General features: G+C 47.3%; 2 protein-coding genes across 2 annotated transcripts; one reads left to right on the top strand and one right to left on the bottom strand.

Annotated features, from left to right (window-relative positions):
* Nucleotides 1-31,268: 31,268 nt before the first annotated feature.
* Nucleotides 31,269-112,074, bottom strand: LOC129382421 (decapping and exoribonuclease protein-like). The gene is made up of 6 exons (XM_055066312.2): nucleotides 111,513-112,074; nucleotides 83,052-83,281; nucleotides 50,657-50,879; nucleotides 43,188-43,323; nucleotides 34,402-34,487; nucleotides 31,269-31,764 (listed from the first exon to the last, which is right to left on the bottom strand). Exons 1-6 carry the CDS (start codon nucleotides 111,905-111,907, stop codon nucleotides 31,644-31,646), a joined length of 1,191 nt encoding a protein of 396 aa, XP_054922287.1. The 5' UTR covers nucleotides 111,908-112,074; the 3' UTR covers nucleotides 31,269-31,643.
* A 21,280-nt stretch (nucleotides 112,075-133,354) lies between these two features.
* On the top strand, nucleotides 133,355-134,929 carry LOC126522208 (tigger transposable element-derived protein 4-like). The gene has a single exon (XM_050170944.2). It carries the CDS (start codon nucleotides 133,430-133,432, stop codon nucleotides 134,927-134,929), a length of 1,500 nt encoding a protein of 499 aa, XP_050026901.1. The 5' UTR covers nucleotides 133,355-133,429.
* Nucleotides 134,930-144,179: the final 9,250 nt, after the last annotated feature.

Genomic DNA, 144,179 nt, shown 5'->3' with positions numbered 1-144,179 from the left:
GCTGGAAACAGCGCAGAGCACGCCCGTTAAGCTTGAGTCACCTGAGACCACACGAAACACGCCGCGGTTGACCACCCGAAGTTCCATGCGGTTCATTGACCACATCACTCACTACACGAAGTCAGGGGCGCTATAAAGTAAAGCTATTCCAAACGTTTCTATTCTAAGTCTGCAATCAGCCCCTGGCGATTGGTCACAAACTCTTTTCGACCGCCCCACTTCGCTGTCTGTCACGTGACGTCGATAAAAAGCGCGATACCTCTCCATCTGATATGACGTGTCCACTCGGATTATTCATGATTGCACCGAACAAAAGAAAAATAGTTATTTCTGATTCAACTCCTTTTCGCCGTTAGACCTCGACTATCGGTCAAAAGTTTTAGGGATGGACCCACTTCACCTGCCTGTCCCGCGACGTCAGAAAACCGTGAAAACTCACCACGTCCACGTGACGTGTACGCGTTAAAAATGCATCAATATGCCGAACAAAAGTGAATTTTTCTCTGAATAGCCGCAGGCTGCCCCGTTGCGAAAGGAATAAAAGATTGCTGCCGCAAATCGCTCAGGCACTAGCTACTCGCCCCTGCCGGAAAGCATGGGTTTATTTGCGTGTAATAAAGCTTTCTGCGTGGCCGTGTAACGTTTTCAAGAACTTTCGGCACGTTTACAACCTCGTTCTGCCAACTCTTCTTTGCTGATGATCCGTTTTAGCGTCATTCTTAAGCTTCCGTTGCATGCCGCCGCGATTATCGACGAGCCACCGCAAGCTATGTAGAGGAAAGCGGACCAATCGCAGACCCCAGCACCACCCTCCTCATCCGGTTATCGATTTTCAGTGCAGTGGCTCGGCCCCATCGAATCCCTCTCCACTTGATCGTGCTCCTCGCCTCTTGTGAGCCCATTAGATAAGACAAGCCGCTCAGCGTAGGCAATGTTATTCGCTTTTCAAGCAAACAAAAGCGACCGCCTATGAACGAGGAGAGCGTTTGATTGGTCTGTTGAGACAACCCTGCGGATAACCGCCCGATGCTCGCGTTGGTGGTTACGCAAATTTGACGTCAGGAGATTGGAGTAAAAACATATTGGAATAATTTTGCGTTATACGGCCCCAGGAGTACCACATTTTAATCGCTGCAGCACCAAACTGAACTGAAAATTTATTTCCTTCCACAGAGTTTCTCAGCTGGGCTAGTTCACACTCCAGTTAAGAGCTAGATGGACGCGCTAGGCCTACGCGTAACGTAAACATCGCAGATCGGCGAGTGCTCATTATCCAGACTTCGCAGCTCGGAAACATACTTCCATTCGTTTTGAACACAACAAAATACACATACAACAAGCACAGACGTTGCGGCAATCGTGATTTGGTTGGCTGTTTTAGCAGACGATCGCACTGAGGCCGGCAAAACCCTATGTGCAGGTTGGAGTAGTCGGCGTCGTTCGAAATCGCTTCGGATCCACGTCGCACTGCCACAACCCACGGTCGTTCGTCGTGTCGTGGTCGGGCTACTATTACAACACTCTTTCAGGAACACTGTCGCGCGCGTCGTGCGTCCATGGAGCTCGGACAATCGTTGGTGCCGGCACCTCCGCATGGACGGCCATATCCTCGTATCCTCCGAATGGTGACGCCTGCGACGCGTCGCGGCCTCTGCTTGGTGCACGCTGCGGAAGCTTCTCCTCGCGTTGGCGAACTTCTAGCATTGGTAGTCGTCATAATCACTGCGCGTCGTCACGCTTCGTCCTCTTCCCGACCGAAGCTTTTGACACTTCTGACGCTTTGGCGCATGCCGAAGCTTTCCGACGCGTGCCAGTGGTTGGGGCTTCAGAGCTGTGCCCTAAATGAAGTTCTTTATGAGGTATCATGTAGGCAGCCGGAATTGAAATAATTGTGTACGAACTTCGACCAGATGTCCGGCAGCTTCTCTTCCCGCCTTACATGTAAAGTATCACCATAATTCAGGGTGTACGCATTTGTGTAAGCCATCACTTTTTGCTTGTTCTGTAGACGGATTTTTGTTAGAATAACGCATTCAACTAGACTTTTACAGCGGAGCTGTATATGGCTATGGTACCATAGAGAGACAGAGAGTAAACGTTAGGGGTTGTTTGGTTATGGTGGGTGGAGCCCCTCTTTCAGGGTCCCACTGGTTATAGCGGCTCGCCGGGCCTGGTCAGAGGTCGCCAGTTGGTTTCCCAATGCACTTTCGCGAGTCGCGCCTCCCACGACCAGTTATGGAGAATGTTCTCTAGCAGCGGTGAGGTGGCGACTGCCGAGCGTAACATGCACTGGAATGTTACGTTTTCCAATGTCGCTGTTCCTTCGCACCAGGGTATTTGTTGCTGTATTTGCCTGGGTACATATTGTGTAGCCTGTATAAACCTGGGAAAGTGTTTGTTTGCAGGCGTCGCCAGTCCTGTGCTTGCCTCCTGTCTAGGTCTGGGTGAGGAAGGGCTTTGGTATGCCTACTTAGTCGCTGTAATTCGAGGATTTCATTTAGCGCACCGGGTGTCAAGGTGTTCTCTTGGGCGGTGTGGCCCGCGGTTGTCCTGCCATGCCTCGAGCCAAGCGGTCCACCCGTTCCTTCCCCGCTAACCCTGTGTGCGCCGGGCACCAGGTCACGAGTGTCTTGAGCCGGCTCGAGACACTGCTGGTCTGTTGGCTGCATCGCTCCTCGCAGATCTCATCTAAAGGTCGGTTCCATCGCTTCCTTTTGCAATATATTGTATTCAGGCTCTTCTTAAAGGCATTGTGCCTTCCCTAGACGCGACAGCTGGGCCAAAGGGGCCTCAAACTTGATTTTCTGGCCGTTTGTAGCGGCTAGCGATTCGGCCCCTTCGGGCTATGGCTCATACCCACTAGCGGGGTATGGCTAACACAAAGGTGCCTGGCGCGGGATTACCGCCCGGCAGTGACACATCTTCCACAGGCGACTCGACGTGGTCGGATGTTCCTGTATTCGACGCGGATGGAGACCGTTTACTCGCAGATCTCCGTATCGGTTCGCAGGAGGCCGGGACTCCTGCGGCAGTGGGGCGCGGGCCAACAGTGGGCTCTGACGGGTTGCAGGGCGCGACGGCGCCTAGTTCGGAGTGCGGCTTAGTCGATGCCGCGCTCACTGCTGCCTACCACCGCGCGGTGGGATTTCAACAGGAGATCACAGACGTCCTCCTCAACTCTAATTGTAAAGTGACCAACTGCCACAGGTCGCACATCATGGGCCTGCAGAGGCAGTTGATGCAGGAATGCGCCGATATGCGTGCGGTGGCGGCGCGGCAGTGTGACCGCGCTGATGAGCTGAGCGACCAGCTGGACCGGATGCGTGGTGCCGGCCCTGTGATGCGCCCGGAGGCTGCCTCCCTGGTGACGCCGGGGCTGACTTATGCGGTGGTTGCCCAGACCCGTGCGCTGTCTAGTGCTCTGGCGACAGATGTGGGCGCGTCAGGCCTCGTCCGTATGGGGCCTGCCTCTGCTCCGGCGATCGTTTCTGGGATGGTTACATCGGAAGCTCCAGTCAACAAACTTGAGCACGCTCACATGATGTTTCTAACACCGCAAGTGCCGTCACCCACTGCCGCGCAGGACGTTTTCCGTCTCCTTAAAAGCAATATCGACCCTGTGCAGGCCAACCTTACTGATCTGACGCTGCGCAGAACACCTCACGGAGTCACGGTATTGTCGGACGGCCTTGTTACCATGCAGCGCCTACAACAGGCTATTGAGAATAACACCATAACCAAAATGGCTATGTCTGTTCGTCTGATCAACCAACGCAAGCCACAGGTTAAACTTACAGAGATCGATTCCGACATTCCGGCGAACGCACTTATCGATCAAATCAACTTTCGCAACACCGACCTCAACCTTGACCCTTCCTCATGTGATGTGCGGGTCTCATTCCGGGAGCGCTCGGGGAATTTCTCACACGTCATCGCGGTAGATCCGTCGGTGTTTCGCACGCTAATGAGCCGCGGGCGTGTCGCTGTAGGATGGACTTCTGCGAGCGTGGTGGAAGACCTTCACGTGCTTACGTGCACATTTTGTTCCACCTACGGTCATCCCCGGCGCGCATGTCCCGTCCGTTCGCAGCCTGACCGCGCGGTATGCACGTGATGCGCGGGGCCGCATCTCGGCGAGCCTCGGCGAGCGGTGTACCGTTCGCTTGGGGGATGCGGCTGTCTGCTGCAGCGAGTGTAAGCGCGCGGGACAACCGAGCGTGCACCCTACGGGCTCCCAGGCCTGCCCCATCCTGCAGAGCTGGATAGCCCGCTTGTGGGCCCGCACCGACTATGGATAGCCAAGCTTTCCCCACCTCAGCATCCCAGTTCGGCGGTCCCCTGTCGCTCGCGGTCGCCGGTGGTGCTTGGAGCTGTGCGCCCTGTTGGAGCGTGCGGCCTTCGGGGTGGCGCGCTGGCGGGGGGTCGCCGTATGGCTTTCGACTGTCTCGTTTGCTTCTTTCCCTACGTTTCCATCTACTTAATCATAACCTCTTTCTTCGGAGCCTCTGTGTATTTTCCATTTTTTCTGTTTACCGTCTCTACGATCGTGCGGCTGTCTGCGGGAGTGAGGGAGGTCCTGCGGTACATTTGGCATCCGTCTCTGCGCGGTGGCATAGGGCCGCCGTATCGTGGCGTGATCGGCTCGAGCTGGCGTTTGATTGTGCGTGCGATGTGTGGACTGGGCTTGCCGTGTCCAGGACCTTAGACACGCCTCACTAGTCTGTGTTTGTTGTTCCGCCACTCCTGTATTGGCCATGGCTGCTTTACGTCCTTTTAAATTTATTCAGGCTAACCTTGCCAGCAGCCGTGACGCCACAAAGGTTTTAATCCACCGCATGCTTCAGCACGACATCTCGTTTGCCATGATATTCGACCCGCACACACGCGACTACAAAGGGCCCAATGTGCCCCACGGGCTCCATCTTTTCCAAGCAAACGAACACCCGCGTGTGGTCTTGCTGGCACGGACTCCGTTCCTCCAGTTTCTTCCCCTTTACGTATCGCAGTTGGTTGTGGCGGTACATTGCGAGGGTGCGAGCGCTTCTTTTGTGGTCGTTGCTGTGTATGCCCCGCCCCATCGTCCCCTTGGGCCCATACTAGACGAGCAGAACCAATTGTTCACGAGCTTTCCATCCTTCGGCTTTGTCTTGGGCGCAGATTTCAACGCGAAACACGCGTTATGGGGGCTCGTCTCAGGGGATGAGCACGGCGCGCAGCCTGTCCAATTTGCTTGCAGTAACCACCTCCACATATGATCTTAGATTGTAGCGCGAAGTGAACACGGACAGAGAAAGGAGCAGACACGACGAGCGCAACTTACCGTACCAACTCGCCCAACTTTCTATCCTTTTGCACCTCCATATACTGAATCTCCCCGACTCCCTCCCAACATTTGAGACGCCCTATGCCCGCTTGTGGATCGACGTGACCGTTGCGTCCACCTCAGTCGTAGGCGGTGGGTACCGTTGGTCAGTCTCGGACGAGGACACCTTATCGAACCACCGATACATTGAGTTTACGCTGAGGGATGCCGCGAGCGCGTCCGAGAAGCGGCTAACCAATTGCGCTCGGGCGCAGATCTTGCGAGATTCTCAGCCGCGATCGTTGGTTCCATCATATATGTCGTTGTCGCTTCACGTCGGCATGGATGCTTGACGCCGCGGTTGAGCCCTTCTATGACACATACCACCCTATGCAAGCGGTACGCCCGCAAGCCGCGGCCCCGTAGTGAGGCCGCCAAGACATGGGGGACGCCTCAGTTGAGCGCGGAACGATAGCGAGTGCGCGCGATGTGCAGGCGCTATCAGTGCGTATGTGACCCCGCCTTGCGCGAGATGTTTCGTCTACAGTACGCTCAGGCATTCGCGGCGTACAAGCGCAGCCTCCGTCGCGCGAAAGATGTCGCCAACCACGCTTGTGCTCGGACATCACGTCCCGCAAACTCTTCGGCCGGCCTTTGCAGTCGGCGTTTGCCAGGCTGCGCCCTATTACCTGTCTTCCCCCGCTCGAGACCTCGGTCGGCGCCCTCACCACATCGAGCCAGGCGTCCGCTGCGCTTTTATTGCGCACGCACGTCGCGGTTGACCATCCCGCAGCGGACAGCGCATATTATAGCCGCATTCGCGCGCTCGCGGGCTCTCCTTATGCGGAGATACCTAGCGATCACCTTTTCACCCTACCGGAGATCGAACACTCGCTACTTCAGGGCAACCTGCGTGCAGCGCCGGGGCTGGTGGGGCGCTGACGGGCATGTTTGTACAGCAACTCTTTCAGATCCACCATGATTTCTTCTTACACATCTTCAACGCCGCCCTTCGATTAGGACACTTTCCCCCTACCTGGAAGACGGGTCGCATAATTGTTATTCTTAAACCTGGCCGCTCCCCTGATCTTCCGTCAGCCAATCGTCTGCTAGTCATGAATTCACTTTTCCGCAAAATTTTGGAACGCCTGCCTAATTCTCACCTCTATTACTTCCTTCGCTCCCGTCACCTCAGCCACGAAAATCAGTTTGGCTTTACCCATGCCCGGAGTGCCGCGCTGGCCGTCTACGCCCTCAAGCGCCGGCTCAGTGCGCTTAAGGCCGCCAAGACGCCCGCAGTGTTAAGTTCACTGGATTTCACGGACGCCTTCGACAGCGTTTGGCACGATGCCGTGTTGTTTTTTTCTGCGCAAACACCGTTGCCCGACGAACTCGCCTCCTCCAGTCATTTCTCACCGATCGGACGGCCGTCCTCCGGGACGTCTCGGCTCGCCCTTCCATCGGCAGTCCGCAGGGATCGCCTCTTAGCCCTCTGCTATGGAACTTAATCTTAATAATCCATTCTTTACTAAGTCTTCCGCTACCAGAGGGCGTGCATATACAGGCCTTTGCTGACGACACCATAGTATTACTTTCTGGTTCGTCGCGATTGCAATTGCAGGATTTAGCTGAATCGGTCTTAACCTTGATTTGCGATTGCGCCAGGCAAAACAAGGTCGAAATCAGCCAATCCAAAACTTCCTTTGTCTTTTTCAACAACGGGCACATTGGCACATCTAAGCGCCGTCCATCTATCCTACTGGATGACGCTTTTCTAAAACATCAGGACCACATTGAACTCCTCAGCGTGGTCTTCGATGACAAACAGAACATTCACGCCCACGTTGATTTTCTTAAGGCTAAAGCCGAGATATTGGTTACTCGATTGCAAAATTTAATTCGCATGCATTTCATGCTGCGCCCAATACTTTTACGTCGTTTATATAGACAGGTTCTGCTGCCTGCGATCGCATACGCGTCACCGGTATGGTGGCCGCCTTTCCCGACTTCAGACACACGTCCTGTCGGTGCAACGGTCGTTGTTGGTGGCCTTAACAGGCACATACCATGCAACCAGAACTTCGGCCCTACAGATATTGGCCCACTGTCCGCCTCTTACGGTGGACTTAGAACGCCTGATCGCGGAGTTCTCGCTGTTTGCGCTCCGTCAGATCACCCACTACGGATCTGACACGTTCCACCCGAGCGACATTGACTTCCCATTTAATCGATGGTCCCACCACCCACGCGAAACATGTCGCTACATGTTCACGCGCCTCACCCCAGCAGACGCTGCTCGAATCCCTGCCCGCTCAGGTTTTCATATTGTCACGTGGTGGTGACGTTGAAGAACACAGTAGCAATACTGTGAACGTCAAAACTAACTTTTATTGGGCGAACCTGTGCCCACAAGACAGGCTACACTTATAGCACAACGATAGCGGCAAACACGGTCGGCGATCGTCGAAAATCTGATCAGCGGGTCAAGCGCGTCGGCTTTTATAGATCAGTCGTCGCATATTTCAGATTAACCGCTGGGACTCGCGTGTCTTCCACAAAGTTCTACACTATTCGCGTCGCGCATACATGCAATCAGATTACACTAGTTGCGGTGAAAGACAGTGGACGGAACTGATGTGAAGTCAGCAATTCACGCACGCCACGAGCGCATGCGTCAATGCCTAAGTGACATGACGTCACGCCAGAGTTTACTACTTAAACGATTAACTCAATAAACGTGCGTTCATTCCTGTTCCTGCGTCCATTACTTCAGTGGCGACGAGGATTAACCCCCACGGCCAGGGTAAAGCATGGCGACGCAAGTTGGGCCGCCTATTTTTGACGAAGGGGACGACAAGTGGGACGCATATCAGTTGCGATTATAAGCTTTTTTCGAAGCCCACGAGATTGTCGATCCGAAGAAGCGTCGGGCCTTACTTGTTGCCGCCCTTAGTACCAAGACTGTAGATCTCTTGGCAGGCCGTTGTGCGCCTAACAAAATTCAGGATCTGACGTACGAAGCAGCAGTTCAAAAACTGGCCGAGTACTTTGCACCGAAAGGCAACGAGATAGCGGAGTCTTATCAGTTTTTCACAAGGAATCGGCAAGCTGACGAGTCGACAAGCGACTTCATTGTCGAGCTACGGAGAATGGCTAATTGGTGCAATTTTGGCCAGGCAGCTAGAGAGAATGCTGCGTAACAGGCTTGTCTGCGGTCTACGGGATGCTGGAGTGCGTCGTAATCTGCTAGCAAGGCACACGCTCACACTGCAGGAAGCAGAGGATGTGGCACTAGCCGCTGAGATGGCTGCACGCAACGTACAACAGATGGGAGATGGGCCAATCAGAGAGAGCGTCCACGTAGTGCGAACGAAGCAAGAGCGGCAGAAGTTCTCCAGAAGACCACAGCCAGACAGGACGGAAAATTCGAACAATGAAGTACAGACCGGCTGCCTTTGCTGCGGAAGCGACACCCACAAGACCGCCAAATGCAGGTTCCGCCGCGTTGAGTGTTTCTCTTGTCGGAAAAGGGGACACCTGGCTTTAATGTGCAATTCCAAGCCACGCCAAGAAAACGTAGCTCACTGGGAGGAACCAGCCTCGGACAGCGAGGACTACGGACAGTTCCTGTTACACCTCCGTGAGCCGTCGACAGGACTGGTTCGGCCGATATGGCGAACGTTACAGCGGAAAGGGGTGCCTGTGAAGATGCAAGTGGACACAGGGTCACCAGTGTCAATAGTGACATGGCCAACTTATGCCCAGCATCGCCACCGCTGGCCCAGGCTCGACAAGTCGTCGTTTCAACTGAGTTGCTTCCTAGGGAGACTACCAGTGAAAGGACAGCTGAAAGTTCCTGTCACCTACGATGGAAAAACCGCCAACGCGACGCTAGTAGTGCTCGGCTGCTCAGGCCCACACCTGTGTGGGCGAGACATAATTCAAGCATTCCAGCTGACTGGAGGCCTAGTGCTCAACGTGGACGTCAACGACGGTAAGCCGCCAGCTGCTGACCAAATTGCCATTGCTGCAACGCTAAGGGCGGAATATGCCGATTTGTTTTCGCCAGGGCTAGGATTAATCAAGGGGCCTCCGGTTCATCTACAGTTACGCGAAGGAACCGTACCGCGATTCTGCAAGGCCCGTTCTATACCGTACGCACTACAAGAGCCTGTAAATGCAGAAATCGCAAAATTGGCTGACACGGGCATACTGACGCAGGTCGCCATCGCCGAGTGGGCTGCGCCACTCGTTCCCGTCGTCAAGAAGGACGGCTCCATCCGCTTGTGTGGCGATTTTAGAACGACAGTCAACACAGCATGCCACACGGAAGAATATCCGCTGCCAATGATAAGGGACATATTTGCGAAGCTCAGCGGAGGGGACGTATTCAGTACAATAGATTTGAAGGATGGATACAACCAGCTACCAATGATGACGCGACAAAGAAGCTGCTGGTAGTAAACACGCCCAAAGGGTTGTATAGCTTCAACCGGCTGCCGTTTGGGGTGGCGTCGGCACCGGCAGTTTTTCAGAAGCGAATGGAAGCACTGTTGCAAGGGCTACCGGGTGTGCAAGTGTACTTAGACGATGTGGTGGTCGCCGAGAAAAGAGGAAATTGTGACACGTTTCTCAAAGTGTTCCAGCGGTTAGGGGAAGCCGGTGTTAAACTTCACCCGCTCAAATGCAGATTCCGTCAGCCGGAGGTGGAATTCCTTGGTCACCGCATTAGCGCAAAAGGCCTAAGACCAAAGACGGAAAACATCGACGCGCTCTTACGAGTGCCTCAACCTACGTGTGTAACGGAACTTCGCGCACTACTGGGTCTCGTTACGTATTACAACGCATTCTTGGGGAACTTGGCTACAGTGCTTGCGCCATTATATGAGTTATTAAGAAAGAACAGTCCTTGGCAATGGGAAGCTAAGCAAAAAAATGCATACGAGGCAGTGAAGCGGTTGATAAAGGAGGTGCAGATTAGACCAACAAAACCACTCATCTTTGAGACGGACGCATCCTCATGCGGTATCGGGGCAGTCTTGTACCACAGAGTGGACAGAGTAAACCAGCCAATCGGGTTTCGATCTCGTACCCTCTCTTCAGCCGAGGGGAATTATGCTCAGATTGAGCGCGAAGCCTTAGCAGTGGTATTCGGAGTGACGAAGTTTCGCAAGTATTTGCTGGGAAACCAATTTACATTGGTCACAGATTATAAGCCGCTGATGCGCCTTTTTAGTCCCGATAAACCAATACCACCCTTGGCAGCAGCAAGGATACAGCATTGGGCACTTTTACTCGGTGGTTACAAGTATTCCATTGAGTACAAACCGGGGAAGGACATAATTGTGGCCGACGCATTCCCGTGCAAGCGCCACATAATGACAAGACAGTGAAGTCAATGTTGAAAGATTAACGGGAGTACGTGCTGCTAACAGACCACCTGAACACAGGGGTGGTGTCGTCGCACAATTTGGCCGAAATGACGGCACGTGATGGCACGCTCATGGCGGTTATGCGTTGTGTTCGGGAAGGCTGGCCAAGGAAATTGCCGGCAACACAAGAAGCATTACGACCTATGTTCCAAAAGAAAGACGAGCTGACATGCAGCCATGGTATTGTTTATTGGGGCCATCGGGCCGTGATACCCGCCGCAGCTCGGGAATCAATGCTGCAGCTGCTGCACGATACCCATCAAGGAATGTCGGCGATGAAAAATCTAGCACGGGCACTTTTCTGGTATCCCGGCCTTGACAAGGATATCCAGAATATCGTACACGCATGTGCAGTGCGCCAGCAAAACTGCAGCATGCCACGCACGCAAGAGCCGGTTCCGTGGCCGGACACATTTGAGCGATGGTCTAGAATCCACGTTGAGTTCGCAGGACCAGTCGAAGGGCGAATGTTGATGATCGTAGTGGATTCGCATACCAAATGGATAGAGGTTGTTCCGCTTAAAGTAACATGCGCAGATAACACTGTTGAAGCGTTACGGGACATTTTCAGCAGATATGGGTTGCCACGAACAGTTGTATCAGAAAATGGGGCCCAGTTCACAAGTAGACAGTTCCGCCAACCCATGGAAGATAATGGCATAGTACACCTACGAGCTCCTCCGTATCATCCGCAATCCAACGGGCTGGCAGAAAGGGCAGTGCGCACTGTTAAAGAAGGTCTGCGCAAAAACGTGCATGGTACCCTTGAAAGACGCCTGGCCCGATGGCTACTGCGTTATCGGCGCACCCCACTCCAAAACGGAAAGACACCTGGCTTCTTGCTTCTTGGTTTCGAACCACGTACTCTGTTGGACAATGTGGTGTCACGACCTTTTTCTGCTGCAGGAGCACTTCCGCGCAGACATTCGCCCGGACAACCGGTCTGGTGCAAGGACTATAGGGCAGGTGCGAGCTGGAGACCCAGAGTGATACAGAATACCAAGGGCGCCCGCCTGAGCACGGTCAAGACGGAGGATGGGGAACTATGTGAGCGTCATGAAGATCAGCTACGACACCGCGCGGAGGCTCAGCAACCAACATCGTTGGACGAGGAAGGCGCTGAAAGGAACGGAGGGTTAGCCCCACCAAACGAAGATGCAGACCCTCTGGCGGGCTTTTCGGGTACCAGCCCCAATTCCTCGGCTAGCGAAGAGCACGATATGGGAGCTGCCAACACTGGAGTCCCGGAAGAGCACGACACGGGTACTGCCAATGCTGGACCTCTGGCAGTTCCGATTCGCAGATCAAACCGGCCTCGCAAGGCACCAGACCGTTTCTAGAGCTCCTCCTAAGGGGAAGGTATTGATGTGAAGGCAGCAATTCACGCACGCCACGAGCGCATGCGTCAATGCCTAAGTGACATGACGTCACGCCAGAGTTTACTACTTAAACCACTAACTCAATAAACGTGCGTTCATTCCTGTTCCTGCGTCCATTACTTCAGGAACCATCGATAACATTCCAGAAACTTCTTTTACATGCAGGCGCGTCCTACGCTGTGCGATAACACTTGTTAGGCGGCGAAACGTGGTCGCCCGATAATGATAACTACACGTGTCGTTATCTATACTGACGGCGCGTTCACGAGTGTCTGGGCGGGGGCGGCATTTGTTGTGTTTAACCCTAACGGATGCTTGACAGCTGTGCATAAATTCAGGGTAGTCAACGCCACAAGCGCGTATAGCGTTGAGCCTGTCGCTTTCACCGAGGCGCTCGGGTATACAGCTTCGCTGCCCGCGAGAGCTCCCCTCCACATCTACACGCACTGCCTCTTTCTACTGTCCGCAATATCACATCTTCGCGACACAGACGCCCGAGTGTGGAGGTGTAACCAAGCACTCACCTTGCTCGCTAGCTAGGGTCGACGGATATACCTGCACCACGTCCCTGGGCACAGGGGCGTTGTGGATAACGAGTTGGCCGACACTGCCGCAGCGTCGGCGGCTCGAACGGGTCTGCTCCGCACTACGACAGCGTCCACCAAGACAGTGCACGCGCGCTATCATCGCATCGCGAGAAACCAGTGGAGTGGCTATTGGCAGCGAGAGGGTTCCAACACACACCTCTACCACTGGGTTCCCAGTGTCCACACTATTCCCGATTGGTTTCCGCCAAATAAACTTCTCGGACACTTAGTTACAGGGCACGGACATTTTGTATCATACCTACACAGGTTAAACCTCCGCGCTTCTAACTTGTGCACGTGTGGCGCTGTGTGCGACGACGTGTCGCACTATCTTACCATCTGCCCCCACACTGCGCACGTCATTCCAGAACTGTGTGACGAAGCCCACGTGCAGTCTTTCTCTCCTGACAGATACGCTGGTCTCCTCAATAATTCTAGACGCTCGCGGGTCTTACTTTTGCGACTAGCGCGTCTCGCTGTCCTTTCTGTATCCCCTTCCTCTCCTCCTTCCTGTGTTCCAGACGCCTCATAACTACTCTATCATTCCTATATTCTATTCATTCTTTTAATTCTTGTTACTTTTGCATGTTTGCTTGTGCCAAATGCACTGCTTCAGCCTACCATTGTCGGGGCTTCCCCGTGTCAGCTGGCCGTAGCTGCATGCGTCATCATTCATCTTTTCTCACTTCCTTACTTCTATCTTTCGTGGCTAAGCTCTATCTCCTTCCCTGCCTGCGTGGCCATCCCGTGCTCCTTGTCTGCTCTCTGGCCGTCTCTCATTATATATCTTTAGCCACATTTGCAGCCAATGGCATCGGCTCCACCTGCCCGGTCATCTCTTTTGGACACCTAGGGTAACTTTCTTCTCGGGCTCTGCTGGCATCAACTGCCTACCTATGGCCTACCCGAGCCCAATACAGTGGATCCGCCTGCCTGGCCGCTTCTCGACGCCTTGTGTGGCAGTCTTGCTAACGTCAGTTGTCCGGCATCAACTGGCTCTCACTGGCCTACCCGAAGAGTGATCGGCGTCATCGACCTCACCACTGCACGAATATCAAGTTTCGAAGTTTCGTCTTTGACTTGACCGGAATGCAGCCCAAGCCACTGGCTCCACCTGCCAGGCCGCCTGTTCTCGACGCCTGGTGTGGCCCTCTTGCTGGGTCATGCTGGCACCAACTGGCTACCCCTGGCCTACCCCGAGGAGCGACCGCCGGCTAAGACCTGAAGCATTTACGACCAGCCATGTAGGCGACACTGGCCTACCATGGGACAGGCACAAGAAAGAGCACTTTGCCCAGTCGACATGCTTTGAATTAATAAACTTCGCTCGTGCTGCGGATGGCAGCCGGAGCGGTGGGTGAGTGGTTGGGGAGGTTTGCAGGATCTTCATTAGGAGCACATGTATACACAACCCGATGAAATACCTGATCTTTCTATGATACTCACCTTTTTCTTTTTATATCTTTTTCAGGCTTGCCTCTGATATTTTATTTACCTAATTTGCTTTTCTATAAATTTTATTTCGCGTAGCATAGGCTTCCCCTGTTCATTTATTTTTTATTCGTTTTATGCCTGATTTACCTAACTGGTGGTGCGGGCTTCCCCACTTTATTTTTATTTATTTTTACTTTTTGGGGACAACCAAAGCAGTGATCCATAGGGAGTTCCTTTCCTAGGATGAGGAAGACGCAGCCCGGTAAAGCCCCTCCAAGGAAGAGGCGGCAGGCGTTCTGCGAGTCCGTCAGCACGTAGGCCGGTTGATCCTTAGCTTCCGCGGTGCGTATGGCCAGGGCTATGGCCACAGCTTCGGCCGTTGCAACTGATTTCGTATGTATGGATGCTGTTGTGGTTGTTCGTCCTTGGCTAGACACGACTGCTGAAAATGTATTGAGGGTGCCTGTATTCCTGTGATATGAACTCGCGTCTGTTAAGTATCCGGATCGCTTAATTCGCCGCCTTAGTAAGGTGGCTGCCCGCGCGTCCCCGTACCGCATGTTGCACTGGGTGTATGTGATGGGAGATTGGCGCCACGTGGATCCACTCTCGGATTTCAGACGGCAGTAGTATTGTTTCGTCGCCGCAATATTGGGGTGTCAGTGAATAGTGAAGTCTTTGTAAAACCGAGCGTCCCTGGGGTATACGTGGACGCAGCCACATACACGAGAAGGGAGAGACAGACCAATCCCAACGCAGTAGTCGCGGTGATAAACTCGGATATGCGAGAAATCGCCAGCGCATCTCTACAGGACTGCACGGCAGCGGAGGGCTATCGGACTAGGCGGTCCTTAACAATACTAACCGACTCCCAAACAGCATGCCGAAACTACATGTTAGGCAGAATAGGTCACAGAGAACACCGCATATTCCGCTCTGAAGATCACCACGCACAAGACCCAGAAAAAGACCAACCAATTAGACGCACGATAGTGTGGACGCCGCGTCACATGGACGTGGAAGCCAACCGTGAGGTCGACAGGGTAGCTCGAAGATACACTGCATACCGAGCACCCTCCGCCAATGACCTTGAGAAAACCGAGCCAGTCCCCAGAGAATACTCGGCTATCCTAAACCACTATAAGGGCAGCAGGAAGCGGTACCCCCCGCAACATAGCTCTCACTAGAGGGGACTCCGTACCTTGGAGGCTGCTACAGACGGGTGCATATCGGAACTTAAACACACTCAGTAAAATACAACCCACACAGCACACTGACAAATGCCGGTGGTGCCAGCAAAAACCCACGCTCTACCATATAACGTGGACCTGCGAGAAAACAAATGCGGCACCAATAATACCAAACCCGACTGTGGAGCAATGAGAAGGAATGCTGTCCAGCGACCGTCAGGACGTCCAACTAGGGCTGATCCGACGGGCCCAGCTAGCAGCGGCATCCAGCGGAGCCCTGGACTAGGGGCAGACGGCCATTGCTAAGAAGATGGAAGACACCACCTTAGCATCAAATTCATCAAATTTTCCTAGAGCTCAATAAACATTTTTCCTCCTCCTCCTCCTCCTCAAATTTTGCTAGAGCTCAATAAACGTTTTTCCTCCTCCTCCTCCCTGTGGTGTCGTGTTTAAGCGTTCACGCAGCGCCATTAGTGTGGCCGCTGCATATTCCTCAAATGTGTTCATCATTTCCAATTCGTGCAGTCGGATCGTGCTTGTGCTTTAAGCAGGCCGAGTGCTGCTTTACAGGCGATTCTTATAAGCTTGTCTGCATGTTCTATGTTGTTACGCCGAGTAGTGTGGAAAAGCAGGGCATACGTTAGACGACTAATGACGGAGGCGTTTATTCGTTGCATGGTGTCTGCTTCGTCATGCCTTCTCGGCTGCGTGCAACTCTGCTAATAAGCCCGGTCGCGCTCCAACAGTGTGTCTGAGCTTGGAGAGTGCTATGCTAACGCTGCCCGTTTCTTGAATGCACATTCCTAGTACGCGCAGGTGGGATGCCCACTTGATGGGTTCTCCTTCCAAGGAAAGCTGTAGATCGGGAGCCCTTGTCGCTCGGGTATGTCTAGGTCTAGTATGAATGTACTGCAATTTTGATGGAGCGCACCTCATGCCTGCTTGCCTCATCTAGCTTTCAATGTGGGCACGGGAGTGGGCACGGGAGAGCAGCGACAATGTTGTTGCTCAAAATCCCCTTCTGCTTTCATATGCAGTTCATCGCCTTATTCTTCGGATGGCTATCCTCGCCTGCGCTTGCGGTTGGACGAACTGCTCCTGCATCGACGCCGTTGCCGTTATCATCACCGATCTTGATACCTTCGGCGACAGCGAGCGATTATGTCCTATACAAGCTTTGCCCTGGTGCCACCTTCCCATCATTTTCAAGCGCAGCATCAGCACGGCCACCGACAGCATCTTGCCGCCGGGATTTAAAGGACTCGCATCGGCTTTCCGCCTTCAGTGGGCACTGGAGAGCAGCGACGATGTTGTTGCTCATAATCCCCTTCTGCTTTCATATGCAGGTTGGTACAGCCCCGTCTCAGCAACCGGTGTCTCTTGCTCTTCCCGTGCCCAAGTGTTGTTTGGAATACCTTGAACGACTGTATATTTGTCGTTAAAGTTCTGATGCTAAGCGGTGATGTAGAACAAAAACCCGGTCCTCCCCAGCCTGACCGTAGAAAATCGCACAAGGAACTGCTTGATGCCATTACTGCCTTGTCAACAAAATTTGACAAGTGTCATACGGAAGTAATGGAATTTTGGGCCGAGTTAAAGGAAAACCAAGGGGCACTTACGCGAAAAGTCTCAGATCTTACAGAAAGATTGGTAACATTAGAATCTGTTGTTGAATCTATTGAAAATGCGTCGGCGCCAACTGAAATTAACCGCCTTGTTCATGAAACTGTGAGAACTATAGGTGCCTTACTGAACTCAAGGCTCGACGAACTGGAAGATCGGTCTCGAAGGGACAATTTATTATTTTATGGCATATCTGACAATGCTAACGAGACGTGGGCACAGTCCGAAGACTGTATTAAAGATCTGCTGTCGCGTCATCTAAGCTTGAACGTTACCGATAATATGATCGACAGAGCGCACAGGCTGGGTTCCTTTGTTCAACTAAAGACACGCCCAGTTATCGTCAAGTTTGCGTCTTTTAAAACCAAAGAGTTAGTTCTTTCTCAGAAAGCTAAGATGAAAACAGCTGGCATCTCTGTAGGCGAAGCCTTCTGCAGATCAACACGCTTGTCACGAAAAAAACTAATCGAATACAGAAAATCTAGCGGCCAACCTTTTTCACTGCGCTCTAACAAACTTATCAACAAAAAGCGCTACATCTACTGCGCATCCGCTGATAACGTTTGTGAAGTTGACTCCCCTCGTGAGTCGCATGGTAATCGCAACCCACCTTTAAGCAATACTGGCAATTCCTCCGCGTAGCTATCTTCCCGCCACACAAATGACGTGTCTCTTCTTTTTAGCAATGCACGTAGTGTGCTCAACAAGCGAGCGGCACTCTCAGCTCATATTGAATCATGTTCCGCTGATATTGTTATTCTATCCGAAACATGGCTTTCTGCAAAAGTTCAAAGCAGTGAAATCTTTGACTGTGAAAAGAAATAGGCTATTTACCGATATGACCGCGATGTTCGCATCGGTGGGGGTGTCTTGATCGCTGTTAATGAAGAGTTTCCTTCCTCAAGTGTCCCAGTAGTGTCAGCTTTAGAAGTGGTGTGCGTGCGTATTACCATTGACAATAGGGATTGCATTTTTTGCGTATGTTACAGACCCCCAACTGCACCCCGTTCTTTCTGTGATGAACTTCATGACGTCCTAAATAATATAGTTACGCGATAACCCACATTGCCTTTTTTTTTCTGTTGGGAGATTTCAACCTTCCAAACATCTCATGGCACAGTGGTACCGCCGCTATCGCAAAAAATCCTTCGGAATGCACACAGTTTCTTGGTGTTTGTTCCGAATCAACTTCGCACAACTTGTTGATCAGCCTACTCGTACTACTGCAGTTTCCGCTAATATCCTTGATCTCATTTTGCTACTACACCTGATCTGGTTTCCAAACTTACTTATATCCCTGGTTTAAGTGATCACTTGATTATTCCTTTCACTTTGCGTGCCCATGTTTCGACTAAAAAGAGCTTTAAGGTTGTTCGCGATTACAAGCACGCCGATACGGCTTCTATCACGGCAGAAACGGAATCATTCACCGCTGCATACATCTCCGGTTTTCACGAACGCTCACTTGAGGATAACTGGCAACTTTTCAAAAATAAACTACAATCTTTAACTGAAAGTTATATACCTCAACGAAAGATACCCTCAAACACCAGATCGCCATGGTTCAACAACTCTCTTAAACGCCTGCGCAACAAAAAGAAACGGTTATTCCGCCGTGCCAAGCAATCCAATCTCCCCGCTCATTGGTCAACGTACCGTCAAGTGGAAACTGAGCACATCCAAATGACTAGTAACGCCAAAACTACCTTCTTGAATGCTACACTGCCCTCGTTTCTTCGAACGAGTCCGCGCAAGTTTTAGAGGGTTGTTAAAGGCACTAAAACAAACAATATACATTTAACTTACCCTGATGGCACCAGTGTTCCACCTAATCAATGTTGCAGCGTTTTGAATGAAGCGTTCGTCTCTTTCCTCAATGCCAATATCACCGTCAATTTACCGAGTGCACCAAGTTCAAACTTCCCTGTGATGGATCCCATAATAATTAACTGGGTTGGTATTAGCCGGCTAATCAATAATCTGCAGATTTCGTCTGCCAGTGCGCCTGATAGTATTAATTCTAATATATTGAAATGCACTGAGGTGTTTTTGTCTGTTATTCTTTCTAAAATGTTTGCTCAGTCATTGCAGTATTCTTCGCTCCCGCGTGACTGGAAGAAAGGAAAGGTGGTTCCAGTCCCAAAGTCAGGCAATGAGCATGCTCCCGAGAACTACCATCCCATTTCATTGACAAGCATCCCATGCAAACTTCTGGAACACATCATTTACTCTCACCTTGTTGAATTTTTGGAAACCAATTCATTTTTTCATTCCTGTCAACATGGCATCAGAAAAATGTACTCGTGCGAAACCCAACTAGCTTGCTTTACTAATAATCTTTTTGCTGCATCTGACAATAACTTTGACGTTGACTGTATTTTCTTGGACTTTGCTAAGTCCTTTGATACCGTAACGCACGATACCGTAACGCACAAGCTTAACATTGATCCCTTAGTATTAGCCTGGATTAAGGACTTCCTTTCCAATCGAACTCAGTACGTAACTTCCAATAACGCTTCCTCTGTTTTTTCATCGGTTACATCAGGGGTCCCGCAGGGATCCGTCCTCATGCCTCTGCTCTTTCTAATTTACATTAACGATCTCCCTGACAGCGTTAAATCGTCTTCAATTACCCTATTTGCTGATGACTGCGTAATATATCATAAGATTAGTGACCCCGCCGATTCCACTAAACTACAAGAAGACCTTAACAATTTATCTATATGGTGCAATGCGTGGAACATTAAACTAAACGTAAATAAATGTAAATATATGCGCATATCACGCCACTCTAACAATACTGACACAAGCACGTATTTTCTGAATAGCGCTCCTCTCTGTCAAGTTAATTTTTACAAGTGTCTCGGCCTTTAAATCACTCATGATCGATCATGGCACAGACATGCTGAGCTATCTACGCAGAAACGTTTGCGCCGTTCCTGCATCTTTAAAATTGACGCTCTACAAAACACTTGTTCGATCAAAATTAGAATATGCCTCGGCCATCTGGGATCCCCCTCAAATATCACTAACCCTCTCCCTCGAAGCCATTCAGAACCGCGCGTCCCGCTTTATTCTATCTAATTACTCTCGTCATGCTAGCGTAACACTCATGAAGCAAACCCTTAACATACCGGAACTTTCAGTACGTCGTGCATACAGTCGCCTCTGCCTTTTCCACAAGATTTACCACAACCCGGTAATAAAAGAAAAACTTCTTACTCCTCCTTCCTACTTTTCATCCCGCAGCGATCACCTTCATAAAGTTCTCCTTCCATCTTGTCGCACGAACATGTACTATTACTCTTCTTTTACCTCGCACCTGCGATGACAGGAACCATCTCCCCGCATCGGTCGCTACTATTACAGACTCATCGATGTTCAAGACTGCTGTTTTCCATGCCACCTAACAAATATTTTATTCATTGATCTGCATTCTTTTTCTGTGTATATGTACCACTCCTTTCTGTAGCGCCTACGGGCCTTTAAAGTATTTAAATTAAATAAATAAATAAATGGTGTTGATGGCCTGTTGAAGCGTGCCTTGTTGGTTTCCGTAGGATCCTTTGCAGGCCCAGAGCGTAATGTCGTCGGCATATATGGCGCAGCCAAGGTACCGGTTCTTCTGTAAGTCTAGGGCCATTCTACGTAAGCCGATGTTAAAGAGAAGTGGAGACAATATAGATCCATGGGGATCTATGTAGCCCTTATCTAGTAGGCGATACAAGGCAGAAAGTGCTGAGTCCAGTCCTATTTTCGCGGAGCGCCTGCTCAGAAGGTCCTGAACGTAATGAAATACTCTTTCTCCACACCCGAGATCTCGTAGTCCCTCTAGTATTGTATTGTGTGAGATGTTATCAAATTCCTTATGAACATCGAGTGCAAGCAGGATTATGTTCATACTGCCCGAAGGAGGATCGAGCACCTCATCTCTTAATAGAAAAAAAGCCGTCCTGTGCACAGATTCCTCGGAGGAAGCCGTACATGGATTCCGGGAAGAGGGAGTTTCGTTCAATGTGGGCTTCGAGTCGTGTTAGAATTACTTGTTCAAAGAGCTTGCCCATGCAAGATGGGAGCGATATGGGCCCGAGATGGTTGACCTCCCGCGGCTTTCCCGGTTTTGGTATAAGCACAATATTTGCCTCCTTCCATTCTCGCGGTAGTCTTCCGTCCGGTCGCAAGACCTCTTCATTGAAGAAGTCGACTAAGTGCTGTAGGGCTACGTCACTAAGGTTGCGCAGCATTACGATGCCACACCCATCAGGCCTAACAAACAACCCAGCGACGTAAGTGCAGCAATTCGACTTTCTCTAAGAATGAGTCTGCAGTGGCGAGTACGCCGATCAGTGTGTATCTTAGCGACCATAAAGCCATTGTGACCGTCCTTACAGGTTTTCTTACCATGATGTCTACAGCTACAAGGGTCATCCACCTTTGAAAGGCGGAATGGCCTTGATTATTATTCTTTATTTCTAGCAGCCAAAACCCATTCCTCCTGAGTATTGATTCATTCTCAGCCAATTCTCCATTATTAGTATTCTTCCCTGTACCAAAGGGGTATCGAACTTTAAAATCTAGTCACACATATGTCGTACTTCTCTATGCATACATATTTCCGCATCATTATTTCCTCGGCAAACGTCATCCTCTCAATCCTCTGTGAACGATATATGCTTAATAAAAGAGCTTTGTGAAAGAGTTAAGGTAACCTACGTGAACATAGGCAGAATTACACGCTGCAGAATAAGAAATACGCATCGTTGCTACTTGCAGGATTTTATTCAACCGTTTCACTATTTGCTTCGCATGCATTTGAAGATTTACTCTTAACGTTATCACACATTCAACGAACATAGCGGGAAGCTCTGCAAGTGCCTAAGGATATGACCGCCTTTTCACTTCTACGGTCGTTTCCCTGGTTTTCGGCCACAGCAAACATGACAGCCATACAGTAATCCAGTGGCTTGTGTGGTGAAAGACGACCACAGCTGGCGCGGCACAACACGGTAAATAAGAGGACACGCTCGAAGGTTGGCGGAAAAGAAAGAAGCGGAAGACACGAGTGTGCGGGAACCTCACTAGTGCCTAGCGATTTATAATTTCCTTTGTGACACAAAATGACTGCCTCATTAGTATTTCGTGCTTCCATAATTAATTTACTTCTTCAATTTCAGAAAACTGAGAAAGTAGAACACAAATTCCCAGTTAAAATATTACTAAATTTATTATTGCATGTTTAACCTACAAATATTTTAGTATATCCTTTACTTTATGTATTTCAGTAATAGTTCTTCTTACTACTCCTACCAAGGCAAGGCTGACTATCGTATGAAACACTACTGTATCTCACTTATTAACTGTTTATTTCTCATCTGGGATTATTCGTATACCTAATTGTTTTGCGTTATTTGTTTATTTATACACTAATTTATTTCATGAATGGACGGATTGAAAAACATTAATAAGGTCCATCATCTGCACATAGCGGGCTGCTCTTACGTCATTTTTCGATCATATTATCATCTCCCCTATGCTTTTCAACCTTGCCATGGCGGGACTTGTTGAGAAACTCGGACAGATCCACGGGCTCGAGCACACCATATACGCAGATAACAACACCATGTGGGTATCCAAAGGAACCCCGGGCATGGTGCAGGACATCTTGCAAGTAGCAGTGAACACGGTAGAAGAATTTCTAATTCCTACAGGACTCAGATGCTCGCCTACAAAGTTGGAGCTGCTCGTACGCAGACCCACGCAGAAAGGCCGCAGGCTATATTCGTCAGACTTCGATTACAATAAGGAAATTACCGTACCAATCAATTCGGGACACGCCATCCCCTGCGACGACAAAGTCTGAGTCCTGGGCATGATCGTAGAGACTAAAGACGTCAATGCCTCTACAGTTCAGAAGCTCATCACCAAGACCAACAACGCTATCGGGCTTATCAGAACAATTGTCAATAGACACAGGGGCCTCAAGGAACAAAATCGCATCAAACTCATACACGCGCTCGTCACCTGTCACTTCGCATACGCTGCGGTAATGCTCTATTGGTCACGATCCGAAAGAGACAGGCTCAATGCCCAAATCAGAAAGGTCTCCAAGCAAGCCCTCGGCATCCCGCCCAGCACCAGCAAAGTGAAGCTGGGGCACCTGGGCATGCACAACATCCTGGAAGAAATTGCCGAAGCCCAGCAGCGCGCCCAGCTTGCTAGCATTTCGACGACGCCTCTGGGGCGCACGATCCTAGGGAAGCTAGGCTTTGCTCAAGGAAACATAGAAAAAGACTTTGCGGACCTCCGACGGGACATCCGCGCCAAGATCACGGTGCGACCTATGCACAGAAACGTACACCCCGAAAACAACAGGGGCAGACGACAAGCGAGAGGACAATTCCTCCTTAACCAAGCCTTGGCGAACCGTGAACGCTCAGCTTTTGTGGACGCGGCGGCATACGCGGGACACAAAGCTTTCACAGTGGCGGTTGTGGATGGCCGCGGATCCACAAAACATGCAGTCACTGTAATTACTAGGAAGCCTGAACAGGCCGAACAGGTTGCGATCGCTGTTGAACTCACCGATGACAATCTTTCTCACATCTACAGCGACTCCATAGCCGCTATCAGAACTTTTCAAAGGGGCACGGTCTGTGCACAGGCTCTTAGAATTGTCACAAAGAAAGGGATTAAGAACCACGTCATATACGGGCTCCCGGTACACTTAGCACCAAAGATCAGCGACGTCCCCAACCTTAACGAGGTGACACACGAGGCTGCGCGCGCGCTTACAGACCGCCCGGCTAGACCCGACCACTTGGCGAACAAGGATGCCCCCCCTACATACAATGAAATCACTAAACACTACTACCTACAACGTAGAGAGTATAGCACGCCGCACCGCACGCTCACACGTGCTCAAGCGGTTGCACTCAGAATGCTACATACAGACACATACCCCACGCAACGTCTATCATTTACTATGGCCGTGCTCGCAAGCTCACATAAACTCCGAACCGGACCAGCGCAAGTTTGAAGAAGCAATCCGGAGCGAAGAGCTCGCTCCCCAACTCTGGGCCATGAAACTCAACCTCCCGGTTCCGTCGTGGGAGACGCCCACTCCATGAGAGCCCCAAAGCTCTCGTGGCCTGCAGGACATTAAACAAAGTTGATTTCTTCCTTCCTTACCACCGGATTCATAGCCTATCCCCCACAATGGATTTGTGCCATTATTCGAGGCTTCATCATCCTCATTGCCATCAGCTGCGGGCAAAAAGGTGGATCGAACAAGCCCAGGAGATTCGTGCAACGAGTCCAGAGAGGGATACCCGGCGTGCACCACGGTACAATCTCGTGAAATGCTATCGAACCAAGTTCCTGCCGTGTCCTGTGCCTGGCCGGTTCTGGTGCTCTCCGAGTTCCTGTGTTCCGGGGGTTCCAGTGCTCTCGGAGTTCCAGCACTACCATAGATCCTGAGTCTCCACGCCAGCGGCTTGTCGCCGTGTTACCGCCACTGCCTACCCAAGACAAGCCGTCTCCACCGCGTACCGCATCCCAACGAAGCTTGCAACCACATGTGGAGAAATTCAATTGGGCCGTACGCCACGACACCAGGACTTCGCGCGCTAGTGGGCCATGCACAGGAACTGTACAGCGTGCCGCGTCGTAGCATTTCGCAGGATAGAAGACAGTCTTAATGTGTGCTAAGTTTGTAGCTGTGCAAGAGTGCAGTGTTGATAATTATATTTCCACCTGTTCATACTGTCCGACTACCGCCTTCGAATCCTTCCTTACCGCACCTCACGTCAACAAACGTGACGATACACATGGTTACCCTACATTATCTGGCGTCCGCAACAAGACTAAACTCTCGTAACACCTTTGAGAGCCTCACTTTGTTCATGTGTGGTGGTCGAGGATAGAAGAGGAAAAAATGATAGCCCTCGGTAAGAGGTTGCGACTCAAATGAAGGCACTCCCGCAGTGGATGGATGAGGAGCGTAGCTGAGAAAGAGAGCACCGGGCACAAAAGCGTGAGGCTGCCAAAGAGGACCAATCACGAGAGTCGAAGCGGCAAGCTGGGGAACGCCACTTGTTGGAACTACGGGTGCGCATGCAAAAATTGCCACAGCCAAGTAAAGCAGCCGAAGCCGAGCCAAGTGATCGGGAAACGTGTAATCAAGGTTTCCGAAGTCCCTACAAGGTACTTCCAGCTTTAAATAAAGCTCGGGATGAGCTCGAGGCATATATTCGGTGGTTCTAGCAAGTGACCACGGACCAATAGAGGCTTAACGACAATTGGGCCCTGTCTCTGAGTTTGTGTTTAACGGAAGAGACTCTCAATGTCGTCGGATGTATGTCGACTGAAGACGTTAAGGACTTCGCAGAGCTTAAGGCAACAATGCTGTAAAGTTTCCGGTATACTGGAGAGGGCTATCCTAGTGTATTTTGAGAGGCCAAGCCCGAAAATGGGGAAATAAGCCGCCAATTTGTAGGCAGTTGGCTTGGTTATTTTGATCACTGGCAAGAGTTGGCCAAAATTGAAAAGACTTACGAAACAAGGTTGTCTTGAAACAATTCTTGCGTCGATTTCACCAGAAGCTTGCCATCTTTCTGAAGGAGCGAGGTTGCAAAAGTCTGGACACTTTGGCAGAAACAGCGGATAACTACCTCAAAGCTCAAGTCCTGGTAAATCTGGCTAGCGGTCGAGAAAGGTGTATGTTAAGCACTCGTCATTCTCTACTCTCGGCTGTCCTCGTGTCTCCGCGCAATGTTTTTCAGTATATATCTGAAGAGTGGGACGCAAGCCAGTGAGCCATCAAGCGTCCAAGCGAAGCCCCATTGCTTCATTTGCATCAAACGAAGACACAAGCTGTCAGACTGCTGGTCTAGGACTGGCGCATCTAAGGCTGTGACCGGTTTGAAATGAAAGAAGACAGGAAATGTGCGGGAAGGTTTACCAAAAAACGAAGGACCGCAATGAGGCTTCGTGCTCACTTTCTCAACCTTAACAGCCAACCCAAGAAGATAGGCGGTACGAACAGCACACACATGTTCTAAACACTGCAGGCCACAGTTCGGAGAAGATTGGTTCAGGTGCGCAAAGCACCGTTCTGTCAAAACTTAGAAAAGAAGAAATGCCGACAGCAAAAGGGTGTCTCAAAGGACAACCGGTAGCTGCTTTACGAGTTTCCGGTTGCGACACTGTCGTAGTAAAGCGCTCTCTTGTGCCAGCCAACACGTTTCGGAGGAAACGTGCACTGTCTATCTATTACATAGTTCCGCACAATACTTTCCCGAAGCACAAGTCGAAGTTGACTGTACAGTCTTTAAAGGAACCACGCGTGCCGTATGTATGGAGCCCCCCCCCCTCGCTATATGCTGTTGTGTTAGGCAATGTTAATAGTGCTTGCCCCTCTCTCGAGTTACCTGGTGGCACAGATTCGCAGATGGAGGATACCACGCTACATTCACATTAAAGTGCAGAGGGTGGTCCGCGCGACAAGGAAGACACCTGCCCACTTTTCGATAATCGTGCAGTTGCTGCGTCACGTTCCCTTACAGGGCTGCCGATAGCCCTTGTAAACCAACTAGACGTCAGTTCCGATGCACTGGAAAAGCTGCAGAAGGATGACCGATGTCTCTGTTTGCTTCGGATTACCAAAACCACACGATCTGTCACTTTCACATTTATACTCTTGAATAATATTTTCTTACGGCATTATAAGTCTGCAACGAAAAGAGAAGTGGAACAGCTTGTTGTTCCAAGAGATCTTCGGGGATCTGCCCTGAAGATAGCACATAAAGTAATCCTCTTTGGTCAGCAAGGGACAAATGAAACGGCCGGCAGGGTCTAAGAAGAATTCTACGGGCCTGGCGTTCAAGCAAATGTCACCAGTTGCGTGAAATCACTCGACAGTAGAAAGTGTACCTCTTGAAAACATGCTGATAATCAATACTTTCCAGCGGACCGCTATTGATAATAATGGACCACGGTCTCTTACTTCCGCTAATGGCAAGCGATTTTGTTCTAACCATGATCGGCTTCGCAACACATTACCCAGACGCAGTTGCTCTGCCAAGCATTGACACCTATAGGATTGCCTAGGCATTGCTTACGATGTTTTCCCGCGTTGGGTTTCAACGGGAAATAGTGGCTGACCCAGGTACACTATTCCCCTCGTGACTCATGCAAAGGCTTAAGCAGGCTGCTTTCGTCCAGACTACAGACTGTGCCATACCATTCAATGGGAAATGGTTTATTGGAGAGTTTAAGCGGAATGTTGAAATAAATGATTAGGCGAGTGTGCCAAGAAAGCACCAAAGATCGGGATCAATATGTGGGCCCACTGCTATTTGCATACAGAGAAGTCCCACAGAAAAGCTTAGGCGTTTCGCCTTTTGATCTTCTTTGTGGCTTTTACTTAAGAGGACCGATGACCATCCTCAAGGCGCTGTAGTCAAGGAAAGATTTGTGCGAAGAGACGAAAACGACATACGGCTACGTAGTAGAGCTGCAAGAACGCCTACAGCAAACATGTCAACTCGCCCACGAGGAGCTTCGAAAAGCGAAAGTTGCACAAAACAACAATATTATAATCGCAAGACAAAGGCGCGCCAAATTGCAGTGCGAGACAGTGTTACTATTGCTACCATCCGAGGACAAGGTAATCCTAACGTGAAAGGGACCACTGACGGTCCTTGAGAAGAGAAGCGACCTTGATTACGTCGTTGACTTGGGCAAGCGAATAGGTGCTTTTCATACAAACTTGCTTAAAAATTATGACGAAACATGTCCTTTCCCGTCTGCTGACCACCAAACTGCTGTAACTTTAAACACCCGGGAAGATGAAGGGAACCACCCGCCATTTTTCTAGGACGTAAAATTGCCACTGAATCGCTTGCTGAGCAAGCTGCAGAAGCAAAGTAAACGTTGCCTACGTCCCAACCCATTCTCGGTCGTACCTGGAAAAAACTTACCTCGTAGAAAGCCACCCAACACTGACAACGGACACGCCTGAATATGTCCGACAATATCCGGTACCTTTTGCAATCGAAAAGGCTCTCGAAGATGAAGTGCAAAAAATGCTAATTCAAATAATTATTGAAACGTCTAACTCTGCCTACCAGCCACCCGTGGGGATAGCAAAGGAAAAAAAGACTGCAATAGGCGCGTGTGCATTGATTTTAGACAACTAAATCGATTGGTCGCGATGGACAACGAGCCAACACCACTAATAGACATGATGTTCGCCAAGCTGGGTTGTGTCGGTACTTTTCTAAGTTTGACTTTACGAAAGGGCATTGGCAAATGCCACTGCATTCCGACTCCAAACGCATGACAACCTTCCAATCTTCGTCGGTGCTCTATCCATTCCGATTTATGCCGTTTGGTATTAGGAGGGCTCTCGCTGTTTTGATAAGGCTGGTGAGAAAAGTAGCGGTCCGTATCCCCAACATCTACCATTACTTGGACGACGTCTTAATTTTCCCCAGAACGTGGGAACAACCATCACTCTCTTCGGCATTTCTTCTAGCAAGTCAAAAACCTTTGTATAACCATCCCGCCCTCCAAAAGTGAAGCTGCCTTTACCTCCGCGACATTTTCAGGGCATATTGTTGGCCGCGGTACCCTAGGCCCGCAGATCGGGACCCTCAAGAATATTGAAATTGCTAAGCAGTAAACTACAAAAAAAAAAAAGAAGTCTGTTCATTTTTGAGCCTTACGCGATACTACCGCGATTTCGTGCCAAATTATTCAAAAGTATCAGCGTCCCTCACTGAATTGACGAAGAACCGTGCGCCCAATAATCTAGTCTGGGAGCCGTGTCACTATGAAGTTTTCGACGAACCACAGCACTAACTTTCTGATCAGCCCATTCATTGGTCGCGGGAATTAGAACAACAGTTTGTCCTACGTACAGTTGCGCCACCGACAAGCCTGGGAGCGGTCCTCTAAGAAATCCACGGTGATGTTCTGCATCCGGTTGCGTTCTCAAGTAGGAAACTGCTTCCCAAAGAAGCAGGTTACTCTACCATAGAACGCGAAGGCCTCGCCCTTGTCTGGACCATTCAAAAGCTTCATGATTTCTTTTTCTATGGCAAGTGCTTCTCGCTGCAAGCGAACCATGAAGCACTCTCTTACATTAACTCCGCCAAACATGTGAACAACAAAGTATTTCGCCCGAGTTTATTGATTATAATAGAATATGACTTCACTATCGAATACAGCAAATATAGTGACAACATTGGAGTGGACTACCTGAGCAGAGTGCCTTAGTTGCTTATATGGGGGTGCATATATCTTCTGTTACTGCTTATATACAAGTACGTGTTTCTCCTTTTATTACTGCGAGAACTGTGTGCGCTATCTGTCAGTGCAACGAGTCCTCCTGCTGCAAGCCAACTTTGCATGGCAATGTTGTTTAAACTGAAACAACTTTCTTGTATGAGGGATAATGTGGCGAAAGATGACGATGGCAGACGCTCCACGACATGGAAAGAGGAAACGCTGGAGGGTTGGCGCAAGAGAAAGAAGCGGAAGACACGAGTGAGCTGGAAGCTGCGAGCACGAAGGCGGATCAAACGAGCCACGGAGGTTCGTACAACGACTGCAAAGAGGGCTAGCCGGGGTGCACCGCTGGGCAGCCTCTTGACGGGCAATGCAGCAAAGGTCCTGCCGTGTCCTGCGCCTGGCCGGTTCCGCTGCTCTCGGGGTTACTGTGCTCTTGGAGTTCCGGCAACGAAAGGAATCCTAAGCCACCACCCCAGCGGCTTGTCACCGTGTCACCGCCACTGCCTGCCCAAGCCTAGCCGTCTCCGCCGCGTGCGGCGTCCCCACGAAGATTTCAACCACACGTGAGAAAACTCAGTTGGGCCTCATGCCGCGACGACCGGTCTTCACGCGTTAGTGGGCGAGAAACGGGAACTGTTCACTGTGCCACGCCATAAGGTTCCGCGCATTATAAGAAAATCTAATTTGTTCAATGTTTGCGGCTGTGTAAGAGTGCAATGTTCTTAATTATATGTCGAACTGTGCAACCTGTCCACCTGAAGCCATCGAGTCCTTCTTATCGCACCTTACAAAAGACGCAACGGTCCACATTATCGCCCTGCGTCTTGGAACACCTGCTCACGTATAGAAAGGTAGCCTGACCGCTACAACACACATAGTCACTGCTATGAGGCCGTGGCATCGAAACTTCCGCTGTACAAAGGATTTGTGGAAAGGGAAATATTGCATAAAAAGAATACATCGTAAATGCGAAGAGGTGTAGGGCCATCCGATATTTTTTTCATAATTGATAAGATATCTACTGAGTAGATCTTATTGAGAATCGGAAATCCCCTTCAATTCATGCAATGCATAAAGAAATGGTAGTAGAAAGGTACACGAAACAATGAATTAGGAGTATGTACTAAAGCAGAAAGCTAGAAAGTCTGCAAATTATATCGACCCTCTGTATTCTTTCCAATAATTACAAAAACGCGCAGGATTTAGTACCAGATCACAATTAGCACCACTTCTTGAAGGATAGCGCATTCAGGGCGTAAAACAATCATACGTCAGCGTGGTTAAGCTCAACGTAAATCCCGTGTATGTGATCCGGCCCGACCATCTACTTTGCTTACGATGGACATAAACCGCTTGCAGCTCAGGAGATTTCTTATACAAACCACGCAAGATGAGTCTTTTGCCACTAAGAGTGTACCGCTTCACATGAAGCGGTTTGTTAATTGTGGTATTTCTTTTGCTGCTTCTACGGGTTCATTATTGATCATAATTCGTGTGGGATTTTCTTACCTTCGTCTGAGGGTGACTGTTAGAGCTAGGTGGTTTTTCATATTAAAATGAGTGGTACCGCGCGAAGCATGGACAAGGGTCGCAAGAAAAACGAGGGCAAGCGCTTACTGACAACTCTTTATATAGAACACCTTGGACCAGACAATAAAATTGCAGTAGGCAGTAAGCGCTTGTCCTCGTTTTCCTTGCGTCCCTTGTCCCAGCTTCGCGCTGTGCCACTCATTCTAAAACGTTCGTCTAAGGCAAAAAAATTTGGCGCCTGAATTATCGTTGAGGACAAGGGCAGCGCCTTTGCAAAATAGGTTGCGTTTGTGCCCCCTTTCTAAGAACATTATTTTCATTGTGGTGCAGCTGCTTAAGGATGCTGCAACTTCGCAAAGGAAGACATTGGCTGCTAGAAATAACGCTCGTTTCGAGAACCGAGAGCCAATTGTAGAAGTGTAACGCATCACCTATTCGAGGAATACCGCCAAGTCACTGCTGCAACTGTCATAACAACGAAAATAATGACAATCACGCAGGTGTAAAAAATGATTTTTATTTTAATGCCTGCCTCGTCAATGGATATTGCGAGTTGTGTAACCGTTCGTTTACATTGTACAGTAATTACCTGAAATATTTCAACTTTTATAGAGCACTGTCATCAAGCGTTAAAATTCAGAAGCATTAGCTCTATCAAAAATTATTAAAAACAGCGATATTTTTGCAAGAATGACAAATTGTAAACAATATACTTCGGATCTTCCATAAGGCAATGCGCGACCATCGTACATCTTCCTCAAGTAGAACGCTTAGCGGGCACACAGAAACCCTTTGTCTTTTAAAAAATCTAGAACAGCTGTCGCTAAATCATCGCATGAGGTGCGATTATGACAGCAGCTGATGCGGACACTTCAATAACCTTCGAACGCCTCCAGGAACCAATCTGGCAGCCCGTAAAGGTTCCCGGGATCTGTCAGGCGCTTGCAGACAACTTCGCCCGAAGTGGGCACGTACTCGAAAAGGTAGGCGTTCCTGCGGGTCAGAAAACAGCCTGCTGCAGCGAAAGAATGACATGTACATGTACATCAAAGTCATCTTAAAACAAACATCTCTAGCGCAACACAAATAAGACACCCATGCTCGTTGTCTTTCGAGAGCGATAACACCCTCTCGACACAGCATATAGTTATACTACACCTTCCAGTAACAGACTATGAGCACATATATCTGGGTAACCTGATCTCCTCCCAAGGTAATCACTTGAGATCAAAACTGAAGGCCCAACATTCAAGGCCAGAACACAATTTTTTATAAAGTACCTTCAATGGCGCCAGAGAGCTTCGTAACTAAAGTCATTCACCAGGGCCGCGCGTTTCGTTATTTCGGAGATGCTTCATAAGCGCAGTGAAGGTCTCAGAGATGTGAGGGGAAGGTGGTTTAAGCTATCAACGTAGTTTATAGAACAAATAAAATACAAAGGGGGTTAGACACAAACCTTCATGTTTGGTGGTTAAAGTTGACTCTCCGACATTTACCTGGATGCGCGTGAGACGTAACGAAATAACTGTCTTGGAGATCAGCAAATAGCTCGGACTGTGAGAAATTTTCAGTTTTAGTAGTTTCAGATTCTGACAAAATATTTTTTTTCCTTACACTGTGCTCTTATGGTCATATTTTGAGTGACTTACACTTTTTATGCCGGCATCCGAAAAATACGAGTAATTATATTATGTTTTGTGTGCTTGGCGTACACATCTCTAAAAATTTGCTGTTTCATGAAGTGAAGAGCAACGAACTGGTACATCCCTTACAACAGCTACAATCAAATATAGCAAAAAGCACGACTGCTCGTTTCTACTTCAGCACCTTGCTAGTCAAGTCATTCAACATTATCAACTTAGCTTCACGAACCAAATAAGCCGTTTCAAATACTCAGAGTACCTCTAAAAGCTTATGGCTTCAGTGGCAGAAGACTTACTGAGTATGTTAAAAAAACGGATGTATCGGGACGCAATAATAGGGCTTTAAAAACACGATGGTATGTCGTGCCTTATAAGCAAACCGTTTCTCACATTCTGCGGAATATATCCTGGAAATATATTCTTCGTATGGTGCTTTGTACACCTGTGCTATTGTTGGGGCTGTGCAGAAAAGTAAGTGGCAGAAAAGAAGGAATCCTGATACTGCCAAATCAAGCCCTATACCATCTGTTTTGGAAAAATGCGCTGTTCTGCGTACAACTACTTTAAAGCGATATGGAAGTCCACGAACAGACGACACAAATCGATGCGCATTCCACCCCGTTTTAATGTGTCCAAGACAGCGGGTTTATCCGTGACAATATATGACCAACTCACAATTCCAGCGTTACATTAAATACCACAAAACTGCTTCTATCGTTTATGCCGCGCTTGTTCTTTATTCCATTCTTTTGAATTTTTATAAGGTTCACGCTGAGAAAAGAGGCAGGTTCCTTAATATAAAGCTCAGCTGTGCACATCACTAGAAGAAAGTTTCCTTGAAGCACTGTTAAATGTTAAAGAAATAATAGAATGAACTCGTCATAAAGGACGTCGTCTCACGAATCACATTATGCAAAAATGTTTCTAAAGCTTCAAGTATTAGTGAAGTTGTCGCCTCGACGCGTCACTGTCTTTTTGTCAAGGTAGAGTGCTGCAAGCTACACAGGGGCGAAGCCAAGACGCTTCTCTCTATACCCCACTCCGCCCCTCTATATTCTCTCCGCTCCGGAACGCATTCAGGCACCCTTCGTCAAAGTACAGAGAAAGGGCTCGTCGCAGCAACGCGTGGCGGCCGTGATAGACAGCTACGCAAACGCGGCTGACATCTCGGAGGCAAGCAATATTTTGCCCAGTTTGATAAGATACTCTAATTTGCCTGCCACACACAGTTCAGTAACACTTGTCTAACATGTTTACAACAGTCTCTAAATTAGTTTCCAAGCAATGGAAATGTACAATTGGAAGGACACGCGCCTATGTTGCTCCTCAGTTGCAGTTTTATAAAAGCACGCCACCATCTGGCCATTTCAATCGGTCTTTACATCACATGGTGACGGCCATGTTCCTCTACTTTTTTTCTCTCATTGCATACGTCCTAGAAGATGCGCTTACGATGTACTCAATGCGTGTCTTTGAACAATAAGCCAATAGTTTCAGCTCAGAGCCTCATGTATGGCCCGATTTTGCTCGTTGGTGTTTTTTTTTTTCCTATGCTTGTGCCGTTGCTATAACTACGCATTCAGTAATACGCAGCGCAAAGATGATGATACTTAGTTCTCCAGTGTATATGTCAAAGTGCGGTAGAGAAAGCCGTAGGTAGGCCGCCTTTTAATAAAAAGAAAATATGCGCTTGCATCTTCGCCAGAAAATATCGCCTTAACTGCTACCACATGAATTATCGATAAGGGGCAGAAACGCTGTTCGCAATCACTTTATACCACGTGCGTGCTCTTTAAGACCCGATGCCCCCATCCTCTTCCTTGGAGCCTTAGCTGATGCGACCCGGAAGCCTAACCCTTGAGCTCAATACACTTATTGCTCAGTTAAGACTGCTAATTTTGTGGCCACGATGGAAACATGCCTTAGGTGTAAGTAATTACAAATAGAAAAAATGGAGTCGCGTAAAGTCAATGGAAATTTCACAGACCTTCCGTCATTCTCTTCAACATGCCGTTTGATGAAGGAAAGCAGCTGGTCACAGAATTTCATGCATATGTCTTCCGACCACTTTCCCTGTAATCAAAAACAAAAAGCACGCAGCACAACCAGCATTTCAATAAACCTAGCCGTCAGGGAAATAAACCAAATTGCCATGAAATTACGTTCGAGTAGAAATATCTGAAATGAGAAATCAAGCATTTTGCCGACTTGCTTTGGAAGATTTGTCTAGGATAAGTTTCACAATTTCAGCTGTTCAGAGTGCTTATATATTCTTGCAACTAACAGAGCATCTAGCAACCGGTCGTAACTCAAATCGCTGCCCCTAAATCCCCCACCCCCTTAACGCGCCACCATCACTTCTGCTAAGTATCGCCAACTTTTCATGAGCGCCGCTGTTCCCCTATTCTTCCTTCAAACCAATTCCGCTTCCACAATTCCGATTTCGGGGATCACGTTTCCGGTTCGGTTTTTGTCATTTACTTTGAATTTTTGCGTGCTGCACGCTCGCACCTCTATACAGCAGTGACGAAGCTTCCATTTGAAACCATAAACTGGTACCACGTAAGTTCCGCTTGACGCCGGAAGCTCAGAGGGTGAGCGAGCGGGAAGCTTGGAGTAGGAGGAGAGTATGTTGTCGGCACTTGACCTAGTCAGCGAAAGCGTGAACGAATAGGCTTTAGTTCCCCTTAATATGTTATGTCAACGGTCGCCACTTTCTAACAAATTAATTCGCAGTGCAGGCTTTCAACAGCGTTTTATATTGACAGTCGCGAAGCATAAGAGCAAGATCATAAGGTTAAAAATTAGCAGCACTGTCAATGTTTTTCCCATTCTTATTGTCCTCTCGCCAGGAACTGCAGGCTGGTCGCAAGGTCTACGCATAGAACAGGACTGGTTTTGGAATAGAAAATTTAAGGGAACTAAGAAGTGGCCACAATGTGTTCTGAGACGTTGAGGGAAGATAAGTGAATATGATTTGGAGTAAACAGAATCCAGCGCGCTGTTCGCAAAGATTGATGAAACGACCATGCTGGAATAAGGACGACGGCAAGACGACAATCAAACGGCGTTTCTCACGTGATGATTATGAAACAACCGTGCGACAATAACGGTATGGTGACAATTGTATCACGACAACGGCATGACAACGGCGGCATGGTGAGAGTCAGATTACGAAGTTAGAAGGACGTCAGCGGAGCGATGTCGACGAAGTCACGACGATGGTATGACAACGAATGCATGACGTTAACTGTACCACGACGACCAAATGACGACAATGACATGAAAAGGGCGCGAGGACATTAGGATTACGCAAGTATGGCTACAATGGTGTGACGACTGCTGTATTACGAGGGCTGACGAGAATGCCGTGACTACGATGGCATGAAATCGGATGACGAAGCTGGGGTGGCAGCGAAAGAACGCCCACGACGGCATGATAAGGGTAGACAGTAAATGCCTGACGACAATGGTGACAATGGCGGGACGACAATGGAACGAGCACGTCAGCATCACGAGATTGAGCCCATGCCTAGTGCCACACGCCATTCGAAAGCTTGGGCCACCTGGTCGGCGTAGAAGGTGGGACGATAACGTTATGGCAACGGTTGCGTACTGCAGCTGGAATAATGACGCTTGGAGGACCACGACGGCACCACGAACACGAGAAAATACCTAATAGCCCAAACTGGTAAACAACGTGCGACATAGGGCCGGCGTAAGCAGATTATATCACAATTATATATACATATACACACATTATATATACATATATATACATATACACACATTATATATACATATATATACATATACACACTATATATCATATATATATATATATATATATATATATATATATATATATAGATGGTTAAAAATTTTTTAAAGGTTGCCTGTGACAGATAGCTCAATTCTAGTTAATGAGCTGGTCTACACGACGCGACGGACACTACTTGCACAAAAAATTGAAATCCAAAATTGACGAATTAATAAGGATTCACTAATTAACCTTTGAGCTAATTATTTTGTGACCCATATTACAAAGTACAAATTCTGCGCAAGCAGATCCACTTGCAACGAATTCTCAAGACGACACCAGTTTCGAGATTAAAATTCCCGAACTTTGCGGAGAAATGCATTGGCGTTCCGGTTACTTGTGTGCTTCAGTGCATGAAACGACGTTTTGTTAACATATCTCGAAACTGGTGTCATCTCGAAAATTCCTTCCAAATGAATCCGCCTTGCGAACTCCACGGCTAGAATTTGTAAATTGCAATATGGGCCATAATGTAATTAGTTAGAAGCTGAATTAGTGATTGTTAATAATTCGTCGATTATGGTTCTAAATTTTTTGTGCAAGTAGTGTCCACTGCTTCAAGTAGACCAGCTCATGAACTAGAATTGTGATATTTTCCACAAGCAACCTTTAAAGATTTTCGAAGGTTCTCGCTGAAACTCCCTGTGCGCGTATATTATATATATATATATATATATATATATATATATATATACATATAGATACGTTAGTTGTTAGCTATGCTTTTGTAATGTTCCTACTTTGTTCCCACTCCAGTAACAATCCTCGCTAGAGGATTGACAGTACTTTGAAATGAAATAACATAAATATGTACATACACATAAATATACATTGGCTCCAAAGGCCTGGAGCAGGCGAAGAAAGATAATCGCATTAAAATAAAGTTCGGAGAGGCGTGAATAGGAAACCAAACTAACGACGTTCTCCGAGCGGATCTTTTCGGGGGGGCCATTTACACGAAGCGGGGGCCAGAGGCTTGGGTTGCCTGCGCTGAGGGGAATTTAGTGTCGAGGCACTCGGCATCGGTTAAACCCCCGAGATACCCTTTTATGCGTTGCATATTGCAATCACTCAGTTCAGCCCTTGGGCGCGGCCGGGCAGCCACCATTGACCTTTAACGCAACCACGTGACGTGACGTCGCGACAGCCGGAGGGAAAGCTGGGACCCAACTCGCGCGGTCGCGCGCGGCCGCAGCCACCACCTGACTCCCGCTCCTCCGAACTCCCAAATATGCAACGCATTCTTGGCTTAACCAAGCTAAGCCTGTTCTCACTTTTTCCACCTACGCGCAGAACACACGCACGACTAAGCGAGGGAGCCTCCAGCCGTCATGTGAGCAGGTCTCTGCTGTCACAACACCGGAAACGCCTGCTGACGCAGACGCCACTGTGGTCGCAGATCGCGAGCAACGGTTAAAATACCCATATTTGCACTTTCTATCACCGTGAAAATAGGCTATTCAAATTACAATGTTTCGAAGAGACCACAGTTTACACTCAACCTGGCCTATCAGAGCACTTTACCTTGAAATGCGTAGGCGTCAAAGCTATACGTACGAAGCTTACAAAACGTTATCGCCTTTGCACGTAAGCGCCACTTGATTTACCACGTGACACGGATGAACAGAAGGCAGGCGAAAATAACTATTCACTATACGACGCGGAACAGCGCTTGTCTCACCTACGAATTTCCCTGAAATCTATAAAATTTTGCGGGTTTGTCAAGGGGCACTTAGTGCTTTCGAGGCTGCTGCGGCATTGAGCGAAACAGTGCAGTGCACGAGAATTTCGGCATGACCAAGGTACGTCTCCATCACGGAAACCGCATCAACGGTAACACTGTCCGCTAAGGGAAAAGTAAGCGCTAATATAGCTGTCGTGAACATGAGGTTATCTGTCTATTGAAGGAAACAGTTCTCGCGTTACTATTCGCGCCTTTGTTATCGGGTATGTAAGCGGGGTTTACAAGCTGGCTTAGAAGGACATTACAATGATGGATAGCGCAGGAGAGACGTGAATCTTGTGCTGTTATCGCCTGCCTGTGTGTGGCGTGTAACGTCACGACAGATAGCTGGACGACCACTGCTAGTGCCAAGCTACTTGTTACACGTGACGTCCCCAGAGTGTATATTATCGGCCAGCAGAATAAACGGGACTTTCCCTTTCGTCACCTGGAGCGCGGCTCGTCCACTGTCCCTTCCGACACGCATACGCATAACGCTCGCATGCCGTGTCACTACAGTTCTCATTGCGGTTGACGGCAAAGTTGCACTTTAATGTGTCGGCTTATCCGCTATTAAGTTTTGCAATATACCACCAGATGACCGAGATAGGCAGCAGAGTCAAACGTGATAAGGACTGCCGATCACGTAAAGATGGGACTTCTGCCTATCCGTTTCTATTTTTTTCTGTGTGTGCGTTTGTGTGATTTTGCAAGGCACTACAGTTTGTGTGTTCCTGCAGAAAATATCTCTGACTACGTTGTAGATATGTCGATTTCTCGAAATGGCCATGCCCATTTTTACATTAATGATGATTGTAATAACTTATCTGGAGACAGCGAGTATATTTAAAAATGAAACAACTTGCTATTGATTACGTAAGACGTCTCTATTATAGTAATTATTAGAGATTAAGTGAATTGTTGAATATGCAGATGTGAAGTTTAAACAGCTAAATCCGTTTTCTGAGGCATCAAACGGAGCGTAGTATATATGACACGTTGGACGCTGCAGGGTTAAATGCGTTAGAGACGATGTTCTTCACTCAGAAATCTATGCGCTGTTTTCGCTTGAGAAATGCTTTCTTAGGCGCAATCTTGCTTGTTTCGATTTCATTGTCATCGCTCATACTTCACCCTCATACTTACAGTAAGTTTGTGCAAGCAAGGGGTTATCATATCGCAGCTATACTGCCATAGCTTCACGCCAAGCCTCAGGCTGAGCTTGAGGCCAAGGGTTCGACGTAGGCCACAGCGGCCTCATTTCGATGGGATCAAAATGCCAGAAATCTGGTACACGCATATTTAGGCACACGTAAAATCACGCAACATCACAAGGGCCGCCCTACATTGTTCCTCATAAAGGGATCGTGTTTATTGCACGTAAAGCCAGTTCATCAGCCTATTTTATGTCCACTGCAGGACAAAGTCCTCTCCCCGCGATCTCGATCTCCATTTACCCCTGTCCTGATCCAGCCGACTTCAACCAGCACCCGCACATTTCCTAATTTCGTCGCACCACCTAGTCTTCTTTCGCCCTCTACGGCGCTTCCCTGCTCTTGGTACCCATTCTGTCGCCCTAATGGTCCAACGGTTATCTACGCGTTACATTACCTGCCCAATGCTATTTTTTTTTCTCTTCATGTCAATTAGCCTGCCGCCTATACCCGTTTGCTCTCTGATCCAAACCACTCTCTTTGTCTCTTGGAGTTATGCCTAGTATTCTTCATTCCATCGCTCTTTCCGCAGTTCTTAACTTGTTGTCAAGCTTCTTTGTCAATCTCCAAGTCTCTGCCTCATATATTTTCACCGGTAAAATGCACTCATTGTATGCTTTCCTTTCCAATGATAGCGGTATACTTCCAGTCAGGTGCTCACGATGTCTGCCGTATACGATCCAACCCATTTTTAATTTTCCGTGAATTTCTTTCTCATGGTCAAGGCTCCCTGTGATTATTTGACCTAGGTAAACTTACTCCTTCACAGACTGTAGAGGCTGAGCGGCGATCCTGAATTCTTGACCCTTGCCCGGTTACTCAATATCTTTGTCTTCTGCATATTAATCTTCAGCCACACTCTTATACTCTCTCAGTTAAAGTCCTCAATCACTTGTTGTAACTCGTCCGCAGTGTTGCTGAATAGAACAATGTCATCGGCAAACCGAAGGTTGCTGAGGTATTCGCCGTCGATTCTTACTCCTAAACCTTCCTAGTTTAGTAGATTGAATAATCCTTCCAAGCACGCAGGGAATAGCATTGGAGAGATTGTGTCTCCTTGTCTGACTCCTTTTTTTTATACGTGTCTTCCTGATTTCCTTGAGTAGAATTAAGGTGGCTGTGGAACCTCTGTAGATATTTTCCAAGATATTTACCTAAGCGGTCTGTACTCCTTGATTACGCAATGCCTCTATGACTGCTGGTATCTCTACTGAATCAAATGCTTTCTCATAATCTATGAAAGCCATATAGAGAGGCTCATTGTAATCTGGGGATTTCTCGATAAGCTGATAAATTACATGGACGTGATCCATTGTAGAGAATCCCTTCCTGAAGCCCGCCTGTTCCCTTGGTTGAGTAAAGTGCAGTGTTGCCCATATCCTATGGGAGATTATTTTGGTAAATGGTTTATATAATGCGGGGAGTAAGCTAATAGGCCTATAATTTTTCATTTGTTCAATGTCTCCCTTTTTGTGGATTATAGTACAATGTTTGCATTCTTCCAGTTTGCTAGGGCCCTCGCAGTTGATAGACATTTCGTATAGAGAGCCTCCAGTTTTTCAAGCATTGTGTCTCCTCCATCTTTGATTAAAATCGACGGTTATTCTACCTTCTGCCGCTTTTCCACGTTTCATGTCTTGCAAGGCCCTTTTGACCTCATTTCTAGTTATCGGAAGAGTTTCTGTATCCCGTTCATTATTGTTCCGAATGGAGTTCCGAGTCCTCTGGGTACTGTAGAGATATGCATATAATTATTCCGCTGCATTTATTATATCTTCGAGATAGCTGATCATAATACTCTACTTATATTTCCGTGCATACATCTTGACTTGTCCTATGCCAAGTTTCCTTCTCACTCATTTCACACTGCGTCCATTTTTTACGGTTTCCTCAGTCTTTCTCACGTTTAATTTAGAATATTACTTATTATCGCATTGTTGATCAGTTTTGACAGTTGCGCGAAGTCTATCTTATCTCTTGAGTTGGACACTTTCATTCTTTATCATTTCTTTTTAGGTCTTTGCTATGTTGGAGAGTGTGCCTACTGGTTGCCTTGGTGCCTTGCCTCCCACTTTAGTTGCTGCCTCTGAAGTCAGCCTCGTTACGGTTTCATTCGTTAGCTTTATATCATCATCATCAACATCATCTCACTGTCCTAAGTCTGCAAATTTCTTTGCAAGTGCCAGGATCGGATGTTGGTGGATCCACCGCATGGTGCTCACTGCGCATGTTCCTCTAGTTTGAGCGGTCTATAAAGGAGTGACGCAATAAAATGATGTCAGTTGAGAGTAGCGCCTTGTCCTGTCGTCTTTCTTGTGTTTGTCGTTTTGCGTTAAACAAAGTATTCATGGTACCAGCCTAAATTTGTCTGCTTTTACACTTTACATTTTTTTTACATTTTCTTTTGATAATTTTACGCTTCCTCTGTTGAAATTAAGGTCATTCCTAGCCCTCACTAGCCTAAGATAACTACACTTTACCCTACCTATCACTTCTACATCCTGCACTACGCTGGGATCGGCAGAAAGTATGAAATCAATTTCATTTCTTGTTTCACCATTAGGGCTTTCCCAGGTCCACTTTCTGTTGCTAGGCTTCCTTAAAAAGGTGTTCATTATTCTCAGCTTATTCCTTTGGGCGAATCCTACCAGCACCTCTCCTCTAGCGTTTCTAGAATCGACGCCGTAGTTGCCAATTGCCCGTTCAACCGCTTGCTTTTTCCCCCCTTTTGCATTGAAGTCACTCATTACTACTGTATACGGAGTTTGCAATTTTCTCATCGCTTATTCTACATCTTCATAAAACTGATCTACTTCCTCATCGTCGTGGCTGGATGTTGGAGCGTAGCTTTGTATTACCTTTATTCTATGCATCTTTACGGCAACCCTCATTAATTCTTTAGAATTTGTCAATGTTGCCCGCTATATCATTATGGATTAAGAATCCTACACCATATTGCTTCTTATCAGGGAGACCTTTATAGCAGAGGACATGGCTGTTATTCAGCAACGTATAAGTCTCACCAGTTGTAATCTCACTAAAGCCGATGATATCCCAAACAATGTCTGATAGTTCCTCGAACAGTACTGCTAAGCTAGCCTCATTCGACAAAGTTCGGCAATTAAAGTAGACAGGGTCACTTTCCATTGGCGGCCTGTCCGGACCCAGAGATTCTTAGCACCCTCTACTGCGTTACAGGTCTCACCGCCGCCTTGGACCGGTGCTTCGCAGCTGCTTGGGACTAAGGGCCGTGAGTTAATTGTAGGTATCATTGGGGAGGTTGTGGCCGAATACTACACCAGAGAGGTCAGCTCCTGTTCTGGTGAGGGAATGTCTTTGTTCAAGCTTAGTGGGCCTTCCTAATTTGGTTGTACGTGAATTAGTATAGTCCCACTCGCTCTCGGCATCTTTCACCGGTGTCAGGTGCCACTTCAAGGCTGCAGATGTAGTACACTGGAGGATGTCGTACGCAGATACACCATCGTAGATTTTTTTTTAAAAAAAGGGAGGGGGGGGCAGATTTGAACTTCCGACTGCTGCAACCAAGCATAAGACATAGCTCAGTAAGTTTATCCCGCAGGCGGCTAGGCTACTTTGCAGCCGAAAAGTGCGGCCCAGAGGGCCCTAGTGGCTAACAGATCCGTTGATTTGTGCGCTCTTTGCGGACAAAGCTGCCGGATTTAATATTCTTTTTAGTTATGACGGCTCGGCAAGCGTGCCGCTGTATCTCTTGCACTGTCTTAGTCTCCCCTGGAACCGAAGCCGTTCCACCCCTGGAAGCTTGGAGAAATGGAAATCATCTCAGTGTTCTCGCTGTCTCCTTAGGCTCGCTGACCTTAGATTACAAGTGCCACGTCGTTTTACGATTAACAGTCCTGACGGCAGTTCTCAGTGGTATTCGCAGCACTGCCTGTTGAATTATTTTATATAATGTGTTTAGTGTACGGGATTCCACTGTCTTAGTTGACGCATACACAACGCATACACAACTGCGGCTGAGGTGGCTCACAACTTACCGCAGCTTTCTCCGGCATCCTCATAACGTCAAACTCCTGGACAGAAAAGACAGTTCCACTTTCGTTGCGAAAACCACAAAACGCCTTCGGGCTGCCGCCCAAGCGGCAGTGGGCCCACCAGCGTAGCAATGTATGCCTGCAACGGCAACAACGAGAAATTATTGCGCTTTAGCACCACACAAGGACACGGTGAAGAGGACATTGCTCAACTAACATCCCTTACCACAGCCGACGATAAATAAGAGTAGTTTCACAAACTTACCAATATCAATTAGGGCAGGTAAGCAATTACTACTAAGCTGTTGTAGCAATTTGACGAAAATTGAAGTTTTATTGGCGCTTGTTTCTTTACGTAGCAAAAACCAAGATAAGAATATGAAGCACGCCATAGCAGGGGACGCAGGAATAATTTTGACCACCTGGGTTCTTTAGCGACCAGCCAATGCACGGTGCACTAGCGTCGCTGCATTTCGATCACATTAAAATGAGGCCACTGTAGCAGGGATTTCATCCCACGCCTTCCGGTTTCTCATCGCAGCTCCAGTATACGCGACCACTGTTTCGAATGCGAGTAAACCGTTCTTTGACGACGCAAAAATCCTGTTTATGCACAGTGATAGCGTTCCAAGGGAAGTCGCGGAAGCCTTTCACATAATGAGAAAAGGTAGTGAGTGTATTAGTCAGCCTTCCGTAAACTTATCTTTGAAGGAAATGGGCTTGCTGAACCGGGGTGAACAACGGCGTTAATTTTACCCGCGACCACGAGTCTATGTTGGCAATGACAAGTGCTTTTATTCACATCTAGCATGCGCGCACGCTTGACGTAAGGCTTTAAAAATTGAACGTGTTTTTTGCAATAAACGCAGTTGTAAGTCAGCGCCATGTGTGTCCCATCCTGTATTCTGTCGTCCGCTGTACGTTTTTAGCGCTATTTTCGAAAATTATGGAAAACCTCCATCTCGCTCAGTCTGTCCTTCTTGTGTGAGGTTCATTTAGATGATACACAGAAGGTTCGCTTGTCGGCACTGTTATGCAAGCACGAAAAGCGCTTCACCGATCAATGTGGCTGTAACGGTTTGGCGAGTCAGGTGATCGAAACTGGAGACGCGCTTCCCTTGATCTCTAAACCCCAATTCGTCAGCCTGGCCAAGAGGCAAGTGATCGACGTTTTGTTGGACGCGACGCTATCGGCTGATATCTGCCACTCGTTCAGCGCTGGATACCTCCAAAGGTTGACTTAAGAAGTAATGGGACTTTACGTGCTAAAACCACTTTCTGATTATAAGGCACGCCGTAGTGGGTCTCCGGAAATTTCGACCACCTGAGGTTCTTTATCGTGCACCTAACTCGAAGCACACGGGTGTTTTAGCATTTCGCCCCCATCGAAATGCGGCTGCCGTGGCCGGGATTCAATCCCGCGACTTCGTGCTCAGCAGCCACCTCCAAAGATTACCGACAGGCGTGGATGAGTGATTGTGACTGGTGCACGGCCGCGTTCCTGTCCCACAGAGGGTTATTTCACTTTACTCGTATGCCCTTTTATGCTTGCAACGGTCTTGCGACCCTTTAGAGTGTCATGGACTGCATCATCGGGGGAAGTGAAGTGGTCCTACTGCATGCGCTACCTCGATGACATCGTATTTTTATCACGAACCTTCGAAGTACACTTGCCCCATGTTGCCGATATGCTCGAGAGGATGCTTGCGCCAGCATGACTGAATCCTGCGAAAGCTCTGGCTGCGTTCTTACGGTTTACGCTGGGCGGAGGCGCCATTGAGCCGGACCAGTTGACACTTTGGGCAATTTCGATTCCCCCGCGCACAAGGACGTACATGGCATTCGTCGCTTTTTACGAAGGGCCACTTTTTACCGGTCGTCCATCCCGTCCTGTGTCCAAGTGCAGGCGCCCTTGAGCAAGCTCTTGGGTAAGGCCGGGTGGTAGTGGGGACCTGAGCAGCAGCAGGCCTTTTGCCATCTGTCTAGCGCCAATGCGGAGACAGCGCAGCTGATACTCCCCAACCTCACCAGACTGTTCGCAGTCCAGACTGACGCGAGACATCTGTTTAGGAGCGCTCCTCCTACAGAAATACGATGGCGTGTTGCAGCTGTTGGCCTTCACCAGCCGCTCTTTCATACCGGCAGAGAGGAATTAGCCCCTGACTGACGAGTGCCTCACCATCGTGTTTCCAATATGTAAATTTCATGTCTATCTTGATGGGACCTAATTCATAGTGCAGAAAGGCCACAGTGCGCTACGTGGTTGATGCGGCTCTGCGAGCCTGTGGGCCGGCTGGCGCACTTGGTTCTCCTGATACAGCATTATGGCTGTATCGTAAATGCAAGGCGCAAATGGAGGAGCAAATGCTCTCGCCTGGCTGTTTCATAAAATGTACTTCCATAATTCATATCTACGTGATAATCTTATTTCATCCCCAACCTACATATCTCCTCACATTGATCATCATCACAAAGTTGGAGTTTTGCAGTGTCGCACTAGAAATTGTCATGAGTCTTTTCTTCCTAGGACGTGTCAAGAATGCAACCACCTTCCCGTCGTGTTAATTGCTATTGAAGACCACGCACAATTTCATACGGCCATAATCGACACCATCGCTTCGGGCTTCACATGCCTATGACTACATCACTTGCTGCCTTCTTTGTTTTCTTTGTTTTGTAACTTGTTTTTACCCCACTCCCCTCTCTAATACCTTGTGGGTTTGAGGGTATAATAAATGAAATGAAATGGAATGGCTTTGCACGCAGTATCGAAAAATGAACATCAAGGTGGTAGCTCACGCAGTATCTCGTGCCCCGTTGTCTAGCAGGAGCCTTCCTCCAGGTGGGACAGCTACTGCGGCTCCCTTTGCGCCAGCATGAGTCGGGGGCGAAACAAGCGGAGAAACAGGGGAGTCCATCGACGGGCAAACCTGTTATTACGCTTTCTAGGCAAGCAGCGCGCCACAAAGGGGGAAAACGGGGGAGCTTCTCGAACGCGAACCCATGACGCCAGTGGCTGCAGTCCAGAGTGGGAACGAGACCAGACTCCCTTTTTTGAGAACTATAATCTCTTCCAGCAGACAAGAGCTACTGAAGGCCAAGCAACTTGATCCGTTTTGTCGTGCATTGAGTGAGGGTCTCAGGGAGGTGCAGCGCCGAGGCGCTTCTGGTAGTGCAATGGGCGCAGGTGGACCGAAACCAGCGTGTGTTTGTTTCATATTCATATTAGGCATCATTGCTAGATCATGATGGGCTCCTGTTTAAGCACATCGCCACCAATGATGTGGCTGTGGACCTGCTTAAAGTTGTTATCCAGAAAGTCGGAAAATCGCACTGGTGCGATCCTCTCATGACGAACCCTTGGCCGGTGATTTGAGTGTCTCCAAATTTTTTGTGAACTAAGCCGAAGTGTGACCTGGCCTCGCACACATTGTGACATTTTTCACTATTGACGTCAAACGGCGAAATAAATGGGTCGCAAGCCGCCCGGGCTGATGAAACCAATTGACAGTGAGCGTCTATGGCAAGTGGCCTCCTACGATCTCATGGAGCCTTTCCACGGAAATAAGCAGGTAGTCACACAACTGATGGTAGTCGTTGATCATTTTTGTAAGTGGGTGAAGCTGTTTCCGCTACGAAACGCGACAGCGTGAGCAGGGTTTGAGAGGCTCCTGAACTTTTTATGTCGGGTCAGCTTCCCGACAAGACTTATTACGTACAAGGCGTGCTATTTTAGCGCTCGGGTGTTTAGTTCCTAGGGATCCGCACGTAGCACCAATCAGTAAACCACTTCGCCCAACCATCTCCAATCTAATTTGATAGACATTCTCAATAGAACTCTCGAAACCAATGTTGGCGGCCTCTGCCAAAAGTCAACGCAATTGGACAGACCCCTTGAATGAGCTCGCGTTCGCAATCCCAACCGCCGCGAATCGCTCTACTGGTTCCCCTCTCGCCTTCCTCAATGTCGCAACGGAGTTGGCAAATCCGTTGACCAGTGTTAGCCGATGGGAGGACGAGGAGGCGCCGACAGACTGTTCTATTTACGGTTCAGCACTTAGAGACAGGCTTTGTTGGGCTCCCTGTAAAGCAAGGCAGTTTCCCTTCGGCAAAGGGCCAGCAGAAGCCTCATTACGACTGTAAGCATCGCCATCTTTCACCTAATGTAGGTGATCGAGCAAGGGGTTCTCAGCCACGCTCTCTTCTAAGTGGCTTGGTCCGTACAAAGTAAAGCTCGCGTACTTGCTGAAGAATCCCCCTTTGGGGAAACTCAGAAATGCCCATATCACCGACTTGAAGGCCTTTGAGTCACGGTCCCATGACACGCCTCGCTGCCCACTGACATCACTCGCAAGCACCAGGGACCCGGGGCGCCGGACCGCGTAAGGAAGCACGGACTGGTACAACAGAAGAAAGCAGACACCCGTGGGATTTCGCGCCGGACGGCGTACTCTTTTCCGCAACCGAAGGCCCTCAGTATCATGCCTGGCCTCAGTGGGCTAGCTACTTTACGGCCAGTGCAGGAAAAGAAGCCGGCCCCAGCCCAGCTTTATCCTATAGAATAGTCATGTCTGTGTTTTAGCAGTGTGGATTCTTTTTTTTCTTTTTTTCGTACGCATGCCGAGTGTAATTATTGTTCCGAAATTTTTAGATATGCTTCATTTTTGCATGGATGGCGGGTACAGTTCTTTTTTTGATCTTTACGTAGACTTAACATTTTTATTTTATTTTCTTGTTCGTTCTTTCTTTTCGTTTTTTTATTTACCGAGAAGCGGTTTGGTAATTTTCGCGGTCGCGAAGCTCGGTGAGATAATGGTCCTGAGTCGTCGGTGCGCGGGGGACAAGGACGCTTTGCGCCTTCTATTGCGTCGTGCGTTGTGGAGGACGGGTGCCACTCTGCGGCGGCCTGCGAGGGATATTGAGCAGCCATCGAGGAGCGTGCGTATGTGCACACTTCTCTATGCCGCACCATCGAAGCCGCGCCAACTCCATCGGACCACCACGTACATGGGAGGTGGACGAGGTCACCGACCCTTTGACGTCAGACCGAGAGCTCGGCTCTCGGCAGTCGCCGCTGCCGTAGAAATGCCTTGCAGCCACGGTTGTGGTTGCCCATTCATCCTGGCTACGGCGGCGTGGCCGGCTGAAGTGGCAATGTCCTACCCCATGTGGCTGGAGTTGGGGACTGCCACCACCATGTATGCGGCGCTCGTCAGGGTCGCCAACAACTTCGATGGAACAACGGTGAACCCGTTTCTGTATTAAGTGGCCTGAAATCCAGCCTTCCCTCGCAACTATAACGTCTCCGACCACCGCCTTTGCCATAGTGCCGTGCGCACCATTTTCGCTTTGCACCCGCTGTACACTGTTCCACGCCACCAACAGACTATTGTTAATATTCCTTCCTGTCGCGGCGTTATTTTCTTCTATTTTAGAACATATATTTTTTTTTTATTTTACCACTACCCACGTATGTTGTTTTTTTGTATAGTGCGTATGAAAGCGTCTTAGCTGGTATGTCACAATGCGGTGTCAATAGGACACTTGATGGGCTGAGGTTAGCATTAAGCTAGTGCATGAATGGCTCAATTTTGGTGCATTAGCCCTTACTAGCTGCCTGCGAGACTGGTAGGGGGTCAGTTAAGGAAGGCAAGATGTGTGGATTGAGGAACACGCCGGCACCATTGAGCGGGCGCATTCCGTACTCCTCACGTCCTCCTCTCCTTATTTACTCGTTGCGCGGGTGCATTCACCTGTTCTGCCACCCCTACGCGTCACCCCGTTCCCCCTCGCAAGCGGTTGTCAGCGGTGGCGCTCCACTAGTGATAGTTTGCAGTGGGGGCGGGCTCTGACGTCGCGGCGCGGCCGCAGTCGGCTGCTCTCGCGCCAGAGCGTGCCACTTACATCCGGGACTTCACTAGGTACTTACATGCTTTCTCACGTCCGCCGACACCTTCGTGACTAGGCCTTGAGCTGGCGCACGGTGCTTTTGCCAGTGCGGGAAGCGCGTACTTTGTGTTGATCCTTTCCGGATGCTAAGCCGAAGAACGGGTGCCTAGAGCACGTGCAAGGTCGTACCACGCTGAGTCACTCTTATTGGAGGCCCAAGGCGAAGGAGATTGTCCGAGCTGCGGCGAGTTCGCCCAATGTTTATCGCGACATCAAGTAGTAGAGTCGCTGGGACTTTTCCTAGCGGCGTGCCTCAGCTATAGCGACGTACTATAGGCGTCCCGGTCTGTATATTCGCCAGTGTTGCGGGGCCCTTTGGGTTCCCGAGCCGCTCTGGTACCGGGCATTCATGCATTGTTGGGTGCCACCGGAAAAAAGTTTTTTTGTCAATTCAGGGCGATACTGTGTCCTGGCATGCGTCGCTCGGTAGCCCCTTGCGGCCTGAGCTCTCGCGAAGTGGCGCGCTAGAGGCGACGGCTGACGCGGCCCTGCGGGTCGCTAAGCTCGAACACATAGTGGTCGGTACTGCTGTGAGACCTTAAGAACCCACAAAGGTGAGCCGAAATGACGGGTGGTTTGATGCACGCAAGGGCTGAAAGGAGCGGCGCGGTGACGAAGCGCGCATTAAGTAGGAGGAGGATGCAGACGAGCTCGCGTCTCCTCTTTGTCCCCGGCCAGGGCTGCGCTGGCTGCGGCGCCTGCACAGTGGGGCCAATGTTGCCTGTCTCAAGGTAATCTGGTGTGGGGCAAAGCTGGGCGAGTCGAGATAGCTGACGGCATCACGGCCTGTCTTTCAGCGCGCCTAGTGTAATCTCAAGTTTCAGAGAAGTTTCGCAGCGACGACCAGCGCGAAGTGTTCGCTCCCCTCTGTCTGCGCTCTTTACGACAGTGCTGACAGGATAAAGAGCGCAGACAGAGGGGAGCATCGGTCGCATGAATTGTAGTACACATTCGGTTACCAATACATTTACAGGCATAACACGCGCGCACGACACAGTGCTGAAATGATAGAGTGCGCGCTCATTGAGTGAGATCTGTTCATAATTGCCCGTGCGCGCGTGTTATGCCTGTAAATTTATTGGTTACCGAATGTGTACTGCAATTCATGCGACCGATAAAACCACTAACGTTATTTTTCAGAGTTGAGTAATCTTTATCTGGTATCACTTTACACAATTCGGGGTAAATTATTACTTCTGTTGTGATATCAATTAAATGGCAACAATCGGCGTCACTGTGAGGCACCATTAATGTTCAAAGGGATAAAATGGTCACTGCGCACCGCATGCTGTGCGTGGGAGTGAAAGCATGCGAAGGTTCACGATTCTTCCACATTGAGTCGGTTCTGCAAGTTTTAGACATCCTGGTATTTATTCCACTGCTCTAACTTCTGCGAAACTTGTTTCCGAAAACAAGTGCTTAACGATAGTGCAGAGTCGCTCACAAGCTCACGCGACCTGTTTAACGATTTTAAGAAGGATAACACCACCCACCTGCGTTGAGTTCGTTTGTTTAGCACCCACCTGTAGAACTTATACCGCTGGGCCTTCTTGAAGTTGTCGCCACATGTCTTGAACTCCACGTATCCAGCCGTAGAACCCGGCTTGCATTTAACAGAGGGGTCCACCGCTTTAACTTCGGCGCCTAGTACGATGGAGTGCGATCCCAGCTTGCTGCGGAGGACGACGTTGTATGCATCGCTTTCCCTGACGGCTTCATTCTTCTTGGGGGCAGCTCCAGCTTTATCTGCGTCGCAAAAGATTGTGAATGTGCAGAAGCACAAATATTGCTTCCTGTATTCTACTTGCTTTTTATTGGTGCTATTATCATTCTTTGGGAATTTCAAACAGTTCACGGTATGTCTACGTCTTCGTCAAACCTCTCTCTAGTTTTTGTCATTGGTAGTCCATGGTCAAATTGCTGGAGCACCGGGCTTCTGCGCTGCGGGAACGGGGTTCAAAAACAATCATCACGCCAACTTGAATCACTTGGAGTTCAATGCTCGGTATGGCATGCTCCTTAATGATTCTTTGAGGTGAATTTGGGTCCCATGGAGATGCACCGGTATGCATCAATCTCAAGATCGATCTCCTTAATGCCATTTTTTGTCAAGATGTGTAGGTAGGTATTTCACAGCCTTTCACAATAAACATTACACAATAACAAATTCACGCGATATTAGTGCTCATTTGAAAGGACGGATCTGTGTTAATGGTTCGTTGTGACCTATAACCTTATGTACGTCTTAGTTGCTCTTATGCCAGGTAGTGTCGTATCCAGAATTTATCTAATAAAGTTATATGGTACATAAAAAGCGCAAGTTTTCTATCCGTAATTAGTATCTATTTCCTGGGAATATAAAATTGTTGAACTTTACGCATGTATCGTTTTATATTTGGAATGTTGAAGACATCAGAAAAGTAATGCTTATATAAACCGTCTAGTGCATTGCTACAGAAATCATTTCAAGGTATCTCATGCATACAGAGAATCATCGTGATAAGATGTTCCATAGGCGATGTCAGCGACGATTCTTGTGAAGACGCAGATGATTGATTTCAGTTTATACGAGATGCTAAAAATCAAACAGACACGCCATATTTAGCAGTTGACTAACCTAAGCTTGTACACAAAAGTTCAGTTATCAACAAGCCTGAATTGCAATAAATACAAAAATACACTGACAACCCTTAACGAGCTGCAACATGCTCCCAGTGAAGATTAAAGGACAGCATGTCACAAAAAACCTTTCTAAATAGTTAACAGTGTGTGAAAAAGCGACTGAATAAAAGGCAGCGCTGAAAAGTACTCATATGTAAGTATGAATGAATAAAGGAATTTGTGGTGTTTATTGGCGCAAGGACCAGGTATGGCCAAAGACCGCCAAGCCAGTGTTGATGAATTCGCAGTGTAGTTATGAGTTCAATGAAGTTGATGTGACGTGGCTGTAAAGGGGCCTTAAAAATAGTCGCTCTAGAGTGCGTAAAATCTATCTGTTAGAAGCTTATGTCGATGATAATGACATGTTCCATGAGCATTAAAATCCATCGTGAGAGAATGATGCAATTTAAAAGATACGTGAGATGATAAAATTACCTGGAGCACTACTGCCACGCAAGAGCCCTTGAAACACAAGCGCCTGGAGGCATGCGCTACACAGTATGACTACAACAGCGGCATCCTCTCGAGAGAGGAAGCGCTACGAATGTATGCGACTAATAACGTGTAGGACAACATCTCTGAGGAAACGTAGGACTGTGTTTGTACTAAAAAGCGGTTCTGGACCGAGGAACATTACAGCATGAAGAGGAATGTGTTGCCGGTATACTAAGGAAAAATGTCCCCTCTAAGATTCGGCTTCCCGACACTCCAGGGGGACGTGGAGCACGGTAAGCCTCTCCCCGCATCTGCCACAGGTTGGAGGGTCATTTCCGGTGAGTAAAAAGTTATGGGTGTCAAATGTGTGTCCTGTTCTGAGACGACAGAATAGGACATCTGTTCGGCGTGATTTTATTGCTGAAGGCCAGAACCCTAATTGTGGCTTTATTACGCGCAGCTTATTATTTGTTTCCCGGTCCCACAAGCGTTGCGAAAAGTTTCGCAGTTTCCTGCGCAAGAAGGGCCTCAAATCTGTGATAGGTACTGCAGCGGTAGGATGAACAGAATACGATGCAACTAATGTGGCCATCTAGTCCGCCAGAACGTTACCTTCGATGCCCCTATGACCCGGCACCCAGCATATGATGACATGCTGGTTACATATATACGCTTTACATAGGACGGAATATAGTTCATTGATTACAGGATTTTCGTGCTTACGAAATGACACTGAGGCCTTCACAGCACTTGGAGAGTCTGTATATATAACAGATTTCTTTAGTTTTGTTTTCCTTATATGCTGCACAGCCGACAATAGTACGTAGGCCTCAGCCGTAAAGATGCTTGTTTCCGGATGCAGTACATCGGATTCCGAGAAGGATGGACCAACGGTTGCATAGGACACCCGCTCGCGTGATTTCGATGCGTCTGTGTTGACCTCGGTGCAGGCGTACTTGTACTGGAGTTCCAGGAAATGCATTCGGATTTCGATATCTGGGGCGTGCTTTGTAACTTGTAGGAAAGATATCACATTGTACCAGCTGCCACTCCCAAGGCGGTAGCAGCTTAGCTGGAGGCATTAAACGATGTTTGCGGATTGGCACATCCATTTCAACACTAAGCTCCCTCACACGAAGTTAAAAGGGCTGTCTCACACAGAGACGATTACGAAAGAGTGTAGCATATGTCATATCGTTAACGGTATTAAAACACGGATGTTGAGGATTAGAGTGGACTTTCAGAAAATATGTTTGGCTGATGTATGTTCTCTGCAGATGAAGTGACCACTCATTTGATTCTACATACAAACTTTGAATGGGACTTGTTCTGAAAGCGCCTGTGGCCAGTCGGATTCCTAGATGGTGGACCACATCTAGCAAATTTAGCGCGCTCGGGGTGGCAGAATGATAGATCACGGCACCGTAGTACAACCGTGATCGAATGAGGCTCTTGTAAAAATTCACCAAACAATTTCTGTCGCTGCCCCATGTTGTATGGGATAACATTTTCAGTAAGTTCATTGTTTTTAAGCATTTCACCTTGAGGTACTTTATGTGTGGACTAAATGTTAGTTTAGAATGAAGTATGATGCCTAAGAACTTGCGCTCTTTGTTCACAGGGATTTGCTGGCCATACATTTCAATATTGGGATCTGCAATGAGCCCTCTCTTGTGAAAAGCACACAAGAATTTTTGTTCGGGTTCACTTTAAATCCGTTTTCGTCTGCCCATTTGAACACTGTGTTCAAGCCCTGTTGTACTTGCCTCTCACACACTGCAAGGTTGCAGGATTCGAAACCTATTTGCATGTCATCTGCGTAAACAGAATAAAAAATGGCTGGCGGTAATGAAGCCCGAAGCGTGCTCAATTTCACGATAAAGAGCGTGCAGCTAAGCACACCTCCTGGGGGTACACCAGTTTCTTGTATAAAAGGTCGCGACAATACATTGCCGATTTTCACGCGGAAGGTACGTTTGGACATATAGCTTTCTAGTATGTTTAGCATATTTCCAGGAATGCCCACCCCCAACAAGTCTCGCAAGATCCCGTATCGCCACGTTGTGTCATACGCCTTCTCCATATCGAGGAATATCGATAAGAAGAACTGTTTAAGTACAAATGCATCGTGGATATTTCCTTCAATGCGTACAAGATGATCAGTTGTGGACCGCCCTTCTTTGAAGCCACACTGATAGGGATCAAGCATACTGTTCAGTTCAAGGGAATGTATTAGTCTACGATTAATCATTTTTTTCAAATAGCTTACAAAGACAACTTGTAAGAGCTATCGGGCGATAACTTGGCACCAAGAAAGGGTCTTTACCCAGCTTCAAGACGGGAATAACAATAGCTTGCTTCTATGAGGGTACACTCTTAGGCAAAGTTACACCCTTTGGCTTGCCCCTTCTGCCGCACAACAATTGTTATCTACCTTGATGCGTTTCCTTTCTTTAACGCTGCGAGCCCGGAACTTTCCAGTAACGAACGGCACGCGCGTTATCAGCATAGAACAGTTTACACCCTTTGGAGTGCCCCTTCTGATTACGCGCGTGCCGTTCATTAATGGAAACTTCCGGGCTCGCAGCGTTAAAGAAAGGAAACGCATCAAGGCAGATAACGATTATGGTTGTGTGGCAGAAGGGGCAAGCCAAAGGGTGTAACTTTGCCTAAGAGTGTAGGAGGTATCCGGCAGCCCAGATAGAGTTGAGAAGTGCCAGAAGTGTCATTTGTGTGTCTTCGTGTAAGTTCTTAATCGTGTCATAGACGATTCTATCAGCTCCCGGTGCAGAGCTTCTACGTGTGCTCAATGCAGCTTTAAGCTGGGCAATATTAAAAGGACGGTTATATGGTTCATCCGGACGGCATTTACGATCAAGTGTCTTACGTACAGCGAATTATTTATACTTGAGGAATGATATTGTGCAATGTGTGGAGCTTGATACATGTTCGAAGTGTTCGCCCAGAGCGTTCACCTGGTCCTCCGAGGTAGTCCCTTGGTCGTCCACTAAGAGCAGAGGGTGGATTTGTTGCCCCTTTATCTTTCTTACGCTATTCCATACTCTGAACTCTTGGGTGTAGGAAGTGATGCCCGAGAGAAACTTCTTCCAGCTAGCCCTCCTTGCCTGTCTCCGCGTGCCCCTTCCTTGCGATTTTGCCAGTTTAAATTTTATGAGGTTTTCTGCAGTCGGGGAGCGACGCAGCAAACCCCACGCTTTGTTTTGTTTCTTTCGTGCCAGTCTGCACTGGCACCCGTCTTTTACAAGAGAGACCTTGTGTTTGGGGAATAGACTTCAGCTGCGTTGATTATAAAACAAGTAAAACATGCTACTGCATTGTCTATGTTAAAATCAGTGATAAGATCTCGTGATAAGCAAGTTGATTCTTCAAAATAAATCCATTCGACGGAGACTAGTTTCCACCGAGGGGTATGTGGGGGGCATGCGTGCTGACGTATTCAATTTAACATTACAGGCAAGTGGTCATTTCCATAGGGATTTTTGATTACATGCCATTGCAAGTCCGCGAAAATTGAAGCCGAGCCAATAGACAGGTCTATAGGTGAATATGAATTATTATGAATATTACAATACGTTGGCTCCTTCTTGAAGAGGCATGCACCGGAGTTCACAAGAAAATTTTCAATGAAACGGCCTCTCGCGTCATATCGCGAGTCTCCCCACATGGTGTGGTGGGCATTAAAATCGCCTGTGGGTATGTAAGGGCCCGGAAGCTGGTCAATTAGGTTATAAAAATCACTTCTTTTCAGATGAAAGTTAGGTTGTATGTATAAGCAACAAACAGTGATCAGTTTATTAAAAAGGATTGCCCGAATTTACACTGCCTCAAGGGGCGTCTGAAGGGCGACATGGTGATAAGCTACGGACTTGTCCACAACTATTGCTACACCGCCAGACGAGGTGTTCGCCTCGTTGCGGTCTTTGCGGTAGATGGCGTACTGACAAAGAATGTTTGTGTACATTTAAGATGTGTCTGCTGAACACGCAGCACTTTTGGGTTATGTTTGTGTAAGAGTTCTTTAATGTTATCTAGGTTGTGGACAAGACCGCTAACGTTCCAGTGCATTATTTGTGTAGCCATATTGTTCGTGTTTTTATCTTGTGTGTCAAGAGGAGTCAAGTTAGAGAAACAACTCACGGAGCCTTTTCAGGCCCTGTGATTATGGTACGGGTTTTGCCTTTTTTGGAGCGGTCGCGAGACTCGCGCCGCTCCGGAGGTGCTGGATGTGCTTTCTGGCCCGGGGTTGTGCCCATCGACTCTTGGGAGCCGCTGGACTTCCGCTCAAACGAGCGGGGTGTTTTCACCCTAGGCCTTGCCTCGAAAAGCAGGGCCTTGGAGACCACCAACCCAGAAGTCGATGGGCCCTCCTTCAGGCACGGCGCAGCAGCGCTGGCTGCTGACGCCAGGGGGGCTGGTGGCAAGGCCGCAACCACACCCATTGTGGGCTGGGCCGGAGCCGGAGTCTGCTGCGACGCTGCCCGCTTGCGCACCGCACCAGCATACCCTGAGGTATGGAAAAATGAAACACGTTTCCGCGCTTCTTGAAATGAGACGTTTTCTTTGATATTCATTGTGATTATGTTTTTTTCTTTTTTCCATGCGTGGCAGGTTCGAGAGTATGCTGCGTGTCCACCGTCACAGTTGGAACAGTGGAGTGTGCCATTAAGGTTGCTGGATACGTGTTCGTGTTCGCCACACTTTGCACAGGTAAGTCGGCCACGTCAGCTTTGCTAACCATGGCCATATCTCTGACACTTGAAGCATCTTCGGGGGTTAGTGATGTAAGGCCTGACTAATTTTGGTATATCCCGTTTCTAGGGTTTCTGGTAGCACGCTCGATGTAAAGGTAAGGATTAGACGTTTAGTTGGAATATCTTGGTTGTCTCGCTTGATATTTATTATTTGGCACCTGAATCACATTGTGTTCTTTCAAGCCCTCCAGGAGCTCTTCCTCGCTTAGGCTCAATAGATCTTCCTGTCTACCGACGAAATTCGCCCATCACCACTGGATCCTATGGTGTCCAGGTCATACAGGCCTTGAGGGGAACGAACTGGCCGATTCGCTAGCCCGAGGTATTATTAACCGGGCCGACTCGACTGGGACGGTCCCAGGTAGTCACTGTAATGACCCCAATCCAACGAATGCCCGGGAGATTCTCGCTCATCAGTGTGCAACCAGAAAAAAATACCCTCCCCCTCACCCACAACTCAGTGGAGAGGAAGCCGCCAGCTGGCGCAAAATTCAGACTGGGGTATTCCCCCACCTTAAATTACAGAATGCCGTGTTCCCCACTCGCTACAGGCCCGACTGCCCGTGGCGCGGAGGCATACCAACACTACAACACATTACTTGGGATTGTGAATCACACCCGTTTGATAAAACACGCCACACCATGGAGCAATGGCAGGCACAGCTAACCAGCTCAGACCTGGCGGGACAACAGTCCATAAGACAGGTCAAGCGGGCGGCCGAGGCCAGCAGGGCCTTGGACTAAAGGGTCTCCGACCACTGCACGTAAATCATTTGTCAATAAAAGTTTCTATCTCTCTCTCTCATCAGAGGTGACTCCTTTGCACGTGTTCAGTGATCGGTGGTGGGTAACGGTGATTGCCACATTAAGGAATGCTACGAGATTGGAGCGTTTGCCATGCTGTCGAGTGTCGTGGACCTCAAGAAGGTCGCCATTGATCATTTTTGTCACTTTGTAGCCAGCACCTAGTGTGTCGGTAAGTCATTTAGCTACGATGAAAGGTTAGATAGTTCTGACTGACTTTTCGGGACCTTGACTGTGTATTACATGAAAGCGCGGAAAAGTTTCTTTACGCTGGCTGAATAGCTGAACGGTTTCTTCGGTGCGCCCTCTTTTTGAAAGAGGACGATCGGAAATGGGAGGGGGGGGGGGGGAATGACGTCTTAGCCATGCAGAATCATTTAATTTCGGTGGCTACGCCAGCCGCCCACCACCGAGCCCAACAAGGGGACACCACGAGTCCGGGAGGAAACGCAGACGCCAGCTGTACGTAGCTACTGTAACCTAATATAAAATGCCCAAGGCTGGATACATGCAGCAGGTTAACCCTTGCCGCCTTGAAATTCGAAAGTGATAAGAAGTGATAAGAAGACAGGAAAGAAGAGCCAGCGTGAGGGAAAGCAAAAGATTGAATAAAGGGAAAGGAAAAGGCGACTGCCGATTTCCTCCAGGTGGGTCAGTCTGCAGGTGCCGTCTATGTGAAGCAGAGGCCAAAGAGGTGTGTTGCCTCCGCCGGGGGCCTTAAAGGTCCAGACACCCAGCATCGGCTCAATCTCCAGGATCCTCCTTTCTTAAGACACGGCGAAGCCGCGCACGGCTACACGCGGGAGGGTCCGACCCTCGTGTGCTAGGGTACGTGGTGTCGCAACAAACCAAACGCCTGCTGACGCAGACGCCCCTGTGGGGTCATATGCAAGTAAATATAGAATGAGGACTCAGGAAGGAAGGAAGGAAAGAGGTGAAAGGCGTAAAGTTTAACCTCAGTAAGTACCTGTTGGGTACTTTACACAGGGGAATGGGGTAAGGGCAGAAAATATAAAGTAAAAAAAAATGAAACGGAACGCATCATTTCGCACATTCAGTTGTTTTCCCAATGAGTCCAGTTTCTTTTAAAAGCACAAAAAAAACATTCATGCCGACGGCAGGGACCAGGGCCCAAGAATTTCGGCTTCTCTAAAGGGACGGTTGTCAGTCTTGTCGAGCGTGGGGTTCATCACTTTGTGCGTTTAAACAACGACAGTCACACAGAAAGTGCGCTATCGCCTCTTTGCACCCAAAAACTTCACTATCTGGACTTCTGACCATTCCGATGAATTAGGATTGCGCATTGGTAAAAGCTACTGCCAGTCATAGATGACCAATTAGAGTTACCTGCCGGCGTCGTTAGCCATGTGGTAGGTGGAGTTCTACGTGAGTATCCAGGAAATAAAAGCGCTCTTCTTTAGAGTCTACCTACTTAATTCCACTGGGTCAACGTAATCTTGCGTGCAAGTGCATGAACATTCCCGGCTGTGTGCATTGAGTATGAGGGCTTAAGAAGCACACAACTTCTTGTGTTGAAGGACTGGGTACCGAATACAACGTCACGTTATTGGGTAGTTTGCAGACGGTACTTCATCACTACGAACTACAATGAAAGATGCATAACTCGCAAGTTAAAAGGGGGAGAACGGGTGGTACTCCCAGCGTCTTCGACGAATACCCGGAGGACATGCAGCCGGCTGCAAACAAACGGCAGAGCGACTCTGCCATGCGGAAACGGGAAGCTGCAGTTCGTTGCAGTGCGCCTGCCGCCCCGGCCGCGTCTGCTTCCAATCTGCTGACCGCAGGCAGCCTTGCCGACAGTGCCAAAGTGGACGAAGTCACCGCCACTGTCTCGTGTCGTTCAAGAACAGATTGACTGGAGCAGTTGTATTTCGCTTAATTGTGTCGAAGCCATCTTCTTCACTAAGCGACAGTCTGATCCAACATCAGGACAGAGGAGGGCTCCCTTCAAGTCAACTTGTACGCGTGCTGCGAGCCTTGAACATGTAGGCTGAGGTGATCCTGAGCAAGAGAAGGAACCTTGCAAAGCCACTGCAAGAAGCCGCCGAGAATGCTGTATACGTACTGCCAGACTGTGGAGTTTTAAAGTGTACTTGCCCTGAGCACCACCTACAGCTCTTGAAGAATTTGTGCACGAACTATTTTAGGCCGATATTCACCAATTATGCATTGTCTGTAACAGACAAGAATGACATGGCGAAGACATTCTTTGTGAGGCCACTCTCCCGGAAACAGCCAAAGCTTTAAGTGACGCCTGAAATAGGAAGTCGAACAAGCCTGATGAGGTAATAACGTTTGATGTGCGTCAGCATGTTTGCACTTCTTTCTTTTGGCGCATTAACACTGTGCTGTACTCGTAGGCGGTAACTGAGCTGGAAAATAAGCGCATGTTGAGCGCATATAAAATGACAGACCTGCATTAACAATGAAATAGAGGCTGAGAAAGAATTGCACGTGAACCTTGGAATAGATGCGCAGTTCGGTTGTTTTTGCGGCTTCCACTTCTAAAAAAATGAAGTGAGCCGGAAGCGATGCCATTAGCATGAATCGTGGTCAGTAGGTTGGGCAATTAATCACAATTTTGCAATGAGAAAAAGTGCCTCATTCACACAAACTTGCCGCGACGTTAGATACATGTAAGTGCAATGGCGTACTGCTGCTCCATAAAAAGATATTAAATCAAGTTTAACCTAATTATTATTACAGCTCAATCAATCACAGAACCAGGTACAATAGCACTTTGTAAATGTAATGCACTTGTACCTCGCAATATAATTTTTTTTTTTTGCATTATAAAATGCATTATAGCTAGTGCTTCAACAGAATACGGTGCTATGCACAACGGCCTTGACGTTGTCTGCTCTGGATGGATGAATGGACGTTATGAGCGCCCCCTTTGAAACGGGGCGGTGGGTTGCTCCACCAAGCTCTTGCTATTATACTGCCTAATGTCCTACCTAGGCTAAACAACAAAAAAGAAAAAAAACTATGAACTACCACACCCACATCTGCTGATCCCCTATTGCGAACTGTGCTTTTGTAAGTCTTCATTTTTTGTCGTTTCCCTACTCTTCTTCCACCAATCCTCCAATCGCCTCTTACTAATGCCTATTGCGGACATGTTTATTTTTCCTCTGCTCCCGCAGAACCCAAACGCTTCAAGGAGGACAGTGGTGCCTAAATCGACCGCTGGCTAGACGTCTTAACATTCTGATAAAACATGCTCCATAGTTTTCCTAGCTTTACCGCAGCAAGCACATGCTTCTTCCTTCTTATATCTCGCTTTATAGGTTCGTGTTCTAAGGCATCCCGATCTCGCTTCGAAAAGTAATGAGCTTCACTTTGAGTTATCATAAATTGTTTCTTTCCCGATTTCGGCTTTTCCTCTTAAGTAGTTACTCATGGCAGATTAATTTTCCATTGCCGCCACCCATGAGAATATTTCAGCCTCTCTGACTTTCCGCTTGACCTTCTTTGTTGCTGTGTTGCCCACCCCACAGGCCGCATACTTGCTGATAAGCTTTCTAGTTCTTTTCCTCGACTGTGAATCAATGTTTTTCCTGTACAGATACCTGAACACTCTCCCAGCCCAATTACTTTATATTATATTCCTCAGCCGTTCTTCATACTCAATTTTACTGCGAGCTTCCCTCACTTCAAAATTAGTCCAGCCCATATCACCCTGCACAGCTTCATTTGTAGTCTTCCCATGATCGCCCAATAACAAAAGCCTCTTAACCTCGTAACAAAAGCAAAGCTGCCACCATTAATGCAAAGAAATCGTGTATCACGACTAAAATTCCTCTATCAACTTATTAACGGTCATTATCAAACAGATCTCACGGGAATAATTACATTTTCATCTGGTTATGCTACTAGGCAGCGACATAGATGAACAATAACCCCATTTAGTACACGTAATAATTGTTTTAAGTATTCCTTCTTTCCCCGAACACTGGTTGAATGGAATCATCTAACCAATGACCAAGCTTTAAAATAATCACTTTCGGCGTTTGTTTCAAGTATTGAGTAAAAATTTGTTATCTTCCTGTGCCACTGATATGTTCAAACTCTTGTGACCTGATTTGTATTGTTTTCGTTGCCTATGCTATAGTGTTTTTTACATATGTATTGTTCCCCACCCTGCTAAAATCCCCCGTGAGAATTGCAGTATTGATAAATAAATATAATAATGAATAATGCGAGGCGACCCACTGACCTTTGGTTCCTGTCGAGTCCTGATTGTACCCCTGATTTAAAGCAAACAACCGCATTTCCAAAAGTAAGTCCTGGAACGTCGAATGTGCACAATGCCCTCTGGAGTTCCCTGGCCGTCGCAACATTAGCCGCTTGACAGCTGTAATTATCCGTGACTCCCTTCAGAAGCATTGCAGAAACTCCAGCGCTTCCCTTTCTATTAACGTGGGAGGCCAGAGGGGACGCAGATAGAAATGTATATAGGAGAAGAAGCAGTTCCAATATAAGAGATGGGTAAAGTGACGTGAGAAGCCAAGGAAACCCCATTACTATACGACAGCGGTTGCGGGGAAACAGGATAAGCTTAAGTTCAAGATACGTACAGCACTTTGCTGCTATTTCTGAAAAATAGACGCCATGCAAATATGTCAAGCGGGCAACTTAGGCAGGGCGTGCAGAAGCATAGCCGCAATAATTAAAGCACACCACAGGGTCCAGGAGACACTATACGGAAGCGGTCGACCGTCAAATCAACACTTCCTTGGCCGCCGCGTTAGCTTTGCGGCTATGGCATTGCTAGAGGTCGTGGATTTGACCCCCATCGCGGCAGCCGCATTTCGAAGAGGCGAAATAGACACCGCACGTGCACTTAGATTTCAGGGCACGTTAAAGAACATCACGGTGTCAAAATTAGTCTGGAGTCCCCCACTACGGCTTGCCTCATAATCCGAGTGTGGTTTTGGAACGTACAGCCCCATAATCCAATTCAAAATTAATACTTCTGCCACAATACGATGCGCCATGTGAGCAAATGACAACGCTTAACCCTCTAAGAAGTTATAAAATATGGGGCACAACAACGCCTCAAGCAAACACCTCTCCCTGTTTGTTCTGTATACTGCGCAGATAAACAGCAGTGGTACACGCAGATAACGTTTAACATCAACTCACCACTCTCGTATTAGCCTAAACGTTGAAGAAATTAAACTTTAGCGGTCCAGATCACCGCTAGTTATCATCAATCAAAGCATCCAAAAGCTTCGCTTACATCGATTCCCACAGTGCGTGGGATTTGCATAATTTGTTTTTCACTAGATGTACGGCCCAGTGCCTTTCTGCTATCTGTTTATGCTTCTGTAGTAACTAAATTGTTTGCCGAGCAAGACACGCTGGAAATGTACAAGAGCGTTGTCTCGGTCTTGAAGGCTGCAGCCTTGACAATCGACCAATGGCAAAAAATAATTTTGCCGACTAATTTATTTTCGTCGCCGGTTTCACATTTTCATTTATTTCATATAAGAATTTGTTACGGTCTTTTTTTTTGTTCGGTTTCCTTCTTTAGCACTAGGCTGCGTTCGTTTGCTTTCGGATTTGCTTTGCTTTAATTTTATGAGGTTTGCTAGCGTTGGGGAGTGACGCAACAAATTCCAGGCTTTGTTTGCACTTTACGCGCACTCTTGCATCACTCATTCCACCACGGGACGCACCTTTTTTGAAGCCTCATTATTTTATGGAATGCGCTGTATTGCAGCGTCAATTACAAAAGCTCTAAAATAAACATTAGCGTCGCTTATGTTTTAGTACTAGAGAGCGTTTCGACGCATTTGAACGATTTTCAGAATTTTTTCCTAATCATCGGATGCAACTTTTCATGCAAGGGTATTGGAGGAATTCATCTTGCCCTAGGCTCAATCCACACGAAACGTCCCACGCCTGAACAGCAACTATGGTTGATTTTCCTGAAAACAATTTGGGCCAGAAAGATCTTGTGTGAATAAAGTTCTGCCGGAAAGGTTTTGTCAGAAAAATGTTATCACGTGAGCCATCTTTGTAATTTCTTGGAAGCAAAAGTTGGTTGGATATAATTCTTTTAATTATAATCTGAAAGTAGGTGCAATAGGAAAACTTCATTTTAGAGCGTTGTACTGGCATCCTTCTTTCAAGTACGTTATATTTGAATGCATATTGAATGCATAATGACTGGATGTAATAAAGATTATTATTATTATTATATTAGAATTTTCCACATCTATTTGGCTTAGTAAAAAGAAAGTTTAATTTCCATAAACTCTTTGAATAAACTGAGTCGACTTTTCAGCTACAATAATTTTTCTACATTTTCACCTGTTGCAACAGTGTATGCTCAAGATAAGCCGAAATTATTAATAAATCTATTTTTCGAGAGAAATAGCTGCAAATTTGGCAAAAGACGACTTTTTTACGAGATTCAGGCCGGACTAATCATTAAGGTCCTCCAGACAAAAATGTGTCAAATCTCAATATACGCACCACGCTCTTGGCTTGCGGTAAAGAAATTTTTATTCCAGTAAATATTGTTTGAAGCGAGAAAAATGTTTTTGAGGTCAAGAAGCCACGTCACTAAGTAGGCACTCCATACGTGCTGCCACTCTCCTTGTATGCGTGAAGTCGTATGCGCTTCGTCGTCTGCTTTCTCCTTGTCGAGCTTTTCTCAACCTTTCAGGGGATGCTTCTTTACCCTTACGTCTATATTGGGAAGATTACTGACGCCCGAGTAGCTGTGCTCGTCTGTGTTCATTGCGGTCCGGTGACGAATGTTGCCTACCGAGCCTGGCAGGCCAAAGAAGATCATGCCGGAGGGGACGTCACGTGCTTGTTACAATGTGTTCGTCAGATGAGAATAGTGTGATGCGCTGACAGACGCAGAAAGCGGCAGACAAGGTTTCCGTTGAGCGACTCTTAATAGATTGCGTACAAATGAAATCGCAACGAAAATACATCGGAAAGAATAAGGCACAGTACTGGCCCAAACACCTTGAGAATGGATGTGAAATCCAAGCTTCAGTACCATGCCTTCCAGCGTAAATGTCTACCGATTATAAAGGTAAGAACTGTTTCTAGCATTAGGTTAGGATTTCGAATATTTGCCCAGTTCACCTAGAGCGCCTGAACTGAATCAATTTTTCCATGAGACTAATGTTTGAAGGCATCAGCTAAAAGTATGCATGCTATATCACTTGCGCGATGTCTCCGTGAACAGACTGAGGTTTTCGAATCCCCCCCATTTACGGTGCGGCATGCTTGGAAGTATGGCAGAAAAATCAAGATGTTAGACAATGAGACCAAAAGAAAGCTGCGCGGCTAAGACGAGCTTATTTCTGCAGCCTTACATGGACGCTTGGCACTATTCTTTTAAGAAGCGAACTTCCGCCGTGCTCTTTCGGCACAAAGAACTGCCACAAAACCACTTACTGCAGCGAGCAGCGACTGACAACTATGCCTCGTTTGACCGACATAGGTCGGAGCCTTCTTTCGCTGCGCAAAAAATGAAGCCTGGATGACGATACGACGATTTGTGAACACCGCAAGCAACTTTACCTTCACCGATACACTTCCAAAATAGCTTCGATGTTGCGCTCCGACCCACTCTTTAAACATGCGAAACGATGCGGGGGGTCAACAATCATCACACTGACCGGTGTGGATGCCCGCCCTTCCCTCGGCCTAGTTCCAGGAAATAAAACCTGTGAAGCTTGCAAGCGGCAGTGGTATAGTACTCAAAAGATGGCACATTTCGTATTGCCAGAACAACATCTCGACGCTCTTTCCGGAGGTAGTGAAAGTGAGCCTGAATCATGTGGTACTGGAACAGAAAAGCAGGCCTTAGAAAGAGGTGTTGGCAGCAGCATCAAAAGGAAACAACTGCAGCGCGGACGACAGTCGTACGCAAAAAATAAAGCACAATCATTGCGAGAAAAAGCGAAGGGAATAACGGCTACATCCCCGGAACGGTGCAAACCATCGATTCTTGACAAACACTACGACGCTGAACTCCTCTTGAATGATTATGTCTACTTGATGCAAGACCTGAAAAAAAATAGTTTTCTTAAGAACAAAGCCGAGAAAAAAATACAGCCCCCAACTCCAGCCCCCTATCTAGCTCTCGTGAAAAAATTATGGAGTTCTTTGGTGCCCTGGAACGACAAGTTCGCGAGGCAATGAAAGTCAGGTCTAACAGTGGGATACTAGGCAGGCCACAAAGAAGACGTGCTTGCGCAGTTAGTGATGAAGTGAAGTCATCGCCCAGAGCTTTCTACGAGGATGGCTCAGTGTCTTATTGCCTACCAGGTAAAAAAGACACTCTGAAAGGCCACCAAAAGCGACAATTGTTGATGAACCTGAAGGAAATGCATGAAGAATAGAGGAAGACTAACAATTTAAAGTGTGGCTTCTAAAGGTTCACAATTTTCTGTCCTCCAGACTGTTTTGGCTGGTGGAGGCGGTACACACAGTGTGCGTCTGCGTGAGTGATCGGAACTTTAAAATAATGCTTCATTTGTATGTCGACTTGATAACCAAGATTACATTTTCGGCAAATGCGCATCCTCATCTCGCACAAAGCTCCTTGAGAATCTACTTCAACAAAGTCTTACCCATGTCGCTGAGAGCAGACAACATACTTCTCCAGCAGCTATTCCAGGTATCAGTGACCACATGGCCGTTGTTGCAGACATTAAAAAAGAGAGCAGAAGAACCTTAAGTTGTGCAACTAGAAAGGTTTTTCTATTCAGCAAGGGTGACTACTCAAGCATAGCTCAAAAACTAGAAGATTATCTGCCCGTGTTTGAGTGCCTTGCTAAAACCGATGGTGTAGACGATTTATGGCTTAAGTTTAGGGATAAGGTGTTAGCCCTTGTGGATGAGCATATACCTGCGACGCAAGCAGGCAAGATTAATAAATGCAAGAAGCCATGGATGACGTCAGGTATTTTGAGAGAAATCAGGAGAAGGCGACGAGTTTTCCGTAAATTGAAGAAAACTGGAAGCAGTGAGCACGCGAAAGAATTACAAGCATTAACGGAGCAATATAAAGCAAGCGTCGAAAAAGCAAAAGAGATATTTTGAAGGGCTCAATAATAAAATGAAAACTAATCCCAAGTCGTTCTGGCATTATATCAAGGAGTGCGGATCTGATAATGTTGGAGTCAGCGAACTGAATTTTAACGATACGGTTATAGTCGATGAGGAAGCTAAAGCCACATGTTTAAATACGTATTTCCAATCCGTGTTTTTGCCTAAGCATGACGCTCCTTCCCAACGGCACCCAAGCACGTTTCCACTGATGCCGCCGGTGGAACTGAGTGTTCGTGGTATCCGCTCTCTTCTTGAAAGCCAAGACGAATCCAAAGCAGTTGGTCCTGATGGTATCTCTCCTCGTGTACTGAAGCGATGTGCTGCGCCCATTTCGCTTTACCTTTACATAATTTACACTAAGTCCCTTTCAACAGGCACTTTACCCGATGATTGGAAAATTTCCCATGTTGTTCCGGTTCATAAGGGTGGCTCAAAAAAGGATGTAACAAATTACCGGCCCATTTCATTAACATCGATATCATGTAAACTCTTTGAACATATCCTATTTAAGCACATATTGACCCATCTTACAGATAATAATGTTCTGATAAATGAGCAGCACGGTTTTCGCAAAGGATTTTCTTGTACCACGCAACTTATAGAGTTCTTTCATGAGTTGGCTTCCAACGTTGACGAGGGTGGGCAAACAGATTGTGTCTTTTTAGATTTTCGAAAGGCCTTCGACACCGTGTCGCACTCCCTTCTCCTCGTCAAACTGATGATTCTAAATTTTGACCAGAATGTACTAACTTGGATAACCAATTACTTGTTCGACAGGCGTCAATGCGTGCTTTTAAATGGGAGGTGTTCATCCTATGTTGGTGTAACGTCAGGCGTGCCACAAGGCTCCGTCCTTGGACCGCTTTTATTCCTCATTTTTGTTAATGATATTTCTGTGGGTATTTCATCGCGCATGCGTTTATTTGCCGACGATTGTGTTTTATATCGGCAGATTAGGGACGCAAGTGATGGCGTTTCTTTGCAGGACGATTTGGATCGTATTACAAGGTGGTGCCAGAAGTGGCAAATGTCGTTGAACCCGAAAAAGTGTGTGCACATGCGTGTTTCCAAAAAAAAGAAACCAATTGAGACATCTTACAGCCTGAATATGTATGTCATTGCTACTGAACCGACATGCAAATATCTTGGTGTTGTTTTATCGCATGATTGCTCATGGAATGCTAATATTGATTATGTTGTTGGTAAAGCAGCAAGGGCTCTTAACTTTATCCAACGGAACCTAAGATGGGCACCCCAGAATTTAAAGAACACAGCCTACCTCACCTGTATTAGGCCGATTTTAGAGTACGCATGCCCTGTATGGGACCCGATGCAGGCCAGGTTTATAGATAAACTTGAAAAAATTCAGAATAGAGCTGCGCGGTTTGTTTTAGGGCGGTACAAGCGGACAGATAGCTGTACCGCTATGAAAACGGAATTGGGTTGGGAATCGCTTTCTTTACGCAGAAAAAAACTGCGGTTGAAGTTTTTCTTTTGTAATTTTCATGGTAACACTGGAATTGGTTATAATAACTACTTGTATCAACCCAATTACATATCCAGTAGAAATGATCACCGACACAAAGTGAAAGAGTACCGTGCAAGAACAACTATGTATTACAATTCCTTCTTTGTGATGACCATCAGAGATTGGAACCGGCTGCAAGAGACGCAAGTGTGCTGTATAGATGAAGAAGTGTTCTATTTAAGTCTGTAACCCCCCCCCCCCCTGCTGTAACGCCTTACTGGCAAAGCGGGGCACTCACTGAATAAATAAAAATAAAAAATGGATAGTGCAGTCCGCTGTAGACTCTAAACCATTGTTTTGACGCCAAAGTTCACAGACATGTTGAATTAACTTGAAATCCACCATTTCATCAGTAAGCAGCCAGCTCGCTACTTCCGAGAACTGAAGTTTATACTAAGCCAACAAGAGGTCATCATGGTGTTGGATCTTACGGGAACTTATAGTTTTATGCTTCAGGATGCACCACAGTCGTATCACAGGGTTAACACACAAGTCATAATACATGTTGTAATTGTGTATTTTTGGAAGGTACAAATCAACTCTGAAGCGGTCTCTGTGCTGTGTTTCACTGTTGTGTCTGACTGACTTGAGCATGATACAGTCGCAGTAAACATATTTCAGAGTGCTGTGCTCGAGTTACTAAAACAAGGTTTTCTAGAGGTAGAAAAAAATTCATTATGTATTTCTCTCATTGAACTTCATCACAACGTACGAAGAAAATAACTAATTCTTGCTGCCATGAGAATGATTTTATTCTATCGGCAGAATGCAATATTTTTTGCCACTTTACACAGGAAAAGTGTATGCGATGCTGTCGGCGGCGTAATCAAACGTCTGGCAGCAAGACCAAGTCTGCAGCTGCCATATCACAACCAGGTTCAATCTGCAGAGGATCTGTTCTACTGAGCCAAAAGTAATATCAAGGGAGTGACAGTAACCTTGGTACCAAATTCGAAAATGTAAAGAAAGAAAACAGCTCAGTTTCAGTTTCCGAATGGCAACCGCTGTTAAAGGAACATGACCATTCTACCACTTCATACCAGTGACGGCTTCAACTCTCCGGGTTGCCATCAACTCATACTCAAAGACTGGAGAAGTTCGACTAAAGAAGCGGGCATGAATACTAAGGAGGCCTTAATTTGCCTGCAAAGTTTAATGTGTCGATGAGCTGAACATAAGTGGACGAAAAAACGGAAGGCAACCGACATGATTGACAAGAAATTTTCCTTTTTCCGGCTCTATCTCGAACTTTGAGCATGTGCGGCCCGGTCAACAGCTGTCTTCATTCCAGCGTGTTGCCTCCCGCTCTGCCTCCCCACCGAACAGGAAGCAAAGTTAGCCATTAACTGCTATTCCAAGACGCCCACACCGATGCTGTGTTCGCAAGCCTGACAGCTGCGAGCCACAATAATGACAAAATGTGAACTGAAGAAAACAGGCCATTTATGATGTGTTTAGACTGACGTCAAGCGACATTGCCGACACAGCCAGCGTTTGTTCGGCAAAAGGCCCGAGTGCAATCTGAGCCAAAGAGCTCTGGCAGCACATACGCATTGTGCAGTGAAGACTGAGCTCGGCAGCGCCTACTGGTGACATAGCTTTCTGACTTCAAACATTTTTTTTTCTCAATTCAAACAAAATCTACTTGCATAAAAATTTCTATATCACAAGCAAGGAGGTCGATACGTATATTTAGCTATCTGACATATTATATCTGGAGGGTCTTAATGTTAAAATTCGGCCTGAATCTCGCAAAAAGTTGTTGTTTTTTTGCGATCTTTGGAGGTACATCATTTTGACCGCAAATAAAGACGGGTACAGCGGAAGGGAACACAAGAACGACACGGCCGAAATAATTCTCAGAAATAAATTTCATAACTTGGAATTATGTTTAGCATACATTATAGCAAAAGAGGGAAAGTATTGCAGATGAAAAGGTAACGCAGGGTTTGTAAAAAATTCTGAAAAAGCAACTTTTTTTCGCTTTTACTGAGCGAAATAACTGCGGAAAATATTGAAATACATTCAATTATAACGTACTGTGAAAGAGCGGTGCCAGTATAATGCTGTAAAATAGTTTGTTATTGCGCCTGCTTTCAGACTTGAATAAAACAAATTTACCTTCAACCAACTTTTCCTTATTCCCAGAAACTTCAAAGCGTGTTCACGTGATAACTAAAAAAATTGCGGCGAAAATACTTTGGCGAAACCTTATTCCCATAAAAGCCACCTAGCCAAATTTTTTCTCGTTCAGCAAGTACGTCAAGCAGCCATGGCCAGTGGAGTCCTGGAATGAGGACACCACCCACTCGACTGCAAGAGCAACGACCTCGATGGTCCAAATATATGTTCTCTCTCTCTCTCTCTCTCTCTCTATATATATATATATATATATATATATATATATATAAACAGGGAAATAAACAACGGTCGCCTTTGCCGTCTTGGACGCCTAGCTTGGAATGGCCCTGAAGTCTTGAGGTAGATGGGGAAGTGATCACTCAAGCCACAGTTACTAATTACATCCCATTCTAGGCATGGTAGAACAAAGAGTTAAATCTATCCTGAAGTACGTTACCTGCTGTACTATAGAATGCCGGCTCTTTTTGCAATGTTTGCATTAACCGGCCTCTGGCATCGCATCGAGACTCTCCCCGAGGGTATGGTACCAATTCAGCTCACCAACCAGTACGTAAGGCTCAGGCGCGTAATGTCTGCTGTGGCGCTGACACCTTACGCACTGCGTTAGCATACCCTGCGGTATAAAGAAATGATACGCACTTTCGCGCTTTCTGGAACGAAATGTCATCCTTTACATTGAGGATGTTTATACCTTTTCCACGCAGGGCAAGCTCGGCAGTAAGCTGCCTGTCCACCGTCACAGTTCGGACAGTTAAGTTCGCCATTGCACGCATCTGAGGGGTGATCGTCGTCACCGCCCTTCGTACAGGTTTGTCGGTGAGATATTTATTTGGAATATCTTTGTTTTCCCGTTTGATTAGTATTATTTGTACTTTAGTAGTAAAATTCTGTTTCTTGAAGCCCTCTAGAAGCTCTTCCTCGCTGAAGTTCATCAGGTCATCATCGGAAATCACTTCTCTCACGTCGTTCATGGATCGATGTGTGGTCACCGACATTTGGACACTCGCCGAATGGTACTAGGTTCAGAAGCTTTTAATGTTCATTGCGAACCTCAGGCAAGAGTTCGCCGCTAGCCATATTTGTAACCTTGTAGCAGGGACCTAGTATTTCGCTGAGTGATTTCGCAACAGTGAAAACTGAAAGAGTTGCCACTCTTTTTCATGGTTTTCACTGTAAGACATGGCAGCGTGGGAACGTTTTCTTGCGCTGAAAGAAAATTCAGCCGTTTCTTCTCTTCGTCCTCCTTTTTAGAGAGGGCGATCTGGCAAGTTAAGGAACGTTGCTGAAGCCCCATAGGCTAACTGATTTCGGCGCCCACCACGGAACCCAAGAAGCGTAGCTACAAGATGCGAAGATTACGTGCAGAGGCAAGCAATGCACCACCCCTATAACCTAACATATACCGGCTGTCCCAGTTAACTAGGACCAAGATCTTTATAAAAAACCAAGAGCTCCAGATAATTTGAACCGACAGCATAGTAGCCATAGTCATGTGTACTTACGGCCACAATTTTTCTCATTACGAAGTATTATATAATTGCTTTTAATGAGTGAAATCCCTAATTACTGCTTGAATCGCGAACATGTTACTTGAAACGTTATAAGGCACCTTAAATAACCTCCGAATAAAGCATTTCTTTCATGCTCAGCTTTGCTTCGTTGGTTTTTCAAAGAAAAATAGAAACGCGCAATACATCCAAAATACGATATAGATACGCGCTCGCGCGCCGCTACTCAAGCGCTCCCAAACGAATAGCCACGGATACAGGGCTTTACTAGCAGCGACAGCTCGATACAGGACATCAAGCTACGTGATCGTTACGGCATCATGAGAACACAGCGCTGACGCATTGATAAGCGTAGCGGAGCCGCAGGGGAAGAGAGGAATTGCGAAGCCAGGAGACCATGATGCGCACTTGGGACTAATTTTGCGCTCTCATCTTGTTCTCTAGTTAGGCGCGCCCGGAACGTATGTTCATTTGGTTCCCTTTATCAATAGAAACAAACCCTGCGCAGTCTATGTCCATCTAATGCGTTTTGGCGGATCTGCACGGCCTGCACATGCTGTTGATTACGTAAATCGTTTTTGCTTGACGTGTCATTACGTGGATAATAACAGGAGATCTCAACTGTACCACGCCAGTGACCTGCTTTTCAAGAAAACAATCATGCCCTTCGGAAAGCTAAAATAACACTGGCTCTGAGGGCGCCACATGGCGACAAGAGGAAGGCAGCCAAGCTATTCCCAATGTGGCTTTGTGGAAGACACCCTAGTCCATCAACATTACTTAGAACGTATGAAGTCCTTTGCGAGACGGGTAGCTTAACAAGAAAGCGACACAGGACTGCGACGGTAGTTCGAGAAGCTGAAACGGAAGTTTGGTGTTGGGCTGCTGAGCACGAGGTCGCGGGATCGAATCCCGGCCATGGCGGCCGCATTTCGATAGGGGCGAAATGCGAAAACACCCGTATACTTAGATTTAGGCGCACGTTAAAGATCCCCAGGTGGTCGAAATTTCCGGAGTCCTCCACTACGGCGGGCCTCATAATCAGAAAGTGGTTTTGGCACGTAAAACCCCATAATTTAATTTTTTTTGAAACGGAAGTTTTCGCATTCTTTGCTGCTAACCCTCACAGTAGTGTGCGTGGCGCAAGTGCGGAGGCCGGAACCTTCAGCTCTTCAGTGTGGAGAATGTTTAGAAAGGTCATATGCACTGCACCACATACATCTTCATAAAAATCTGGAAGACCCAGATTTGCAAAAGAGACTGGACGTTGCCAATTGGATTTGCACGAAATGTGAAGAAGAACCGGACGTTATCACTTGCGCGCTTCGGACAGATGAGGCTAATTTCTCCAGAAACGCACAAGTTAATCTTCACAATGCGCACTACTGGAGTGATAAGGATCCCCACTGGCTGGCAGAAACACTAAACCAATACCAGTGATAGCTTAATGTGTGGTGCGGCATTTTTGATGACAATATGATCGGAATCATCTTTTTTGCACCGTACTAACGACGCAACGCTACGTCAGCGACACCCTCGAAGGCCCCGTGAACGACTACTGTTGCAAAGTTCAGCTTGCGCACCTTCGGAACATTTGGTTTCTACACGATGGTGCTTCTGGGCATAGTGGTAGTCTAGAGCGTGGGTCGATAAGCTTTTTCCTGGACAGTGGGTTCGCTGGCGCGCACCTCTATCCTGACCTGCAAGGTCGCCAGAATGAATCAATGTGTGATGTTTAGCGGCGCGAGGGCCAGGTATGGCCAAACAGCGCCATGCCAGTGCTGATGAGCTTGAAGTGGAGTGATGAGTTCTATGAACTTTACGTGACTGTAAAGGGGCCTAAATATAGTCGCTGCAAATTGCGTAAAATCTGCGTGTAATAAGACTATGGCAATGACTAACGACGCCTACTATGCTCTTTAAAATTCATTGCGAAAGAATCATGTGGATATACCAAATATGTCAGATGCTAAAATTCGCTAAAGCACTACTGCCTCGCAAGAGTTCTTTAAACAAGCGCGTGGAGGCATGTGCTACACAAAACAACTATCGCAGCGGCGTCCTCTAGAAAAAGCGGTTCTTTTTAAGAAACGTAGCGGGATGAAGTGGGACACAACAGCAGTATGCAAGAGGAAAATGTTCCTTCCTCTCTCTTCCTGCTTCCCGACACTCCAGGAAGATGTGGAGGGCTGTCAGCCTGTAGCGACATCTACCACAGGTTGGAGGCTCGTTATCAGTCAATTTTATGAGTGCCAAATTTGTGTCGTATTCTGAGTCGAGTGAATAGGATATCTGTTCGTGTTTTCGTATTTGGGGGCCAGAAACCTAACTTCGGCTTAATCACGAGAAGCTCATTATTGGTTTCAGCATCCCACAAGCATTGCCAGTGGCTTCGTAGTTTGTCCCGTAGGAAAGGCTTCACGTCTTTGGCAAGGACAGTAGCAGAACGAATACCTTGTGATGCTACTGATTTGGCGATATGGACGGCAAGCCCATTACCCTCGATTCATCAATGGCCAGGAAACCAGTCTATTGCTACATGTCCACCAGATAAATGTTGCACAACGCTCAGTAAAGTTCAATAAAAACAGAATTTCTATGCTTTTGTAATGTCATGAACACTTTTACTAGGCTTAACGAGTTATTGCTCTCTTACGTTTTAATTTATACGTTTTACCGCAGACAGTACTGCATTGGCATCTACAGTGAAGATACTTGTTATAAGATTCAATGCGCCTGATTTGGAAAAAGAGGGACCAACAGCAGCGTAGGATAAACCAGTATGTGAGTTTCACGCATCCGTGTAGAATTCGGAGCAAGAGTGCTTCGACTGAAGTTCACGAAAATGGATCGCGATTTTGAGCTCAGGAGCGGGCTTTGTGATCTCTACCAATGCTGCATGACATTCTATCACCTGTCACTTCCAGGGCGCTAACAGCTTAGCAGGAGGCATTAGACAGTGTTCGAGAAGTGGGACATCAATTTATTCGCTAAGTACTCTCACACGCAGTGAGAAAGGTAGTGTGGCGGCCTCACGGTCGCAGAGCAGCAGCCAGACACCCTTTCTCCTTTTGACTCGATAAAATATCATCGCCGAGTGTGCGGGAAAGGGAAGTGGTGCGAGGTTGTGCAATCGAGCCGTAGAGGCTGAACGAACACAAAAATAAAGTCACTTGTTTGTTCTTCAGGGACGCATCGCTCGCTTCTTTCTGCTTATATCCAGCCGCGCACGCGTCCCGCGCTACATTGGTGACCCGGACGAGCAGCAAGTGATATGGACGCACCTCAAGGCACCGAAATTCCGACACTCTCCGGCGTCGACGTCAAACTGCCTCCGTTTTGGACTGCAGACCCTGCATTGTGGTTCATACTGGTAGAATCACAATTCGCTGCACGGCGCATCACAGCAGATTCCACGAAATACCATTATGTGCTGAGAAGTCTGCCCCCATCAACAGCTAGAGAAATTCGAGACCTGCTGCTCTCCCCACCAGCAGACTACATATACGAGGCGTTGAAGGGCACTCATTCACAGGATCATGCCTCCGGAAAGCCAACGGCTACAACAGCTTCTCCACGAAGCCAACCTCGGCGACAGGACGCCAAGTCAGCTGCCGCGTCATATGCAGCAATTATTGGGCAGCAAAGGAGTGGTCTTGACAGCCTGCTGCTACGAGAAATATTTCTACAGAAAATCCCCCCGGAACGTCAGAATGGTCATAGCTGCCTCAAATGAGAACGACCTATCCAAGCTGGCCGAGTTAGCCGACAAACTCACGGCGGTAGCTCCCACATCTGGCGCCACCGTCACAAGCAAACCGTCTCCACGTGAGCAGCTTCAAGAGATGAACAAAATTTCGCGTCTCGTGGATTCCGTGGCCGCCCTCTATACCGCGTCACGGTCAACCACTCAGAGTGCTCCGCAGTCGCATATGAAATGCCAAAGACTATGTTGGTACCATCGCAAGTTCGACAATGCTGCACGCAAATGCGTACCACCCTGCGAGCTCTCGGGAAACGCCCCGGGCAGGCGCTGAGGGCGACCAGCGTTTCTGCTATGCAAGAACGTTGCTCATCAGTCTTTTTCCTAACCGATTGCAACAGCGAATTCCGCTTCCTCGTCGACACAGGCGCCGAAGTGTGTGTACTTCGAGCATCGCCCGCGGACCGAAAGCGCCCGAACACATCGCCTTTGCAAGCAGCCAACAACACGGCACCGCCACGTATGAAAACCGCTCCCTAACCGTCAGTCTGGGCCTGCAGAGAACGCTACGATGGATTTTCATTGTAGTAGACGTGAAATTCGCCATTCTCGTGGCGGATTTTCTGCGCCACTTCGGACTGTTAGTCGACGTGCGTAACCGGAGGTTAGAGGACCCTGTGTCACAAAGCGATGTAAAAGGCAAGCCTTCAAGACATACGCCGCTCAGCCCTACGCTGCTCAAGCCAGTAGGCCCTGTTCGTTTCACTTCCATACTGAGCGAATTTTCTCACCTGCGCCAAGTGGGATCCCCAGTAAAACACGACGTGTTTCACCACATTAATACTACTACTGGACCACCGGTTCACGCTCGACCACGTCGATTGTCGCCTGAGAAACTGGTGGTGGCAAGACAGGAATTCGACCATATGTTGGAATTTGGTATCATCCAACCTTCTTCCAGTCGTTGGATATCTCCCCTTCACATGGTTCCTAAGTGATCATCGGGTGACTGGCGTCCTTGCGGGGACTATCGAACGCTGAACAGTGTCACAACGCCCGACAGGTACCCCTCGCCAAATATTCACAACATACTGGCAGGTCTGCATGGGGACAAATTTTTTTCAAAAATTAATCTCGTGCGGGCATACCACCAAATACCTGTGTCACCGGAAGACGTCCCCAAGACTACTATCACTACACCCTTTGGTCTATTCGAATTCCTGCGCATGCCAATCTGCCTTTGCAATGCGGGTCAAACGTTCCAAAGGCTTATCGACAGTGTTCAACGGGGCCTCAATTTTCGTCACGCCTACCTGGACGACTCGCGTATCGCGAGCACCACCCCAGAAGAATATGAAAAGTACCTGCGGCTTGTTTTTCGGCGCCTATCTGAGCACGGCGTTGTCGTCAATGCGGCGAAGAGTGAACTCGGCGTGCCTGAGTTATCATTTCTGGGGCACGTCATTTCGGCCACACTCATCTAAAGTGCAGGCCGTACAAGATTTTCCACTGCCAACCACGAAGCGCCAACTACGTGAATTTCGCGGATTGCTAAACTTCTACCGCCGCTTTCTGTCTAAATGCGCCCACATCATACAGCCGCTTCACGGACTGTTCAAGGCAACGCAAGGATCTTAGAATAACCTGCCTTGGTGCGAAGAAGCGAAAAGGGCTTTCAACCAAAGCAAGCAGGCCTTGGCAAATGCGGCTCTCCTGGCATAACCACGGCCATGAATTCCCCAGTGTTTATTGGTCGATGCCTCAGACATAGCCATCGGCGCCGTGTTGCAACAGCTGAGCTACGGCACATGGCACCCAACTGCATTCTTCTCGAGGAAGCTGACACCTACTGAGCGCCGCTACAGTACCTTTGGACGCGAACTGCTGGCCGTCTACTCGAGTATATGCAACTTCCGGCATTTCTTGGAAGGCGTCGAGTTCTTCATTTTAACCGACCATATGCCGCTGACCTATGCTCTCTGCTCTATGCGTTCGGAAGGTGGCACGCACACGACCCGTGAACTTCGGGAACTGGCATACATCTCTGAATTCATGACAAACATCCGCCACGTAAAAGGGAGCGACAACGTCGTTGCCGACGCCCGGTCGCGGAGCGCTATAAACGTCGTCAATGCTTCAGAAGGAGTTAACTTCGACGCGCTGGCGGCAGCCCAAAGAGAAGACGAAGAGCTAAAAAGTCTCGTAACAACAAAAACGGCCCTCAAGCTACAGTGGATGCAGATTCCGGGATGAGGCGACCAGATTTGCAGCGACACCTCCACGGGCAACCCACGCCCCTTCGTGCCTGCCAATCGGTCGCCGCATTTCCCTTTCTGTTCACAAGCCATCGCATCCTGGAATCAAAGCTACGCAAAAGTTGCTCACAGCAAGGTTCATCTGGCCAGGTATCAATCGAGATGTGCGTTGCTGGGCAAGAGGATGCATACCGTGTCACGTGCCAAAATTCATCGACATCGACATAGTGTGACCCCGTTGGCAACGTTCGCGCCTCCAGACGCGCGTTTCGACCACGTACACCTCGACATTGTCGGACCTCTGCCGCCTTGCCAAGAGAATGCCTATTTACTGACGTGCATTGACAGATTCACGCGCTGGGCGGAGGCCGTACCTGTAGCGGATATCACAGCTGACACGGTTGCCCGCGCCTTATTGGACCCCTGGGTTGCTCGTTTCGGTCCACCATCTATAATAACAACGGACCGTGAAAGGCAGTTCGAATCATCACTTTTCGCCAGCATTACGTGTTTCATTGGTGCTTCTCGCATCAGAACAACCGCCTACCACCTGATTAGCAACGGCATGGTGGAGCGTTTCCACCGTCAGCTCAAGTCTGCGCTCGCCGCAACAGAAGAGCGCAGCTAGATGGAGGCACTACCACTCATCCTCTTGCGAATCCGAACAGCTGTCAGGACAGACATTGGCTGCAGCGCGGCCGAACTGGTCTACGGAACGACATTGCGCCTTCCAGGAGAATTCTTCTCGGGCAGCCCGCAAGACGGGTGTACAGCCACCGCAGCCTACGCAATTAGGCTACGAGACATAATGGAAAACCTTCGCACTACGCCACTGCGACGGGCAGCGCCACGCGCGGTGTACACACCACCACAACACGCTTCGTGCACACACGTGTTTGTGCGCCACGACGCAGTTCACTCCAACCACCGTATAATGGGCCATTCCGAGTGCTGCGTCGAGGTGAGAAGCAGTTCACTATCGACGTGCGCATTCGTCACAAAGTGGTACCACTCGATCGGCTGAAGCCAGCGCACATTGAAGAAGCAGACACCGTTTCACATGCGCCGTCATCTCTGACACCACCCTCCAAGGCTCTACTCGTCCAACCACGCCAAGTCACAAGGACAGACAATGGACGAGTCTCCAGGGCGCCCAATCGTATGGACTTGTGAACAATTTAAATCGTCCTATGAACGTTCGCTAACTCACTAGGAGGGGAAGTGATGTGGCGGCCTCACGGTCGCACAGCAGCAGCCAGAACCCTTTCCCCTTTTCACTCGATAAAATATCGCGAAGTGTGCAGGAAAGGGAAATGGTGCGAGGGTGTGCAACCGAGCCGTAGAGGATTAACGAACACAAAAATAAAGCCAGTTGTTTGTTATTCGGGGACGCATCACTCGCGTCTTTCTGCTGATTTCCAGCCGCGCTCGCGTCCCGCACCACAGTAGTGTCATAGAGGGTCGATTACGAAAAAGCGTTGCACGCATCAAGTCGTTAACGGTTGTAGAACATGAATGTTTCTGTTTTGAATGCACTTTGACAAAATAGGTGAAGCTGATGTATGTTCTATGCAAATGGAGTGCCCACTGATTTGATTCTACGTATAGACTTTCGACAGGGCTTGTTCTAAATGCGCGAGTGGCCAGGCGAATACTCAGACGGTGGACGTCATCTAGCATCTTTAGCACGCTCGGGGCGGCAGAGGGATATACCATGGCACCATAGTCCAATCGTGATTGAATTAGGCTCTTGTAAAGATTCCATAAACACTTCCTGTCGCTACACCATGTTGTGTGGTATAAAATTTTCAGTAAGGTCATAATTTTTAGACTTTTTGCTTTATGATATTTTATGTGTGCAGTGAAAGCAAGCCTGAAGTCATGTATAATACCTAGAAATTTTTGCTCTTTGTTGACAGATATTTTTGCCCACACAGTTCTACAAAAGCATCTGGAACCAGGCCGCTTTTTTTTGTAAGAAGAACACCATAAATATTATGGGCGTTTATTTTAAATCCATTTTCGTCTGCCCAATTGGACACCTTGTTCAAGCCCTGCTGTACCTGTCTCTCGTACACTGTGAGATTACAAGACATGAAGCCTATTTGCATGTTGTCCACGTAGGCGGAATAAAAAATAGCTGCAGGTATTGAGGCACGTAGTGTGTTCATCTTAACGATAAAGAGTGTGTAGCTGAGTACGCCTCCCTGAGGTACACCACTTTCCTGTATAAATGGACGCGACGGTGGATTACCTATTTTCATCCCGAATGTACGATGTGTAGGTAGCTTCTTATAATGTTCAACATATTGCCAGGATGTCCAACGCGGACAGGCCGTGCAGGATTCCGTAAAACCGAGTCGTATCATGCGCCTTTACCATATCGAGAACACGGATAAGAAGTATTGTTTATGTAGGTAGGCGTCGCGATGTTTGCTTCAATGTGCTCGTGATGGCCGGTTGTAGACAGTGCTTCTCTAAAACCGCACTGATACGGATCAAGAAAATTGTTTTACTCAAGAAAGTTTAAAGGCGACGGTTTATCATGTTTCGGAAAAGTTTGCAAATGCAACTTGTGAGGTCGATTGCACGGTCACTTGTTACTAACGTGGGGTCTTTGCCTCGTTTCAGAATCAGAACAAGAGATTCTTTCCGTGTAATAGGAAAGTACCCTGCACTCAATATCGCATTGAAAAGTGCGAATAGCGTTATCTGAGTATTACTGTGGAGATATTTAAACATGTCGTACATGATTGTGTCAGGTTCAGGTGCAGAATCTTTACTTGCAATCAAGGAGGCTGTACTCAGTAATATCAAAATCAGGTTACAGGATTCGCACTGTCTTCATTTCCTGTCGATGGCATCGCGTTCTGCTATTTGTTTGTGCTTTAGGAATGCCTCGGTCTAATGATTGGAACTGGAAACGGCCTATAAGTGTTCGCCAAGAGCGTCAGCTTGGTCTTCCAAGCTGTTCCTTTCATCAATCACTAGGGGCAACGGATGAATTTCTTGTCCCTCTAGCCTTCTCAGCCCGTCCCATACTTTAGCCTCTTGAGTATATGAATTTATACCTGAAAGAAACTTTTGACAGCTTGCCCTGTTTGCCTGCCGTCGCGTTCTTCTTCACCGGGAATTAACCTGTTTGAATTCTATAAAATCTCCGACCGTAGGACATTCACGCAGTTTGCCCCAAGCTTTATTTTGTCTCCTTCGTGCCTGTGTGCATTCCTCATTCCACCAATGAAGTGCTACTTGTTTCAGGAACGAGCATTTCAGCGGCGTCAATGATAAAAGCGCTAAACAATGATACAGCATGATATATAATAAAATTATTTCGAAGATCCCATGATAGGTAAGTGGATTTCTTAAAAGCTTCCCAGTCAGCTGAGGCGAGTTTCCAGTGAGGGGCATGCGTCAGCATCTTGCGTCCGCAGAACCATACGCTTATCGCACCACGCTAGTTAGGTCACAAAACCTTTCGAGCCATACTTCACTACGAGGTCTTGTACGATGCGGCAATGAACGAATGCAGCCGTATATCTTTCAAAGGTTGCTTGGAGGCGCTTGAGTAGCGGCGCGCATTTATTTCATACTTCTCGTATTTCGTGGGCCTTTTTTTGAAAATAAAAACCAGGCACAGTTCAGCGCAAAATAAATGCTTGCTTCTAAGGTTATTTAGGGTGGCCTACAAATTTATAAGCGACACGTTTGCGATTCAAAGAACAATTAAAAGGTTTACTAATAAAACGCAATTAATCAATTAATATTTCATTATGAAAAAAGCACTGGCTGTAAGTGCACACGACTGCCGCTACTATGCAGTCGGTACAATTTCCCTAGAGCTCTTGGGTACTCTTAAAAATCATCGTCCAAGTCAATTTGGACACCCGGTACACCCATGACTGGATATAATACGCAATATTAACTCTTGTTACCTGGACATTTGAAAGTGACAAGAAGAGAAGTGAATAAAGGAGAAACAAAAACGTCGCAGAGCGGGACAGGAAAAGGCGACTGCTGATTTTCCCCATGTGGGTTATTCCATAGGTTGCGCCTACGTGAAGCAGAGGCCAGTGAGATGTATGGCCTCTGCCGAGGGACCTTGAAGGTGCTAACACCCGGCATCGACTCAACCCCCAGGATCCGCATTTCCCCCGACACGGCTAAGCCAAGCACGGCTACACGAGCGAGGGTCCAACTCCCATGCGCTCGTATCCGCGGTATAACAAGCCACCAAGCATTTGCTGACGCAGAAGACCGTGCGCTTTCTTTACACAACATTAAGCATATGTTTGGATGGCGCTTAAGAACTGCTCGAGATGAAGCCTTGAACCCACGTACCACTTATACGCTAGGACTCACACAGCTGTCATTACAACTCTAAAATATATCTCGCATCCTTCTCTTCATCAAGGAAGCCTATTTACTATCAAAAGTATCCATTGTACATATATGCCTTGTGAGGATTAAACGTACATATTTGAGATATTTGCATATTTTGATGCTTGTAATCACGTCTGTCTCCTTCATAAATCTATCTCGGGGACATTCTAACATTGTTCACTTTCTTTATGACTGTTCACTGCTATGGTTAGTTTACATCACACGCACACAATATATATCGGTCCACACTTAATATATTTACTTCTACTGACTTAAAGATAACTTAGATTGGCCTAAGAATGCATTTATTTGGCTTTATTTAAACTACAACTAACACGAAGGAATCGGAACAATCTGATTCTTTGAATGAAAAGCTCTTCACGGTTACTCTTGATTTCATCTGTGATGCATTACCAATTACTCAGACAACCTGAGTACTTATTTTACCAGAAATTCAACTGTGCATTGTCACTTGACTGCTTTCAATATACTTCTAAACATCAGTACATAATATACTTCTGGTTCCTGTCTCATCGCACAAGAATGCATCATGTCGTAATAACAAATTTGACCTTAAGTTTCCTAAATGTTCTAGTGCATGCTCGGCACCACTCACCCGTGGTCATGATGAGCTGGAACTTCTTGCCGTAGTAGCGCATGCGATGCCGATACCGGTCGCGGCTCTCACTGAGGGACTGCTCAACTGCTTCATTCATTGGAATGCCACGGATGTACACGATGTCTCTATGCCGACACGCCGCTATCCTCCAGGCTTCACGTTCCTCGAACGGTGTGCACAGAAGTGTTGCCAAAGTGTACCGGCCACAGATAAAGTCCGTGCGTGGGCTGTGCACAAAGAAACGACATGTACTCATCATAGGGGAAATGCAAAATGACAGGAAAACTGTAGGAGCAAGGACAGAAAGCAAGATTGGCGGCGAAGTGGCTCAGTCTACGCAGCGACCGTTTTCTGGATGCCGAGCAACGTGTAAGCCGAAATAGCGTACATCCATTGTAGCAAGATGGACTTTTGCAGTTCGTGATAGTGAACAGGAAAACTACACTTCCAGCGAAGTACAACAGCAGGCAAGATCCCTCAAAGTGATGTTTGTGTTGTTTTTGTTCCATACTGGGTACCCTCTAGGGGGATTGGCCACATCGGACGTAATGCACCGGAACAAAAGGCAAAAAAAGCTACACAGCAAACAACAAAACGAGCTTGAGGCAACTTCAACATTCAAATAATATACACGGCTCATTCACAAAAAGGTGAAAAAAATAACCCGTTTGCTCATGTGCTCTTTTGTGCCTGTTCTTTTTTCTCTTAGCATTATTCCTGTCATTCGATCGCAAAACAATAAAATAAGGCAAAGAAATGACTGTTAGAAGCGGTGCGAACAATTCGCGCTTTATTATGGGTTGCAAAGCTCCGTTGCGCGCTATCATTTGGCGAAAACATTTTTAATGGTTCACGAATAATTATGCTGCCAAGATTCTTATCGAAGCAATGCCGATGGCAATAAACGTTTAAAAAAAGTGAACAAAGAAGAATAGCAAGAAACAAGGCTCATATTGCTGGCGCGAATTTTTTGTCTATCGTATCTTAATCGTGACAATGAAGAAACATTAAATGGTCAAAATAAGCCAAATTATGTTGCTTGAATAGTTCATCAATGTCTTCGTTTTATGTACTAGACAGCAAATGTTAGTCCTGAAGAAAATGAATGCCCAACTTCAAACTATGCGTGAAGGCATGTTACTGATTTCAAAGTATTAACACATAATTGTGCTTTTTATGCACGTGGACACATTTTAGAGAGTTCTAGGTTGTGTGTCGTTCCAGAAGACCAGCAGGCACTTCTTGAATGCAAGAATTTAACGCATAGTTGTATGAAGGCCTTCAAAGTGGCGTTGTCACCACCTTTGGTATCTTTTTCGTTCATTTTCCGCATTGATTTGCTTCCATGAGATGAAAAAATTTAACGCGACCATTACTTCATCATTAGTTTGCCATTGCCTAATTCTTCTGTGTCACTCAGCCCAATCACAACGTTGTACGTTTCTTGCCGATTGGCACGTTCCGCTGAGCGAAATATTGCAGACGTTTAAAAAATAACAGTGAAACCATGCGCCTTGCCCCTGTGAGCGCACTGTCATGCCCTCGTCGTCATACAGACTTCGACATCACATTGACGTCAGTTTGTTATTAAATGTTAATCATGATAATAGTGCTGATTGCAGGGAAAGTGAGGGGCCAATGACACTGGCTCTACACATGCAAGTTTTTTTTTTTCCTTTTCTGTCGGTCTTCCAGCCTACGTGATGCACTGCTTTGCCCACGGTCGAATGGTTAGCGCATCGGGCTGCTCTGTTCTGATGGAACAGCGTTCGAAAACAACCGTCGGACGAACTTAGGTATTCTGCGGGAATGTGTACATACGCATGTGCCGCGCTTGAACGAATCTCTCTCACACCGACATGAGTGACTAAATGACTATGTAGGTTCCGTTGTTCAATGAAACTCGGAGACCGACATGGATCACAGAGTATGTGCGATTCATCTGTGCTGGTCTTCAACGAACCTCTTTGATGCCGACTTGGGTATGACGCTATTGGGAATGAGGTTCCTCTAAAATGAAGAGGAATATCCTAGATTTATCCGATGCTGAGAGGAATCGAACCTAGGCAACAAGAACTCCTCACGGAGAGCATCCAGACGCTTTAGCAAGCTACGCCACCAATGCAGCAGGTATGTGCCACCTTTATATTGTCATGTAGTAGGGATGGTGAAGAACGACGCGCTGCTAAAAGTGTAATTTAGAAATTTAACCCTCCATTGGGGGAACTTGTGCCCAGCAATAGAAGTAACCCTCAAGCACAGCGATAGCGGTGAGCAAGGTCCGGGATCATCAAGAATCGGATCTGCGGGTCAAGCCCGCTGGCTCTTATGGCGCTGTGAAGTCACCAGCGTAATCGCAGGTGTCCGCGTGCCTTTCATAATACACAAAAGAATTCGCGTCGCGCATTCAAGCAGATTGCACAGGGTTTGGAGACAACAGCACTACAGATAGAATGAAAGATAACCTTCGAGCAAGTTCTAAATGATGTAGGCGCGTCTTGCGCTAAGCGGTCACATTAAGTTATTAGCTGGTGAACAACATTCGACGATAAAGGGATAAATAAATACTCGTACCAATATGAACGTGTTTCATGCCAACACTTTCGTGAGCTGTGCCATAAATGCAGTAGTTATGTGCCGCTTTTAATGAATATCTCAGCAACTTGTGTCGTTGCGTCTGTGCCTTTGGGTGTGCAGCAAGCCAGGGCACAATTTTGAGCGTTCGCAGACAAGGCGCAAGGCTTCTCGTTTCAAAGACCAGGCGCACGCTTCTCGGCAGCCCCTTAGACGGCGCAGCGTGTCCAGACAGAAGCACGAGAGAGAAGCCCAGTTGCCGCATGACGCGTTTCTAAGCACTCGTACGCTCAGAGGCGCCATGCGTTTCGGAGCCCACGCACTGGCTTAGGAGCAGCGACGCTAGATGGCGCGGAGTGTTCTTAGGGAAGCGCTGCAGAGGAGTCTCTCTCAAGTACGCGCCTCATACATCAATCGCTTTGACGGTGGGATTATGTTGCGTCACTATACTGATTAAATGCTTAATGCATTACCGTCGACAGTCATCGTGAAATGTGCTCTGCCAAACTTCTATTGATAGCATTCGTTGTAAGCACCCACCCGTCATGCCCCTTCTTACCTTGTGTTCGGTTTGGTCACGCATTTTGTAATAACTAATCATGTCGTAATCACTCAATCTCCTATATACCGGCACTGCTATGCCTTTATCGCCATTGAGCAGTGAGATGTAATGCGATTGCGCATGCAATGCAGCTAATTTATTGGCGAGTGCTTCTAAAAAAGCACTAGTCACCTTCTCGGAGAACATAAGGCCTAAGCCATTAGCCGTCGTAACATACACACATACACATACACGTAACACAAACACATACGAACCTACGCACCAGCCTACCGCAAGGTGCGTTGAATCAGGCACACAATGCTTCGCTTTAAAAAATCAGGCAGTCTTTATTAGAGACTGTTTCAGCTCGGGGTAGCATTTAGGTCAGGAATCATCCACGTCCGTACGTCCGTGAGTAGGAGCGAATGAAAAAGGTTTGTTCTACACATTTATACTGGCTCCAAATATAGGAGCTCATTTCATGTAGGAGCACTTTTAAATGTCCGAGCTCACTACATGTCTGAAGACATTCATGCCAGCACACGTCATAACACACTCACTCCACTAATAGTGTCCGCTTTGGACTAGACTAGAGAATCTGATTGCTGTCTCAGCCAATCATAATCGCCGAATCGTTCCTAACATCCCTCACATGGCGTCCCTCCCATGACGTTGCACCATTCCGCCGGACTCCACCTTCAATACTGCCGAGCGCCCACGCATACGACGCAACTACCTGGCTTTTTCGCAACCTGACGACCACGGATGTCCTCGACGTTGGCCCTTTGCATAAGTTAGTGGTCTCTACATGATGGTCAGCTTGATGTGACCCGGGAAGCCTGGCCTTCGCAGTTGTTGCGGCGTCTACAGAATGCAGTGGTCGTTGTCACCTTGAGGAGAGCTTCCTTGATGACCCACCTGTAGTCGGCGCCAGTTCCTCGTGTGACCAGTTTGCATCGCCTTACCACCTCACTCTTCTGTGTCATGCCTAATACACCTCGAAAGAACCCAAGGAAGGGGAACCTAATTGCCCCTGGCTTTTGTTCGCTTGCCCGCCAAACGTCCTCTTTGTTCCTGCCTCGTCTGGCGACTCGGACGTGCTCTTACTTCCAACATTCCAAGCGACACAGGCACCTTTCTAAGGCTTTCACTGCGCACCCCACAAGGTTTAGCGCCGTTCCCTTTATTAGGCCGCGTTGCCTTCTCTACTGCATTCCCGACTCTGCAACGCCTCTTTCTATAACACGCTTTCTGGTGCACATTTCCGAGCCTTTCACTTGCGGATCTCTGGCTGAGCCACACTCATATTGTCGGTCCCGATTGCCAGCTCAACTGCACAGTGTGAATTATTTGCGGGTAAATCGCCCTTGTTATTGCCACCTCGACTAGCGGAGACCCTTGAACACTTTGGGACTATACAGCTATTTTCTTTTGTGCAACGAAGCTCGCTAACCTGGGAGGTGTCGACAACTGCACTACCTTGCCTACATTGTGCTTTAGAGCACTATTCCGGCTGATAGAACACTGCGCTGGTGCTCTTAGCTAATGAGCTGGGGTCACTTCAGACTTCTGCAACAGCTACCTTCGCGACGTACTCCCTTCATAAGTGTGCGAAATCATCCACAGCTGATCTACCTGGTTCTGTAGCATTCCATTGGCACAGTCGTCGCGCTCAATCTCGTGCCCATCAACGGAATCCTCAGCAACTAGGCCACAGTCTACGAATCTGGCTTCAGCCCTGAACGTACAGGCGCCGACAAAAGTGGTATACTCCACGCAGCGGGAGCCGAAGTAGCGGCGTCGCTCGGCATTTTGGCGAGCTGAAGCACGAAACATTGACTTGAGTCGAACGACATGCCTGCTGATAATAAAGGGCACCCATTGGCTGTCTCGATCCCAGATGCTGCCTATAGATGGCGTTGCGATGCAGTTTACCGAAGATTTGCCTAGACGAAGATGAAAGCAGACTGGAAGGAGAAGCGGCAATAAATTACATCCGAAAGATAACAGCCGAATCTTTCCAAGGCAATGACGAGGTTGTAATTGAGGAAAAAAAGAGCATGAAAGAGACCCAGGAAAAGGAGCTGGTTCTGACAAATTTAAACTGGAAGAAGGCGGAAGAGAAAATTCCTAAGCGTACAGCCACAGGGCTAGACGAGGTTCCCGTTAAGCTGATAAATGAACTAGGACCAAAAAGTAAGGAAGCTCTGGTGAAAGCAGTGGAAAAAAACTTTAAAAGATAGACGGATACCAGACAGTTGGCGACAAAGTAGAATGAATTTAATTTATAAAGGTAAGGGGGAGAAAGACAGAATTCACTCGTATAGACCGTTGACCATTACATAGGTAATATACAGGCTAGCAATGCAGGCAATCAAACTAAAGCTTCAAGCATGGACAGAGAATAATGGCATTTTGGGAGAGCTTCAGAATGGCTTCAGAATAGGTAGGCGTTTGGACGATAACTTGTTTGTTCTTACTCAGTGTATTGAAATATCAAAAGCAGAAAGCAGACCGTTGTATGTGGCCTTTTTAGACATTACAGGAGCCTACGACAACGTAGACCGCAACATTTTGTGGGATATTCTGGAAGGGGAAGGCTTAGGTAACGATTGTATACAGCTTTTGAGAGAGATTTACCTAGAAAATACCGTTTACATTGAATGGGAAGGGATGAGGAGCGCGGAGAAAGTTCATATCAACAAGGGACTGAGGCAAGCGTGCCCTTTATCCCCGCTGCTGTTTATGGTGTACATGGTGAGGATGGAGAGGGCGCTGGAAGGAAGTAATATCGGGTTTAATCTCTCATACAAACAGGCAGGTACAGTAATAGCGCAGCAACTCCCAGGTTTATTTTATGCGGACGACATTGTGTTGCTCGCTAACAAGCAAAGCGATTTGCAACGTCTGGCTAATATCTGTGGACAGGAAGGCAACAATTTAGGTTTGAAATTTAGTGTTAGAAAATCGGGTGTTATGGTATTCAATGAAAACAGTGAACAGACAGTGGAGATACAGGGCCAAGAAATACCTCGGGTAACAGAATATAAATACCTTGGTATATGGATAAACGAAGACAATAGATATATGGAAACACAGGAAAAAACCATAACAGTCAAGGGGAAGAGAAATGCAGCCATAATGAAGCACAGAGCGCTATGGGGATACAATAGGTACGAGGTCCTCCGAGGTATGTGGAAAGGGGTAATGGTTCCAGGACTTACTTTTGGAAATGCGGTTGTTTGCTTTAAATCAGGGGTACAATCAGGACTCGACGGGAACCAAAGGTCAGTGGGTCGCCTCGCATTGGGCGGTCACGGGAAGACTACAAATGAAGCTGTGCAGGGGGATATGGGCTGGACTAGTTTTGAAGTGAGGGAAGCTCGCAGTAAAATTGAGTATGAAGAACGGCTGAGGAATATGGAAGAAAGTGAATGAGCCGGGAGAGTGTTCAGGTATCTGTACAGGCAAAACATTGATTCACAGTGGAGGAAAAGAACTAGGAAGCTTACCAGCAAGTATGCGGCCTGTGGGGTGGGCAACACAGCAACAAGGAAGGTCAAGCGGAAAGTCAGAGAGGCTGAATTAATCTCATGGGTGGCGGCAATGGAAAAGAAACCTGCCATGAGTAACTACTTAAGAGGAAAAAACGAAATCAGGAAAGAAACCATTTATGATAACTCAAAGGGAGGCTCATTACTTTTCGAAGCGAGATCGGGATGCCTTAGAACACGCACCTATAAAGCGAGATATAAGAAGGAAGAAGAAGCATGTGCTTGCTGCGGTAAAGCTAGGGAAACGACGGAGCATATTTTATTAGAATGTGAAGACGTCTACCCAGCGGTCGATTTAGGCACCACTGGCCTCCTTGAAGCCCTTGGGTTCAGCGGGAGCAGTGGTAAAGCAAACAGGTCCGCAATAGACATTAGTAAGAGGCGATTGGAGGATTGGTGGAAGAAAAGTAGGGAAACGACAAAAAACGGAGACGTACAAAAGCACAATTCGCAATAGGGGATCAGAAAGGTTGGACGCGGTAGTTCATAGTGCTTTTTTTTTTTCATTGGTTAACCTAGGTAGGATATTAGGCAGCATAGTAGCAAGAGCTTGGTGGCGCAACCCACCGCCCCGTTCCAAAGGGGACGCTCATAACATCCATCCATCCATCCATCCATCCATCCATCCATCCATCCATCCATCCATCCATCCATCCATCCATCCATCCATCCATCCATCCATCCATCCATCCATCCATCCATCCATCCATCCATCCATCCATCCATCCATCCATCCATCCATCCATCCATCCATCCATCCATCCATCCATCCATCCATCCATCCATCCATCCATCCATCCATCCATCCATCCATCCATCCATCCATCCATCCATCCATCCATCCATCCATCCATCCATCCATCCATCCATCCATCCATCCATCCATCCATCCATCCATCCATCCATCCATCCATCCATCCATCCATCCATCCATCCATCCATCCATCCATCCATCCATCCATCCATCCATCCATCCATCCATCCATCCATCCATCCATCCATCCATCCATCCATCCATCCATCCATCCATCCATCCATCCATCCATCCATCCATCCATCCATCCATCCATCCATCCATCCATCCATCCATCCATCCATCCATCCATCCATCCATCCATCCATCCATCCATCCATCCATCCATCCATCCATCCATCCATCCATCCATCCATCCATCCATCCATCCATCCATCCATCCATCCATCCATCCATCCATCCATCCATCCATCCATCCATCCATCCATCCATCCATCCGTTGCTCCGGCTCTCGCTGCGTGGAGTATACCACTTTTGTCGGCGCCTGTACATTTATGGTCACAGGAATTAGCCTCTCTCGCTAACATCGGTAGAACCGTGCGTGTTACTTCTTCGCATCCTTCAGTGCTCTGCTTCCACGGGTGCTTGGCATTTATGCTGGTTGCCGTGAAAATCATATTCCAATCTTTCAATCTCTTCATTGAGAGCGTCCATCTCCCCTTGTTGCTTAGTCGATTGCTGGTGATGCCTAATTGGTTCTTGTTCTTTTAGGATTAGGTTGCCAAAGAGTTCAATGTATTCGTGATATCTGTTGTTGTCTAACATGAATATTCGAATTTCGGTTTGTGAGCTGCCATCCTCTAACTGTAGGTCGATATCTTTACACAACAGCTAGGCTTCGTCCAACTCATTAGGTCCATGGTCGCTACATTAAGGTTTGGCTCAGCTATTCCACAATACTTGCTGCGAAACAAATTGAAACGCAATTAAACAACTACCAGTGGTTCAATTCTGTTTTTCGTAGGAGAATTTGAAGCCTGGCTAATGTAGCAAAAGCCAAACGCCTTTACACAGAAGTAGCGCCAAGTCCCGAAGTGGCGCTCCGCCGTATCGAATCAATTGCAAGAAGTCGTAATCCTTAGTCGTCAAGTGATTGTAATTTGGCAGATCTCCAGGTTCCAATTACTCCCACACAAGTATGGCATGTGGCTTTAGCAGCTGGTTGAGATCTACGTTGAAAGCTGTTTTCGGCTGAGACGTACAACAACCACAGTATCACAATACGTATTTCTGTACGCTCTATTGGTTTTTTAGTAAGCCTAGGCTAAAAGACCCGACGAAGTTCAAGCGCAAAGCCAGGCACTCACCCTATGCAGTCAAGAGCACCAATTGGCTTTGAGTGCAGCCTCTATCTCATTGTTTTTGTCCATTTGCTGCGGCTAGGGATAGCACATAAGCCAGCAGTTCTCTATTCACACGCGTGACTACGTACGCCCTGGAGTAGGAGAGAAAGAAAAAGGTTTATTTTACATATTTACACTGGCTCCAAATATGAGACCCCACTCCAAGTAGGAGCACGTTAAACGTATGAGCTCACGAGATGCCTGAGGACATTGATGTGAGCACACGTCCGGACGCGCCAAGACACTCGTAGCATTAAGAGTGTCCGCTTTCAATAAAGGCGTCTTCCCTAAGTGACTATACCAGGGAATCTGATGACCGCCTCGGCCAATCATAATGGTCGCACCGTTCACAATACTCCCCACGCCGTCGCATCATTACGCCCGACTCCGCCTCCAATCTTGTGCGATCGCCAGCGCATACGAGGCCACTACATTGCAGTTTGGGAGCCTGAAGTCTACGCAGTTCCCACGGATGTCCTCGACGTTAGCCCCTTGCATCAATAGACCGATCCCATCGACCGACCTATGCATGCGCCGGTTTTCCGGATGTAGCACTGCAATCACCTTAGTTGTTTTCAATTGATCGACCACACCACCACAGCCCCCGCTCGTTGAGTACTGCGCACGAGCTTCCCAGACATCTCTGCGACTCCACCACCGAGAAAAGTTCGCCATGCGAGTATTTTAAGAAATTACATCGGCTGTTCGTTGCAGCATGCGAGACGAACGTTCAAAAGTGCCTGCTGCTATTTTATTTCTGTTCTTACTCCCTGATTGGGCGTTGAGTAACTTATTTCTTCGAGCTATGTATGTAGCACATGCCAATGTACGCGGTCTTTCATTACTATTTTTGCACACGCGAATCTCAGTGACTGCAATGTTATGTTTGCTTAGCGATGGGCATACGATTTGTATACCTGTTGGAGACAGGTTTGAAGTGTGGCGCCGGAACTTTCGTGCCTTAATAACGCTTACCTTCATAGGGTCCGCGCACGACTTGCAGAGTTCGGTAACAATATCTAGAAGTTCTTAGGTAAGCTAGGAGGCGTTTTTTATGTGCATTCAAGCGAATGGTACGGTTGCTGCTTCGAAAGCTCCGACTGCGTGATCTCAGGCGAGCGTCCCATCTTTTGCGCACGTGAATACGCAGCCGAACATACTATAATCAGTGATTCGTACTGGTCCATTAAGCCGCTTGTAAGCGCTATCGTTCGAGTCGCAAGTGCACAAAGTTACCTCAGAGCTCCCTATTTTTTTCCCTTTCCATAGCAGTTGCTGTGGTTGCAGATCAGTTTTTAAAACTACGTTCTAAAACACTGCATTATCGTTGCAGCGCGCTCATGCAATGGCTACTCTACAAAATGGTCAATGTTTTCTCTGCGATTACATTTAATTGCGTTGGATTTATTTTTCATTATTATTTTTGTGCCATTCTAGTCCTACTTCTTCGAAGGCATTTCCTTGCACTGGTATTATATGATATCCTCTTTTGCGATATTGTTAACCTCGCTTGTTTTTTTATGGTCTTTTGTAATTGCTTCTTTACTAAGTATTTTTCCTCCTTATTAGTTTTCTCTGTGTACTTTATGTGTGCCCTCCCTCCCATTACAATACACATCTTTGTGGCCATTGGGGATGTCTGGATAATAAATAATAATGAAAATGAGAATGACTATACAGTCAAGCTCATGTCAACAGTAGTATAGTTACTATCATCAGATTAGCAGTACAGCGTGACACCAGAAAGAATAGAAACTGACAGGGTACAAGCATAATGCAGTGAAGGCATTTAACGTTTTCGATACACGCGGCTGGTTCATTAGCCTGGCTCCTGTGTGGACTATGGGGCACAGATTGACTGGTACTACACGAACGCAGCAGGTGAATCCTCCCATCGCACGATGGCTGCACACAAACTGAAAATGGCCAAGAATCGTTCGGAAACAGCACGCACAGGCACCCCGGGCGGTTGCAGCGCCCGGATGACTGCAAGCACCGGCATGCACCGCGAAAGCGGTGGCGTCGTGAAACTGGCCGGCGGGATCTGTCGTCTAGTGGGCTCTCCGTGAAGGTAAGCTTGCAGCTACCCTGGAAGCCTGGCAGTCACAGCTTTTAGCGCGTCTGCAGAATTCGGTTATTGTTGCCACCTTGAGGGGAGCTTCTTTGTTGACCCCTCAACAGTCGGCACCAGGGCTGCGTCGACGTCTGAGCGGGCGTTGATGAAGGGGAAGTGCCTAGTGGGAAACACCTAAGGAATGCCCTTTGCCGTCTTGAGGTGTAACACGGCCTATCCGCTGTAGGGTACGTGAAACGTCTTCACATGAAATTTCACATGAAAACTTATGCTACAGCAAGTCTTTCATTTGAGCTATCTCCTCGCAGGGTAGGAAACCGGAGACTAACTCTGGTTAACCTTCCTGCCTTTCTCATTTGCATCTCCCTCTCTCTGAGCCATCTCCTAATTCGTAGTGGGCCGGTATGTTTTGCGTACGGTGCTGGGAAATAGCACTCACAATCTTATTTATTTATTTATTTATTTATTTATTTATTTATTACCCTCAGAGCCAAAGGCATTACAGAGAGGAGTGAGTTACAGGAACTAAGAAAAGAAACAAATATAAGCAGTTAGAACGTTTACGTACAAGGGCTTCTGATTATACACTTTAAGCTAGGGTTGACCACGTCAGGATAAATTGGTAACAAACTAAGATTGTAAAGCGGTAAACACAAAAGAACTTAGGTTACAACCATACAGTAAACAACAAAAATGCTTCAATTACATAATTTTAGCTAGAACTGCTCGAAATATTTAGTTTTCGTAAATGAATACGACTTTACCAGAAAAATGGTTCCACTCCGTGGATGACCGCAGAAGAAATGACTGCAAAAAAAAGTGTTAGTGTGACATGATTCAAGACCAACTTTATAACGGTGATCAATTCGAGGCGATACGTATTTTGGCTGAAAAATGAAATCGTTGCGGAGTGTTGAATGATGGTAGAATTTATGAAAAAGAACTAAACGCGCGATTTTACGAGGAGAAGAAAGTGGGGTAAGTGCAAGGCTGGTTTTCGTGGCAGATACACAGTTCTGTTGTAATTACGAAAGATGAAACGAACTGAATTATTTTGCACGACTTCTAATGACCTAATTAGTTTGTCAATGGCAGAATCCCAAACAGCGCATGCATATTCAAGTTTCGGGCGTATAAGGGTACTATAAAGGAGCATTTTTAGAGATGAAGGGGCAATTGAAAAGTTACAGCATAGGAGTGACCCCTTACTGGTGGCGCTCCAGACTTTGCTGCGCCGCCGGAGCCCAGCACGCTCATCGACAGTTGGATCTCGTGCGCTTGCGCCCCCATGTTACACCGTTACAGTTACACCGAAATGAAATGCGTTGGGTATCGTCCGGTCTTGCGAGTCCCTTCGTGCCATTTTAGCAGCCTACGTCTCGAACGCGGCGGCACCACACCAAGCAAACGTGAAATTTATGCCAGAAATTTCACACGTTTACTCCATATAACTCTTGATAAGCACAAGTTTGAGTTTAATGGATCATGTCTACTATGTGTGAGTGAAAAACGTCTCAATTCAGTGAGCACTCCACTGAAAGCGGTTCTTCTAACCCTTGACGGAACGCAGAATGCTCACGCGATTACAAGATAAGAAGAGCAGCATTGCAAAAACTACTTAATAACCACTGTCCTAGCAACCGGAGAGACTAAGTTCGCGGCAGGAGCATTTGCGAAATGCGAAAGACGACTTTAACTGTAAGCACTTCGACTTTCTTTCAGATGCCACAACAGAAAACGACTTTTGATTTCTGGGAAATAAAAAGGTCCTTCCGGCACAAATGCTGACTTTGTGGTTCCAACACCCTGAAATTTGGCCAATTTACTGGAGGACATTGCTAAAGGTCTAAAATGTTGCTTTAGGTCGATTTCGCCCCATCACGCTACGCCGCCTCCTCATGGTAAAGACATCGAAGAAGTTGCAGTTTCGGAGCTCAGAAATGTACTAATCCAGCTGCCTAATTTAGCACCCCCCCCCCCCCCCCCGGTACAGATAGCATTACTACGGCAATAATAAAAGCGTTAAGATATCGTCGCGCATTATTTAATGAGGTAAACCATTTTATTATGAATTCGGGGATTCCTCCGAAATGGAGACTTGCAAAAGTAATCCCATTATTAAAAAAGCAAGGCGCAGGTTATGCATTAAACAACATTACGCCAGTATCTCTTACATCTAACCTAGTAAAACTCATCGAAAGGATCTTACACGATTGCATAGACAACAGGCTGAAAGAGGACGTGATATTGAGCCCGTGCCAAATTGTCTTCAGACGCGCGTACTCTATATGATGTACCCATGTCGACCTATAAAATCATATTCAGCTAGCTCGGCGTCCGAAAAAATATGCAGCTTTAGCCACTTTGTGTATCACCAAGTCGTATTACAGTGTAGAACATGTGAGCCTAACAAACGCGCTTCAGAATGCAGGTCCGCCAAAGTATTTTGTCGCATGGGTTTATGAATCTTTAAATGGCAGGAAATTTTACTGCGCTCTACGCGGATTGTCTCCATTAAGAAGTCCCCATTCTAGAGGTCTAACACAAGGATCAATCTTATCGCCATTGCTGCTTAATGCTTGACTGAGTACTGGACCTTTGCAACAGCATGTGCATGTGTACTGATACACCGGCGACAGAGCATTTTTTGCTGCATCGGAAGACTTACATGCTTTTTACCGAACTCTGCAGTCCTATATGAACCGCCTCGATATGTGACTTCAAGGCATTGACCTCTCTCTTTATATCAGAAAAAGCGCCGTCTTGGTTTTCCTTCAAAGATTTCATGTGCAAATTTCGATTTTTGTGGACAAGAAACTATCCCACTAGAGAACTTACTTAAATATTTGGGTGTAGTGTACACCGAAAAACTTCATTAGAGTCCGCATATAGAGTAAATTACCTCAAAGGGAGCACGCGTAGTGAAAATGCTGCACAGACTTAGCAGAAATCTATCAGGTTTGCGTCGGCATGCCTTCACTATGATATACTGCACGTATGTTCGCGCGATAATAGAGTTCGGCTGCGTTTTCCTTGCTGGCGGACCTGCACACAAAATTCGGCCTGTGGTTCTAATAGAACGAGAGGCATTACGTTTATGCCTTGGGCTTCCTAAATTTGTCGCTTATCATAATGTATATAAAGACGCAAATCTGCCTGCTCTTCTCAAGCGATTTCATATCTTAACATTACAAACTTTTCTAAAGATATATGCATCACCGCACAAGAGACCACAATATATTTTCATCAGTGAATATGCCTCTTTTTTTTTAATATCAATGGCATCGCTCACGTTGCCCTTAAGATGTTTTCGTACAAAAACTACTGGACTCGCTAATTGTTCAGTTGTGCGAGGCCGTCTTACTAAATTCCTGTTCCAGTAGCTAAGATTTGAATTTTACGATATTTTCCCAGCAATGCTAAATATTTTCCCTGTCAATACTTGAATAGTATTTTGGAAGACCACCTTGCACACTGGCATACAAAGATCGCTGTAGTAACTGATGGTTACTACAGCGATGTGAAGAAAAAGCAGGCGTGTGTATTCTATCACCATATCTAAATCGGTCTTTTTTCCATTCGGCTACAAGACCTTTCAGGCCGAATTATTGCCAACTCCATTAGGTTTACTCAAAATACTATCATCTAGTTACGTAACTCCTTTCTGTCTGTTCAGTAACCACACCGAAATTTTCAGATTCATATGGAATATTCTACTCTCCCAAGGCACTTAAGTCGCAAACGTTTAGTGTGGGTGCCAGGCCACAAAGGCCTAACCTTAAACGAATATGCAGATGCACTCGCAAAAGCATTCCACAATGGTCCTATAATCTCCATTTTTATCTACATCAGCTTTGACCACTGCAGCGCGATTGAGAAAACATACCACTGCACATAAGTTCGCGCTATCATCGTTGTCAACATGTGATTTCTCGTATCCCAATTTTCCTTGGACAATAAATCGTGCCCCACTAGAACAATTGAAGTAACGATTATGAGACTACGGTGCCGAGTCCCCCAACTAAATTTTCACTTCCACAAGTCTCGTCTGGCGATATGGCCTTTGTGCTCTTTACTCAATGTGAGTGAATCTCTGTAAAACTTCATTTTAAAGCGAAGCTTTCTTTTTTTTCCTCTTCCTTGGACTTTCCCACTGCTGCTGCTGCTGTGCACACTGGGTCAAGGGGGAGGGGGGTCACGGCGTGTGCATACATGACAGGAGCAAGTCAGAGAGGAAAGGCAACGCTAGATACTCGTTTTCGCCCCACCGCATTGAATGTGCACAATGGCCCCTGGCGCTTCCTGGCCGTCGCTACATTAGCCTCTTGACAGCTGTGATTATCCGTGACTTCCCCTCAAAAGCATTGGAGAAACTGCAGTGCTTCCCTTTCAACTAAGGTGCGGGTCAACAGGAGACGTGGATAAAACTGTAGGGAGGACGGAGGAGAAGAGGCAGTTCCCATACAAGTGAGGTGACGTGAGAAGGCAAGCAAACCCTATTACTATACGACGGTGGTTGTGGCGAAACTGGATAAGCTTCACTTCAAGGTACCGTACAGTACGTTGCTGCTATTTCTGAAAAATAAACACCATGCAAATATGTCACGCGGACAAATTACGCAGGGCGTGCAGAAGCAGAGCCGCATTATTTAAAGCGCACTGCAGGGTCCAGGCGACGCTATGGCAGCGGTCAACCGTCAAATCAACACTTGTGTGCCCGCCGCGTTAGTTTTGCGTCTATGGCATTGCTAAGGTTCGTGTATTTGATCCCAACCTCGGCAGCCGCGTTTCGACAGGGACGAAATAAAAAACGCACGGGAATTTAGATTTTCGGACGCGTTAAAGAACATCTCGATGACAGAATTAATCCAGAGACCGCCACTACGGCGTGCCTCATAATGAGATTGTGAATTTGGCACGTACAGCCCCATTATCTAATTCAAGTTAAACACTTCTGCCACGATGCGATGCGCCATGTGAGGCAATGCCTAAGCTCAACCCTCTCAGAGGTTACGAATTATGGCGCACAACAACGCCTCCAGCAAACACCTCTCCCTGTGCGTTCTGTGTACTACGCAGACAAACAGCAGTGGTGCCCGCAAGGTAACGGTTAACATCAACCCATCAATCTCCTGTTAGACTAATCGTTGAAGAAATTAAGCTTTAGGCGTCAACATCCCCGCTAATTATCGCCAATCAAAGCATTCAGCACGGAATGCTTTGCTAATTACATCGATTCCCACAGTGCGTAGGATCTGCATAATTCTTTACATGCCGCCGTTTCATTAATCAACGAAAAGTATTCTTATAAGAACCTTTCCAAAAGCTTGGCTTGAACTGGACTCTTCCTGTAATTCTTTCCTTTGGGGCTACCGCACTAGCTTACAGTCACAGGAATGTTTTTGAGGTCATCTGCGTGTTTCTGCGTGAGACAAAAAGAAATGCGTGCGCTAAGACATCCATTAGCAGCGGACGCAGGCGAACGGGGAGCAGTCACAAGCGTTCGGCGATGCACAAACCACGAGCTCATGCCGGTGGCGATTCCGCTGAGGCACAGTCTACTCTTCTTCGTTGCAAGCGCCCTCTGCAGTAAAAGGCGCCATCCTGCCGCTGTAAAGTGAAGAGACTACTATTGGGTCGTAATACGGCTTAATGCGAGAGACGTGATCAAGTTCGCGGCCGCAATGGCATAGGTCTGTCGACGGCGTCAGGGACTACGCGGTAACTGATGGAGTACGTTTGTTCCAGAACGCGGTAGGCTCCGAGTGATTGTGCGACATGTTTTACAAAGGGGGAATTTTACCAGTCTGCGGTAGCGAGCACCCGAAGCAGGACCAGAGATGTAAGGAAAAAAGTTGGTGCAGAACGATCAGCTGATTGACGGGATTGCCACTGGTCCTTGGTGGAAAAAAAAAGCTGGCAATCTAGTTGCATTCCTCGGCATGTCGAGCAGCTTCAGACAGCGGAGGATTTTCGGACGCGTCAGGTTTATATTAACACGTGTACTTCTTTGTCTAACGGGCGACACGTTTTACCGCCTAACAAATGTTATCATACAGCGCAGGACGCACCTGTAAATTTCTGGAATGTTATCGATGCTTCTATCCGCTGTCTCTGACCGAACCTTTTGTAATCTGATCGGATGTGTGCGCGACGCGAATAATGTAGAACTTTGTGGAAGGCACGCGGGTCCCAGCGATTACTCTGGAACATTCGACGACTGATCTATAAAAGCCGGCGCGCTTGACCCGCTGGTCAGATTTTCGCCGATCGCCGACCGTGTTCGCCGCTATCGTTGAGCTATAAGTGTAGCCTGTTTTTGTGGACACAGGTTCACCCAATAAAAGTTAGTTTTGTCTTTCACAGTATTGCTACTGTGTTCTTCAACGTCACCACCACGTGACAATATGAAAGAACGGTGTCTAACGTATTAGGTGGTTCTCGTCTGTTTAGGAGAAAGTACAGGCAAGATCCAGTAGTTGCTTGTGCTGCAAGTATTGTACGCATACGTTGCGGAAGTAAGAACTTGCTTCCAATTTGAATGTTAAGAGGTGACGTACATAGAGAGCATATTGCCAAGACTACGGTTGAAGCGCTCTGTCATGTCGTTAGCTTCCAGATGATACGCTGAACTTACGCGATGTACGATTTGAAATTCGTCGAGTGGTGCCTTCAAAGCATCGGAAGGAAAGCAGCGGCCTCTATCGCTCAGAAGTTCGCGAGGGGCACCGTGGCGCAGAACGACATTTCGTAAAAGAAACGATGCAACCTCGCCGGCATCGGCAGTCGGCAGAGCGGCTGTTTTAGCATAGTGGGTCAAGGGATCAACTGCAACGATAAGCCAGCGGTTCCCTGCTGGAGTGGATGGCTATTTGTTTATGCCAACACGATAAAATGGTTGACTAGAGCAGGGATGGGGTTTTGACGGGTAGACTTGACCGGCAATTAATTTTCGGGGTTGGCACTGGGCACACGAGCGAATGCGCTTTCGGACGTAGTTATACATGCCACGCCAATAAAATCGGAGGCTTAGTCAAGCGTAGGTCTTGGACAGGCTGGCATGCGCGCACTGTGGGTCTGCGTGGAAAGCGTCGCAGATAAAGTCAGGGAGATGGTGAGGTATCAAAAGAAGCTACTAACGACCGTCAGAAAGGTAGTTACGACGATAAAGAAGGCCGTCGCGAGTGCAGAAGTGGATAGCCTGGCGGCGAAGAGCGCGAGATGGTGAAAAGGTTAATGGATCAGAAAGGATGCTGATGAGAGCACTCATCCAGGGATTCTTGCGCTGCTCCAACGGCATGTTGCGCTGTGCATGAGACGTAAGTGTGGGCTCAAGGGCGGACAGACAAACGCTGTCAGCGGAGCCCGGTGAGCGATAAAGGGCGGCAACGTCCGTGCTTGCGGTAAACAATGGGAATGTCGCACTCCTGTAGCTGAAGGGCCTAGCAGCCCACAAAGGATGCGGTGGTCAGTGACGACCTCAAAGGGGGACCATACAAACCAGGGTGGCATTTTCCAGGGGCAGGAATAAAATGAAATCATGGGGTTTTACGTGCCAAAACCATTTTCTGAGAATCAGGCACGCCGTTATAGAGGACTCCGCGAATTTGGGCCACCTGAGGTTCATTAACGCGCACCTAAATCTATAGATTTAGGTGCACGTTAGTACACGGGTGTTTTCACATTTCGCCCCCATTGAAATGATCAGCCATGACCGCGATTTGATCCCGCGACCTCGTATTCATAAGGCCAACACCATAGCCACTGCGCAACCATGGACAAGTACTGCAACCATGGAGAAACCATGGACGAGTTCCTCTGTAACCGAGCCTCAGCTTTTGTCAGATGTCGGCTGGCGTAGGCGACGACATGTTCATCGAACCCCGTTTTCCATTGCGCGAGTACGGCGCCGAGTCTAACGTCGCTGACATCGGTGGGGACCTCGGTGGGGGCTGCAGGATCGTAGTGGCGTAGGATAGATGGCCAGGTTGTAGGCGGCGTAATTTCGTGAAGGCGTCATCACAGGCGGGCGACCAAGCTGAAAGCTCAAACCACGAGCTTATGCACGTGGCGATGCTGCTGAGCTGCAAGCTACTGTTCGGTACACATGCTATAATTCTTAATACTTATTATGCTCGAAAAATTTTTTGCGTAACACTTAGATAATTGATTATTCATACTTGCAACAGTAGACGCTTTAAATACCACTTGCAAGATACTTATTTCGTTTCATCCTAATGTATTTTTTAAAATTAGGAACAGTTCCTTTAGCGCCCGATTCATGGCTAATCCTTTTAAGTGGATTGCTCCACTTCGCAAGGAAACTTCAACACGTGTGAGTGAGCTCTCAATAGTGACCACTCCTGCTGGGATCAACAAAATAATTCCAAGCTATGCCTCATTCAATGCCTAGCAAGAAGCCAAATTTAATTCCTATTGCACCAAGCGTGGCGCGAAAACCCCGCTATCCGCGCCATTCGCGCACACGACACTATGTTTGAGTAATGGCTTCTCACTACCCAACGACACAAAGTTACTGGGCAGTATGGTTGCGAATATATAAGCAACAGTCCTATAACGCTTTTATAACACCCATTTTAGCAAACAGCCTACCGAAATACTTGGCATGTGAAAAAAGAAAATGATGGCAGATCTCATCTCACCATGACTGTCCACCGTAATGCGATTACCACTAGAGCACAATGTAGCGATACACTGTATTTATGAAGCCAGGCTTACGCAACATGTGTCGCGATCATTTTAAGAGTTTCGTTCGTTAACCTATATGCTTCGTACTCTAATACTGTTTACTTTGCTTGCACTCGCTTGCCAAGGTCACTCAAACCATGGCGGCGTAGTGACGACTGTGACGCCAACGCGGTGCGACGATGAAACGACGAAAGTGGTATATTTATAGGGGCATCACGACAACAAGATCTCGATTCTTATAGGGAACTTTTAGCTCCCAGACTTTTATCTAAATAAACAGAAAAGGAAAAATCTTTCCTCGGCACCCACTTCAACAATTTTCATGAGGTGGTTTGCACTTCAAAGAAGTCCTTATTTAGTGACCGTTGCAAGTAAATTTTTCATTTAAGCCGTAAAGTTCTCTTTAATAAGAATTTTACAAATTGCAAATTTTCAGAAAAGTCAAGATGACTCAGATCGCTACACTTTTTTCTTAGCCCGAAAGCCGGAGAAGCGACCTATCTTAGCAATAAAAAAGGATATTTTAATTTTGCAAAATGTGCCTGAGAGGACTATCACAACTGACAAATTTAATGTGCCTCAAATACACCACTAATGTCTGAGTACCACTTTTGGAAAACCTTCGTAAACACTCCAACCAATTCCCGTGAGGTATAAATTTAAATATCAAATTTGTGCGGTTTGATTGTTCTCATGGATGAGATTAACTAAACGGTAACATGTATTTTTGGTGCCGAGTTACGAATTTCTGACCATAGTGTTTCTTTTTTGCGAAAGTTGTTAATTTTTCGCAACCTTCATAAAAAATCACGCCATAATAATTTTAAAAAATTCGCTCTAAAAGTCACTCGGATTTGCCATCTCTTTCAAATACACCGTATTTCATTAAAATTTAGTATACAAGTTATTTCAGGTAAGCATTTCTGCGTTATAAATGTATTTGAATAGGCGGCGTCGGAGTTTGGGCCTAGCTTGAGCTCTCTCCTAAATGACGACGATCTTACTCCTTAAGAAGTTTGCGCCATTTGGCATTTATGTTGCCTCGCCGCAATAATCACCTGCCTTGCTTTCGTTTCCCTTGAAAAAATCTGCGCTCGCAACTTTTCTGTAGAGAATGCTATGTCACGATGATAGGGCTCGTGCCATTCGTGACTTGGAGTTACCGGTTCCACACCGTTACAGAAAAGAAATTCGGGCAAGATGACGATTATTGCTGTGGGACAAGATAACCCCAAACGGTGCAAACTTTGTAAGAAAGTATAATGGGGATAATCACATGAGGACGAGCGTGTAGTGACAACCGAATAACGAAACTAATGACGATTGCGCCACCCTATCGGCATGAAGATCATGCTATGACAACACACGCATGACAGCGACTTTCTGACGACGAAGTAATGACGACGACTGCATGACAATGACGACATGGTTACGAGTGAATGGCGACAGCATGATTAGGTTAGAATGACGAACAAAGAATGACTTCGACTGATCGGTGAAAGCGACATGACGACATAAGGATAACACTCAGAAACATACGTAGCATTTTTCAATACGTAATGTGCGGTAAATTTTTATCAGTGACATTGTTGCTGAGACCGTTTTGCTTCACGGAAACGTAGCTAAAAGGAGTTATAGAAGACAACAGTCCTTTCCATATATTTTAAGTTGTGTCACCTCGATTGAATATTAAGAAAAAGGAAAATTAATACTTATAGCACACAAGAACACACAATCGTCTTCGCTCAGCGGTCATAACGCAAACCGCAAGTAGTCAGGCTCCAAACCAATAAGCCCACGCTACATTCACGGCCAAATGGGCACCCCGTTGTAACAACTTCCTTTTGTCGCATGTCATTCAATGCTGTAAGTGCTTAAATGCAATAAACAGTAAAGTGTCCAACGTACCTTAGTCTTCCAATTTGGAGTCTTCTATTAGGCATACATCAACTGACCGCTGCTCACACCACCGCCAGAACTCCTCGAAAAAATCTAGACAACTCTGATTGTGCACTCAGTTTTAGCCTTGCCGAAATGGTAAGGTGCACAACTTGTAGTAGAATCTCAGAACCAGTGAAAAAAAAATACACAGTCTGCAAACCTTCTGCAGGGTGTGGGACGAGCTGAGTCAAAGCATACAAAGAAGAAAACTCTGATACTAGTGCTAGAATAGCTATGTATTTTCTTGCTACGGCAAACAATTTCTGTGTAAATATATGGTATTTTCTTTTCAATTCTAGTATGCCATAATAATTACTATACGTATCATGTGGTATAAAGGTTAGAAACAGGGATGAAGTGCGTCAGGAAGGCTGGCCAACATTTCGATAGGAGGACCTATCTTCCTCAAAGGTGGCCTCGTCATCCTCGGCATGTTAGTTTTATAAGGTTAGTACAGTGACGCCACGTATCATGTGTTTCACCTGTCGACAAGGGGTTAACACCATTGCAACACGGAGCAACGGAAGGCATAGGCCATTAAGCGCAGGCATAGTTCGTTGCATTCCGGCCACCGCCGGGCTAGAGGAGACGCACACACCGGCGTATGGCCTCCAACCCAACATTGTTCCGGCCTACGGCAATGAGTACAGCTTGGGTGAACACGCTAGTGCGCGGCCGTGTTCATCGCAGCGCCTGTGCAGCCAGCGTGGCCGCACATAGAAGTCCGCGAATGTGCAGTATTGCCTGGAGGCGTGGCTTAATAGTAATAGCAATATTTCCTTATTTGTGTATATACAGGGTAGAAATATGGGCCTGTCCAAGCCAACAGATGGCTTGCGGGGCAGTGCCCGGGAGCAAGGGACAAGTAAGAGCACACACCAATCTCAGTTCACATAATGAAAATACCTGGTCTCAGCAGGAAGAAAACGAAAAAAAAAATCAAGCATACAAATCACAGATAAGCGAGCTTACTTCTTTGTCACTGTCGAAAGAGAAAATGCTAATTGGGAGGTCATTCAGAGCACTTGGAATATAGAAAGCACGAGCACGTTCCCAATATCTAGTCCGCACATTCGGTAAAATGAAAGGATCTCGCGGACGCAATGTTCGAGCGGAGATATATGGGAGGCCTAATTGATTATTCCACAGGTACGTAAGAATAACACTTTCTTTAAGTAATAACCTGAATGAAGGCACACGTAAGCAAAAAAAGGCACACTAGAATTTTTGGGAATTGGAAGGCCATACATTACGGCACTAAATATATATTTTGTCAAGCAAACAACCTTATTGCTCCAAAGCACTAAACTAAAGTAGAAAGAACAAATTCCATTGCACAGCACACACTATCCTAATTCACAAGCTATCATTTTCCTGACATGAATTGGGCATAATGTCTTGGTAGAATTTAGCAGACACGCTATTTTGCGCAGCCGTACACAAACGCTACCCAAATGACTATCCCAAGACATGCTGGAACCAAAATAAACACCCAGATATTTGACGCTTGAAAGGTGTGCAAGTGGAGATCAGGAGGAATTACTACACTGAGGAGAATGAAGAAAAGGAGTGACGACAGGAATACGTTTCGGGGTATTGTCGAAACATACGAGTTTAGTTTTGTTTTGATTGATAGAAATTAAGTTATTAGAGTACCAACTCATGACGTAAATCAGCCACGGATTGACCATAATTAGCATGAGGGGATACTACAAGCACGTCGTCAGCATACTGAAAAATTCGGCAATTAATGGATAGAGTGAGGTCGTTAACATGTAAGTTAAATGAAAGGGGTGCTAAAAGCTCCCCCTGAGGAACCCAACTGGACAGCTGTGTGGGCCTACTTTTAATTATTTATTAATACCTCAAGGGTCCAAAATAGGACATTGCATGAGGGGTGGACACGTAAAACGCGGAATTGATGTTGAAATTAGAAAGATGAGTCGGAACACTCAATGGCCGATCTAAAGCACGCTGTATCGCGGATGAGTGCAGTTTGTCTGGGAAGGCCATTCAAGTCTCGGGCAGTTCGGACAGAGAATGACTGCAGGAACGTAGTGGTGCGGGCTTGTGGTGGGATTACTGAGTTCGGATGGCCTGTTCGACGAGCACGATGAGCCAGCTGGACCAGCCGGCTGTCACGAGGTATGGAATAAAAAAACCTGTGATAGAGGCATAGGCGAGAGATGCGACGACGAGAGGCAAGAGGCGATAGGTCTAGTTTAGAATTTAGTGATGAAACACTAGTGTGATATGAGTAATCTGAAAGAATAAATCTAGCAGCACGGTTTTGAACGCTTTCAAGGGCATTAGTGAGATTAGTGTGGTAAGGGTCGAAGACAGCACATGCATATTTAGGTTTTGGTCGCACGAGCATTTTATAGGCAACTGATTTCACGGGTGGTTGTGCCATGAAGAGATTACGGCGAAGATAACCAAGAATTTTGTAAGCTGAATTAATTACGTGGCTTACATGATTTGTCTAAGACAAATGTTTGGATAGGTGAATTCCTAAGGACTTGAAGGAGTCGGTAGTAGATATAGTGCGGTTGTTAATCTTGTAGGCAGGGGGGATGTAGTTAGGTCGACGATGGAATGAAATATGCACAGTCTTACTAACGTTTAGGGACATGAGCCCTGTAGCACACCAGTCCGTCTGAAGAGTAGAGACGTCTGCGACGGTATTGATAGGGCGGTATAGGACACAATCATCAGCGAAGAGACGTATTGCAGAGGTTACAGTGAATGGCAGGTCATTAATGTAGATTAAGTATAGGAGTGGCCCAAGAACAGTGCCCTGAGGTACACCAGATAGAACGGAGGAAACGGAAGATGTAAGGTTGTTCGCATATACAAACTGTTTTCGGTTAGTTAAAAAAACACTGGATCCAGTTAAGAACAAGTGGGTGGATGTTTAGGCGTGATAATTTTGGTAAAAGGTGAGAATCTGGAACCTTATCAAAATCCTTTTCGAAATCCAAGAACAGGGCTCAGTTGAAATGTTAGAGTCGACGTTTAAATGAATATCATGAATAAATAAAGCTAACTGCGTTTCGCATGAGTGATCTTTCCTGAAGCCATGTTGATTAGGGTGAAAGAAATTCACTGAAGTTAAGAAGTTAGCAACATGAGAGTAAATGACATCTTCCATGATTTTGGAGCATACGCTGGCGAGTGAAATGAGGCGGTAGTTACCTGGGGAAGACGCATCAACTTTCTTGAAGACTGGAACGACCTTCCCTGATTCGCAGTCTCTTGGAACAGTGCCTGTGTCAAGTGATTGCTGAAAGATCATACAGAGGATCGAACTACAGACATACTTCGTATTTTTTAACATTTTCGCATTAATACCGTCGGTCCCACAGGATGATGAGCACTTAAGGTCGTCTATTATCTTAACGATGCCTTCCGGCGTAAAATTAATTCCTTCCATTGGTGTAAAATCGAAGAATGGTAAATCTGGTAGTTCATTGGCAGATTCTTTTGTAAACATTGAACAAAATGCAAGGTTCCAGGCATCAGGAACATTTGAGTCAGAAATGGGTGAGCCAGAATTATCACATAGAGAGATAGAGCTATTATTTTCGGGTTTTATCGTTTTCCAAAAACGCCGGGGGTTAGAGTGCAACATGTTTGGGACGGTAGTACAAAAGAAATTGCGTTTTGCGTGTGCTTTTCTGATTACTACAACTTGAGTCCGACCATGCAAATAATCCTCAAGGAAAGATGAGAAAGGCCCTCTGAAGTCATGGCTATGATTTTTACAAAGTTGAATATCTTCGCGGAATGAAAAGCTTGTGATATGTCTAAAAATAATGAGCGAGAAAAGTCGTCTTCAAGAGCACTATTTAGGAAATCGGTTAGTTGATCTAACGCTGACCTAGTGCCGCGCCTGGAGGTAAATCCTTTTGGTTTGGCGATAGCAGGTTATGTGTGTCAATGAAGCTTTTCATTACATGAAAAATTTGATTTTCAAGTATCAGAGCATGCATGAAACTATGGCAATAGGTCTATAATTGGTAACAGAATTAACCTGTTCGCTATTGAAAAGCGGAGACTAAAAGAGCCTCCTTGAGACCAGCTGTCATGATTTGTGGTACTATATTGTCGTTTTATATTGCTAACAAAACAGTCTTCAGGGCCTCAAAGTTTATGCGAAAAACGTCCGCAGACACGTCATCTAATCCCGCTGACTTCCAGTGCTTGAAGTTGAATGGGATACAACGAACATCGTCAGTACACTCTGGCAGAAGGGCAGACTCAGCCACCGATTGCGCACGAAGATGACTGGTCGTATTAGCAGACAATTTTGCTGCAGCTGACGAGAAAAAATGGTTGAATTGGTCTGCTAGCGGAATAGACGGAGGTCCTAAATGCTTAGCAATTGTTTCATATAAACCTTTACAGGTACGAGCCCTTAATTCAATAACAGACCAAGCCTTACATTAATTATTCCTAGAATCAGAAAATTTATTTTGGAAGTGTTTTCGTCTTTCATCTCAATGCACCGCAGTAACTTTATTGCGAGCCATCTTATAAGGTGCACGAAGAACTTTATTTTTAGGGCAGTGACGATAACACGCCCAAGCTGATTCTCTTTCGGCTGTCACGGATAAAATATTTCCATTTATCCAGGGGCACCCCGGTTTTCCTTGTTTTATGACTATTACGCTTTTTCATGTGTGCACTAACTGTGCGTAGACAGCAATAAAAGAATCATACAGTTCACTTGCGGGAATTTCCGCAAGCAAAGATAGCCAATCGTAATGCTGTAACGACATGTCAAGTTTTCTGTTATCCACAACCTATATTTCTGATATCGGCTTAAGGACGGTAATATGCTGTCATTATAGAACGGTACACCCACAAAGAAGTGATCGGACAGCTTTTGCTCAAGAATGAACAAAAAGACCTGGTAATTCTCGGTACGGACGTTCACACGATCTAAACATGAAGACACGACTGATGGGCCCAAAACATGGACACGTGTCGGAAGGTTGATAACGGCTTCTATCACAAAATTAGCAAGCGTGTTCAAGTATACAGTAACGATGTGCCGTTCTTTTTACAGCACGTCAATACTAACGTCACCTATCATGCATACTCGACCAGATGGAAAAGTAAGTAGACGCACCTCATCCACAAACTATCTGACGCTGATTTAGAGGCCTGTAGATAACGAGCAAAGCAATGGCAAGATACTCTGTGTGAATACGAAGCGCTAGCAATTCAGCAGTTGTAAATGTTGCACTAAGATGACTCGAAATCCAGCGATATTTGATAAAAAGAGCCATTCCACCCCCGCGGCAATCTTTCCGGGTAAAAGAAATGATTGTGATAACGTTAGACAGAAAACAGACCGATATGCTCTCGGCCAATATTTCAGTTAATACGAAAACATCAGCTTTGTCACGCACAGCACCGACTCGGGAAAAAATTCATTCCAGCACTCGAGAATACTGCGCACGTTTACATGGAAAACAGTGAATGTACTTCCGCCAACTTTTGAAAAGATATTAGAAAAGAAAAACCACAATATTGATCACTTGCAGCTATGAATCAAAGACAAGACTACACTAGACAAACTGTAAAAAGAAGATAAAAAGAGCAGTCAGGCTAGCCCCCCACAGTCCAGTCAGAAGGACCTGCTTCATTGTTCGCCTGCCAAGAGGTGTGCGCTAAATGGAATTTCACTTGCAGTAGTGTAGCAGGACCAGCATCTTATCTGAAGTCTGCATTGCATTTGCAAGTCGCAGGCTAGATGCCCCATCCTGACCGATTGATGCCCCACCCTGAGCCAAATAAACTGCATCATTCTCAGCAAACTGTTTTCTCTTGGGCAAAAGGTTCCTTGCGGAACATGGTTCCTTGCGTGAAATGTTAGAGCTAATGAGAAGGTTGAAACTGTTTCTTTCTACAGAAACGTTTGCCGACTTCTACGCAACTAATAAAGCATCATGTTAGTAAACCAGCCAGCCTTTAAATGTGGTACACGAACACGGAGCTTGCTTCGCCACGACGGCGACATGCTATTGAAACTGAAATTCTGTTCATTGCAACGCGGCTTTGACGCGCGAACAATGAAGCAGACGACACGAGGACACACCTCCAGGCATTACTGTACATTCGCAGGCTTACTTCTATGCGCGGCCGCAGTTGATACACTCAAGCAGGCTCGGCGACGATTTGTCCCCGCACCGTTTCAAAGGGTATGCCAATAACGCATCATCATCACGCACTCGCGTGTTCACCATTACACTGCTCATCGCTGCGTCGGGCAGTAACCGGTGAAGCCGGATACCGGAGACGGCCACTCGGAGATAGCCGAAAATTTGCACCTTCTGTAGATCGGAGCGCCGAGCGAGGCCTACAGAAGGGCGCACACACGAATGTATGACGAAAAAAACGTGTGCTCAGTGCAAGCGTAAAAGAAAATGCCTGCTATTTTGCTATTACGTTTTTCAGAAAAGGTTGTGGTTGGGCAAATATTGATTTAATTCGTGCTACTCTGCAATTTTCTCCAATATAAGTGCTATGTTTATCATAGAAACAAGCTGCTTTCTTTGGAAGACATTTTAGAAGTTGTCAAAATTTGTTTTATGCCATGTATCCTTGAGATTAGAGCGTCACCCCCTGTCGGGTCGAACGAATACGGCACCCATTTGCATTGAATCACGTGCAACTGGTGGCTGCGCTTCCACGATGCCAAGCGGGACGTCATCACGAAAACATGATACTAAAATTCGGAGGTGGGAGGTGGGGGAAGCGAGTGCTGCGAGGCACGTTCCCAGATGGCCAAACGCTGGCTAGGCCCCTGTACCTAATGCAATACGAAATATAGAGTAGTTGATATGCGATGAATATTGCATACTAGGATTCGCCTCGCAACAACGGTACGACACACTCACCACCCAGCTGCCCGAGACGAAGGCGTCACCACTTTGTCCTTGTTGAGCATAACCCAGCGAAGTAGGTGATGCGTCGGCGGCGAGCCTTCTCCTGTTCTGTGCAGTGCATTTTCGTATCCGGTGTTCAGATCCCAGTCAGGATTCAAGGGGATGGACGCACGCAGGTACCTCTTTTGAATAGCACCATCGACGTACTCGCGCTGTTCCCCTTGCACAGAGTAATGGCCGATCTCGCAGGGCACACCGTAGCGTGCAAAGCCTTCGCTCCACCCCGTGAGTGCCTCGCGCACGGTTATCACTGCGACGCGTTGGCCAGCAGGAAGAGGACCTATTCCGCGGTGGACTGCGTCCGCCAGCGCCGAACCTGCCGAACCTCCGAAATCGCCGCCTATCATCTTGGACAGAAGCGTCCAGCCTCTATGCAGACGATTCAGCTATGCTTCGCGTACTTGGGCTTCAAAGCATTACCAGCGTCCCCTATGTTTCGTCGTAACGTGCGTGCGCATTGACGATGTCGAGGCGCCTGCCCCTGCGGCAAGCAAAAAAGTTGTATATCTGAAAGAAATCAATCTGTTCACCTTGCAAAGGCCCGCCAGATTGCCGATGGGTAATGCAAGTCACGCGGGCTGATTCTATCGATGTAGGACCCATAGTTTCCAGCGCAATCTTCTGCTGCGTGAGGCGTTCCGCTGTCCCTGTTTACGTTGCCTTTTAATGGGAATAACATTCCTTGTCACTCTCGAACAAGTTTTTGTTTCCACTAATCTACCAAACCAAAAATACAGGCCGAACTCGAAGATTGTACCGTCCAAAGGTGTGTGTCATTCCCAAATATTGTGGAGTTTTAAAATGTGGGCCTAACCTTGCTCAATGTTTTCGATGATTAAAAAAAAAACACTCTGGCGCTGTGCGGAATCGAACAAGCGTCAGAAACGTTTCTCAAACCTAGCAGCCTCACGCTTAGTGTGCTGCGCCGTGAATATATTTTTCTGTACCTTCTGCTTGGCTACAAGTAAATTAACTGTCAGTCATCACACATCCCACCCGTTTAATAGGTGTGAGAGCATCAAAGAGTGACATACCATATTTGTCGCAATGAATCACCTTATACAGATGGCTCACTTCGACAACCAATTTCGCAAGGCACTCGGCAAAGGATGGTGTTTAGCATCACGGCATCTATACGCTAACATACTACGCCAGAATGCATGCAACCTTAACGAAAGAAGAACGTTCATGTCTTGAAAATCCCGTTCAGCTGGCAAGAAAACATATGTCATGTGGGTTAACCTGCACATCTATTTGTAACGGTCTCTCTCTAATATCTCCAAAAGAAAACTGCGTTACAGTAAACGAAAACGTGTTTAATGGACTTTGGACATGCTTGCTTTTGCAGGTAAAGTACAACTCTTGGCCTTCAAAACCATGAGAGAAAAGTTGGCCGAGACTGTAGGAGAAATGCAGAAGTATATCTAGTTTTTGTCCTCCAAATACGATTCCATAGGCTCTGTGGGGTCGGATAGCCAAATTGAACTTGGTCAGCTACGTACTCAGTGAGAGACGCTGTCCTCGACTGTTTCTTCTTAGGCTTCAGCCATCCGCAGCACGACCATACAGAACAATGCTCTTGAACAGTACATCATAAGGTACACTTCTGAACCACATGGTTTCCCCGTTCAGCGTAATGAAAGCCTCTTATCTATCTTTGGCCGAGTGGCAGAAAGTTACACACCGTCAGCCTTCGGATGTTTCCGTTGGACGCTGCCTCCCAGCTCGCACTCAATGCATTCCGGCTATCCTTGTTCAAACGCAGACTAGCAATTAAGCAAAAGTGGCTGGATGCTGGCAATAGTAACCCGAAACTTGTTTCGAATAGCATGAATCCGAACTCTCGTCTATATTTCAATGATAATTTGACGCGCGCCAACCGGAATTTCTTTCGTCAGCACCGCATAAGAAGAAAGGGGAAAAGGAATAAAGTTTGCCTGAAAACGGAACGGAACGGCGCTGGCTAGAAAGGCTGAAGACGCCCGTCTCGTTCACGCCGATATTCCGATTGACGTTAAAAAACTTGTCTAAATATGAGCGTCGCCAGTTCACCATCGTCTGGAAGTATTTTTTTTTCTTGAAACCGGTAATGGTTTCACTGCCATCCATCTTAATATCTCCTGCACCCAAAACACTGCAATCAAAAATACCACTTTAATATTTACAAGCTTAAGTGGTTACCTTACGACTATGCTCAACTGAGCTTTCAATAGTTGTACTGTCTGTTTAGCGGCCCCCTTGTTGCAACGTACGCTTGTTCTTGTCAGAACTCAATACAGCACTATCATCCCTTTCTCTTGACGGTTACGTGTGTGTCCTAGGAAAAAAATACCATTGGTACCCTCCACCCTACTCTGCCACCGGTCGCAGACTTACTCGACTTTCTATCGAAATGGGGATTAGAAGGCGCAATACATCAAGCAACACGCGAGTAATTGCTATCTGGAAAGTTGGTCAAATGCAGCCTTCACCATATTAATGCAAAGTGCCGCAATCTTACGAAACATGCGTCTGTTGTTAAAACCAAGGTCGCTGATCTTTACTGCGTCTGCTGTCGTCTCGTAAAATATTGACACGCGTACTCGTTTATCTTCATACGGTCGCCGCATTTCAAAGGCTAGCACGTGTTAAACGTTATCGCTCTGTGCAAAATGCACCTGCATTATATCGAATTCACTAGAATGTTATCGTCGATTCTACCTGTTGTGTATACTCCCGAGGAACCTTGTGTAATCTGATCGACAGGAAGTGTGTAGTAGTTACTGGAAAGAACGCGAGCACCAGCGGTTACGCTGGAACTTCCGACGAGTGATATATAAATGCCGACGCTGTCGCTCTGCTTTGAGCGTAACTTGCTTTTGTGGGCACCCAAGTTCGCACAATAAAATGTTATTTTCTTCTTAGAAGGGTAATGGTTGGTCTTGTATGAGCGAGAAAAATTACATTGACTGTGGGGAAAAGTGCACTGGCCAAACAGGCCAATGCCTGAACGATAGGCTTCGAGATCATAATAGTAATGTACGCAGGACGGCGCACTGATACCCTCCGCCCCAATTTCCCACTGGTCGCAGACTATCCCGACTGTCTATCGAAAAGGGATTAGAAGGCACAATACGTCAAGGAACACGCGAATAATTTTACACTTATTGCTATTTAGAATTTATCTTGCTATTGCACGTGTGAAAGTCGCTCTTGCTAATTGCACATGCATATCTTATTATGTATTTCTTGTTACGTCCCATTTATATGTGAAGATAAACCACTTGACTTCCTACCATTACAACCAGTTGAAAATTTACACTTCTGTCTGTCGTCCCCCAGACCTCGTTACAAGTGGTGCACAAATAACATTGACAATAATTTCGTCATTCACAGTTTTGCTGCTGTATTTTTGACCGTCACTACTAGATGGTAGAGGTGCTTTTGCTTTTATGTACTCGACGCCCCCGCAATGCTGCGTGTCAAGCGCCAAACCAGAAGACAACACCAGCGTCGCCCCGGATCACTGAGCAAGCCTCAGACCACAAAACTAGCCCCTGGAGCACGGTCTTCTGCCTAAGCGAAGCATAAAGATCTACAAGTCAGCAGCAACGATGACAGCAACAGCATCGCAATCAATGGTAGCGCTTCAGCAACCCAGGGAGCCACCTACCTTCCGTGGAGCTTCGTCGAAAGACCGAGAGACCAGGCTCGAGACATTCCAGAGTGTGAGCCTACAAGTGAAATCCTGAAGAGAAGTTGCGCCACGCCTATTTTTCGTTAGGAGACTCTGCCAGGACTTGGTTCTAAATTCGAGAGTCCTCGTTAACGACATGGCATGTATTCAGCAGCGAGTTCATGAAAAGAGTTCCTGAAGCGAGTTCCTGAAGTCCCTGTTGCCGTTCCGCCTTTATAATATAGCCGCAATGCAGCCTAGCAGATATACGCAAAGGTCGCGCGCAGTACTGCTCATACTTATTTGTGTTCGAGGCCTGTGCGACTGTCAAGGACATCATTAAGGAATGCTGGTAGTTCGAGGAAGGCGACAGTTCGCACATGAGATAATTTGTTCGCATCATCATTGCCCCAGAATGAGGTACCAGCCATCGAAGGATGACACTGTAGAGTGCATTGTATTTAATGTGATGGAGACCGAGTCCCGAATTTCAGATCCGACTCGCCCTGTAACGCCTGGCGACCAGGCACCTCGCTTATATGTGAAGCCGCGCGACAGTTCGCGGGCGCTGGCCGCAGGACCTCCCAACACTTATCGACAATTCTTGCCTTATTCCACACCATAAGGTATCAGCTGAACTAATCCTACAGTCAATTTATTTGTCTCGAAATTTAGCCGCCCTGTGAACGTTATGGTTTTTATCTTATGTTCTCTTTTATATTTAACTTAGTGTTGTCCTGACTTTTCCAGCGGTTTCACCTTTCCCAAGATGCCCATATTTTAATTCGTAAGCATTCTTTGGCGAGTACCCCAGTAAAATGTCATGCGAGCTGCACAATCTTGCTTGTATCTGCACAAAGCGGAGTAATTTACGAAGACATTTCAATGTTATAATAGTATGAAAATAGATAATTGGTAGCATTATAAGCGATAAGGAACAATTAAAACTAAAATGATTGGTCAGAGGGAATACCTATATGATCAGATTAGATTTATTGTTAGTGATGGAGAGGGCCCCATAAAAAATACATGGGAAAACCTATAGTAGGGGTGGGTCAAATAAATTTTGTGGCTGGGCCAACTGACATGTCGAAGTCAGCCAACAGAAATACGGGGTGAACTAAGTTAAACTTTGGCGGTGGTGCAACTTAAATTTGGGGTTGGGCCTACCTAAATTTGGCAGTGGCTCAACTTGAAATTTGGGGGTGGGTCAAACTGAAATTTGGAGTTGGGCCAACTGAATATTTGGGGTAGGCCAACTTGAAATTAAGGGGTGGGCTAAATGAAAATTCCGCGTGGGCCAACTTGAAATTCTGCACGGGCCAACTTGAAATTCAGGGGTGGGCGAACTGGAAATTTGAAGTTTGGGGGTCGGCTAACTTGAACCGACATCGTGCAGCACAAGGGGGCGTGGACGGCGGCCGCGTCTGTGACTTCTACATTTCTTCTACAAAAGCATCGTTTAAAGCCTCAACCTCAGGGGTGAATCTCCGCATGGCTGCCATTGGCTTTTTTTATTGCAGACGCTCTTCCGACGCTAGCGCTACGTTCAGTTACGGCCCTAACATGTGGGCGATACTTTAGAAAATCGGCGGCACACACTATTGTTTACGTTGGCATGGCAACACGAACAGTAGGAGCGCGGCGCCTCCTCACCCTACCGTCACTTACAGCGCATACATAGACGAGGGACAAAAAGGACGACGAAGACAGCGCTTGTCTTCGTCGTCCTTTTCGTCCCTCGTCTATGTATGCGCTGTAAGTGACGATTGATACCATAGAATAGCAACTAGCCCGTACCCAAACCTTGCTTCAAAATCACCCTACCGCTTTGTTTGTTCTTTTTGTTTTTATTATGCCGACCCGCCCCGCTCCCTTTGCACCCTTCCTCGTGCGCCGCGCACGTTCACTTTTGCTTTCTTTTCGCCTGTCCGTGGTGCATACTTTTATTTTATTTTTTTTTCTTCGCGCGCGCGCGTGCTTGCCAGGCATTGGCATTGTTTGTGAACTGGCGCGTGGTGCGCCGTGGGCTCTTTATGCGTTTGCACGCACGCAGTCTTTTCCGTACTTTGATTACGCCAGCGTGTGCCAAAACTTAAATAAACTACACTAGCAACACAACAGATCTTTGGCCTCGTTTTATTGACTGCAGTTTCCGAAAACAGATTTTCGCATAACTTGGCATGATACGTACACGCTCAGAAAATGAACAAAGGTGAAAAATGCATGACATGTACATGACTACTAAACAACACAAAAGTTCACAGTGAAATTTTTAAAGATCTAACTCAAGAAAACGCGAAAGCCATTTTATGTAGAAACATAAAAATTATATAATGCCCTAAGACCAAAGTGTAGAAGAGCTTCCGATATACTCACTGAGACATTGCAAAAATCTGGACGACGTGCATGACATAGTTATTACAACTGAAGAAAGTGAAAATTAAATGGTAATGGCAAGAACAATGGCACTCAAAATACCTAAAAAATAATAAAATGATAAGATTGTTTTGTTGACAGCCACACCAAAAAGCTAACAAAGAATAACTCATTTATATATCTGCACAAAAGTATATGAAATGCGTGACATCTTCATTATTACTGAACAAAATGAAAAAGACATGGCAAAAGATAGCATTGTACAAAAACGGAAATACACATCACATTTTTGGCACTTGGCCACAACTTGAGTAACAGTGGCAAGAGGAGAAGAAGGTAGTCGGCTTTTCCAGCAGCACATAGAAAACATTTGCAGAAAGGCCTATTCCTCAAACAAAGACCAAGCAAAATAAGCCGAAATCACCACTTTACCCAGAATGCAATGCTCAGCAGTAGATTTACGTCACTTAAGGCACAAAGTCATACCTACTGGGCACTCCTTTGAGTAACAAACACGAAGTGCAGGAATCTGCATATAGGACACTTGCAATGCTCATGCTTTCCACAAAAAAAAAAAAACGTATCATGGCTACACATGAAGGTTTTCGCGCGGTTTTCCCATCGGTAATTACCGAGATAATACATCAACACGAACAGTAATTTTTCAGCTCTTAGTAGGTTTGTAGAACGGTGCCACACAGAAAAGGCAGAGGGCGGAATGGAAAGCTGGGCGAGTTACTGAAGTTGCACAATAAGACTTGGCACAGAAAAACACAAGTCATAAACCAGGTGACAATGATAAGGAGCATCAATTTGTCAGGTTTCTCTACTGGTAAGAGGGAAGTGTAGCACAATCAAGGCGCAACGACGTCCGGAGACTCGCGGAACATACGCATGCACAGGGCCGTGTTCGTGTACATGCGCCTTCTGATGTCCTTGGGTCTGCGCGCTCGCCTATCTTTAGGCACCTGGGAGAGCCTTGCAGGGCTTGTTTTTAAGGTATTTTTGCACCAATTCGCGATGCACGAGCGGTGCGAGTCGTGAAACAGCTGAAACGCCTCGCAGCGCAAGCACACAGCTATCGAGGACCGCGAAACTGACGATAGTGTCCACGCCGGTCAACGCACAGCAGCGCACGCTTCCCGGCAACAGCAGATAACAAAACCGGAAACTTCATGCAGCGGGCTAAGCCAGAACCATCTAGACTAGGAGAAGGCCTCCGCACTCGCCCGCACCTATCCTCTGACGTCACCCCACTTTGCTCTAGCCTAGTTATTGTATATGTTACCAAAGGTAGCATATAAGTAACTCTAGTGCGTTTCTCCTCTGAGCACCCCCTGCACCTGCCCGGACACGTGTTTCTATTTAAGCGCAAGCCCAGTGCTCGACCGCTGCGCTGCCATGTGCCACTCGCGTGTACTACATTTCTAGGTACTTTTTCCCCCGAAGCAGCACGGCGAGGGCCCTAGATCTTTCTAGGCACTTGGTGGGACCAGGGAGATGTTATGCATGGGCGCACAATCAGCTCGGCCAGCTGTCGCTAACACATAGGTTTTTCAATACACGCCACCTAGACTATTTCGAAATAAAAGTTGCGTGCTGAAACTGAAGTAACACTACACGAAATTTTTCAGTTCGGATAAGGGGATAAAGGGATGTGATAAGAACCATATGATCGCTGCAGTATCAAGCGTCCTTTCCTTCTTTACATCACTCTCTCTCTTCCAACTGAAACAATAGCAAGGGGCAAGCGCCACACACGACGCATATTAAACAAACTATCGCAGGACATCCAGGAACAAAAAAAAAAAAAGAAACACGCAAGAACATCGTAAGTCACGTAAGCATTGTGCCACTAGCTCATCTCCACGCAGCCCAGAGTCATTTATGTAACTTGACCGGGTGCTCCAGTACTTACGACAGCGCAGTGGCGACACAAACTGCATGGTCCCGACGGCGGCGCAAGGAGCATTGATGACACAAGTAGATTACTGCAAGTGGAGGCCCAGGTGCGATGATGACGTTCCGATCATTACAAGCCGTAATCGCTCTTTAGCGCCTTATCCATCCGCGTGAATAAACCGTGAATGTACTCAGGCGGCGGCTTTGTATGGCATCACCGTGTGGACCGCACTTTGAAAGCGATCTGCAATGCCCACAAAGAGTGCGCGACTGCTCATAGCTTCGCATGCTGTGTTTTCGCCGCTTACTTAGTGTGAGAGAAGCGCGCTCGTAACTTGAAAGCGATTTGCGCAAGTGGCAGAGTGAGGCGCTTGCTGAGAGCACCGTGAGCGCTGTGTTCTCGCCGTTTCGTTGGCGTTGAAGCGAGAGGCAGCGCTAAGGCAATTTCGCTTGCTACTGCGGGTGCTATCTTGAAAGCGGTCGTGTTATTATGCGACGGACAGAGGGCGGGATGGTTTTGCCGTTGGGAAAGCATACAAGTGCTTACGCGTTTAAAATTAAAACTTACCTATATCGACCATCAATGGTGGCGCCATCAATTTTGATGCCATTGAATTTTGGTCCCAACTCTGAGAATGCAGGCTGGACCGAGCAGAATGCGCGCCTAGGCACAGCCAGGGATGCAAAACGAATACCTAGAAGGATCTACGGGCATGTGCTGTGGCATTTCGACGAAAAAGTACCTAGAAACGTGGTACGTGCAGGCGGCGCAGCGGTGCGCCCCGTCCGTGCGCATTTTTACAATTGCAAGTAAGTACAGCCGGGCGTGAAACTTTCGATGGCGCCCGACGTTCCTGCACAGGCGCGAGTAAGAGCGGGTGCGAGTGAAAAAATCTTGGGGCTTTTGCTCCTTCAATATGTAACTTTGTCTAGGCACAACGTAGAAGTTTCTGTGCTCGTGTTGTACGAGTTTGTCTCCTAGGCATGCCGGTATTACGAAGTGAGGTCAAGTTTACAGTCCGACACTGGATGCCCGCGCGGTGAGGAAGTGGGCCCGGACGCGCCATATCGTGATCGCTGTATCTGAAGGTACTTCGGACAGACTCTATCACGCCTGAGGCGCAGGTGCCGAATCAGTCATGCCGGCTTCAACCTTTCTTGCCCCTTACGGTGTTCTAGCTTCAAAAAACATCACTGATTTTTCCGGAAGAGCAGTAGGGGTCATAGTAGAGGCCCGGCCTGCTCTCCTGCAGCAGTATCTTCACTCTTGGCAAGCTTTTCGTATTCTGCTCTCCACTCTTCAGGGGCATTTTTGAGTGCTCCTCTTTGAGTGAAATAAACGCACAGAGCCTTAGCAACCGCGGTTGAACACCACTGCCTCATGTCACGCCGTGAGAATTATTGGCTTTTTGTCTCGTCCCCGTTAGGTTAGGTTAGCTTAGGTTACCTTAGGTTAGCGTAAAAGGCGTTAGGGTGGCGCGGCATATTCTCACAGCGGTTAAGCTGTGAGGATTATTGTCCTTGCGTCTCGGCAATGCTTGCTTAGGTTAACGTTAGCTTAGGTTAGGCTTACGTAAGAGGCATTCGGGTAGCGCAACATGTTCTTATAGCGGTTGCAGGAGCATTCAGCGTCACCTGCAGCATTTCAACCACTCATGTTCAACCGCTGTTTCTAATTAAGGCGCTGTGCCTTCAAAATTTTCAATATATGCAACCCGACCTTTGCTACGGCCCCTGCTGCTCCAACAGAAACATCTGTGATGATATTGACACGTGTACTTGTTTGTCTTTATCGGGCGACACGTTTCACCGCCTAAACATTTTATCGCACAGCGCGTGGCGCGCCTGCATGTTTCCGAAGTTTCTGGAAAGTTATCGGTGCTTCTATACGCTGTCTGTTGTCGCCGAACCTTGTGTTATCTGATTTCATCGCCTGACGCGAATGGTGTAGAACTTTGTGGAAGACACGCGGGTCCCAATCATTAGTCTGGAACATTCGACGACTGCTGTATAAATGCCGACGCGCTTGACCCGCTGATCAGATTTTCGACGATCGCCGACCGTGTTCGCCGCTATCCTTGAGCTATAAGTGTAGATTTTTGTGGGCACAGGTTCGCCTAATAAAAGTTAGTTTTGTCCTTCACAGTATTGCTACTGTGTTCTTCAACGTCACCACCACGTGACAATATTTTCAAGGTAAGTACATCGCCGCGAGGGGTGAGAAAGCTATGATCCGGCACGACTGACCACGAGCGCCGCAGGTGCCAGACAGTCTGTCCAACACAGCAGTCGTCAAATAGGGCGTCAGTGCCTGCTGCTTCACCTATTTCACCGGGTCGGCAGCCAGCGTTCAAGAGTAAACAAACTCGACCCCACTCCACAATGCCGGCACGCCTAGGGACAAACTCATAAAACACGCGTCAGATCACTAAGAAACTTCTCCCCCGTAGTGCCTAGGCAGAGTCATATTGCCACATGCAGTGGCACAGCAAGGGGACCAAAGAAGAAGAGAACGAGGTTCGTCTCGGCATCGCGCGTCAACAGTTACGTTTCGTGAACGACAAAACGCCTGGATCTCCATTCAGCGTGTATACTTCAGCAGAGTATACGCGACAATTTGGTGGAGCTTGCTAGGTACATCCAACTTATGCAGGAGACCCCACTGGGCAGCAAGAACCTCGCACAATTGGAGTTGACTCCAGTTCACCGCACAAGCCGGCGAATCCGAGGCCTCGCCCCAGAATTTGGAAACCTCCCGGAAAAAGTGATGACTACGACCACTGCGACTTCTACGGAAAGGGTGACACCGACTTACCTAACGCTGCTGAACCCCCGAGTGCCGACGGCTTTTCATGGCGACATATTTGAAGACGTGGAAGACTGACTGGCGGAGTTCGAGCGCGTGGCTGCGTTTAACGAGTGGGACAACAACGCTAAACTCAGGAACGTCTACTTCAGCCTCCAGGATGGTGCTCGCACGTGGTTTGTGAACCGCGAAAGTGCCCTGTCATCCTGGCCTAAATTCCAGCGCAAGCTACTGGAGACTTACTCCAGCCCCGATCGCCGAGAAAAAGCGGAACGGGCCCTTCAGTCACGCGTCCAAAAGCCCAACGAGAGCGTCACGATGTACGTGGAGGACATGACGCGTCTGTTTCAGCGTGCCGATCCGAGCATGTCGGAAGAGAAGAAGGTGCGTCATCTGATGAGAGGCGTAAAGGAGCAGCTCTTTGGCGGTCTTGTTCGGAATACGCCCAAGACTGTTGCGGAGTTCCTCACCGAAGCCACCGCGATGGAGAAGACGCTTCAGCAACGGTCGAACATGTACAACATGTACAACCGACAAGTAAATTCCGTCTGCACTCCGGATACGCCCGTAGGCTTCGGGTGCGACGTCGCCTTGCTTTGCGAGCTGATTCGCTCAGTGGTTCGCGACAAGCTGCAGAAGCACCACGGTACGTCGCCGCCGCCAGTCAGCTCCCTCGCCAGCGTCGTACGCAACGAAGTACAGCAGGCACTGCAGGCATCTCTTTCCAGCAGTGAAGCGCCACCTCTGCCAAGTGAGTCCCGGCGCAAGACTTATGCAGAAACGTTACTCAGCCCCGCCCAAGCTTTCGCACCTACTTATGTTGCGTCGCCAGTCGCGTTGCAATCGGCGCAAGCCGCTCCGACAACTCCGCTACCGTACTTCGACGACCGCCGAACACCCGCGAGGAAATCAGAGGTTTGGCGAACACCCGACCGACGACCGCTGTGCTACCACTGCGGCGAAGCTGGTCATGTGTATCGGGTGTGCCCCTATCGACGACTCGGCCTGCGGGGTTTTTCCATCGATTCGCGTCGACCTAGGTTTGGCCAGAGGCCTCCCGACATCGCAGAATTCATCGAACAGCAGCGCAGGCCGGGTACATCGCAGCGGCAGTCGCGCTCACCCTCACCGCGGCGATATTTCCCTGCTCGTGATACCACTTCGAGGACGACGCAAGGGAGATCACCAAGTCCACGCCGTTAAACTGACGTCAGCGACCTTCCGAGACGGAGCCGCTGATACTAGACGCGCTGAAGACCTCGTATCGTGCCGACCGCAGAACGAGAACACGACGACGCCAGAACCAGTTCCCGCCAACAAGATTTCACTGGACATACCTGTGTTGATCGACGGCAGAAAATGAGTGCACTTGTAGATACCGGCGCCGATTACTCCATTCTTAGTCGCAAACTGGCGAGCGTTCTGAAAAAAGTTACGTTGCCCTGGAATGGGGCACCAGTTCGTACGGCAGGTGGCCACGTCGTCACACCGCTTGGCTTATGCACGGCGAGAGTAGAAATTCGCGGTGCTGCTTTTCTCGCCACTTGTCTGGTTCTACGCGAGTGTTCCCGCGATTTAATTCTTGGGATGGACTTTCTCCGGGAATATGGCGCCATTATTGACCTCCGCGAGCGCTGCATCACTTTCTCGACGCAAAGGGCAACAACACAGACCGACGCCGTTGGACACAGATCCGCACTTCGCGTTTCGGACGACAGCATCACGATACCGCCGCGTGCAAGTGTTATGGTTCCGGTCAAGTCCGACGAGCTACAAGACGGTGAAGCCATTGTAGAAGGCAACATTTCTATGTTGCTGGCCCAAGGTATTTGTGTAGCGCGAAGCCTTGTGGAACTTCGTGATAGCCAGACAGCGGTCCTCGTTACCACCTTTACCTTTGAGCATAGGCACATTTTTCGTGGCACTGCCGTCGCCTACGCCGAGCCATCAACGGACATCGTCGAGTGCTTTGCTTCTGAAGTGGACACATGCGACGGTTCACTCAGAGACATCGATGTAGACTCCGAGCTTACGGACTACCAAAAGAGCGCACTGCAGGAACTCTTGAACGAATTCCACGCGTGCTTCGCTCGGTCTACTAAGGTGGGCCCAACGCCAATCACGAAGCACCGAATCACGACATCCGCCGACGCACGTCCCATCAAACAACAGCCTTATCGTGTCTCGCCGAAAGAACGTGAGGCAATTCAAGCTCAAGTCAAGGAGATGCTACATGATGGTGTCATTCAGCCTTCGCACAGTCCGTGGTCGTCCCCGGTCGTTCTGGTCAAGAAAAAAGACGGAACGCTTCGTTTCTGTGTTGATTATCGACGCCTCAACGATGTCACCAAGAAGGACGTGTACCCGCTAACACGTATCGATGACTCTTTAGACAGGTTGCGGCGAGCTAAGTATTTTTCGTCTCTCGATCTAAAGAGCAGTTACTGGCAAATTAGGGTACATGAACGAGACCGCGAAAAAACTGCTTTCGTCACTCCAGATGGCCTTTACGAATTCAGGGTACTTCCTTTCGGGCTCTGTTCGGCACCAGCAACTTTCCAGCGAATGATGGACACCGTTCTCGCTGGTCTGAAGTGGCAAACCTGCCTTGTCTACCTCGACGACGTGGTTGTTTTTTCGGCGACATCTGACGACCACCTGAAACGACTGCGGCAAGTTCTCGAAGCCATCCGATCGGCTAACCTCACCCTTAAGCCTCAGAAGTGTCACTTCGGCTACAAGGAGCTTATGTTTCTGGGACACGTGGTCAGCGCGGAAGGCGTTAGCCCCGATCCCGCGAAAACTGCTGCTGTAGCCACATTTCCAACACCGACTGACAAGAAAGGTGTCCGACGCTTCCTGGGCCTTTGCGCATAATACCGGCGTTTCATCGAAAATTTTTCGAAGATGGCGGAGCCGCTGACTCGACTCACGAGGGACGATGTATCGTTCGTCTGGGCCTCAGAGCAAGAGACTGCTTTCACTGAACTTCGACAGCGTCTGGTGTCAGCACCAGTTCTGGCCCACTTTCACGAGGAGGCGGACACAGTTCATACAGACGCCAGTAACGTTGGTCTTGGCGCGGTACTTGTACAACAGCAGGAAGGTATTGAAAGAATGATCGCCTACGCAAGTCGCACACTATCGCGTGCAGAGACCAACTACACCACTACGGAGAGTGTCTTGCCGTTGTATGGGCGCTGGCCAAATTTCGACCTTGCCTCTACGGCCGCCCATTCAAAGTTGTAACCGATCATCACTCGTTATGTTGGCTTGCAAATCTGCGAGACCCTTCTGGATGACTGGCACGGTGGAGTCTACGTTTGCAGGAGTACGACGTGACCATCGTGTACAAGTCAGGCCGCATACACGAAGATGCTGACGCACTCTCGCGCGCCCCTATCAACACTACCGACCAAGACATTGAGGACGACGGCTGTTTCCTTGGGGCCGTAAGCGTTACTGATTTACTGCTCCGAGGCCTTTGCTCAGCCGCATTAATAAATGTGAACCCGTTTTCCTTGTTTAGTATACACTGATATGTTCCAGTGTGGTCTGAGACTTGAGAGACCACGGACCGATCTCGTCAAATGCCCGATCGGAGCGACGTACTGCCCCGAGGCCTTTGCTCAACCGCATTCGTTAATGTGAACTCGTTTCCTTGTTTAATATATACTCAGTGTAACCGCTATTGTTTGCCTGTAAATAAATTCAGTTGAAATTGTTGGCATCCAGCATCTTCAGTCCCGGAATACCAAAGCAGAACAGTGCAGCGGCTTAGGAAAAGCCGAGAACGAACGAAAACACGAAGAAAGAAGAACCCGGCGGAGGAAGAAAAACTTCACTCTTTGCTTGCCCCTGTCCAAGCTTGTGGCGAAAGTAGTGGCGGCGCAGTCATCACCCACTCTTCCCATTTAGTTTGCTCTGCGGCATAGCTGGCAAGCCTTTTTCCGTGTCGTGTGCTTGTTTATGCTCGTGAGACGGCTGAAAAAGCAGCATCTAAACCATTGTTATGCACCAGGTTGCACAACTGGATATGCGCGTGCGCGATGAAGCTGTAAGTTATCTCTTTTTAATGCCCCGAAAGAGGAAGAACGACGACTTCTTTGGGGATATAGCCTCCATTGGCTTGACAAGCCGCTGGACGCGAGTTGCACCTTGAACTGCACTTTCTTTCGAGAGACTACATGCATACCATCAATGGTGTTGAAGTTTGAATACCAAGGGGAACGTCAAGGCTTGCCCCTAATGCAGTTCCGACGATTTTGCACAACCTGCCTGCATATTTGACACGAGAAACTCCGGCTCCGTAAAGCGGTGTTAATTGCCATTAATTGCCTTACCTATTACAATCTTGCCAAGAGCGTCATTGGATCAAACGTTCAAGAGTAAGTTGTAAGCTCGCTTTTGAGAGTTGTAGACCAGACTGCTACATCATACAAGCAGCAGCAGTTGATTGACTTGTTGCTTAAAGAGGGAGATCTTGAAAAAGCCAAAGGTTGGCTTGATAGCAGCTCTCAGACTGTGCTGGACCGCCCATACATACTTATTATGTGGCAGGCTTTGTCGGAAGGAAGCGTGTACTGAAAACAAAGTGTAGTGCATGCATGAACCAGCTCCTGCTGCCTGCCTCAGATGGGAAGTGCTTAAATGCTGACATTTTCACGAAATCTTGTGACTTCGCTGGTCTTCTTTACCATTCACTGAAGCTTTTCGTGTTTATCAGTGAACACGAACACATTTTCACTCGCTGCTTTAGCAAGAGTTAGCTACATTGAGACAGCATTATGGATGTATTAGTAGTTATCAATAGGGGCAGCGCCGGTGGTGTTAGTTAAATTGGGTTTTATGGCGCAAAAGCGGCTAAGGCTATGCTGCGCCAAACACGAGGTGTTTTAAAATCCAGTTTACAAAGGAAAAGGCTGTGTTAATATTCTATATTTTATGGAAAAATCCAGTGTTGTCTAAAGATTTACGGACGTCACGTAATGGGACCAGCGGATCATCACCTAAAATTAGAGCAGGGTGTAAAGGTATGTGTAGTTGATATAACTTGTGCAAAAGTGTTCGTCTGTGTTTCATGTCAGTAATATGTGCATAACTGTTAGTGGCTCTTAATATTTCTCGCATGTTGGTGTGTCTTCTTTTGTAAGTAAACAATTGTGTGTGAGGTGTGTGTGCCCAATTCGTAGTCGGCATAAAACTACTTCGGTGAACCGCTCCTGATGATAACATGACTTCCACTCGCCAACAATGGGTTTAGTGAGATGTAGCTTGTTGTAGGCATAACGGTCCCATTCGCATTGCCATTTTGCCGTTAAGGCTTTTCTAATCGCAGGATGCTATCTTTATATGGAAGTGTTGTACTTGTCATCTCTTTGTATGCTGCCATCGATGCACATCTATCAGCTGCTTCGTTACCCGGTTTCACAACATGGCTTGGAACCCAGCAGAAACGAACTGACCTCCCGTATTTGTTAAGTGCCACTATGTTTAAAATGTCTACAATAAGGGGTTCACACCTTATTCAGACTTCAGATGTAGAGACTTCAGCGTGCTTAAAGAATCAGTGTATATGACTGCATTTTTGTGTTTATCAGTGATAATCTTTTTAACAACTACCCATATAGCGGAAACTTCGGCCGTGAAAACAGAGGCGTGTTGTGGCAATCGAATACTTGTTTCCCAATTTTCCGTTACGGCCCCCACACCCACGTGTTCTTTTGTTTTAGAGCCATCAGTGTAATATTTCATGTTATCTTCATATTTGTCCTGAAGTGCATGGAATTATTGTATAATGTGTTCATGTGGGGTTTCTCTTTTCTTTAGATGTGTTAACGTCCAGTCACATGACTGTGTGAAATCGTACCACGGGGCCAACCATTGTGGTTTTTCGGCAATCTGGAGGACTTCATGAGAAATGTCATAATCCCGACAATATTGCTCATACCGTAGGACAAGTGGCCTAATCATGTTCGGTTTATTTGTGTAGTGTAAGTGTGAGTTGCATTGTGTGAATATATTGGAGCATATGTGTTGCGGTGATGACTGAATTCTGAGTACGTATGAGAGTGAGTATTGCTCTGCGCTGCTGTAATGAGGGTTCATTACGCTCAACGTATAAACTTTGAATAGGTGACATTCTGTAGGCACCACTTGCTAGTTGCAGTCCAAGGTTATGTACTGGGTCAAGTCGTCGGATGTAGGACTGTCTGGCTGAGCCATAAACCACGGAGTCATAGTCTAAAAGGCTACGCACAAGACACCGGTAAATACGTAGAAGACATGTTCGGTCGGAACCCTAGTGCTTATGAGATAAAACATTGAGGATATTTAATGCTATATTTGCTTTAATCTTTAGTGTTTTAATGTGGGCTAGGAAGTTTAGGTTTGTCAAAGATTACCCCCAAAAATTTATATTTCTGTTTTACTGGCAGTGTGACATCATGCAATTTTAAAACCGGGTCTAAGTACAATCCTCATTTTTGCGAGAATAGCGCTGTAACAGTTTTTTGAGCAGAGAAGTGGAAGCCATTTTTCTCAGCCCACTCCATTACTTTAATTATTGTTGTCTGGAGCTGCCTTTCACATGTTGGTAAGTTTGAGGCGCGGCACGCTATTTGCAGATCATCGACTTATATGGAGTGCATAACAGAGGGGGGAATTATTTTGTTAACAGAGTTCATTTTTACTATAAAGAGTGTTGTGCTTAGTCCACAACCTTAAGGCACGCCGTTTTCCTGAATAAATGTGCGCTAGAGCACAGTGCGTAGACGGATTTGGAAAGTTCTATTGGACATAAAATCAGCGAGACAGTTTAGCATTTTGCCACGGATTCCTAACGCAGCGAGGTCACACAATATTCCGATCCTCCACGTGGTGTCATACACTTTTCCCAGATCGAAGAACACTGCGAGGCAGCGCTGTGTGTGTAAGAATGCTTCCCATATTTCGTGTTCAAGTCGGACAAAGTGGTCCGTCGTTGAACACCTTTTTTTATACCCGCACTGATGAAAATCAATAATGTTCCGTATATCAAGTGGGAAGGTTAATTTTCAATTTACGACACTTTCGTACAATTTCGCCAAACAGCTTGTCAGGGCAATGGGTCAAAAGCTGCTTGGGCATGTGGGGGATTTACTTGTCTTTAAAAAAGGCACAACTATTGTAGTTTTTCCAACCTTTTGGCATGATTCCAGATTCAAATACTTTGTTGAAAAATATAAAAAGAGCATCTACGGATGCTGGGGACAGGTATGCAAGCATGGAATAATGGATCCAGTCAGGACCTACTGCAGTTTTTTTGCCAGCACAAAGAACCCTGTTAAGTTCTTGTAACGTGGATGGAGAGTCGTATTCATCCCTTCACATACAAGCAGTTGGTAGCTTCTCCTTTTCTGCTGACAGTTTGTATTTTAAGAACGCGTTTGAATAATTAGCCGAGCTAGAGACGTTATAGAAATGTTCCCCAAGTATATTAGCTTGTTCTTGTAGTGTTGTCTGAGTGCCTGAAGGTTTAAGTATGGGTATCGTGTATGATAAGTAGTCCCCCTTCATCTTCCTGACCTGTCCCCCCATTCTTTTGGATGTGACGGTGCTATTAATTGTAGATATATATTTCTTCCAAGACAAATTTTCCGCCTGTCTCCGAATATATCGCACTTTGGCTTGCTTGAAATTCAGAAAGTTGTTATATGGTGGGTACCTGCGTAAGATTCCCCAGGCCTTATTTTGCTGCTTTTTTGCTACAGTGCAATCATGTGTCCATCAAGGATTCAGCTTTTTCCGAACAACGCCAGAAGATTGTGGAATGGCCTTTTCAGCTGCAGAAATAATACAGTTAGCAAATTTTTCATTAACTTCATCAATGCTTAAGTCTGTTAAAGTAAGCTCCACCAGCCTGGCACTTTCTGTGAAAACAGACCAGTCTGCCATTTGTAGTTTCCAATGGCGCAGTTTGTGTGATATAATGGGTAGCGTTGAGGTGAGGTTGATTATAGCAGGTAGATGATCACTGCCATATGATGTCTCCAGTACATCCCATTTAAAATCGGTTAAATGTCGGGAGAGCAGAATGCTAAATCAATGCAGCTAAAGGTAGGTGAACTCGGCGAAAAATGAGTTGGCGCACCTGTAATTCAAAAGACAGATGTTGTTAGCCAAAATAAAATCTTCGATAAGTTGTCCTCTTTGGTCATTCTTATCGCTGCCCCAAAGAGTGCAATTAGCATTAAAATCTCCAACTAAAACAAAAGGCTCCGGCAGACGGTCAAATAAATTTTCAAGATCTCGAGTTGTGAAATGGCTATAAGGAGGAATGGACAACGAACAGATGGTGAAAGTCTTAAATGACAAAACGGTGACAGCTACTGCCTCGTACGGAGTATTTAATAAAACGTTCCGTGTGGGGATGCCACCTTGGACGACAATAGCGACACCTCCTGATAGACGACTGGAGTGCCAGTGATCTTTTCTTACGACAGTAAAACCTTTAAGAAAATGTGTATGTTTGGGTGCTAGGCTCGTTTCTTGGGGGCAAAATGCTACTGGTGATAACTTATTTATGATGTCTTTGATGTTATCTAGATAGTGAATTAGGCCTCTGCAATTCCAATGAATAATAAAAGCCACCTTTTGGAATTGAAAAAGAAACTTATGGGTGTGAGCTTACAAGTTGTACATGACGTGTATTAAAAAGCTCAGTACTCTCATGCAGGGCGGTAACCGTTCAGGTTATCTTAACTCCTCAGCGGAGTTACAATATGTTTCTCCTTCTGGGAGTGCTATAAGAAGCACGGTTCTTTTGGCATCAATGACGCCGGCGTTTTCGGATAGACCTCCATCGCCTTTTCCGAGGCACTGGATGATCGAGAGCCAGGCGCCGAGACGCGCGTCTCGGGCCGTAGGGTACAGTTCAACTTCGGGCCCTGCGGCACTGTTGTCTGCCGGCCCGTCTTCGATGATGATGGAGCAGCACTGGCTGCAGCCACCAAGGGGGCGGTTGGAGTTTCTACAGGAGTACCGGAAGTGGACGCTGTAGACTCCCGAGACCGGTGTGGCGCTGCCCCCTGCAGCGTCACACTGGCACCACTTACTTGAGCTAAGTGCCCTAGCCTTTTCCCGACTTCATAGAATAAGATCTTTTCCTTTACAGTTATTGCGATTATTTCTTCTCTTTTCCAGCAAGGGCAGCTCCATGGGTAAGCTGGATGATAGCCCTTGCCATTGACACATTGTGCGGGAGCATTGCAGTTGTCAGATGAATGGTCGTTGGCACTACACTTCGCGCATGTTTCCTTTGCTCTGCATGATTGTGATGCATGTCCGAACCTCTGACACTTGAAGCACTGCCTCAGGTTGGGTATGTATGGTCGGACGTTAGGCTGCGTCGACTGAACTTTGCACAGTACTAGAACCAAATTTGAGTATTACGTGTTTTGTGGGAATCTGTTGGTCGTTTCGTCGAAGTGTTATCCTTTGTACCTTGATTACATTTTGCTCCTGGAATCCTTCAAGGAGCTCTTCGTCACTGAGGTTCAAGAAATCTTCTTCTGATTTAACTCCTCTGCTGGTGTTGAGCGTGCGATGCGGGGAGATTGTGACATTTATGTCACCGATACTTGTGAGTTCAGATTTTTTCGACTTGATCTTTCTTTGTCAGTTCGAGGAGGAGGTCTCCACTTGCCATCTTTGATGCTTTGTAGCCTGATCCAATCGTGTTTGATAGGCATTTGGATAACAAGAAAGGCAACAGTTTTCCAACACTTGTGTTGCCTTCACTGTGAAGGACATGGAACTTTGGCAAGGTGTCATGGTTTGGTTTTAATAGGAAGTGAAATGTTGTTTCGGTGTGCCCTCGTTTTTGAGGGCAATCTTGGAGGGGGGGGGGGGGGAGCGTATGCCATGTAAACACCGGAAAATTTGGCGGCGATGGTAGCCACCCACCACCAAACCCAACTCGGGGACGCTACTAGGTTGGGCGCCAGCCATGCATCGCCGCTATAACCTAATACATATATACCCAAGACTGGATATATTACACACGGTTAACGCTTGCCGCCAGAAAATACGGAAGTAATAAGAAGTGAAGAGAAGACAGGAAAGATGGAAAAGTGGGAGAGAAAGACGAAGATTGGAGGGAAGGACGGGAAAAGGCGACTGCCGATTTCTTCCAGGTGGGTCAGTCTGGACCGGTGGTGTTGGTTGTGGTGAACATTGGAAGGTATTAACCATGAAGTTGATTGGTTTTTTACATCGTCACATGAATGGACTCCTACACCATGGGTCTGAATAAGTCTCATAATGAGAAGCGAAGTGCACAGCTGCAACTGAAGCTGATTATAAATGGCTGCAGTGTCATAAAGGCATGCTGTAATTCTTGTGCCTATTCTAATGTAGTGTGTTAACTTTTTAAATTAATCTCCAAATAACAAACTGTCTTTCAACAATGTGAATAAATAACATGTGCTTTTCCCATGTCTGATGATCGCAAGCTGGGAGAAATGGGAAACGAGATGTATTGTATTTCTTCAATGCCACCCGTAAACACAAGGTAGAGTAGCGTATGAACACATTCGAGTAGCGTACAGTCGACTCCCGATAATTCGAAGCCGCTTTATTGGAATTTTCGGTTAATTAGAAGTGAAGTGCTGGTCTCGTCAGTATTGCATGTAATCCTATGGAAGGAATCGCTCGATAATTCGAAGTCCTCATCCAGTAATATTGTTTAATTGGAAGTTAATTTTCAGCCGGGATCCTCGAGGTGACCGTCATTCTTTGGTAGAATGTGCAATTTTTTCAAGTGCTGCAACAGCTCCGTGTTCCGCGTTGGTGTCTTCGCCATCGTAGCCATCCGCAACGCCGCCCTTCTTGGAGCGGCGTGATTATTCATTGCTACGGCTGCCGTAGCCTCTGCGATCAGCTCCGGCGGCGAAGCAGCTGCCGCGCGTCGCCAGAGCTGATCGCAGAGGCCACGCGGATGCCATAGGTGCACGCAGCGTATGTCGAGGTGTGTGCTGTGGCGTGTGTTGGTTGAGGGCCTTTGTGCGTGTAGCTCGTTGGCTAGGTTGTTCCGCGGGTGATCCTACGCTTCGGAATTGACTGTACATAGTCGCACAGCTGATAGCCATGGCAAACCGTGGCTCTTATTGCACGCTCGACCTGGCAACGAAAGTCGAGGTTTTGAAGGAAGTTGAGAAGGGAGGTGCCGCTAAACAAGACATAGCGCGGAAGTACGGGATCAAGCCGAACACGCTCTCAAACTACATCAAGAACAAGCGCACAATAATGGACGCATTTGAGAACGACAAGTTCAAGACGTCTCGGAAGCGAATGCGCACCGGCGCTTACCCAGAGTTGGAGAAGGCTCTGCAGGTTTGGATTAGCGAGGCCCAGAGCAACAAACTTCCTCTCAGCGGAGACATCGTTGCGATGAACGCCCGAACGCTAGCAAGAATGTTGGGGATTGATGACTTTGTTTCGTCAGATGGATGGCTGACGCGCTTTAAAGATCGCCATGACCTGGTCTTTAAGAGCGTGTGTGGTGAAAAAGCGTCCGTTAACCAGGAAACATGCGCCACGTGGAAGGACGGAAAGCTGCGTGAATATCTCGGCGAATACAAACCGGAAGACATCTTCAATGCAGATGAGACTGCACTCTTCTATCGGCTTCTACCAGAGAATACCCTGACATTCAAGGACGACGACTGTGCTGGGGGCAAACGCAGCAAGGAGAGGGTGTCGGTGCTGATCGCGGCAAACATGACTGGCACGGAACGATGTCGCTTACTTGTGATCAAGAAAGCCGCCAAGCCGAGGTGTTTTAAAGGCATAAAGACGTTGCCTGTGGACTATGAATCGAACAAGAAAGCGTGGATGACGGCCAAAATCTTCGAGAGCTGGATAACAAAATTGGACCACGAGTTTGCTTCTTCGAACCGCAAGGTGTTGTTCCTTGTGGATCACTGCAGTGCTCCCGTGAATGTGCCAGCCTTAAGTGCAATCCGCCTCGCATTTGTGCCTGCAAACACAACAGCTGTTTTGCAGCCAATGGACCAAGACATCATCAAGAATGTTAAGGTCCTGTACAGGCGGCACCTCCTCGAGCGTATGATTTTGTGCATGAATAATTCGGCAAAATACGAGGTGAGCCTGCTCAGTGCCATTCACATGTTAGCGCGAGCATGGGATCGTGTGAAGCAAGAAACAATCGCAAACTGCTTCAGGGCTTGCGGTTTTGTGACAGCTTCTTCGGAGGATGCCTCTGCAATTTCATCGGAGGAAGCGTCAACAAGCGAGCTTGACAGCACTGATTTTGGTGATGCTCTCGGGGACGTCAATTTTGAATATTACGTCCCCGTAGACAAGGCGGTCGAAACGTGCGGTGCACTAACGGATAAAGAGATTGTGGAGATTATTCGGCCCCAGGAAAGCGACTATGACATTGAAGACGAGCCGCCACCTAAGGCTGCCGATGCAGCTGCGGGCCTTGCTCTCGCGAAGCGCTTCCTTGCCGCTGAAGGTAACGCGGAAGAAGCGTTCCGGCACATCTACAGCCTGCAGAACTTGCTTTCAGCAGCGCGATTCGGCAAGAAGACACAGAGCAAGATGACCGACTATTTTTCTTAGGAAAAATACTCAATTTCGCTACCAATAAAGTGCGGTTTTTGTGCTTTGTGCTTAATTGGAAGTTCGTTTGATACGAAGTTTTTTGCGGTCCCCGTGAGCTTTGTATTAACGGGAGTCGACTGTATTGGCAAAAAGAATTATCTATTCAAAACTAGTTTATGTGGTCGCGTGTGCGACAAGTTGTCATAACTGGGCAGCTGTGACAGCAAAGTAGCAGCTCGTAAAAGCTGGCAGAGAGTGATCATGCAATCGATACCTACTCAGTATACATGGAAGTGAGCTGCAGTTTTTAGCATGTGGACATGGAAATTTACAGCCATGCTATCATTTCATTGATCGAATAGTGTTTTACACGCCAGCCCGGCCAATTGGGTGCACGGAACTTCTGAAATAAAGGGATGGTACAGTGTGCACCTATTCAGTCGTTTTGCACAGAGAACAGAAAACGTAAGAAAAAGAATGGGTGTAAGGAAATGTGATATAATGTCTGAAGGGTGCAGGGCAACGACAACACATTCATACTGCCATGACAACTTGGTCACATTCAAGTTGCGCGCCCATCGTATTGGACACTGTCCACGCCGTACTGTGGTGTTGTTCAGCAGCAACAGGCAGCGATCTTCATGGCACGGGTAGCCGGTTGGACCCGGCTCGCATGCGCCACGCGCACAAGGTATCACGCGAGAAGAAAGAAGACAGTTTGAGGCCAATTTTAGAACACGACTGCCGGGGATTTCTTCACGACCACAGTGACTTTTAGTTGCGGGCACAAGTTCGCCCTTAATAAATATCGTTGAAGGAAAAAAACCAGTCAAAAAACCCAAAGGACAAGAAGAGATTGTTGTGGTGTGAACCTCTCTTCTTGTACTGTGTATATTTTGACTGGTTTTTTTTCCTTCAATTATGTGCCAACTGGCCCGGATTTCAACCCTTCTGCTAAATATTGTTGTTTTGTTAACCTGTGTTCCTCAACATCGTCACATTTCTGGTGGAGGCGCTGGGTATGAGCGGAAGCCCCACAAACGAAAGTCAGTGTAGCCCTGACCACCAGCGAGTCCATCCCGTAGAACTCACACCTGTGCACCAGTGGACCAGCCGCCATCTTCGACGTGACTAGCCCGAATTCAGCCCTCCTCTCTTCTTGCCAAGAGAAACTCGGAAAACGGACGCGGCTACAATGACTAGCCAGGTAGCTCTCGCACAGCTGGTTGTAAGCCAACCTCGCAAGCCCCCAACATTCCATGGCGACCCATTCGTAGACGTGAAAGACTGGTTGGAACTGTTCAAAACAGTGGTGAGCTATAATGAATGGAATGAGAGACAGAAGCTCCGTAACGTATATTTCGCTTTGGAGGACTTCGCAGAAATGTGGTATGAAAACCTCGAACCATCTTTGTCCTCTTGGAAGGAATTTCGACGACAACTGCTAGCAACATACGCCAGCACGAATCGTAAAGAAAAGGCGGAAATTGCACTTCAAGCTAAGAACCAGCTCACAAACGAGAATGTGGCGATGTACCTCGAGGACATGTCCTGCCTGTTCAAGTGTGCTGATCCAAACATGAGTGAAGATAAGAAGCTGCGCCTCCTCATGCGTGGAGTAAAGCATGAATTTTTCACAGTTCTCGTCCGCAACCCACTGCGCACAGTCGCCGAGTGCAGACACGAAGCAATGACCACCAAAAAGACGCCGGCGTACTCAGGCAACACACGGTACAGAGTAGTGGAGCAGTTGCGACGACCGTTCCCTACCTGCCGACAGTACGCAGTGCACCTCGTCAGTTGGAACCACTGGCTGCCTATCTGCCTTCAGCATGTAGTGCACATCGTTTTGTGGAACAAAGGCCCCGGAAGAGTGACATCTGGCGTGACCACGAGTGCAAGCTTCTGTGTTTTCACTGCGGAGAAGCAGGTCACCTGTATTGGTTCTGCCCGTACCGTCAAGCTGGATTAAGGGGTTTTCCCTTAAGTGCACCACGCCCCCAAAACGGTGAACGGCCAGCAGAAATCGAAGAATACTTCTCCACATGCCAGAGCCCCATTACTCCTCGCCAACATCAACCACGGTAACCATCGCCCATGCACTAGCGATCACCTAGCCCATGCGCGTCTCCAAGAGTGAGTAGGCATCCTTCACCAAGCCCACACCAGGAAAACTGAAGCATGCAACCTGTGGAGGTGAGGTCGCTGATAACCAGAATTACGAAGATCCTCCAACACGATTCCAGTGTGATGAGATAATTCCAGTAAACAGGTGCAGGAACGAAACGATTACACCAGATTTGTGGTTGATAATAGACGGATGCAAGCTGAATGCCTTAGTCCACACCGGCGCTGATTATTTGGTAATAAGCTTCAAGATGGCGAAGCACCTCAAAAAAAGTTGTGACGCAGTGGACTGGACCGCATATACGCACAGCAGGCAGTCATCTTATTACGCCCCTTGGCCGATGCACTGCAAGACTTACGATAAAAGGCTTCACTTACATTTCTATTGTACTGCCAGAATGTTCACGGGAACTTATATTGGGAATAGATTTTCTATAAGCTAACAGCGCCATAATTAATCTTCGTAGGTCCAGTGTGTCTTTCTCGACAAAACAAGCTATACCTGTGGAAGAATCGGAGGAACGACATCTTGCTTCACTGCGCGTCATTGATGAGAATGTAACTGTGCCGCCATGCTGCATTTTAATGTTTCTTGTGGAGAACGAAACATTTTACGACCGCGAAGGCATAGCGGATGGAAACATAGAGCTCTTTTTCAACAAAGGTATTTGAGTGGCTCGGGGTCTTGTTCACTTAAGGGGCAAAGCAGGTCTTGAAATCACAAAATATGCAAAAAATGCCAATATTCAAAAATCACAATTCTGAATTCTTCATTGTCCAAAGTATTACCCCACAAAATATTATTGGTCAATTCCTTCTCGAAGTATTAAAAAAATGGCAATTTGTAAGCAACGGTGGGCTGGAATTGAAGGCCCAGCTCGAAAATTTGCCCTAATTTCCAGCCGCCAAAGCTCCAGACAAAGCAGGGCGATCGCCGCCATCTTGATTTCGTTTGAAAGCTGGTTTCCCGTACTTTATTTTGGCGCCTTTCAACATGACGAAGGCCTGCTGTGAGCGACGGCATCGGTGACGTTTCCGAGGGATGAAATTCGGAAAAAGCGACGCTGATTGGGCGAACCGCACGCTTCTCCGAGGTGCAGCCCTCCGAGTGGCCCTGGCGCGCTCCTCCTCTCCTTCTCGAGCCGGCGCGGCCGCGTGTTGATGGTGTGGTGTCTTCGCGTTGTCTGCGTGCGCACAAGGCTTCTCTTGTTGTGCAGTGTTTCGTGCCCCACAGCTTCTTCTCGCATTGTTTATGTAAACATTTTCATTGTTAATTCGCTCCCTTTTAGCTTGCACTTTCGTTACTACGTTTATTAGCCAGGCTGCCGTGCCGTGCGTACGTTTTTGTGCCGTTATTCTGATGGGGCAGGACTCGCGTTTGAAATCAAGCATGCAGAAAGTGTTCCGCAAAGGGAGACGTGCTTGGAACAAGATAACTGCATCGTCGAAAACAACTACGGCATCTTCGGTGTCATTGCAAGCCACAGTACTACCTATCGACACCACTGCGCCGGGCTCACCGAGAACGGCCACTTTGATGTTGCAAGCCGCAGTACCACGGTCCTCTAGGGCTGCTGCGCCAAACTCATCCAGGATCGTCAAATTTGGTGTTACCGCGAGCTATTGTACCACGGATCGACGCCACTGTTCCAAGCTTCTTGAGAACTTCGGTGTTGTCGCAAGCCACAGCACTGTGGTTCAACATGGCTGCTTCAAGCTCCTCGAGACCGTCAACTTCGGCATCGCCGGTGGGTGCAGCTGGACCAAGTTCGCGTGTGCATCGCATCGACACATCGTTTTACACGGAGCCTGAGTGTGCAGAGCGTGAAGAATGTGCACACAACATGAAGTCTTCCTTGACAAAGAAGTGTGCGACTTCACAGAAGTTCGAGCTTTTAGGCGTCGGTGCGGTGAGTGACAACGACGATCGCAGTACGGAGTACGTCGTTGTGGACATGAAAGTTTTGCAGACGCTTTTCGCGTCCACAACATGCAGCAAGTGTGGGATGGCTACCATTGAGCTCAAGAAGTACTATGAGAAACAGTACGGCATAGCGGTGAGGCTACGGCTCACGTGCTCAAGTTGCAATTTCGCGGAGTGGCACTTTTCGTCGCCACGAGTCACCGGAGCATCAAACATCACGCCCTTTGAGGTCAACCTCAGGGTAACGAAAGGCATACAAAGCATAGGAAAGGAGTGACAGCCCTTGCGGACTTTTGTGCCACCCTGAACCTCTCCCACCGGGGCCTTCGCCACAAGACCTTCAGGGGACACATGGAAACCATGGTGCGAGCTTGCCAGACAGTAGCTACAGCCACAGAGGCAGCAAGCGTGGAAGTAGTCAGAACCCTCTACAAGGACTTCCTCAACCCTGTAGGAAACATGGACATCATTTTTGATGGCACCTGGAAAACCCGTGGCCACAAGTCTAACATAGCCGTGGGGTGCATTATTAAACTTTACACAGGCCTGGTGCTGGACCATGTTGTCCTTTCTCGGTATTGCCATGGCTGCGAAGGAGCACCTGACCCCGATGATGATGGCTACGGTGACTGGGCTATGACCCACAAGTGTCCACCGCATAAAAACCCTCTGCCAAGGTTTATTCGCAATACACTAAAGGCAGTCTTTGCAAGGCTAGGTGACCAGGCCCTCTTACAGCGCTGCAGTGATGGCATGACACAAAATGCCATTGAGTGCCTGCACTCTGTAATCTGGACCCAAAGCTCCAAATAAGACACGACTCATTGCTGGCTGTGGAAGGGGGTGTTGCTGAAGCAGTGTCACGCTACAATCAGGGAATGACACTAACCAGCAAGGCTGTTGCAGTGCAGCTTGGCTACAGTCCTGGCAGCTCCCTCATTCGAAGGAGCCTTGAAAAGGATAAACAAAGGCTTTACAGGTCTAAGAAAGGTCACGAACAGACTGAAAAGATGAAGAGAATGGCCAAGAAGCACAAGCCTGACAAGACGCAATACTACTGCCCAGGTCTCGTGCAAACTTGTGAGAGCATTCAAAACTTGAAAGTGACTTGCTGGGTGTTTTTCTTTTCGTCAAGTGCCCTTGCCTTATGAAAGGTTTGATAACATTTACATGAATTGATTTCAGTAAATTTGGTGTTCTTGTGCTCAGCAACACATGGGCAACATGTTAGAGCCCAAAGGTTTTCCACTTGTTCAATAGACAAAAGAGCTAGTGGCAGTAAAACTTTAAATGCAATTTTCTCAACTTTCCTTTTTTCGTCAAGTGCTTTTGCCTTACGGAAGTTTTTATGATGTTTACATCAACCGATTTTAGTGAACTAGGTATCATTTTTTTTTTAGTGATATCTCGGCTATTACCTAAAGCTTTCCATTTCTTCTTAAATGTGATAGATTATTAATTCGATCAATTGTAGGCTAATTACTGCCACATTCGTTTTTTTCCCGAACTTTGCTATTTATTTGTGATAATCACAATTACTTTATTGGTATTTGCTTAGCTTTAAGATATGCAGTGGCCCTTTGGAGATGTCTACATATCCTTAAAAACACTTTATTTTAATGAGAAATTATTAAAAAGGTTCGTAAGAAATGGCCTACTTAGGAGTATTGTATTCTGTCATAGCTTTTCTTCCAAGTGAGATATTTTATATCTAAACACATATTTGAAATTGGCATTCTGCAATATATCTCCCCACAATATTTAAGCAACGTATGTCGAAAAATAAAAAATAAAGTTTTCAGGGCCCACGTCTCCCCTTAAGCAATGGCCATACAAATGTTGCACTTACGAATTTCAGAAATGAATTCCAACACATCACACAAGGAACAGCTATTGCCTATTTCCACGAGTTCTGTGTAGCGACCGAATTATGCAGCCTAACGTCAACTGCTCTGCCAGGAACCTGCAGTGTCGACAGATCAATTAACGTCAACCCGAGACTCCCGGAAGCCCAAAAGAAACTGAGATATGCCCTGATAAAGAATTTTTCTGACTGCTTCTCCACTTCCTCGAAGCTACGGCGCACGTCTGTTGCAAAGCACAGAACATAACAGAGGACGCCACAACACTGGTATGACAGCATCTGTATCAAGTTTCACCAAAAGAGTTTCATCAAGAAGCATGTAAAGGAGATGCTTTCAGATGACGTTATTCAGCCTTCCAGCAGTCCATGGGCATCTCCAGCAGTGCTCGTAAAGAAAAAAGATAACACACTTCAATTATGCATTGACTACCATAAACTGAACAGCGTAACTAAGCGGGATGTATACCCCCTTCCGCGTATCGACAATATCTTAGATCAGCTCTGATGTGCAAAGTTTTTCTCCTCCCTGGATCTCAAGAGTGGATATTGGCAAATAGAAGTGGATGAGCAGAACCATGAAAAGATAGCATTCGTAACCCCTGATGGCCTCTACGAATTTAAAGCGCTCCCATTCGGCCTATGTTCCATGCCTGCAACGTTCCAGCAAATGATAGACACTGTGCTCGCAGAATTTAAATGGCAGTCGTTTAGTGTATTTGGATGACGTGGTCATATTTTCCACCACATTTGACCAACATCTAGAGTGCCTGCGACTAGTATTAGAAGCTATTCGTGCAGCAGACTTGACAATTAAGCTGGAAAAATGTAAATTCGGCCTCGATGAACTTTGGTTTCTCGGACACGTCATCAGTACTGAAGGCGTATGGCCAGATTCCGAAAAGACAGCAGCTGTTGCGAGGTTCCCAACACACACAGACAAAAAGTCAGGCGACGTTTTTTGGGATTATGCGCATGCTGCAGAATATTTATAGAAAACTTTTCAAAGATTGCTGAGCCCCTTACAATACTAACAAGAGAAGATGAACCTTTCCTGTGGAAAAGCGAACAACAAGACGCCTTTGACGAGTTAAGGAAACACCTGCAAGCTTCTGCAATCTTTGCCCATTTTGATGAGACAGCCGACACTGAAGTTCCTACCGAGGTTAGTAACGTTGGCCTCGGTGCCATACTAGCACAGCGGAAGAATGGCCAGGAGAAAGTAATAGCTTATGCCAGCCGTAAGCTCTTGAAAGCAGAGGCAAACTACTCAGAAACCGAGAAAGAGTGTCTTGCAGTCATTTGGGCAATATGTAAATTTCGACCCTACCTCTATGGTAGACCATTCAGAGCACCTCCGAGCGTGCTCACAAGCAGATAGTGGCGCCGTTTGCTGTAACAGCTCTATTTGCGTATAGCACTGCAGTAATCAGCCAAGCTGATTTCAATATACTTCAGGCACCTCCCATTAACAAGCACATCCATGCTGATGCGCTTTCCTTATGAACAGCTGAACAACTATAGCTGAAGTACAGTGAACTTGCTAAACCAACACAGTTCCTAGCTTCGTACTGATACATGGGACACGCCAACATTTCTTCTTTCTCGGCGCGTATATGGACGTTTTTTGTTTCCTTCTGAAGTACTGGCTGGCGAGTTTCTTATAAGAAACCCCATTCAGTATAATGCTGCACCGCTGCAGGCTGCAGTGCGGCCAGCGGCATTTGTCAAGAGTGGTCGACTCCAGCGCCGCCGCATCATTCCAGGCTGAAAGGTGTGCTCCCAGGAAGCTGTCACGCCATTAGAAAGCCTTCTAGTTCACTTTACTGTAGGTGCGAGTGAAAGCATGCGTGAGTGAGGATGGCAGCTTGGAGGAGGAAGGCGGGGAGGTAGTGCGCCATCGTCTATTGCGCACAAGGTAGCAGGAGGAGGAGAAGGAGGGTTCTACTTGGGCGGTGGCTGCATATGGCACGGCTGAACGCGGCCGCGCGGAGCCTATCTTAAAGGTGATCTGCGCTGGGCACTGTCTAAGTGCACCAACGGTTGAGAGCTTCCTGTGCCCTCAGACCTTGCCGTTTAGTTCGCGTTCAAGCGAGGAGCAGTACAAAGATCAATTCGCTCGCTGCTGCTACTGCTCTTACTGACGCCTAAAGAACTGCACAGTCTTGGTTTTCCGGCCCGGGAAATATATATTTTACTAGTGGATTGTACCAGATGTGTCAGCCTTACCTTCTCGGGGTCTAATCATCTGCAGTGCATGAGCAATCAAGACCGCATTCTTCGTTTCCCCCATGGAAACATCAGTGATCTGGCCCATTGACTGTGCTGTTTTCTGCTGGTACGCAGGCATTTAACTTGATCGTACGATCTGGTCCTTTGAGGTCATTTACCTGCGCATATATATGCATATATACAAAGAGGCGAATTCACGAGTGTACAGCATAAAATAAAAGCACAAGTAGAAAGAGACAACCCTTGAGTTAGTGCTAAAATAACATAATTGTATCGAAAGTTGTAACAATACAATCAATAAAGCGGTAACAAGGAAATGATCTGAAGAGCGGATTTTTTTTGTGTAGTTTATTTTTCCTTACGCAGAAACAATTTTCGTTCCTGTGGAAGGGCGAAAAAAAATCAGAACTTCATCTGCCTGGCTCCCCTCACTCAATGCGCTCTCCCACCCGCGGCAGAAGAGGCAGAGATCATACCCACCAACAGTTCGAAAATATTACAACACTACAGGCTCGAGCGCCAGGTGTATGCTCCGCTGCCCCCAAAACTCGGCAGAGAAAAAAGCATGATCCTCAGACACATACAAAGTAACACGTACACTCATGGAACGATAATTCACTACCTCTACCAGACGCTCCAAGGCTACCTCTGCCCAGTCTCCTATGTACCCGACACCCTGGCACACTTGCTACTGGAATGCCCGTGGCATGAAGACAGCGAAATGAAACTGGAAATGGACCCGAACTGAGCACCACAAGCAATCAAACGCGACATAGTCGAAACATGAGAGGCCAAGCTCGCCCTCAGGGAACTGGAAAACCAACCACTCATCGCCGTCAGAGTGATGCCGGGCCTCGCTCGGGACACTGGGCCTCTTCGATTTTTGGAGTTCTGGCAGCCAGACATCAGCCAGCTAGTTCCCGTCCTGATAGGAAGTCACGTGGGCTGGGATCCCAAGACAACCCGAAGCTGCCCGAAGTTTGAACAATCGAACGCTGGACCGACAGCTGGCCAAACGTAAACATGCTACCAGCATGGCAGTGCCCGGCGAGGCCGGCATGCGCTCGGCGTAGTTGGCCCATTTATGCAGTGCCAGCATGAAAATATATAGTTGCATTCAGTAA

The sequence above is a fragment of the Dermacentor andersoni genome, chromosome 6 (genome assembly GCF_023375885.2).
Source record: "Dermacentor andersoni chromosome 6, qqDerAnde1_hic_scaffold, whole genome shotgun sequence".
NCBI classification, from domain to species: domain Eukaryota; kingdom Metazoa; phylum Arthropoda; class Arachnida; order Ixodida; family Ixodidae; genus Dermacentor; species Dermacentor andersoni.
The sequence above is the reverse complement of the archived record's forward strand: the minus strand, read 5'-3'. Positions and strand labels throughout refer to the sequence as shown.

What these genes read in the sequence shown, in the direction of transcription:
- LOC129382421 (XM_055066312.2), bottom strand. Translation starts at nt 111,907, where the DNA reads ATGATAGGCGGCGATTTCGGAGGTTCGGCAGGTTCGGCGCTGGCGGAC. An exon ending in CCAGCTCATCATGACCACGG is followed by an intron (nt 50,880 to 83,051) that starts GTGAGTGGTGCC and finishes TTTGCGACGCAG; the next exon opens with ATAAAGCTGGAGCTGCCCCC. An exon ending in CAGCGGTATAAGTTCTACAG is followed by an intron (nt 43,324 to 50,656) that starts GTGGGTGCTAAA and finishes TTGCCGTTGCAG; the next exon opens with GCATACATTGCTACGCTGGT.
- LOC126522208 (XM_050170944.2), top strand. Translation starts at nt 133,430, where the DNA reads ATGGCAAACCGTGGCTCTTATTGCACGCTCGACCTGGCAACGAAAGTC.